Below are 144,179 nucleotides of genomic sequence, written 5' to 3'. Positions count from 1 at the left end.
AGCCTAGGCTTTCATATTCATGTTCATTGAGTGCAGCCAAGGTCGTAGGGCTGCCCTCACTGTGGCAGCCCAGTTGATCACGTCCTTCCTTATCGCAGCCAGGTCAGGTGTTCACAGCCATCCTCCTTGGGGCCAACCTAGTTTTTTTTTTTATAGCTGTTTCCTTTGGGTCCAGCGCAGGTTTTCACAGCTGATCTCATTTAGACTAGCTCAGGTGTTCACCGCTGTTCTTATTGGGCTCATCCTGGTTGTTCACAGCTGTCCTCATCAGAGCCCGATCAGATGTTAACAGCTCTCCTCCTCAGAGTAATGGAGCTGTTGACAGTTATCCTCATTGTGTAGGCCTGGCCCATTCATATTGGGCATAGCCCAAGTGTTCACAGCAGTTTTCATGGGGGCCAGCTTAGGTGGTCACTGCTATCCTCATTAGGCCCATCTCAGGTGTTCACAACTAACCTCACTGGGCCCAGGCAGGTGTTCATAGCCACCCCATCAGGGTGAGTCCAGGGATTCACAGCCATCCCCATTCAGGCCAGTTTAGGTGTTCACAGCCATTCTTACTGGGTCCAGTCCAGGTCTTCACAGCTGTCCTCATCAAAGCCAGCCCAGGGATTCAGAGCTGCCCTCATCATGGTAAGCCCAGGTGTTCATAGCTGTCCTCACTGAACCCAGCTCAGATGGTCACAGTTGCCCTCACTGCGCCCAGCCCAGGTGTTCATAGCTGTTCTCATTGGGTCCAGCCCAGGTATACATAGATATCCTCATCAGGGTCAGCCTGGGTGATCACCGCTGTCCTTATTGGGTCCAGCTTTGGTGTTCACAGCTGTCTTTATCTGGCCCCAGCCCAGGTGTTCATAGATGTCTTCACTGGGACCAGCTCAGGTCTTCATTTCTGTTTTCATCTGGGCCTGCCCAGGTGTTCACAGTGGTTCTCACGAGGGCCAGCATAGTGTCCACAGCTGTCCATATAGGCACCAGCCCAGATGTTCATTGCCATTCTCATCAGGGTAAGCCAATTTGTTTATACTCATGCCAATTGGTGCCAGTCAAGGTATTATAGCCACCTTTATGAAGGCCAACTCGAATGTTCACACCTCTCCTCACTGAACCAAGCCCAGTTATCCATAGCTATCTTCACTGTGCTAGGCCAGGTGTTCACAGACCTCATCCAGTACAGCTTAAGTGTTCACAGTCATCCTCAGTGGACCCCAGATCAGGTGGTCATAGTCATTCTCATTGGGCCTAGCCCAGGTGTTTATAGAGGTGCTTATCAAAGCAAGTCCAGGTATTCAGAGCCATTCTGTTGAGCCCACCCAGTTGTTCAGAGCTATTCTCAGGGAGTATCCTTATGAACTATCCTCAGAGCTATCCCCAGAGTTATCCACATGTGGTAGCTATCCTCACGGGGTAAATCAGGTGTTCCCAGGGTTTTTTTTTTTTTTTTTAAAATCAGGGACAGCCTAAGTGTTCACAGTGGTCCTCATTGGTGCCATCCTAGGTGTTCACATTTATGCTAATTAGGCCCAGCCAAGTTATTAGAGCCATCTTCATCAGGGCCAGCCCAGGTGCTCACAGCGATTCTCAAGAGAGCTAGCCAGGTGTTAATAGTTATCCTCACTGGGCCTCACCCAGGTGTTCATAGCTGTTTTCACTGGGACCAGCCTAGGTGGTCATAGCTATCCTCATCTGGGCCAGCCCACATTTTCACAGTGGACCTCATTAGAGCCAGCTGAGGTGTTGACAGCCATCCTCACTGGGTCCAGCCTATTTGTTCACAGCCATGCTAGTTGGGGCCAGCCAAGCTATTACAGCAACACTCACTGGGGCAGCAAACATGTCCACAGCCATCATCATCAGGGCCGTCCCAGGTGTTCAAAGCCTTTCTCCCTGGGCCAAGCCCAGGTGTTCTTATCTGTCCTCATGAGACCCAGGCCAGTTCTTCACAGCCATCTTCATTGGGTATGACCTAAGTGTTCACAGTCATCCTCATTCAGCCTAACCCAGGTGTTCTCAGCTTTCCTAATCAGGGCCAGCCTAGGTGTTCACAGTGGTCCTCATCAGACCTTGCCCAAGTGTTCACATCTATGCTCACTGGGCCCAGTCAAGGTATTGTAGCCATCCTTGTCACGGCCAGTTCAGGTGTTCCCAGCAGGGCTCAATGGAGCCATCACCAAGAGTTCACAGTTGTCTTCATACAGGCAAAGCCCAGGTATTAATTGCTGTCCTCACTAGGTCCAGACCAGGTGTGCACAGCCATCCTCATCAAGGTCAGCCCAGTTGTTCAAAGACCCAATGAGTACAACTAAGAACACCTGGGTTGGCCATCAGGAAACAGCTATTCGGTGAGTGCCCAATGAGGACAGCTGTGAAAACTTGAGGTACCTCCAATGTGGACAGCAGTGCATAACTGGCTGCCTCTGATGAGAATAGCTGGAACACCTGGGCTGGGCCCTAATGAGGATGACTGTGAACACCTAGGTTAGAACTAATGAAGACAGCTGTGAACATCTGGGCCAGAGCTAATAAAGACAGCTTTTAACAACTCAACTTGCCCAGCTGAGGGCAACTTTGAACACCTGGGCTAACTCCAATAAGGCCAGCTATGAACACCTGAGCTGGCTCTGATGATGATGGCTATGAACACCTGGGCTGGATCCAATGAGAACAGCTGTGAACACTTGTGTTGGGCCCAATGAGGACAATTGTAAACTCTGGGCTTACTTTAGTAAGGACGGCTATGAAGACCTAGGCTGGGCCCAATGATTACAGATATAAACACCTGGAGTGAGCCCAATGAGGACAGCCATAATACCTTGGTTGGTACAAGTGAGCATTGGTGTGAACACGTGGCTGGCCTAGATGACGATAGCTGTAACACTTGTGCTGGCACAGATGTGGATGGCTGTGACACCCTGGTGGCTTCAGTGAGGAATACTATGAACATCTGGGCTGGCCCAGATGCATACAGTTGTGAAAATCTAGGCTGGGCCCAAAATGGACAGCTGTGAACACATGACCTGAGGCCAAGGGGGACAGCTGTGAACACTAAAACTGGGTCCAGTGAAGATAGTTGTGAAAACCTGGGCTGGTCCAACGAGGTAGGCAGTGAGCATCTGAAGTGGTACAAATGAGGACAGCCTTAAACACCTGGGCTGAGCCCACCGAGGACAATTATGAACACCTGAACTTGGACTCTATGAGAAAGACTGGGAACACCTGGGCTGGACCAATATGGATGGCTATGAATACATGGGCTTGCCCCAATGAGGACAGCTATAAATACCTGGGCTTGGTTCATTTAGGAAAGCTGTGAATACCAGGGCCAGGCCCAGTGAGGACAGCTGTGAACACCTAGGCTCCCCAAATGACAAAATCTATGAACACTTGTTCTGGGTTTTATGAGAACAGCTATGAATACCACATCTGTGCCACATTAGGACAGCTGCAAACACCTGAGCTAGACCAAATGAGGACAGTTGTGAACACCTGGGCTGGCACTGAGAGGATAGTTACAAACATCAGGTTTGGACAGAGAGGACAGTAGTGGACACCTCAGCAGGCCCTGATGAAGATGGCTATGAACACCCGGGCTGCCCTTGATGTAGAAGGCTTATGAACACCACAGCTGCACCCTAAAGGATACCAGTGTACATTTGGCTGGGCCCAATGGGTACAAAAGTGAACAACTAGGCTGGGCCAAATGAGGACCCAACAGAGACAGTTGTAAACACCTGGGCTGCCCCAATAAGAATAGCTGTGAATAGCTGGGCTGTCTCTGATGAGAAGGATTTTGAATACCTGGGCTGGCCCTCATGCTGACAATTATGAACACCTTTCCTGGCCCCAATGAAGACACCTGTGAACATGTTGTCTTGGTCCAATGAAGATGGCAGTGGAAAACTACCTAGAAACCAATGAGGACAGTTGTGACCATCTAGGCCTGGCCCAGTGAAGACAGTTGTGGACACCTAGGCTTGCTCCAGTGAAAATGGCTGTGAATAGGCGGGCTGGAAGTATATTGAGGAAAGCTATGAAAACCTGGGCTGGGCCAATAAGGTGGCTGTAAAGCCCCAGGTTGGGCTTAGTGAAGATAGTTGCCAACACCTGGGCAGAGCCCAATGACGACAGCGGTGAACATCTGAGGTGGGCCCAGCAAAAAGAGTTGTGAACATCCGGGCTCTCCCTAGTGAGAATGACAGTGAAAAACATGGACTGGCGCCAGTAATAAAGGCTATAAACACCTGTGCTGGGCCCAACAATGACAGCTGTGAACCTGGATGTGGCCCAATAGTGAAAGCTGTGAATATCTGCACTCGTCCCAGTGAGGATGAGTCGGAACAGCCCCAGACTGGGCCAGATGATGACAGCTTTGAACACCTGGGCTGCATGCAATGACAGCTGTGATCCCCTGAACTGGCTACTATTAGGAGGAATGTGAATCTCTGGGCTGGGCCTAATGAAGACGACTATAAATGCATGGGCTGGGCCAATGAGGACAGCTGTAAATACCTGGGCTGGGCCCAATGAGGATAGTTGCCAAATTCTGGGTAGGCCCCAATGAGGACAAAGTAAACACCTGCGTTGAGCCCAGTGAAGAGGGCTGTGAACGCCTAGACTCATCCATATAAGGTTAGCGCTATAGATCTGAGCTGGTCCCAATAAATACAGCTGTGAACATCTGGGCTGGGCCCAAGGAAGACTGCTTTGACCACCTAAGCTGGGCTCAATAAGAACAGCTGTGAAAACTAGATCTGACCCTGATGAGGATGGCTATGAACACTTTGGCTCAGCACAATGAAGACAGCTGTGAAAATCTGGTATGGCTCCAGTGAAGACAGCTGTGAATACCTGGGCTGGCCTGGATGAGGATGGCAATGAACATTTTCCTGGGACCATTTCATTGAGGACAACTGTGAAGACCTAAAGTGGGCCTAACGTGGAAAAAATTGAACACCTGGATGGTCCAAAGATGGCAGCTGTGAAGACCTGGGCTGATCTTGATGTAGATGACTATGAACACCCAGGCTGGGCCCTAAAGGAAAGCTATGTACATTCTGGCTGGCCCCGAGGAGGAGCACTGTGAACATGTCAGCTAGCTGTAATGAGGACAGCTGTGAATGCCTTGTCTGGATCCAATGAAGACAGCAGTGAACAGCAGCTAGAGACAAATAAGGACCCTTGTGAATACCTGGACTGGGCCCAATGTTGACAGCTATGAATGCCTAAACTGGTCCAGTGACAAAAGCTGTGAACACCTGTGCTGGACCTTTTGAAGACAGCTGTGAGCACCTGGTGTTGGCCCATTAAGAATAACTGTGGGGCTGGGCCCAATGAATAAATCTGTGAACAACTACACCAGCTCTGATGAGGAGGGCTGTGAACACCTGGGTTTTCTCCTAGGAAGACAGCTATGAATACCTTGCCTGGGCCCAATGAGGACACCTGTGAATACCTGGGCTGGCCCTAGTGAGGATGACTCTGAAAACATGGGCTAGGCCAAATGAGAACATCTATGAACAACTGGGTTGAGCCCAGTGAGGATGGCTGTGAACAGCTGGGCAGGCCCAGATGAGGCACCTATTAACACCTAAGCTGGTCTCAATGAAGACACCTATGAACACCTGGCTCAGCTTTGGTTTGGCTTTGAACAGCTGGCCAGAAACCAATGAGGACAGATATTCACACCTGAATATGACCCAGTAAAGACATCTGTGAATACCTCACCTGGCCCCAATGAGTGGGGCTGTACTACCTTGGGTTGGCCCAAATTAGCATGGGTGTTAGCAAATTGGCTGGCCCCAGTGAAGATGGAGATGAACATTTGGGCAGATGCTAGTGTGGACAGCTGTGAACACCTTGTTTCTTTCCAATGAGGACCACTGTGAACATCTGGACAGGCCCAGATGAGGACAGCTATGAACACTCTGCCTAGTCCCAATGAAAACAGCTATGTACACACAGGCTGGGCCCAATGAGTACAGCTGTGAACACCTGTGCAGGATTTGATGAGAATGACTGTGAACACCTGAGCTGGATCAAATTAGGACAACTGTGAACACCTGGGCTAGGCCCATGAGGACAGTCATGAACAACTCAGCCTGCCTTGATGAGAATGGTCATGTACACCTGGGCAGGGCCTGGTATGGATGGCTATGAACACCTGGGCAGGACCCTGTGAGGACAGCTGTCAACATCTGGGCTGAGCTCAGTGAGGGTAGCTATAATAATATGGGCTGGGGTCAGTGAGGGCAGCTGTGAATACCTGGGCTGGGCCCAATAGACAGCTGTGATCATGTGGACTGGGTACAATGAGGGCAGCAGAGAACACCTGGACAAGGCCACATTAGAACAGCAGTGAATACTTGGGATAGGACCTATGAGAACAGCTGTGAGCACCTGGGCTGGCCCCATGAGGACAGCAATGAACACTTCAGCTGGCCCTGGAGAGAATGGTCATGTATACCCGGGCTAGCCCTGATGTCAATGGCTATGAATACCAGGGCTGGGCCCACAACCATAGTTGTGTATGTTTGTGCTGGGCCCAATGAGGAAAGTTTGAATACTTGGGCTACACCCAAATAAGGATAGATGTGAACACCCAGGTTGCACCCAGTGATGACAGCTGTGAACACTTAAGCTGGACTCAGTTAGGACAGCTATGAAAACCTTGGCTATGCCCAATGAGGATGGCCCAGGTGTTCACAGCCATCATCATCGGAGAAAGCCCAGGTATTCAAAGACCTCTTCATCAGGGCCAATGTAAATGTTTACTGCTGTCTTCATTGGGCCAGAACAGGTGTACACAGTAGTTCATATAGAGACTTAGTCCAGGAGTTCAAAGTTGTTCCCATTGGACTCAGCCTAGGTGTTCACAGTGGTCCTTATCAAGATTAGCCCAGGTGTTCAAAGCTGTCCTCATTGAGTACAGTCCAATTGTTAACAACTTTCCTCAAGGGGTCCAGCCTGAATGTATGCAGCTATCCTTTTGGACCTAACCCCAGTGTTCATAGCCACCTTTATCAAGGCCAGCCCAGGTATTCGTGGCTGTCCTCATGAGCCCAGCCAAGATGTTCACAGCCATCCTCTTGAGACCATCCAGGGTGTTCACAGCTGTCCTCATTGGGCCTGGACAGGGTGGTCACAGTTGTCCTAATGTACACCAGCCCTGGTGTTCACAGTTGTCCTGGATATAACAAAGACAGCTTCATAGATGTTCATAGCCATCCTCAGCAGGGCCAGTCCACCTGTTCACACCATGGAAACTAGGGCTGGGTATAGAAACCGGGTGTTAACTGCTGTCCACATTAGGCTCACCTAAGGTGTTCAAAGCTGTCCTGATTGAAGCCAACAAAGATGTTCACAGCCATCCTCATCTGAGGCAGCCCAGGTATTTACAGTTCTCCTCAGGAACAAAGAGCATAGGGGTTTATATCTGTCCTCATTATGCCCAGCCCAGATGTTCATACTTGTCTTCTTTAGGCTGATCCCAAATGTTCGTAGCTATCCTCAGCGGGACCAGCCTAGGTGTTCAGTCATGCTCATAGGTTCCCAGACCAGGCATTCATACTCATCCTCATTGTACCCAGCCAAGATGTTGAAAGCCACTCTCATCAAGATATGCCCATGTCTATACAGCCATCTTCATAGGGTCCAGCTAAAATGTTCATAGCCATCCTCAGCAGGGCCAGTCCACCTGTTCACGGCCATGGAAATTAGGGCTGGCAAAGCTATTATAGCCCCCTTCAGGCAGGCCAGCCAACGTGTTCCAAGCCTCTTCCCAGGGGTCAATCCAGGTTTTCACAGCCGTCCTCTCTGGGCATAGCCCAGGTTTTCATAGACATTCTCATTGTGCCAGGTCAGGGGTTCATAACTCTCCTCACTGGGTCCAGCCTCAGTGTTCACCATGATCCTTCTCTGACCCAGTTCACGTGTTTATAGTTGTTTTCATTGGGCACAGCCCAGGTGTGTATAGAAGTCCATCTCAGGGCAACTTCAGGTGTTCACAGCCATCCTATCGTGCCTTTCCCAGGTGATCAAAACCTTCCTCATGGGGGCCAGCACAGGCTTTCCTTATCTGGGGCAGCTTAGGTGTTCACTGTGGTCCTTGTCAGGGCCAACCTAGGTGTTCACATTCATGCTCAATGGGCGCAGCCAAGGTTGTAGGGCCACCCTCATCAGGGCAGCCCAGATGATCATGTCCATTCTCATCGGGGGCCAGCTCAGGTGTTCTCAGTCATCCTCCTTATGTCCAACCCAGTTTTTTGTTTGTTTGTTTGTTTTACTTTAAGTTCTGGGGTACATGTGCAGAATGTTCAGGTTTATTACATAGGTATACACATTCCATGGTGGTTTGCCGCACCCATCAACCAGTCATCTATATTAGGTATTTATCCTAATGCTATCCCTCCCCTGTGCCCCACCCCATGACAGGCCCCAATGTGTAATGCTCCCCTCCCTGTGTCCATGTGTTCTCATTGTTCAATTTCCACTTGTGGTGCTTGGTTTTCTGTTCTTGTGTCAGTTTGCTGAGAATGATGGTTTCCAGCTTCATCCATGTCCCTGCAAAGGACATGAACTCATCCCTTTTTTATGGCTGCATAGTATTCCATGGTGTATATGTGCCACATTTTCTTTTTCCAGTTTATCATTGATGGGCATTTGGGTCGGTTCCAAGTCTTTGCTATCGTGAACAGTGCTGCAATAAACATATGTGTGCATGTGTCTTTATAGTAGAATGATTTATAATCCTTTAGGTATACACTCAGTAATGGAATTACTGGGTCAAATGGTATTTCTAGTTCTAGATCCTTGAGGAATGGCCACCAGTGGAGGCTGCAGAACAACAAAGATTGTCTTCCACAATGGTTGAACTAATTTACATTCCCACCAACAGTATAAAAGCGCTCCTTTTTCTCCACATCCTCTCCAGCATCTGTTGTTTCCTGACTTTTTAATGATCACCATTCTAACTGATGTAAGATGGTATCTCATTGTGCTTTTGATTTGCATTTCTCTAATGACCACTGATGATGAACATTTTTTCATGTTTGTTGGCTGCATAAATGTCTTCTTTTGAGAAATGTCTGTTCATATCCTTTATCCACTTTTTGATGAGGTTGTTTATTTTTTTCTTGTAAATTTGTTTAATTTCTTTGTAGATTCTAGATATTAGTCCTTTGTCAGATGGATAGATTGCAAATATTTTCTCCCATTCTGTAGGTTGCCTGTTCACTCTGATGATGGCTACTTTTGCTGTGCAGAAGCTCTTTAGTTTAATTAGATTCCATTTGTCAATTTTGGCTTTTGTTGCCATTGCCCTTGGTGTTTTAGTCCTGAAGTCTTTGCCAATGCCTATGTCCTGAATGGTACTGCCCAGGTTTTCTTCGAGGGTTTTTTATAGTTTTAGGTTTTATATTTAAATCTTTAATCCATCTTGAGTTAATTTTTATATAAGGTGTAAGGAAGGGATCCAATTTCAGCTTTCGGCATATGGCTAGCCAGTTTTCCCAGCACCATTTACTGAATAGGGAATTCTTTCCCTATTGCTTGTTTTTGTCAGGTTTGTCAAAGACCAGGTGGTTGTAGATATGTGGTGTTATTTTTGAGGCCTCTGTTCTGTTCCATTGGTCTATACTCTGGTTTGGTACCAGTACCATGCTGTTTTGGTTACTGTAGCCTTGTAGTATACTTTGAAGTCAGGTAGCATGATGTCTCCAGCTTTGTTCTTTTTGTTTAGAATTGTCTTGGCTATATGGGCTGTTTTTCCATTTCATATGAAATTTAAAGTATTTTTTTCCAATTCTAGGAAGAAAGTCAATGGTAGTTTGATGGAGATATAATTAAATGTATAAATTACTTTGGCAGTATGTCCATTTTTATGATATTGATTTTTCCTATTCATGAGCATGAAATATTTTTACATTTGCTTTCGTCCTTATTTCCTTGAGCAGTGGTTTGTAGTTCTCCTTGAAGAGGTCTTTCACATCCCTTGTAAGTTGTATTCCTAGGTATTTTATTCTCTTTGTAGCAATTGTGAATGAGAATTCATTCATGATTTGGCTCTCTGTCTGTTATTGGTGTATAGGAATGCTTGTGGTTTTTGTATGTCGATTTTATATCCTGAGACTTTGCTGAAGTTTCTTATCAGCTTAAGGAGATTTTGGGCTGAGATGATGGGGTTTTCTAAATATACAATCATGTCATCTGCAAAGAGACAATATGACTTCCTCTCTTCCTATTTGAATACTTTTTATTTCTTTCTCTTGCCTGATTGCCCTGACCAGGAGTTCCAACACTATGTTGAATAGGAGTGGTGAGAGAGGGTATCCTTGTCTTGTGTCAGTTTTCAAAGGGAATGCTTCCAGTGTTTGCCTATTCAGTATGATATTGGCTGTGGGTTTGTCATAAATAGCTCTTATTATTTTGCAAAATGTTCCATCAATGCCTAGTTTATTGAGAGTTTTTAGCACGAAGGACGGTTGAATTTTGTCAAAGGCCTTTTTTGCATCTATTGAGATAATCATGCAGTTTTTGTCATTGGTTCTGTTTATGTGATGGATTACGTTTATTGATTTGCATATGTTGAACCAGCCTTGCATCCCAGGGATGAAGCTGACTTGATTGTGGTGGATAAGCTTTTTGAGGTGCTGCTGGATTTGGTTTGCCAGTACTTTATTGAGGATTTTTGCATCAATGTTCATCAGAGATATTGGCCTGATATTTTCTTTTTTTGTTGTATCTCTGCTAGGTTTTGGTATCAGGATGATGCTGGCCTCATAAAATGAATTAGGAAGGATTCCCTCTTTTTATATTGTTTGGAATATTTTCAGAAGGAATGGTACCAGCTCCTCTTTGTACCTCTGGTAGAATTTGGCTGTGAATCTGTCTGGTACTAGGCTTTATTTTGGTTGGTAAGCTAGTAATTACTGCCTCAATTTCAAAACTTGTTATTGGTCTATTCAGGGATTCAGCTTTTTCCTGGTTTAGTCCTGAGAGGGTGTATGTGTCGAGGAATGTATCCATTTCTTCTAGATTTTCTAGTATTTTGCATAGAGGTGTTTATAGTATTATCTGACGGTAGTTTGTATTTTTGTCGGATCGGTGGTGATATCCCATTTGTCATTTTTTATTGTGTCTATTTGATTCCTCTCTCCTTTCTTCTTTACTAGTTTGGTTAGCAGTCTATTTTGTTGATCTTTTCAAAAAACCAGCTCCCGGATTCGTTGAATTTTGAAGGGTTTTTCATGTCTGTATCTCCTTCAGTTATGCTCTGATCTTAGTTATTTCTTGTCTTCTGCTAGCTTTTGAATTTGTTTGCTCTTGCTTCTCTAGTTCTTTTAATTTTGATATTAGGGTGTCAATTTTGGATCTTTCCTGCTTTCTCTCGTGGGCATTTAGTGTTATAAATTTCCCTCTACACACTCCTTTAAACGTGTCCCAGAGATTCTGGTACATTTTGTCTTTTTTCTCATTGGTTTCAAAGAACATCTTTATTTCTGCCTCCACTTTGTTATTTACCCAGTAGTCATTCAGGAGCAGGTTGTTCAGTTTCCATGTAGTTGTGCTGTTTTGAGTGAGTTTCTTACTTCTGAGTTCTAATTTGATTGCATTGTGGTCTGAGAGATACGATTTCCATTCTTTTGCATTTGCTGAGGAGTGTTTTGCTTCCAATTATGTGGTCAATTTTAGAATAAGTGCAATGTGGTGCTGAAAAGAATGTATATTCTGTTGATTTGGGGTGGAGAGTTCTGTAGATGTTTATTAGGTCCACTTGGTTTAGAGCTGAGTTCAAGTTCTGAATATCCTTGTTAATTTTCTGTCTTGTTGATATGTCTAATATTGACAGTGGGGTATTAAACTCTCCCACTATTATTTTGTGGGAGTCTAAGTCTCTTTGTAAGTCTTTAAGAACTTGTTTTATGAATCTGGGTGTTCCTGTATTGGGTGCTTATATATTTAGGATAGTTAGTTCTTCTTGTTGCATTGATCCCTTTACCACTACGTAATGCCCTTCTTTGTCTGTTTTGATCTTTGCTGGCTTAAAGTCTGCTTTTTTCAGAGACTAGGATTGCAACCCTTGCTTTTTTTTTTTTCCTTCCCATTTTCTTGCTATATCTTCCTCCATCCCTTTATTTTGAGCCTATTTGTGTCTTCACACATGAGATGGGTCTCCTGAATGCAGCACAATGGTGGGTCCTGCCTCTTTATTCAATTTCCCAGTCTTTGTCTTTTAACTGGGACAGTTAGCTCATTTACATTTAAGGTTAATAGTGTTACATGTAAATTTGATCCTGTCATTATGATGTTAGCTGGTTATTTTGCTCATTAGTTGATGCAGTTTCTTCATAGCATTGATATTCTTTACAATTTGGTATGTTTTTGCGGTGGCTGGTACCAGTTGTTCCTTTCCATGTTTAGTGCTTCCTTCAGGAACTCTTGTAACGCAGGCCTGGTGGTGACAAAATCTCTCAGCATTTGCTTGTCTAAAAGGATTTTATTTCTCCTTCACTTATGAAGCTTAGTTTGGCTGGATATGAAATTCTGGTTTGAAAATTCTTTTCTTTAAGAATGTTGAGTATTTGTCCCCACTGTCTTCTGGCTTGTAGGGTTTCTGCCGAGAGTTCTGCTGTTAGTCTGATGGGCATCCCTTTGTGGGTAACTCGACCTTTCTCTCTGGCTGCCCTTAACATTTTTTCCTTCATTTCAACCTTTGTTACTCTGACAATTATGTGTCTTGGGGCTGCTGTTCTTGAGGAATATTTTTGTGGTGTTCTCTGTATTTCCTGAATTTGAACGTTGGCCTGTCTTGCTAGGTTGGGGAAGTTCTCCTGGAAAATATCCTGAAAAGTGTTTTCCACCTTGGTTCCATTCTCCCCGTCACTTTCAGGTACACCAATCAAATGTAGATGAGGTCTTTTCACATAGTCCCATATTTCTTGGAGGTTTGTTCTTTTCTTTTCACTCTTTTTTCTCTAATCTTGTCTTCTCACTTTATTTCATTGAGTTGATCTTCAATCTCTGATATCCTTTCTTCCACTTGATAGATTCAGCTATTGATACTTGCGTATGCTTCACAAAGTTCTTGTGCTGTGTTTTTCAGCTCCATCAGGTCATTTATGTACTTCTCTAAGCTGGTTATTCTAGTTAGCAATTTGTCCAACCTTTTATCCAGATTCTTAGCTTCTTTACTTTGGGTTAGAACATGCTCCTTTAGCTCAGAGGAGTTTGTTATTACTCACTTTCTGAAGCCTCCTTCTGTCAATTCATCAAACTCATTCTCTGTCCAGGTTTGTTTCCTTGCTGGCAAGGAGTTATGATCCTTTGGAGGTGAACAGGCGTTCTGGTTTTTGGAATTTTCAGCCTTTTTGCACTGGTTTCTCTCCATCTTCGTAGATTTATCTACTTTGGTCTCTGATGTTGGTGATGTTGATACTATTCCTTTCTGTTTGTTAGTTTTCCTTCTAACAGTCAGGCCCCTCTGCTGCGGGTCTGCTGGAGTTTGCTGGAGGTACACTCCAGACCCTGCTTGCCTGGGTGTCACCAGTGGAGGCTGCAGAACAACAAAGATTACTGCCTGTTCCTACATCTGGAAGCTTCGTCCCAGAGGGGCACCCACCAGATGCCAGCCAGAGCGCTCCTGTATGAAGTGTCTGTCAGCCTCTACTGGGAGGTATCTCCCAATCTGGATACATGGGAGGGGTCAGAGATCCACTTGAGGAGGCAGTCTGTCCCTTATCAGAGGTTGAATGCTGTGCTAGAAGAACCACTGCTTTCTTCAGAGCTGTCAGGCAGGGAAGTTTAAGTCAGCTGAAGCTGCACCCACAGCCTTTCCCCAGGTGCTTTGTCCCAGGGAGCTGCAGTGGGCTCCACCCAATTTGAACTTCCCTGTGGCTTTGTTTACACAGTGAGGGTAAAACTGCCTACTCAAGCCTCAGCAATGATGGATGCCCCTCCCCCCACCAAGCTTGAGCATCCCAAGTCGACCTCAAACTGCTGTGGAGCAGCGAGAATTTCAATCCAGTGGATCTTAGCTTGCTGTGCTCTGTAGGGGTAGAACCCACCGAGCCAGGCACTGAAGAGAATCTCCTGGTCTGCTGGTTGCAAAGACTGTGGGAAAAGTGCAGTATCTGGGCTGGAATGCACCATTCCTCCTGGTACAGTCTCTCAACGCTTCCCTTAGCTAGGAAAGGGAAATCCCCTGACTCCTTGCACTTCCCAGGTGAGGCAACACCCCACCCTGCTTTGGGTTGCCCTCTATGGGCTGCACCCACTGTCCAACCAGTGCCAATGAGATGAATCGGGTACCTCAGTTGGAAATGCAGGAATCACCTGTCTTCTGTGTTGATCTCACTGGGAGCTGTAGACTGGAGTTGTCTATTCGACCATCTTGCCAGCTACCCCACAACCCAATTTTTCATGGCTGTTTCCTTTGGGTCCAGCTCAGGTTTTCACAGCCATCCTTGCTATGGCCAGCCCAGGTTTAATGGCTGACCTTATTTGGCCTAGCCTAGGTGTTCACTGCTATTCTTATTGGGCTCATGCTGGGTGTTCACAGTTGTCCTTATCAGAGCCATCCCAGGTGTTAACAGCCATCCTCATTGGGGCTAACAGAGGCGTTGATAGGCATCCTCATTGTGCAAGCCTGGGTGTTCACAGCCATTCATATTGGGCCTAGCTCAGGTGTTCACAGCTGTTTTCATTGGGGCCAGCCCAGGTCGTCACAGCCATTCACATGGTGCCAGCTCAGGTGTTCATAGCCATTCTTCTTGGGGCCAGCCAGTGTATTGCACTCATGCTAATTGGGGCCAGCCAAGGTTTTTAGCCAGGTGTTCACAGCTGACCTCATTGGGGTTCAGCATAGGTGTTTATAGCCATCCTCTTTGAGCCTAGCCCCATTGTTCATAGCTATTCTCATTGGAGCCAGGCTAAGTATTCACAAGTGTCCTAATGGAGCTCAGCCCAAGTGTTCAAAGCTATTTTCTTGGGGTCTAGCCTAGATGTTCACAGCCATTCTCATTGGGTTTAGCCCAGTTGTTTTACCTTATTTTGGCCGGCCCGGGTATTCACAGCTGTTCTCATGGGGGCCAGCCTGAGTGTGTAGCACTGTCCTCATTGGACTAAGCCCATGTGCTCACAGTTTTCATAATTGAGCTCAGCCTAGGTATTCATAGCTGTCCACATTAGGCAAGCCCAAGCATTTACACTTTTTTTCACAGGAGCCATGTCCAGGTGTTCAGAGCTGTTTTCATTGGGCTTAGCCTAGATGTTCACCATTGTCCCCATTAGGATCAGCCTTGGTGTTCACAGCTGTCCTCACTAGGCCAATCCCAGTTTTACATAGCTGTGCTCGCTGAGATCAGGTCAAGTGTTCACAGCCATCCTCATGGGGTCCAGCCTAAGTGTTCAGAGCTCTCCTCACTAGTTTTCAGACCAGGTGTTAATAGCTGTCCTCATTGGGCCAGCACTGTGATTACAGAGATCCGCATCAGGGCAAGTCCAGGTGTTCAGAGCCATCCTATTGGGCCCAGTCCAGGTGTTAGGAGACCTCCTAATAACGGCCATCCCAGGTGGTCCCAGCTGTTTATATTGGACCTATCCTAGGTATTCACAGTTGTCTTCATTGGGACCAGCCCAGGTGTTCACATCCATGCTCATTTAGGCTAGCCAAGGAATTAGAACCATTCTCATCAGGGCCAGCCTGGGAGGTCACAGCCATCTACCTAGATGCCAGCCGAAATGTTCGTAGCCATCCTTATTTGGGTTAGTGTTCACAACTCTCATTACTGGGCCAGCCCAGGTGTTAATAGCTGTCCTCATTGGGCCCAGCTTAGGTGTTCAGAGACTGTTTAATAGTGGTCAGACCAGGTGCTTACAGCCACCCTCATGAGAGCCAACCAGGTGTTAATTGTTGTCCTCACTGGGCCTTACCCAGATGTTCATAGCTGTCTTCATTGGGACCAGCCTAGGTGTTCATAGCTATTTTTATCTGAGCTCAGGTGTTCACAGTGGTCCTCAACAGAGACAGCTGAAGTGTTGACAGCCATCCTCATTGGGTCCAACCTATTCATTCACACTCATGCTAATTGGGGCCAGTCAAGTTATTATAGCAACACTCATTGAGGCCAGCCAAGGTGTTCACAGCCATCATTATTGAGGCCATTGCAGGTGTTCAAAGCCTTTCTCACTGGGCTAAGCTCAAGTGTTCATATCTGTCCTCATGGAATCCAGGCCAGTTCTTCACAGCTTTGCTCATTGGGTACAGCCCATTCTCACTGGGCCCAGCCCAGATGTTCCCAATTTTCCTAATTAGGACCAGCCGAGGTGTTCAGTGGTCCTTATCAGGGCCTGCCTAAGTGTTGACATCCATGTTCACTGGGCCCAGCCAAGATATTATAGCCATCCTCACTGGGGACAGTTCAGGTCTTCCCGTCAGGCTCATTGGAGCCAGCATAAGTTTTCACAGTTGACTTCATACAGACAAAGGCCAAGTCTTAATTGCTGTTAATTGCTGTCCTCACTGGGCCTAGCCTAGGTGTGCACAGCCATCTTCATCAAGGTCAGCTCATTTGTTCAAAGCTGTACTGATGGGGCCCAGCCCAGGTGTTCATAGCTGTCCCCATTGGGCCCATCCCAGGTGTTCACAGCTGTCCTCATTTGACCCAGCACAGGTGTTTACAGCTGTCCTCACTGGGCCCAACTCAGGTGATCACAGCTATCCTCAGTGGCCCCAGGCCAGTTGTTCACAGCTTTCATTATTGGGTCAGCTTAGGTGTTCACTTCTCTCTCCATTGGGCCCAGCCTAGGTGTTGGCATCTGTCCTCATTACTGCAAGCCACCATGTTCACAGTGGTCCTCACCAGTGCCAGCAAAGGTGTTCACAGTTGTCATCATCAAGGTCAGCCCAAGTGTTCATAGCCATCTCCACTGGGGCAAGTCCAGGTGTTCACAGTGGTTCTCATAGGGGCCTAGTGAAGGTGTTAATAGCTGTTGTTATTAGGTTCAGTCTATGTGTTCAACGTTGTCCTCATCAAGATCAACTCAGGTGTTCAAAGGTGTCCTCATGCGGACAAGCCAAGTGTTCATTGTTGTCCTTATTGGGCCAGTCCAGGTGTTCACATCTGATCTCATTGGCCACCATACGCGTTCACTGCTGTCCTCACTGAGCCGAGCACGAGTGTCTACAGCTGTCCTAATTTGGCCCAGCTCGGTTGTTCACAACTGTCCTCATCTTAGCCAGCCCAGGAGTTCATGGCTATCTTCATAGCTTCCTCATCTGGGCCTGCCCAGATGTTTACAGTGGTTCTCTTTGGGGCCAGCCAAGATATTCATATTTTCCACACTGCCACCAACCCAGATGTTCACAGCCATCTGCACTGGGGTCAGCCAATTTGTTCCTGCCCATGCTAATTGGGGCCAGGTAAGGTATTATAGTCACACTCAGTGGCACTGGCCCACCTGGGCTGGGCCCAATGAGAACAACTGTGTACACCTGTGCTGGGTCCTACGATGACAGCTGGAAACCTCTGGGGTGGGCCCAATCAGGGCAGCTATGAAAATCTTGGCCGGACCCAATGAGGATGTCTGTGGACATCTGTGCTGCCCCCGATGAGGACAGCTGTGAACAAATGAGCTGGCCCTGATGAGGATGGCTGTAATAATTTGACTGGCCCCAATGAGGATGTTTGTGAACAGATTATCTGGTCCCAATGAGAATGGCTATGAATACCTGGGCTGGCACTAAAGAAAACTGCCATTACCACCCAATCTGGCCCTGATGATTAAGATGGTTCTAATTCCTTAGCTAGGCCCAATGAGTATGGATGTGAACACCAGGGCTGGTCCTGATGAGGATGACTGTGGAAACCCTGGCTGGCTATGATAATTACAGCTGGGAACTACTAGGCTAGGCACCACAAGGATGATTCTAAACACCTAAACTGGGCCTAAAAGGATGGCTCTGAATACCTGGACTCACCTGGATGAGGATCGCCATAAACACCTAATGATGACAACTATGAACACATGTAGAAGGCCCTGATGAGAATGACTGTGAATACCTGGGCTGGAGTAGTAAGGATGGCTCTAAACACCAAGTCAGGGTCCAATAGGATGGCACTGAACACCCAGACTTGCCCTGATAAGAACCACTATAAACTCCTGGGCTAGGCTCTGAGGACAACTATTAACTCCTGGGCTGGGTCCTGATGAGGACAGCAGTGAACACCTGATGAGGATAGCAGCTGAGGTGTTCACCCAGATGAATGTAGCTATAATACGTTGGTTGACATGTATTAGCATGGGTGTGAACAAACTCACTGGCCCCAATAAGGATGACTATGAACATCTTGGCTGGAGCCAATGTGGATGGCTGTGAATACCTTGGCTGGCTCCGAAGAGCATCACTGTGAGTACCTCGCCTGGACCCCCTCAGAACAGCTGTGAACACCTAGGTTGGGCACTTTGAAGACAGCTGTAAACACTAGATTGGCCTTGATAGGAACAGTTGTGAGCACCTCACCTGGGCCCCATGAGGACAGCTATGAATACCGTGGCTTGGCACAGTGAAGACAGCTGTGAATACCTGGGCTGGCCCCAGTGAAGATGGATGTAAAAACCCAGGCTGAACCCAGGGAGGAGGGCGGTAAACATCAGGCTGCGTCTCATGAGGACAGCTGTGAACAACTTGGCTGAGCTCCATGGCCAGCTGTGAATACCTGGGCTGACCCTGATGAAAACAGCTATAAACAACTGGGCTGGACCCAATGAGAAAAGTTGTGAACACCTAGGTTAGTCTCAGTGAAGATGGCTATGAGCACCAGGTCATGGCCTAATAAGCACAGCTGTGAACATATGAAAATATAAACAAACCTCAGTGAGGGCAGCTATGAACCCTGGGCTCGTCCTGATGAGGATGGCTATGAACACCTGCCTGGGCCCAATGAGGTCGGTTGTGAATGTCTGATGTGGGCCTAATGAGGATAGCAGTGACACCTGGGCTGGCCCTGATGAGAATGACTGTGAACACTTGGGCTAGGCCTAATATGAATGCCTCTGAACGCCCAGGCTTGCACGATGAGGATGACTGTCAACACCTCCATTGTAAACACCTACCCCATACCTCTGAGCTATCTCTTAGTGTAGACCTAGAGGTCTCTTGTGAAATCAGATAGGGCCTTGCAGCAGAAAGTGGACCCAAGGTGGGACAGCACCAGAGCCAGGTGCATGAGCTGGTATGGACCTCTGATGAGAGGTGAACTGGAAGGTGACATGGCCCAGCGTGCCAGATGGTCGGCTGTGCTCTCCCAGGACCATTGTCTTCATCTTACAGAGGAAATCCAAGTGGTGCTGCCAGAGCCTGGCCCAGAGCTTTACTGTCTTGCTCTGGGCCTCAGGAGGGGACCTGGAGTCATGGCCCAGTTGGCTTCCTTGCCTCTGCTCCCTCAGCTCCTGGGGGGACCTTGGGAGGAAGGCAGAGGGAGAAAGGAGGGAGACAGGGCCTTCATTCCTCCTGCGTCCTCTCTGCATGGTCGCTTGGGCTGACTGAGTCTCTGCTCTTGAGGCAGCTTCCTCCTTCTGAGCACCTGGTATCACATGCTCCCTCGTCCCTCTGCTGTCACTGTTCCACCGAAATCTTTACAAATTGTCAGGTTATTGAATCCTCTGATGTTCATGTACCACCTGTTCCTTCGGGGATTCTGAGTGATAGAAGCAACTCAGTCCATTCACAGGGAACAAGACCACTGTGATCTCCCTGAAATGATGGCGAGCAAAGGAGTTCAATTTCTTCATGGCCTCCCCGGGCCCTGGCTCTGTGCCTGCTCATTGCTCAGGACTGTGGAGGAGATGGGGCTCAGGTGTGCAGGTGTGCAGCTCCTGCCCTCGGGAGGCTTCTAGCGTGGTGAGTGAGGTGAATGAGAAGGGGAATGAGGCCCTCCAGTGGGACAGCGAGAGTGCTCAGAGTCCATCTGGAGCTTTGTCTCATAGCAGAGTCTTCCCAGGTTCCTCTAGAGACCCGTGCCCAGGCCTTCCAGGGCCACCTCCCACACCTCACCTTTCATCTCTTCTCCATCCTGGCTGGAGTTGGACTTTTCCCTCATTCTCTTTCATGTGCAGTTCCAGAGATTTCTGCTGACTGATGTCTCTTTTATAGATGTTCATATGACTGAAAAGCAGGCTTCAGATGCACACATCTCATATTAACAAGAGACTGAGTGAGGACAATGGGGAAATTAATGCTTGGTCTTTTAACCAAGCATAGGGATTGTATGATCACGTTTTTTTTTTTTTTTCCTTTTCTTTCTGAATTCTACAGAAGCTGTTATACTAATCGTCGTGATTTGCGTAATTTCTGAGTGCAGCAGAATAAAAAGCCAGGCTTGTAGGCAGACAGTCTGGCTCTGCTGGTGGAGGACAGGGGGGCTTTGTATTAGGGAAGAGACAAATCAACATACAGTCCCTGGACAAAGGGGCATGGCTAGGATGGGTGCAGTGAGTCAGAAGGCGGCTTCCATGATGAGGATGACTGTCAACACCTCCATTGTAAACACCTACCCCATGCCTCTGGGCTGCCTCTTAGTGTGGACCTAGAGGTCTTTGTGAAATCAGACAAGGCCCTGCAGGAGAAAGTGAAATGATCCTGAGGTGGGACAGCACCAGAGTCAGGTGCATGAGCTAGTGTGGATCTCTGATGAGAGGTGGCTTCCACACCCTCCCCTGTGACAGTCAGTGTCTAACTCAGGAACTGACACATGGAAGGGTCTGGGGAGGGGCAGTCCTCAGCCTGTCCTAGATTGGTCCAGGTCAGCCCTTCCACAGTAGCTGGTACTCCGTGTGGAGCTGCACAGACATTGGATGCTCCAGGTGAGGGCAAGGGCTCTCTGATTTGGGATCTCCCTGCTGAAGGGGTTCTTCGGAGAAATCAATCATTGTCAAGTCTAGGCTATACTTCACGCTGGACTCACACAATGGTGAGTCTCTGCCTTCAATGCGCTAAATGTTGCATCACCAAAGGGCATCTGTGTGGTATCGAGGTAAACAAATGGGCTTTAGAGTTAAAAAGAGAAGGCTCCCCATACATGAGGTTAAGCGAGTGACTTTGGCTTAAGAATAAAGGTAATATGGCAGCGTGCAGTGGCTCATGCCTGTAATCCCAGCACTTTGAAAGGCTGAGGCAGGAGGATCATTTGAGGATAAGAGTTTGAGACCAGCCTAGGCAATGTAGTCAGACCCTATCTCCACACACACACACACACACACACACACACACACACAAATTAAAAACCATTAGCTTAGCTTAGTGCCATGTGCTTGTAGTCCCAGCCCCCGGGGACTCTGGGGTAGGAGGATCACTTGAGCCAGGAGTTAGAGGCTGCGCTGAGCACTGCACACTACCCTGTCTCATAAAAAAATAAGTAAATAATAACAGAATGAAGCCAATGAGGCTTTGTGAGGATCTTGTAACCTTGTGAGATTGTATGGTGTGTGTGCTGCCTGCATAGTTGCTATTGTTACATTTCATTCTCACTGGCTTCCTTTGCCAAACTTTTACTTCAGAGTTTGTGTTAAGGGATCTGGTTTGGGTTACATTTAACAGTGTCTTCTGAAAGACAGGATTCGTGGTTACAAATGTTTTCTGACAATTCCAAATTTTATGAACTCCCCACTAGAAAGTCTTGTTCGTGACCCCTGCTTCCTCCTTCTCTTCTGAGGGCTAAAGGCCTCTTCTTGAAGACAGGCCGACAATGACAGGTTTGTCAAGGCTATAGCTGCAGAGGCACATAGGAGGAGCCCAGGTCCTCTCAAGATGCGGTGGCCAGAGAGTTCTGGCGTGTAATTAACAGGACAGCAGCTGTGGGGACTTGGGCTGACTGTTGCTGTCGAAGGACATCCTCCCTTTACCCCACTCTGTGCCAGTGTGCCTCTTATTTCTCCCTGGGCTACAACTGTTATTAACATTCAGATTTTGGAGATAATGGTTTTAATTAAACTACTTTGCTGTTTACTGCTGTTTTGGGAATTTGCTAATTAATCTTTATGTAATTGTTTTGCAATCGTTGTAGAGCAAAAGTTTTTAAATTTTAAGCGAAGCTTCTCACAGAGAATCTGAGAATCTAATTTTTAATCAGTGTCCCATGTTAGTAAGCGACAATGGGGGCGGGGAATTAACTAATTGAAGTCCCTGCTCAGTGGAGGTTGTCTGTCTTCAACCTGGCACGATGGCCGTGCTGTGCAGAGCCCTCTCCCTGCATCTCCCCACGGTCTTTTCATTTCGATGGTGCTGAAGGAACTGCGAATGTCCACATACTAAGATAATAATTCTGATGCTTTCTTTGTAGGGGATAAATCTCCAAAAGGGCTGCTTCTCACTGATGCCTGAGGCCACCTTCAATTAAACCCAAGTCTCTTCCTCTTCTTCTGGAGCCCCTGTGAGTAAAGTCTGTAGAAATCATATCTGTTGAATTTTGGAGATGAGTAATGAAGTATTGAGAGGTGTTTCAGGCTATCCTACAATATTTGATATGGAAGAAGAAGCATTTCTAATAGAAACTGGTGGAGATTGCTCTTTAATTCTTAAAATAAGAACAAGAGCCTTCAAGAACATCTGGAGCTTGTTTCTCCAATATCTTACTGTGTTAGCCTGTTTGCGCTGCTATAATAGAATACCAGAGACCAGGTAATTTACAAAGAAAAAAATTTAATTGGCTTGTGGTTCTAGAGGCTGGGCAGTCCAAGATCGAGGGGCTGCATGTGGTGGCAGCTTTCTCACTAAATCATCCAGTGGCAGAAGAAGGCAAGAGGGCAAAAGACAGAGAAAGAGCAAGAGATGGAACTCACAGACTCAAATTCTTTATAATGGACATTAATCCACACGTAAGTATGGAGCCCCCATGACCTAGACAGTTCTCATTAGGCCCCACCTCCTGACACTGTTGTGTTGGGGATTCAGTTTCCAACACATGCTTTCTGGGGGACACATCCAAACCATCACACCTACCTCGGCCAGTGTCCGTTGCTCTCTGATTCAGGATTCTGATTCCAAGACTCATAGAAGGGACAAGCAACAGATTAGACAGAAAAGTCTAATCTCCCTCCTGGTATTAGCCCCCAGGAACAGGCATATAATATCAGCAATGCTTACCTCTGCCTGAAAGTTAGGATTAGCAGAGAGCTCCACCACGCAGTACAGCACTCAGGTTAGAAGCATGAAACTTGAAGCCATACTTCCTGGGCTCCAAGCCTGACTCTGCTACTCTTAGCTGTGTGGCCTTGGAAGTTAGTTACCCAACTTCTCTGGCCATTTTCTTGCCTGTAAAATAAGGGTTTGTAATAGTGCATGCCTGGTCAGGTGTGGTGGCTCATGTGTGTAATCCAAGCACTTTGAGACACCGAGGTGAGCAAGTCACTTGAGGACAGGAGTTAGAGACCAGCCTGGCCAACAGGGCAAAACCCCATCTCTACTGAAAAAAAAAAATACAAAAAATTAGGCGGATGTGGTGGCATACACCTGTAATTCCAGGTACTTGGGAGGCTGAGGTATGAGAATCGCTTGAACCCAGGAAGTAGAAGTTGCAGTGAGCCGAGATTGCACCACTGCACTCCAGCCTGGGTGACAGAGCAAGACTTTGTCAAAACAAAAAAAAAAAAAGTGCATGCCTTTTTATTACTGTTTTGATGAGCAAATGGGATGAAAGATGAGGGTGTTAGTACACTGCCTGCCACACAGTTATGCATATTATTATATCTATTAAGCAATTGTATCCACGCTTTTGTTTTCAACCTTTACCATAGTGCATGTTGGTTCTCACAGAGGGATTGCCTAATTTGCTCATAGCTATAATCTTCTCAGCACCAAATATTTCTTTCTTATTGTGCTTTTCTATGTTGGAAGCTAGTCTGATTTTGCTTCATCTGTGATCTCAAGTATGTTTAAGGGCTGCTGACTTTAAGCACATAATTGCCACAGAAGAATAGTTCAGAGGTGACAGGTACTGAGTATTTTTTTCTCACTCCTGTGGAAGAACTCATTCATGCACCACAGCACTCTTGTTTACTAGGTGTGAGTCCAACCTGGACTCATTCTCAATATACTGCCTCAGCATTAACAGAACCCCAAGCAAAGCTGACATACTAATGCTTTACTGGGAGGTGCAATCCCAACAACAAAAGTAAGGGACGTAGGGAAATAAAGCAGGCAGGAGAGAAAGCAAATACAAGGTCATATGTTACCAGGATGGCCACAGTTTCTCCAGAACTCCAGTTGGTTGCTCAAGTCATGTGGGATATCTCCAGGGAGGACATGTAAAACACTGTGACAGTCTGTCATAGGGGAGGAAGGCCAGATGATTTATCTGCTGGCTTCTTTCCATTTCCTGTCTCTCACTGGTCAAAGTTCACCTTATGGACCATCAATGCCTTGCATGACCAGGTTGTGTTAATTGTGCTAACCAACCTTCCTGTTCCAGGATAGCGATTGAGGAGGTCAAAGCCTCCATAAATACAGTGGAGTCAAGCTAGGGGCACAATAACTGTTTTAGGTCCCAGCACAGCAAGTGTAGTAGGAGCCATGCAAGCCTGGCAGACTCCCCAGGGGAGGCTGAGTGCACTTCAGTGGCAAAGAGTCAGGCCACAAGCAATGGTGAATCTATGGGAATTGAGCCAAAGCTTGGGAGCTGGAATTGCTGAGTATAGGTGGTAGCTCTTAGACTGGCTTCTGTGAAGTTGGCATGTGGCACAAAAACCAATCTTGGCATCCAATGTTTTGTTGAGAAACATCCCAGGAGGCTGGGCGTGGTGACTCATGTTGTAATCCCAGCACATTTGGAGGCCAAGGTGGGAGGACTGCTTTAGGCTGGAAGGTTGAGTCCAGCCTGGGCAACATAGTGAGACCTTGTCTTGATAAAAAATTTCAAAATATAAATTAAAAGAGAAAACGTCACAGAGCTTTGGTCTTCTAAGTATTCATCCTATCTTTTTTTCATTTCCATCTGTTTAGTTCCTTAACTCTTTGCCAAAGTTCAGGGACCACCCCTGCTTAGGGTATGAGGTACACATTAACCTCTTATCCCAGACCTTAGAGACCCACGGTGGGACCACATGGGAGAGGAACAAGGTGGCCAGTGGTTCCAAACTGAGACACCCTGACATCAGCTTCTGTGCCCTTTCTATTGTACCATACTCCTCTCTTCATATCTCACCACCTTCTTCCACCTGTTCAGGTCATATCTCATGTTCAGCTCCTCACCTGATGGTCTCTGGCCACACTGTCATTTTCCAGCTCTCAGCAAAGAGAACAGTTTGCGCTAAGACCTGTTTGGAAAACACATTCACCCCTCAATGTCTTGTGAACTGCTGCTCGTCCTGCCAGTCTCCGCTTCAGAGAGACCTGCCAGGGCCCCACCATGTAAAAGTCTCTGTTGCACATCACATCATATCACCTGTCTTCAACCGTAGGGAGTATTTTTTGCGGAACTGACTGAATTCACATCTTTGTCCTCCACTAAGCTGTATGCCCCATGAAGGCAGGGAATATGATTATTCTCTGCACCACTGTGTCATTGACTCCTGGCCTCTGGTTTACAACAAATGTCACACACACACACACACACACACAGACACACACACAAAGAATAAGTGAACAAACAGGTGAACACCTGGATCTTTCTAACTTTTCGATCCTTTGTCTCCATGAGCCTGGAGGCTGACAACCTGATAATTCCTACAGGGAGAGCGAGGCTGCTATCATTTTCTCTAACGGTTGTCCTGATTGCCTTGCAGAAGGTATTTGACTTTAATTATGCCCTAAACTGACCTTTTGAATGGAACTGAAGAATAAATCAAGAGAGAAAAGTGATTCAGAATGGTCCTGTTGGGTCCAATTATCAGTAGAGAAAGGGAGTGAGGATGAGGCCTGGATAAACCTGGGCTGCCTGGCATGAACTGCACTGTTTGCTCATTACGTGTTCCCTGCAGCCTGTCTGGGCTTTTGGGAAACTGTTCTGCTCATTATTGATGCCCATTTATCCTCACTGACAGGGCTGGTAGAAATAAGCTCCGAGTTGTGAAAACAGTGGGAACTCTAGGCCCCCAAGATTAAGTATCAGCAGTAGCTATTATCCTTCCATCAGTGGCAAAATCTACACTTCTCCAGGTTTGGGACAGCAGGTGTTGTTTGAGTAACCCTGACCCAGGGCCAGAGGGCAAGGGGGTGGTTTTCGAAGTTCCCTGCCTCCAATCTTATGATAAAGTGTGGCCTACAGAGAATCGAGAAAAGGTTACCATGGACCTCCAGGGACCCAGCAGAAAAAGCCACATATGGGAACCAAATCACCTCCTTGTCTGTTAGATGGCAGAGTCCCTATTGCAGGGAGGTGTAATTAGGGCCTGGAGAAGAGGATAGCTAGGATAGCCAGTTGCCCCTGGCCAGTGGACTCTGGGTGCGGAAGTTTATGCGGAGCACAGATTTGGTACCCACAAGGGATGGTGCACCTGTCTGACATTTCAGACCATAGATGTCCTCTCTGCTTCCCATTCACTGGGGCTCCATGCACCTAGCTTGGTTTGTTTTGCAAAGAGCAATCTGTTCTTTTCTCTCAAAACTTCTGGGACCTGATGTCAAGCTTGCCATATTCTTTCTTCATCCCTGTATTCAAAGAAGCCTCAAGAATTGACTCAGATACCTTGATCCCTTTGCTGTGAGCATCAAGAGATCCAAAGAGATCTACTCTCCTTGTTCGTCTTTCAAAACCCACCTTCCTTTTTTTTTTTTTTTTTTTTTTAAACACTGGGGAACACTGACACTCTTTTTTTTAAATCTCCAATTGGGTGGGCTATTACTTGTTACTTGCACTCCTTATTTAAGCAAAATCCCTCTACAACAAACCCTCAGGAGAATGTCTTAAAGCTCTGGTAAAATCTCTGGAAAGTTTGAAACAGGTGAGCAGACACGAGGACTGTGCAGAAACATCCTGCTTTTATAGAGTCCTTTTCAATCATATCTTCCTTTACATTCACTGGAAATGTTTGTAATTTAGGATGAGCAATAAATGGAGCATAATGTATCTGTCTGCTTGTGAGAATGAATTTCGTGCCTACTGAAGGTTCTTTGCCCAATAAAGTCTCCAAGGAGATGAGGGTGAAAACACTCACAAATGTGTTCTGTGTCCTGCGGTGATAGGGATGTACATTGTAATTGTTATGCCATGCATAAAAATCTCCAAGCTTCCCAAGTTATATGAGATATTACTTTTGCAGAGACCAATATGGGGAATATTAGATTACTTCGTTTATATTTTCTAAAACAATTTTACAATATATTTCAAATGTATACAAAAGTAGAAAGCCTAATATAGTAACCCCCATGTACTAATCACCCAGCTTCAACAATTACAAAAGAGTGGCCACTTCAGAGTTTTACAATGTGATCTATAAATATTTCAGTATATATCTAGAAAAAAAATTTAAATATCAAATTAAAAAAAAATTATATCCACAATAAAATTTTTCACCTCTAAAATATTTAATAATTTCTTAATAACATCAAACACTAAGTCAGTGTTGAAATTTTCTCAGTTATCACATGGATGCTTCTAAAATTTTTACACAGTTTGCTTGTACCTGGATCTAAAACAGACCCATTCATTGTACTTGGCTGGCATAACTCATGTTTCTTTTAATTTATCTTCTCCCTCCATATTTTTTCTTTCTGGCAGTTTTTTTTTTTCAATGTTGTTGTTTTTGAAGAATCTAGATCTTTTGTCCTGGAGACTTTCCAACAATCTGAATTTTGTGGATTTTGTCCCACAGAGACATTTCCCTTGCTCGTCTGTCTCCTGCGTTTTCTCTATATCTATATCCATATTTTCTCTACATCCATCTATAACCGTAATCCAGTCCAGATGCTTGATCAGGTCCAGGTTTGATGTTTTGTGGCAAGACTGCTTTAGAGGTGGTGCTGCCTGAGGTTCATAAGGCCTTATTATGTGATGTCAACAGCTGTCGATGATCACGTAAAGATCTGTCACCTCACAGAAGGTGACACATGGGGATATTCTAGTCCCATCAAGACTTCTTCATTTGTCAGCTGGAATATGCCCATAAAAAGAAACTTTCCCTTATCAGTTTTGTGGTTCCACTGAGAAAGCGTGCATACAGGGAAGGCGTTACACATGCTTTGGTTTTCCCCTTTTATTTGCAAGGTTATTTTTTAAATTAAACTTTCCATTTTAAGATAATTGTAGATTCACATGGAGTTTTAAAAAATACATACGGAAAGACCCTGTGCATCCTTTACCCATCTTACTCATTATGGTACCATATTACAAAGCCATAGTATGATACACAGCCAGGAAGCTGACATTAGTACAGCCAAGATCCTGAACACGTTCATCACCATAAGGCTTCCTCCTGCTGCCCTTTCATAGCCACGCTTCCCTGATTTCTGCTGGCCAGTCCCTGACCCTTGGAAATCACCAATCTATTCTTCATTTCTATAATTTTGCCATTTCATGGATGTGGAACAAAAGGAATTATATAGTCTATGACCTTTAGGGATTGGCTTTTCTCACTTAGCATAAGTACCTGGAGATTCATCCAAGTTACTGCATTTGTCAATAATTAATTTCTTGTTATTGTGAGTAGAATTTCATGATATGGATGTGCCATGATGTGCCAATAATGTGTTCACTCACTGAAGATCATCTGATTATAGTTTTTTTAATGTGCTTACTTGCCATGTATTACATTACTTAGTAAAGTATTCAAATCTATTGCCCATTGAAAAAATCAGAGTTTGGCTGGGCATGGTGGTTCATGCCTGTAATCCCAGCACTTTGGGAGGCTGAGGTGGGTGGATCGCTTGAACTCAGGAGTTTGAGAACAGCCTAGGCGACATGGTGAAACCCTGTCTCTACTAAAAACACAAAAATTAACCAGGCAGAGTGGCACATGCCTGTAATCCCAGATGTTTGGGAGGCTGAGACAAGAGATTCACATGAACTTGGGAGGCAGAGGTTTCAGTGAGCTGAGATCACGCCTCTGCACTCCAGTCTGGGTGACAGAGTGAGACCCTGTCTCAAAAAAAATAAAAAATAAAAAAAATAAAAATAAAAAATAAATAAATCCAAGTATGTCTTTTTTCAAATTGAGTTTTAGGAGTTCTTCTCATATTCTTAACAGAAGTTCTTTATCAAATGAATGTTTAGAGAATATTTTCTCCCAGACTGCACCTTTCCTTTAAATTTTCTTAATGGGTTGAAGGTGGAAAAACTCAAGCTGTTTCTCCTTTGCTGTCATCCTACACAATAATCAACACAGAAGACTTATGTGACCAAATGTGTGGGAATTTCTCTCCACCAGTGAGCAAGCAATCAAGCCTGCAGCGGACAGGAGCTGGGCCTCCTCCCATTCAATGCTGTTTACCTAGAGACAGTTTTAGATCTCATGGGGTTAAGAGCTCAGTCACTGAGCCTGTGACGGGGACCACTGCACCCTTCAGTCACCAGTTGTAAGTTCGGGCCTTCAGAACTTCTGAACGACTAGTTACATAAATCAGGGCTTCCAGAATCCTCCTTTTGGGTTCAATTAATTTGCTAGAGTGGCTCATGGAAGTCAGGGAAACACTTATGTTTATCAGTTTATTATAAAGGATATTACAAAGAATAAAGAGAAAGAGATACATAGGGTGAGGTAGTATTGAAGAGGTGTGGAGCTTCCACTTTCTCCCTGGGTGCACCGCCCTCCAGCAACCTCCACGTGTTCTGCTCTCCAGAAGCTCTCCACACCTTGTTCTTTGTTGTTGTTGTTGTTGTTTTCTGAGACAGAGTCTCCCTCTGTCACCAAGGTTTGAGTGCAGTGGCGCGATCTCCATTCACTGCAACCTCTGCCTCCCAGGAACAAGCGATTCTCCTTCCTGAGCCTCCCAAGTAGCTGGGATTACAGGTGCCAGTGGGCACCAACACACCCAACTAATTTTTGTATTTTTTTGTATGTTTTAGTAGGGACAGAGTTTCACCATGTTGGCCAGTCAGGTCTTGAATTCCTGACCTCAGGTGATCTGCCCACCACAGCCTCCCAAAGTGCTGGGATTACAGGCATGGGCCACTGCACCTGGCCTCCATCACGCCTGGCCTCCACCACACTTGGCCTCCAAACCTTGTTCTTTTGGGTTTTTATGGAAGCCGCACTATGTAGACGTGATAATTTAAATCATTGGCCATTGGTGATGAACTTAACCCTCAGCTCCTCTTCTCTTCTCAGCGTTTGAGGGGTGCGGTTGAAAGTCCTGACCCTGGAATCTTGCCTTGGTCTTTCTGGTAACTGCCCACATCCTGAAGCTACCTAGGGTCCCCCCATCATGAGTCAACTCATTAGCAAACAAAAGACATCATTTTGAAGATTCTAATATTCAAAAGGAGTTGTATGTCAGGAAAGCAGGTTAAAGACCAATATCACAGGTGTCTTTCAAAAAGCAGATTTTTAAAATGTATACATTTTGTTTTCTATCAAAAAAACTGTCTGACTCCAAGGTTGCAAATATTTTTTCCCTGTATTTTCTTCCAGAAGTTTATAATTTTAGTTTTTAAAGTAATGTCTATGATGCATTGAGTTATCTTTTATATGATGTGAGGTAAAGATTAAGGATTCCTGTTTTCTATGTGGATATGGCACCAATTGTTGTTTAGACTATCTTTTCTCCATTAGACTATCCTTTCTCCATTGCATAACCTCAGCAACCTGGCTGAACATCATTGGATCATTAATATGTGGATCTATTTCTGGATTCTTTATTCTGTTCCATTGATTTATTTATATTTCTTTACACAAATATGACCCTTTCTTGATTAATACAGCTTTATATCAAGATATATTATACATGTCTTTAAATCATATGTCAATCCTCTAACTTTTTCTTTTTTGCTGCTTAAAAAAAGTATTATGGATATTTCAGGTACTTGGCATTTTTATACAATTTGTAGAATCTAGTCATCAATTTCTGCAAATTCCTGACTTGAATGGGACTGATTGAATTTTGGATAAATTTGAGGAGAAAGGGCATGTTAACCAGAACTGAGTCTTTCAAACCAGGAACATGGGCTATCTTTCTATTTGTTTAGGATACTGGATTTTTCATTGTTTTCAAGGGCCCAGAAAAAAGTGTTAAGAAAAAATGTAAAATGAGGTCATACTGGTACTCTTAACTCAAAGACTATATGGTTTTACTTTACCTCTTTGATCTCATATTTTTCTCTCCAATGATAAAAATGCAAATTCCCAAAAACTACATGACTATTTGCTTAATTCCATATTACATATACAGTACTCTCATAATAATAATACCATTGCGAACACCAAAAATAAGATGATTGAAAAGTTTAATATTCTTTCTTAAAGTTATTTTTATCAGAAGGTAGATTTCACTAGGAATATGTAATCAAATCATTGTGTTCAAAAGCATTTAGAATATTTTCTCTGTGTGCAGTTATGCCAGGAGTCATTAAATAGTTTTGTAAAGAGTCATCCAGTTAATATTTTAGGCCATGTGAACCACAAATGGCCTCTGTTTCTTCTCCTTTTCCTCCTTTTTTGCGAAGCCTTTTAAATATGTAAAACAACTTCTTAGTTCACGTGCTGTACAAAAAGGGACGTGGGGTGGATTCGGCCTACAGGTCACAGTTTACCACTCCTGGATTATGTCAATCATTGAATTTACAATTAAGACCACTGATTTTGCTTTCAATTTTCTACTCCCTTTATACCTATTTATATTATGTTATACTGTTGCTACGCAATTATTCACCCTTTTACCTTTCTCCTACCCCACCTTCATGGAATAACTGTATTCTCCACCCTGCTAATGTCCAGCCAGGCCTGGTGACTTGTTTTTCCAGTGGAATGCAGAGTGACTGTGTGTGCTCTAAATCTAGCTATTAGTAAGTGTGACATGCTTCTATTAACCCCTCTAGGAGCTTCCTCCACCGTGAGGAAGACTGTGTTTCTGTAATTGCCTGATGAGTTCTTCCTGCCCGCTGCACAGACAAAACTAGTCCACTGAGATGTTGCAGTAAAGAAAGAGTTTAATTAGCATGAGGTTGACCACATGGGAGAACTGAAGTTATTACCTGAATTAGTCTCTCTGAAGGCTCAGAGGTTAGGGTTTTTCAACGATAGTTTATTGGGCAGGGGCTAGGAAATGGGTGCTGCTGACTGGTTGGGGGTGAAATCACAGGGGTGTGGGAAACAGTCCTCAGGTGCTATGTCTGCCTCTTGGTAGGGGCCATAGGACCGGTTGAGTGATGAGTCACAAGTCTAGGCAGGGTCTGTCTGTTGCCAGAATGCAAAAGTCTAAAAAATACTTCAAGAGATCAATCTTAGGTTCTATAATAGTAGGGTTGTAGGAGCAACTAGGGAAGTTACAAATCTAGTGACCTCTGGCCACATGACTCCTGGGCAATAAGGAATTATAGAAACTACAACTACATACTAGGAGAATTCAGGGTTCTCCGATAATCTTGTGGCCTTTTGTTAATTTTACAAAGGAGGTTTCAGCCTCTAAACAAGGAGGGATCAGTTTTAGGGAAAGACTATTTTCATCCTTCCTTCAAAGTTAAACTATAAACTAAATTCTTCCTGTTGTTACCTTGACCTCTGCTCAGGTATGAGCAAAGACAACCAGTCTCTGAGGCTGGAAGCAAGATGGAGTCAGCTGTGCTAAACTTCTCCCACTGTCATCATCTTTGCAAAGGCAGTTTCACTTATGGTAGCCCTGTCCTTCAGCTGGGTCGCCAAGTGAGACACATGAGCAGAGCCACACCAGCTACCTTGAAGACCCACAGCCTAAAGCAGAGATGCCTCTCCTGACCCCAGACTCACATCTCAAAGAAAGAAGACAAACCTGGTGTGACGCACAGGCCTGGGAATATGGGAATCAGTGGCTATTCTTTAAGCCACTGAGTTTAAGGTAGTTTGTCAAGACATGGTTTGACTATACTCTACCAAAATCTCATCTTGAATTCGCAATTGTTGTGGGAGGCACCCAATGGGAGGTAATTAAATCATGCGGGCAGGTCTTTCTGGTGCTGTTCTCGTGATAGTGAGTAACTCTCATGAAATCTGATAATTCTAAAAAGGGGAGTGTTCCTGCACAAGCTCTTTCTTTGCCTGCTGCCATCCACATAAGATGTGACTTGCTCTTTTTTCCCTTCTGCCATGATTGTGAGGCCTCCCCAGCCACATGGAACTGTAAGTTTATTAAACACTTTTTCCTGTATAAATTGCTCCAGTCTCAGGAATGTCTTTATCAGCAGCATGAAAACGGAGTAATAGAGTAAACTGGTACCAGTAGAACGGGGCATTGTTGAAAAGTTACCCAATATTGTTAAAGTGACATTGGAACTGGGTAACAGGCAAAGGTTAGATCAGTGGAGGGCTTAGAAGAAGTCAGAAAAATGTGGAAAATTTTGGAACTCCCTAGAGATTTGTTGAATGGCTTTGACCAAAATGCTGATAATGATACGGACAATCGTTATCAGGCTGAGGTGGTCTCAGATGGAGATGAGGAACTTGTTGAGAACTGGAGCACAGGTGACTCTTGTTATGTTTTAGCAAAGAGACTGGCAGCATTTTGCCCCTGCCCTAGAAATTTGTGGAACTTTGAAGTTGAGAGAGATGATTTAGAGTATCTGTGGGAAGAAATTTCTAAGCAGCAAAGCATTCAAGAGGTGACTTGGGTGCTGTTAAAAGCATTCAGTTTTGAAAGGGAAACAAGACATAAAAGTTTGGAAAATTAGCAGCCTGACAATGCAATAGAAAAGAAAATCTTAATTTCTGAGAAGAAATTCAAGCTGGCTGCATAAATTTGCATAAGTAATGGAGAGCTTAATGTTAATCCCAAAGACAATGAGGAAAATGTCTCCAGTGCATGTCAGAGATCTTTGTGGCAGCCCCTCCCTTCACAGGCAGGGAGGTTTAGGAAGAAAAAATAGTTTCCTGGGCCAAGCCCAGAGTCCCCATGCTGTGTACAGTATAGGGACTTGGTGCCCTGCATCCTAGCCACTCCAGCCATGACTAAAAGAGACCAAGGTACAGCTCAGACTGTTACTTCAGAGGGTAGAAGCCCCAAGCCTTGGCAGCATCCAAGTGGTGTTGAGCCTGTGGGTGCACAGAAGTCAATAATTGAGGTTCGGGAAACTCCACCTTGATTTCAGAGGATATATGGAAATGCCTGGATATCCAGCCAGAACTTTGCTGTAGGGGCAAGGCCCTCATGGAAAACCTCTGCTAGGGAAGTGCAGAAGGGAAATGTGGGGTCAGAGCCCCCACAAAGAGTCCCTACTTGGGAACCACCTAGTAGATCTGTGAGAAGAGGGCCACCAGAGCCCATAATGGTAGATCCACTGACAGCTTGCATCTGGAAAAACCACAGACACTCAATGCCAGCACATGAAAGAAACCAGGAGAGGAACTATGCCCTGCAAAGCCACAGGGGCAGAGCTGCCCAAGACCATGGAAGCCCACCTCTTGCATCAGTGTGACCTGGACATGAGACATGGAGTCAAAGGAGATCATTTTGGAGCTTTAAGATTTGACTGCCCTGCTGGATTTCTGACTTGCATGGGGCCTGTAGCCCCTTTGTTTCAGCCAATTTATCCCATTTGGAATGGCTATATTTACACAATGCCTGTACCCTCATTGAATCTTGGAAGTAACTAACTTGTGTTTGATTTTAAAGGCTCATAGTTGGAAGGGATTTGCCTTGTCTTGCATGACACTTTGGACTTGGATTTTAAGTTAATGCTGACATGAGTTAAAACTTTGGAGGACTGTTGGAAAGACATGGTTTTGAAATGTGAGGACATGAGATTTGGGAGGGGCCAGAAGGGGAATGATATGGTTTGGCTGTATCGCCACCCAAATCTCATCTTGAATTCCCATGTGTTGTGGGAGGGGCCCAATGGGAGGTAATTGAATCATGGGGGCAAGTTTTTTCTGTGCTGTTCTCATGATAGTGAATAAGTCTCATGAGTTCTGATGGTTTTATAAGGAGGAGTGTCCCTGCTCAAGCTCTCTCTTTGCCTGCTGACAACTATGTAAGATATGACTTGCTCCTCCTTGCCTTCCACCATGAACGTGAAGCCTCCCCAGCCATGTGGAACTGTAAGTCCATTAAGCCCTTTTTCCTGTATAAATTGCCCAGTCTTGGGTATGTCTTTATCAGCAGCATGAAAAGAGACTAATACAGTCACATGCCATTATTGTAGATACAGTTGGCATATACGGTAACCATTTTATCTTTTCTTTTTTTAATATAAGGAAATCGCACATACGTTTATATACGTGTGTATATATACACACATATACATTCATATGTATGTGCGTGTGTATGTATATGTATGTATTCTTCACCCCTTTTAAATTTTTGTAATTTTATGTTTCAGTAAATTATAGTGTACTAACACATTATTTTCCTTTTTAAGAATCTTTTTACTATAGCCTGGAGGTTACTCCATATAGTGTATGAATATCTCTCTCTTTTTTTTTTTTTTCACAACTGCATGGTACTCAGTTGTGTTGTGCACTCTGCTCTAAATAGATTTAACCAACTTTCTTCTGGTGGGCATTTGAGCTTTTGCTATTTCTAATAGTGCTGCAGTGAATAGCCTCTTTTCATGTTTTTTTTTTTTTCTTTCCTTTCCTTTTGTTTTCTTTCCCAGTGCATCTTTGGGCTAGATCTTTAGAAGTGGGATGACTGGCTGAAAGGATAAATACATACATGGTTTTGATGGATATTTCTGAATTTTCCTTCACTGTACCGCGTTGCAGTTATACTGCCAATTTATCAGAAGGCCTATTTCTCATAGAATCAGCAACTGAATATGTCATCAAGATTTTAGATTTTTTGTGTCTGGTTACACACAACTCAGTACACCTTTAATCTGAATATTAAGTTACAAGTTAGGTTTAACCTTTCAAAATATTTTTAAGAGATATTTGTGCTTATGTTTCTGTGAAATGTGTCTTCATAATCTTAGCCTATTATAAAGTAATTGGCTCCTTGCACCAACATTTAAAAAAGTTCTTTATGTATTAGGTGTATTAACCCTTGCCTTAAATATGCTTTGCAAATAATTTATTCTGTTTTGCTGTTTAACTATTTACTTAGATTATTTTTTCTATTGTTCCCAGAAAGCGGTCCCAATCCAGACCCCAAGAGAGTTCTTGGATCTTGAGCAGGAAAGAATTTGAGGGGAGTCCATAGAGTAAGGTGAAAGCAAGTTTATTAAGGAAGTAAAGGAATAAAGAATGGCTATTCTATAGGCAGAGCAGCAGCTTGGGCTGCTGGACTAAGGATATTTATAGTTATTTCTAGATTATATGCTAAACAAGGGGAGGGTTATGCACGAGTTTTTCAGGAAAAGGGTGGGCAGTTCCTGGAACTGGGGTTTCCTCCCCTTTTTGGACCATCTAGGGTAATTTCCTAATGTTGCCATGGCATCTGTAAACTGTCATGGTGCTGGTGTGAGTGTCCTTTAGCATGCTAATGCATTATGGCTAGTGTATAACAAACAGTGAGGATGACCAGGGCTCACTTTCATTGCCATCTTGGTTTTGGTAGAATTTGGCCGGCTTCTTTACTACAGCCTATTTTATCAGCAAGGTCTTTATGACCTGTATCTTGTGCCAACCTCCTAGCTCATCCTGTGACTAAGAATGGGAATTCAGCCCAGTAGGTCTCAGCCTTATTTTATCCAGAGCCTACTCAAGATGGAGTCACATTGGTTCAAATGCCTCTGACATTATTATACTAAGACTTTAAACATTTTATTTAAATTTATTAAACATTTTCTTGTGTTTTAAAATTTTATGTTAGGAAAACATTTCTTCACTTCCAGATGATAGAAAAATTTACCAAGTTTAAAACATTATTTTGTTGTATTTTTTTACATTTAAATATCTGATATGTTTAGAACTTTTTGGTATAGGGTGTGATGAATGGATTCTATTTTATCTTGTTCCATACGGTTATATGGTTTTTCCAACACTACTTTTTAATAATTCTATTTTTTCTCCACTAATTTGAGATGTTACTTTTATTGTATATTAAATTTTCACTAATATTTGGGTATAGTTTTGGAGTTTTGCTTCTGTGAGTGAATTCTTTTTGAATTTCCATAAAGATAAGACATTGCAATAAATATGAATCTTTATCCCAATAAAGTTGATTATTGCAGGGGTTGAAAAAGTAATTTTTTGTCTGCTCTTCTAAGGTCTTAGGTAGGATCCCCTGTTAAACAAACAAACAAACAAAAGATTACTAGAACAAAACAAATCAGAAGTCTATCAACATGTATTCCTTTTTTATACATAGGAAATACTCAGGAAAAGTGGGAAAATCTGAAAAAAAAAGACTTAGAATTCAGGCTTTACTACCATCTTCATCTGAAACAAAGAAAGGAAGCTGTGGGGAGGCCAGTTCTGGGGAGGTGACCAGGAAAAGCATGGTAGACATGATATGCAGATTTAAGTCTGCTATGCAGATTTAAATTTGCTATGCAGATTTAAGTCAGTGCTTTTTCTATGGATGAGAGTCTCTTGTGATTAAGCCATCCTTCTCATCCTGGTGCTGAAACGAAGGCACCCTTATGAAAGAAAATTTTCAGTTTAGAAGTAAGTCTTTCTTGCAAAATAGTAACTTCTACTCTGTTTCTCTGGTGTCTGCTGTTTCTCAAAAATAATTGGGTCAAAATAATGCTTATGCCAAAGAGGCATATTTTGAGGTGGTGTATTTTGGTCTCTTAAGTTATCCAAAAGTGGAAAAATACATTAGACATGCTTAACACATTAGAGAGGCTTAAAGATGTCATTCAGAGTGTGGAGTTAATAATACTGCAGTGATTGTTTAATTAACAAGTAATTGCTCAACAGTTAACATTGCTGGTACAAACAGAGTCTAGAGATTGGAGGAAGAGCCATTTGAATGGTGTCTATTGCTCATGAAACAGGAGGATGTTAGGCCGTTGTGATGTACCAACCTTAAACAACGAGATTCAGAAATTATGATTCAGTATAGAGTTTATTTGAGCTTGAAGATGGCCACCTGGGAGCATAGATTCAAGTTGCCCTGAATAGACACTCTCATTAATGGCAGTTACAAGTGAGTGTTTTTTTTTAAAGATAGTTCCTAGAATTTACATTAAAATAACATGTTATTAATTTGATATTCATTGTTCTTTGTATCATAAATTCCAGGAACATGAAGATAATGGGTTGGGCAGCTACTCAGGAACAAAAGTGTCTTCAAACAATTACTCCTGGGCATGGTGCATGGGAAGGACTGAAGTCCGAAGCTCATGGCTCTCTGGGCCTGATAAATTTTGCAGACCTCACACAGCTCAGTCTGTTATGAGCTTCTTTCCTTCCTTAGGTGGCTGTTATGTTTTGGGATCCTCTATACAATAGTCAACAGGGGTGCCTTGGAATGCACTGAGGTGTGAGATCCTTCTGGAATTTACTTCCTGCTCAGGAAACCAAAACATGCCCACAGCATCCTCTGAATACCTCTCACAACCATGCTCAGGCAAGAGACTCAAATGCTACTATTTCACAAGTCTGAGATATTGACAGCTAACATAATTCTATATTCTGGAGACATGGCCCAACCATATTAGAAAAATTAATCTTGGGACCAAGGAAGCTTATGGGAGAAGAGGACTAGCCAAATATTTAAAATACAGAAGGTAGTTTTACACATCTTGTCATTTCCAGCGTTTAGGAATTCATTACCAATTCAACCACAGCTTGGCAGAAAGGAACTTTTTAGTATTACTGTATAATTTTTTAAGCATTGACACTGCTGCTCACTGACTAAATGTAAATTCTATGAATTCTTCTATTTTTTTCTCTTTTGTTCACTTAAACAGAAGAGAATAAAACACAGAATGAGATTTAAACAGTTTATGTGAGACCGAGAAATAAAAATAAAATCCTAAGTCCCCCAGTGGACTAAACAAATCCCACTGTTGGCCAGGAGAATCCCAGATAAACCTTAAGAACTGAGTTTTCCTGGCCGTGATGGGATGGGAGGTCAGACATGGCTCAGTAAATCTCTTCCTCATTAACCTTTAACCAGAATTCTTTCCTAAGGAGTAGGCAGAAACCAGCTCTAGAAAGCAAGAAATGGCCAACTCATTTTTCTATCGCCTTTAGCCAGTCATCTGAGGTCACAACTGGATTCTCTTTTCCTCTCTGCACATTTGGCACAGCAGCTCAGCAGTTTCACAATGTTTTCCTTCCTAAAAACTGAACACCAACTCTAGACTAGTTTTGGCCAACTTGTGGAGGATGCTCAGTGAGAGTTTTTGTGTCCTTCTCTGTGTCACTTTTTGACATCAGAAGGCCAAAGACTCCATCCTAAGATTATGCCAAGATCACCATTTTTTTAATATGTGACCCATGAAGAGGCATGAAGCTCAATTGCACATGTGCCTATTTCTCTTTTCACAGATATTCATGACATCTTCTATAGCTTATTAAATATGTATATTTAGCTAACCTGTTCAGCATAAATTCCTGTTCCCTTCACACCTCCCTCAAAGTGCTTGCTTTGGGCTTCTGCTGGAGGCTATGCTTCTCAGCCTGTGGAATGGCCAGCCTGCAGGGTGCAACTCTTTATGAGAAATAAAGGTCCCCTTTCCAAAGTTGTGAGCCTTGTGAGTCTTCAGCTCGCATGCTAAAATGAGGACAAGCTGCCCAGGAGGCTCAGACCACAAGTAACCTTGGATATGAGCTTTGTTTGGCCTTTGTTACAGGCATGTTTTTAAAGGAAAAGAAAAGAGAGGGGAAAAGGGAGTGTGCAAAATCCTGTCAGGAATTCTCATTGGTTTACAGAAATAAAGCTGATCACTGATCAGCTATACATTGTTATACTGTGGGGTGTGGAATATAGTGTCTGGTGAGGCATTATTAGGTTAATTCATAGCTGCATGTAACAATAGCAAGACGTTTCAATAGGTAAATACATAGCTCAAAAGCAGGAGTAGGATATGATTGCTATCTCAGTTTTATGTCTCTCTAGGCCTGATAATTTGAAAGGGCTCACATTTCTCAGATAAAAGATATTTTTTCCCCTAACTTTAATGTGGAAGACAAATAGTTTAACTCTTTGCACTTCTCTAGACCCTCTCACTTCTTCTTCACACATTTTCTTAATATTATAATTTTATTTTTAGTTACACTTTTAGTTACTTTTATAACCATAGATAATATACATGCATCTTATTTCTTATCCTCTTAATAGTTTAGAAGAGTATGAATTTCTAGATTTGAAATTCTGCACTCTCTATCAGAGTTTATCTGTCTCAGACGGTTCCCTAAACTATGTAATTGGGCAAATTTGGATAAGGAGACAGATATTAAAAGATGTGGGCAATATTTAGAAAAATCAAAGGGAGAGTGGAATATCTAACTCAAGCCTTCATGAGATCATTAAATTCCAAAGGCCCTATCTTCTAATGCCATCATATTGTGGTTTAGAATTTAAACATATGAATTTTGGAATGGCACATTCAATCCACTACCGGAAATAAATACATGCTCACTCTGTCAGCTGAACTAGACCCAAAAGTCAACTTAAAATTTTTACTCCTTAGAGTCAGACGTGGTGGTTCACGCCTGTAATCCCGGCACTTTGGGAGGCCAAGGTGGGCAGATTACAAGGTCAGGAGTTCGAGACCAGCCTGGCCAACGTGGTGAAACCCAGTTTCTACTAAAAATACAAAAATTAGCCGGATGTGGTGGCAGGTGCCTGTAGTCCCAGTTACTCAGGAGGCTGAGGCAGGAGAATAGCTTGAACCCGGGAGGCAGAGGTTGCAGTGAGCCGAGATTGTGCCATTGCACTCCAGCCTGGGCAACAGAGCGAGACTCTGTTTCAAAAAAAAAAAAAAATTTGCTACTTAGATAAATGATATTCTATGCTGAAGGGATGCCTTGAGTTTTGCTATTGAAGAGCCCTTGGCTAGTTGCTGGTTTACACATCCTTCTCCCAGGTCTTCAGTCACCTTGTGCACATCTAGGCTGTAGATGTGGTCTCACTGCACACTAATGTCTGCTTGTCCACTTCTGCCCATTATGGAAAAATGGGCAGAAGGATCCTCCCAGCATTCATGGTCACTCGCACAGCATCTGATGCATGCTCAGCATTTTACTCAACCCCTAGGCATTCACCTGTTCCCCACCTCACTATACAACACAAGGATTTGACACAGATCACAAATTCATACTGAACAAAGACAATTGAGTTTTAAAACATTGAAGCCAAAGAAAATGCTTAATAGTGTTCCATAGAGTTGGGGTATAACATCAGTTAAAGGAACGAGCAGTGGGGAAGAGATGACATTCAGGCCCTCAGGGCCTCTACAGTCATGAAAACTGGGCTACAAATATGGCTTTTAGCCTCTGGGAAGCCACAGAAAGAGTGAAGCACATTAAACACCTATTTTGTATATAATGAGTTCTTGAAAGCATGCATAAAAGACATCTCAAAACAAATAGTATTATAGTTTTAGCTGTGGTGGCAGCTGGGTGGATGTGTTCTGTTGCCAGAGACTGAAAACTAGTATAAAATATCTGAACACATTGTGCCTTTTAGGCACAATATTTAACACTTTTCATTGAATCTAGTTTTTTTCCTTTATAATGCAACCATTTGAAACTCTATTTGAGATGGAGACTTACACATGCAGCTCATTGATCAATTCCATCTCGGCCTTAATTATATTACAGTGATGGGACCAATATTTTTGTCTCTAGTATTATTTTTCTGTTCTGTTCTAATTTATTTTTTGAAGCATGAAATAACAAACACATAAATAGTGGCACAAACACTGGCTTACCAAGTTGGACCTTTTGGAGATGGGCATTGCTACACCTGAGAAAGCTTCCAACACTTGTGGACTCACGTGCAATACTCTAAATTCTGATCATGAAACATTTAATTCTACCAATATATAATTAAGGCAAGTCAAACACATGAAACTTAAAGAAGACTAAAATAACAAAATTTATTTTTTTTCCAAAAGAATTAACTCAGTTTATGGCAATGAACAATTCAGGCCTCAGAGTCCTATACATCAAAAAGTAGGAACCCCTCAAACACACACAGACACACACAGACACACACACACACACACACACACACACACACACACGCACGCAGATGTAGTTTAGAAGACAGACATAGATGTAAATGTTTTTACTAAAGTTTTCATTTGCCGGGGTAAGTTAACATACAGAAGGACATGTTTCGTGATAGGTAATATATTCTCACCATAAGAAATTACTTTTATTTAAATTTATACTTTTTTCAAAAATGTAGGGCTTACCCATGGATGAAAGAAGCTTAAAGCTGAGATTTGTTCTTCAAAATGGCATTCCTTCTGTAGAGTTTTGGTAAGAACCTCACCAATATAGATGCCAACTATTTCCATAATCCATAGCAAGTTGCAAGACCACCTGTTTTAGTTCAGGCAGTACTTGCTGCTCTAAAAATGAAATCCCACATCTAGGGACTTAAAATAAAACTTTATGGCCTGGCATGGTGGCTCAGACCTGTAATCCCAGCACTTGAGAGGCTGAGGAGGAAGAATTGCTTGAGGTCAGGAGTTCAAGATCAGCCTGGTCAACATAGCAAGACCCTGTCTCTACAAAAAATAATAGTAATAAAAAAAATAGCCAGGTGTGTTGATGCATACCTGTAGTCTTAGCTACTCAGGAGGCTGAGGAGGGAGGTTTGCTTGAGCCTAGGAGTTCCAGGTTGCAGTGAGCTGTAATTGTGCCACTGCACTCCAGCCTGGGCAACAGAGCAAGACTTTGTCTATTTAAAAAAAAAAAAACTGAACTTAAAAACATCTTAATGTTATCCTTGGTCATAGACCATCTCCTAACCCCTCTGGCCTCAGCTTTGGTACCTGCACAAAGGGAACGGTATTACCCACCACACAGCAATGTAGTCAGCATAAAAGTACGTAACAAATATCAGGGAGCCATAAACCTTCTTACAACTGGAGTGGAATGTGCTTTCTGTGTGGAGTGCTGCGTGTCTCTGAAGTTCCCCAAAAGCTGTTGGTCCTCACAGACTTGTTCTTTGCTGTCATTTCCAAGTCTGTCCTGGTTACTGTTGTGTGTGGTGTAGATGAAGCACTTCTCATTTTCTTAGTATCTCGACTATAGGGGAAAATTATAGTCATTAATGCACACTATTAAATTACGTCAAGCACTAGACTCAAAATTTCTGCTGAATACCAAGTAGGTTTTGGTTAAAAGGAAAATCTGATGTAGACTTAGGGCTCTGTTTTGGATTGTCCCTCTAGCCTCCCCTCTGCTCTGCCCCATCTTCTTCAAGGTGGTATAATACATTGCTGCATTTGGAAGGAGATAGGAATAAATAGCCCGTGGGAGATCTGGGCCAGGTGTGAAGTCTGACCTTGAACCTAGCAGTGTCAGACTGTGGACCTGAGTCAGGGGCTGCCATGCACCAGTGCAGGCATGGGAAGAAACGAGTGCTCTGTTGCCACACAGCCTGGCTGTGGCAGGTCTCCCACGGGCTCCCCCGGATCTAACCTTGTGCCAACCTTGTAGCCCCCAAATGCAAGCCCCTTTTACAAAAGTGGCAGTTATGTGTTTACTGAAGTTTTCACTGGGAGATCAAGAAAAAGGTCTCTATCACTCACTACCTCTCAGACAACTTCAGAACTTGCCCTGCAACATTGCAACCCTCGTCATTCATCATTCCCCTTTCCTGCTACCTGCCTGCCAGTCACTCAATTTCCCCTGGTCCCACCCAAGTCCTTGTGAGTAGAGGGAGGAGGTCACATGGAATGGCTTCACTATAGTCTTCCGGACTGTTGATGATTCTGCCCTCTTCCTTTTAGATGCAGATTCCCGTGTGGTTCAAAGCAGTAGCTGAAAGAGCGTGTTAAGTAGTCAACAAGGCTCTTGGAAGCTTCAATCTCTCATTTCCAGTGTTCAGGTTTTCCGTCCTCCTAGACCAGGGTTTCTTATCCTAGGCCCCACTGACATTTTGGTTGGATTATTCTTTCTTGTGGGGGCTTTCCTATGCATTATAGGGTGCTTAAAAAGGTCCCTGGCCCCACGATTGGATTCCAAAAGCACCTCCCTCAACAGTGTGAACAACTGAAAGTGTCTCCAGACATTGCCAAATGTCCCCTGTGGGTGAAATCACTCCTAGTTGGGAACCACTGACCTAAATGGTCCTGACATGTGCCATGTTCTTTCTTCTGCATCCTCTCTGTCATCCCATTGTCACAGCAGCAGTGTAACCACACCTTCATCATCACCATCACCACCATCATCATCCCTTAGGCAGCATCTGTGTCAGTCATGATTACTAACATCTGTTCATGATGATAGAGGACCTTGTGAAGGAGCTGTACTGCTCCCCAGGTGCCTGGCATGTTCCTGGAAATGTGTGCAGAGCAACCCAAGATCCCTGGGAACCCTAAGAGGTTAATCCTACTATGCCCATTTTAGATATGAGAAAATTGATGATCACGGAGCTTAGGTAACTTTTCTCAAGATGAGGCAGAACACAACCGTGCCCCTGTTTGACCTAAGCAGGAGATTTTGTTCCTTATACTCGGCTACCGTGTACTTCTCTTTGTCCTGTCATCTGTGCTCTCCAGCTCCTGGCAAGGGTCAGGCAGAGGCCTGGCATCCTCATCAATGTAAGGAACAGGAATCAAGTCATTCAGCTTAGCTCAAGTAATTCAAATTAATGTGCACCTTGTCTGTTGAGGCAATAAAGAATTGTTTGCAACACAGGACTAATCCCAGAATTCTGGTTCCAGCTTTGACTTTCTCTGTGAGCTTAGACAAGCCACTTGACCTTTCTAAGCCTCCCACACTTTATTTGTAAATGGATTAATACTTGTCAAAAGATAAGAACCACACCTGGATATAGTTAACTCTTAGTGAAAACTGCGTGTTACTACTAGTGACAGATGTTCTCTGGGTAAATCAACATCTTTCTTTTTGTTCTTTGCAAAAGTGTTTGGGGGAGATAGAACCCCGGTGTTGGGGTTAAAAAGGAAAATGTCTGGCTGCTTCTTTCAATTTCTCCTCTGAGGAATGGCAGCATGTCTTAGACAGAGCCCAGCCTTGGTGTCAGAGGTCCTGAATTTCAGTTTGGGGAATGGACCATACATAGCAAGACTCAGAAAGTCATGTACCTGCCAGGGCCCCGATTTCCTTATCTGCACATTAGGCTAGATAATCGTAAAGCTCCTACATCGGCATGTGTACAACAGACAGTTTTACTCACCTGCTCTTGTGATGCACACACTGGGGCTGTCTATTTCAGTGGTGGATGAGTCTTTCTCTGGTGCTGCCTGGGCTGGTTAAGGTCAGAGAGTGGTTCGGCTCCCTCCCTGGAACAGCTCTCCAGTGGCTCGCACCCATCCTTGCCCATTGCTGACAGCAGACAGCCTGTCCAGGATTGAGGACCAGACATGTATATATAGATAGAGAGATCAATAGATGCTTTTAAAAATACACATTTTATCTTTTTCTTCCTTTTTATCTTTCTATAGCAACAGATTCTTCAAACAAGCTGCACTCCCATGTGTACTCAGTCAGATGTGCTTTTCTTAGGCAGTAAGCAGGACATGCAATCAGGTTCATACACGGTTGTTGCGACTTCATGAACGCGTCTGAAAAACCAGTTGGCTGGACACTGTTTTAAAGATATCTCCTCTTGGCCCGTAATCTGAAGATTAATTCTGCAGACACAAAGGGCTGACTTGCAGGTCGATACCTCCTTTTAAGAACCTCCTCACTTTAATTAATTTTCCTTACAAAGTCCTAGATTGCAGCTCAGGGATAGGTGGTAAGAAATTAATGAAAGTGCAGAGGGTAGGGAAGAGGTAAGCCCCGACAAGATTATAGGGTGCGGGAGAGGAGGATTTGGGAAATGGACTGAGAGGAAGCAACATCCTGGGTGGTAGCAAAGGGGAGATTACCTGTCTGTCTGTCTACCTGTCTCTCACTCCATTTGACAGCACTGTCTCTAGGGCATTTTGTTTTTCAGTGGTGCTGGACACAGCTCACACCATCACCTTAATTTATAAGACACAGGGTTATTGGAAGGAGCTTTGCAATCACACGATCATGCTGGCAGCTCCAGGTCTGCCCATTATTCACCTTGGCTTGCTTCTCTGATAAATGAGGATAAGAGTTCCTACTGCATAGGGAAGCTACTTGGCTCCATGGCAAGCAAAGGCTGTAGATGGGCCAGCAAGAAGGCTGGGTGACATCCCAGGGTCACACCAAAGCCATACTTAGCACCCCGCCTCCTCCCTGAGGTCCCTGAGGCACAGTGTGCTTCTCCTGCCAGGTAGGGAGAGGCCCACAGGGGCTTCAGACGTCATTACAGTGGCCCTCTTCCACATAGGCTTGATGTATACTTTCTGCTTTTCCGTTTCTTTCAGGTTCGTTTCTTCAGGGAGCAGTGGGTGGAGATGTCTGAAACCAGACAGTCACCATCAAGTTCTGCCTGGCTGTGCGAGCTTATGGAAGGCAAGCATTTAACAGAAGGGACACGTGCTGAAGCATGCTAAGAGTTTTGGAAACCACCATGCAGGAAAACTAGAGGGGGGTCACTAACAACCAGAAGCCAGACTGGAGGGTCAGCAAAGCTCTCTCTGAGGAAATGACGTTAAAAGGCTGAAAAGACAAACAGGAATCAACCAGGACAAATACAGGCAGGGGAAGCAGGTGGAGGAGTTCCAAGGGGAGGGAAGAGCCTGTGCAAGGCCCCATGCAGTGCAGAGGCTTCTGTATAAGGAGCTGAAGGTCTTGCGAAGGAGGGCTGGCAGGAGGGAAAGTGCAAGAGATGAGGTTGGAAACTGAGGAGAGGGGATGTGGGTATTTATAGATGCACTAGAAGTAGTGTCTCATCTAAAGGGCAAGGAGAAGCTCTTAAAGGATGACGATTCCTTTTTTTTTTTTTTTTTTAAAGAAACAAAGTTCTGTTGCCCAGGCTGGAGTGCAGTTGTATAATCATGGCTCATTGCAACCTTGAACTCCTGGGTTCAAGCAAGCTTCCCGCCTCAGCTTCTTGAGTAGCTGGGACTACAGGCATATGCTACCATACCTGGCTACTTTTTTTTTTTTTTTTTTGAGACGGAGTCTCCATCTGTAGCCCAGGCTGGAGTGCAGTGGCACAATCTCGGCTCACCGCAAGCTCTGCCTCCCTGGTTCATGCCGTTCTCCTGCCTCAGCCTCCCGAGTAGCTGGGACTACAGGCACCCACCACCACACCCTGCTAATTTTTTTGTATTTTTAGTAGAGACGGGCTTTCACCATGTTAGCCAGGATGGTCTCGATCTCCTGACCTCATGATCCGCTGCTTCGGCCTCCCAAAGTGCTAGGATTATAGGTGTGAGCCACCGTGCCAGGCCCATACCTGACTAATTTTTTTAAAGAAAATGTAGGGATGGAGCCTCACTAAGTTGGCCAGGCTGGTCTCCAACCCCTGGCCTCAAGCCATCATCCCACCTTGGCCTCCCAAAGTGCTGGAATGACAAGCTTGAGCGGCCATGCCTGGCCTCTTGAGACTTTAGTGCATCAAAATTTATTGTCTCACAAATCAAGACTCTTTGTAACCAAAGACTATTTTGAAGCTATAAATCCCAAACTGCCTTTCTTTGCTTTGATATCTAGGCACCCCTTTCCTGGGGCGTGGGGTTGGAAAGCCCTGGTTGCCTGCACTGGCAGGTGTGGCAGACTCATGGGTCCCATGGAAACCTGTGCATAGGGCGTGGGGATCACAGTGGTTGAGTTTTCAGAGCACAGTCCTCATTGTCTACCAAAGCGTTTTCCCTTAGGTGGACTCTTAGTATCATTTAGCTCTGAAGCCTCCCTCCCAGCAGATCTTTAAAACATTATACTAAACAGTAGCCGGAGTGAACCAAGCAACCATACAGGCATGCCCTTGACAACGCTTACACCAATGATGGCCTCAGCCATCTTTCCAACCACTAAGAAGTGCTTCATTTAGGGAGGCACAAATCATCTACTGGTTTTAACCAGGACATGGAAAGTCCAAAGCTGATGGTGTCTTCTAATGCTTGCACAGATGAGATTTGGGCATCAACCCTTTGATTGGTCTCAGCTTGCTAAGAAAGATGGCTTCTGGAACACACCAGCCACTCCAAATAAGCTAAGTCAGTACTCTTGATCCAGTTCAATGCAGGCAGGTGTCTACACTTCAAAGGCAGCAACCAGGTCTGTGTTCTCCTCATGTAATCTGTCAGTGCTGAGTATGGGGCCTGGGGTAGACAGAGTACTCAGGTCCATTTGTGGAAGGCACCAGCCATAACTTCCTGATGTAGATGGGGATTGTGGTGGTGTGGGGGGTCACAATGGCGGAAAGAAAAGACTTTGGTCTTTCAATCAAGAGACCTGATTTATGTCTTTAACTTAGAACATGGTCTTTTGGGAAATAATTTTTTTTCTCCTTGGGTCTTCGTTTTCTTATCTGAATTAACTCATCTCTCAGCCCTAAATGATCTTCCATTTCTTGCATTTTATTATTCCCTTACAGACTTAGCTGTAATCCCTTGCAACTCTGATGAAATGCAGTAGAAGTGATGGATTTTTTGGTAAGAAGATGGTGTCAGCTCCTTAGATGCTTGCAGGAAAAAATTCAGGTGCAAACTTAGTGGATTCATTTTTTATTATCAACCGGCTTCCGTGGCCTGGAAACTAGGATTCCAAGGTGTGGGCCGCCAACCAGGGATCAGCAGAACAATGAGAGAGTTTTTCCTGGTGACACAGGCCAGAGGGTAACATGGTTTCAAAGGTATGTTGTGTTTTATGAGTCTCTCTACCATCTAAGGGATGAAGTTCCAAGGTCATATGGGGCTTTTAATCTTTGTACTTACCCTATATTCAAAACAAAAGCTAAATGACAGAGGAAAGGATGGGGAGGCCAGGCAAGTGTCCCCTCTCTTGTGATACCTGTCCATTCTATGCTTTTACAAGTGAGTTCTGAAGCCTTGCTGGGCCACACAAAGGCTCACCTGATCCAATCAAGGAGACGTCTATTCAACAGGGCCACAACTCAGCTGTGCATGAAAGAAACACAGCTTGATGTTTTTATAGATGAACTTAGTTTCTCTCTCAACCTCCCTTCCCTACCAGAGCTGAAACTTCATGTTAGTAACTGAGTAAATTCAGTCTTTGCGTGAGGTTTCCCCTCTCCTCCTCAGGGAAGTTGCGGAAGAACTTCAAGAAGCTCATGTGTGGGCTCTGGCTTTTAAGCATCATTGTCTGTGAATGTCGACATCTGCGGAGTGACCTCCTTGGTCCCCCTGACTTCTGGTCTCAGCAACCTCTATACCTTCTTGGGGTATATGCAGGTGAAACACATGGAACCTAAAGGGAGCTCTCCTGCCCTGCATGGGCCTGCAGGAAACATGGGCTGGGGGGCTCTTGTGCCTTTATTAGACTCCACCACAGCTCTGATGCTGACACACCCTGCTGGTGCTGGAGGCTCTCAGGAGACTTGCTGCTTCCCTGGGCTCCACTGGAAGTGTGGCTTAGGCTCCCCAGGCACTCAGCTTCTGGAGTTAATCTAGGGCTTCAGTTCTTTACTGTTAAGGAACTCAGTCTAGGGGATATTGACACGGGGCAGGTGAGCCCCTAAGTGGGGCTCAGCCTTTGAGGGTTCTTGGCTGCACCTGGGAAGAAATTCAAGGGTAAGCCAGTGGTAGAGTAACAGAAAGTGGCTTTACTGAAGCGACAGTGTGGCAGCTCCAGGACTGCTCCTGCAGAGCAGGACTACCCCATGAGCAGTGCACTGAGAGAAGCAGCACCTCTAAGCAGTTCTGCGTGCATATTTATACCCACTTTTAATCACATGTAGATTAAGGGGTAGTTTATGCAGAAACTTATAGAAAAAGTGTGGTAACTTTGAGGTTATTGGATCATTGCCATAGAAAGGGGTGGTAACTGCCAGGTGTTGTCATGGTAATGGTAAGCTGATGTGGCACACTGATACGCACGTCTTATGGAAAGCTGCTTCCACCCAGGCCCTATTTTAGCCTGTCCGTAATTTGGTCCAGTGTCTGAGCCTAACCTCTAAAGTCGAGTTCCACTTCTACCTCAGTATGACGCAGCCCTCAGTTGGCTCCTTCAACCCCACCACCCACTACCTTCTGCCCCAAATGCCTGTCCTTTGCTCCAGTTTCAAGGGTTTTTATCTGTTTTGAGGGATGAAGATGGGGAGAGGGAAGGAAATCTGACTCTGAGAACTTCTTATTACGTTTTTCCACATTTATTGCTGTGGCATAAATGAGTTGCTGAGTTCCTTCTAAGCTTCCTTCTCTGAAGCCAGCATTGATCTGTTCTGGAGGCCTTCACTTTGCTCCTCACTCTGCTTTGGGCGGCTCCCCTGCATGGGCTTTATCCATGGCTCCCTTGCCTCCTGGTTCCTGGCTGAGTTTAGGCAAGGGTGGCCCTAGCAGAGTCTAAAGGAAGATGAGCATGGAGAGGGGCATGTCGTCCCCCAGCTCCACCCCTGCTAGGTCCCTGGCTGAATGCTCCAGCTTCTGCCAAGCAGTCCTTTCTGCTAGGCTTTCTGGTATGGTTTGGAACTGTGTCCCCATCTGAACCCCATGTTGAAATGTGATTCCCAGTGTCAGAGTGGGGCCTGCTGGGAGGTGATTGGATCATGGGGGTGTTTTTTTGTTTTTTTGTTTTTTTAATAAATTACTCAGTGCCATCCCCTTGGAGCTCTCCTGGTTATAGTGAGTGACTTCTCATGAAATCTGACTGCTTAAAAGTATGTGGCACCTGCTCCCTCTCTCTCTTGCTCCTGCTTCACCTTCCGCCATGAGTAAAAGCTCCCTGGGGCCTCCCCAGAAGCAGATGCCACTCTACTTCTTGTCCAGCCTGCAGAACCATAAGCCCATGCAACTTCTTTTCTTATAAATGACCCATCCTCTGGTATTTCTTTATAGCAGTGCGAGGACAGCCTAACACATTTTCTCTTCCCTTTCACTCCTCTAGCTTAGGGTGGTAAAGGTGCTCTGGTGCCAGTGGCTATGTGTCCCCCTGAATGTGGCCCAAACCTCTGTAAATAGCCTGTTAACTCATTAAACTCTCCTCAATTTCACCTGTGTGTCTGCTTCTAGCAGGGCCCCTGGTGACACCAAGCTATTGGCTTCAACAGTCTAATTTGAAGTTGAGAGGTGAGAACGTTTTTCTCTTTGCCTTTCTGCAGCAACACTTTTTTCCTAAGGTGATGGCAAACTCTGATCTAGTTTGAATCTAACAATTAATAGAGAGAATGGAAGAGAAAAAAAGAAGGCAAAAAGAACAAGAGGATCGCCAGCCAAAAAAAAAAAAAAAAAGCATGAGCGAATATTTTCAATTATTATGTTTCTATCCAATTTGTTGGTATTTGGCTTGTCACTTTTTTATTGGTAAGTGGGACAAGTTAGCTTAGAAAAAAACGGGTTCTCTGCCCCATCTAAGAAGCTATGACCATTTTAAAAAAGAGTGTAAGAGACACTGATCTTGTTTACCTCCCAAGTTTTCTAGTTGACAAAACTAAACTCTAGGAAAGGATAATTTAGGTCACTTATTTAGTCAATGAATGGTAAGCAAAATAGCACCTGATCTCAGGCTCTGTTCTAAGTGCTAGAGATACAAAATTAAGAAGACCCTACCCTTGAGGAGCTCCTCAAGTCGTGGAGGATCACCTGTATGGATTTGACATATAGTCACCCACAGTCTTTGCTTGTTAGATCTGCTACAATCTGGGCTCTACACTAGAGAAAAAAGTCATAATCTATGCCCCACAGGGCTTGCTGCTCAGTGAAGGCACAGACATTGAACAAATAATCCCAACAAATATGTGGACTATTTTCACTATAATCCAAGTCCATTGCAAAGAGGAGTAGAGGACTTTAGGGAAAGCACAGCGTGTGCAAAGGCCCTGCGGCAGGAGGGGTCCTGGTGCACCTGAGGGACTGCCGTGGGAGTGATGAGAGGTCACTTTAGGAGGAAGGTTGGGAACACACCCTGCAGGTCTGCTGGGCCTTGTGAGTAGCCCTAGAGTGTGGTCAGAATCCACGCAGTGTGTACAATGCACAGAGGGAGTGGGGGAAGAGCGACCCCACCGGAAGATCAGGGGAAGGTCAGTGGACAGGGATCTGGGTTTAAAGGATGCCTTGTCCCTCTCTTGGCCTGGTGTCGAGAAAAGCATATGAACAGCAGGATCAGAACATGTTCAGAAAAGTTCCTGTGGTTGGAGGGCCGGGAGGTGGGAGTGGAAGGTAAGGTTACAGAGGGACACAGATCCTGGGAGCTGTCTAGACCAAGCTAGTACAACCTGGAAAAAAAAAAAAAAAAAAAAAAAAAAAAAAAAAAAAAAAAAAACCAAAAAAACATCAACCAGCTTCTCAGAAAAGCACTTAGCCCCTGGGTGTCAGGGCAGGTCTAGAATTCAGGCCCAAGTGAGTGGCTTGTCCAACATCATTTTTTTTTCTTTTTTTTGAGACGGAGTCTGGCTCTTTCACCCAGGCTGGAGTGCAGTGGCGCGATCTCAGCTCACTGCAAGCTCCGCCTCCCAGGTTCAAGCCATTCTCCTGCCTCAGCCTCCCAAGTAGCTGGGACTACAGGTGCCCGACACCATGCCCGGCTAATTTTTTTTCGTATTTTTAGTAGAGACTGGCTTTCACCGTGTTAGCCAGGATGGTCTCGATCTCCTGATCTTGTGATCCACCCGCCTTGGCCTCCCAAAGTACTGGGATTACAGGCGTAAGCCACTACACCTGGCCCAACATCTTTTCTTTAAGAGAAGACTGAGACCCCTTCCAGCTCTGACATCCTCTAACTCTCTAATGTGATTTGCAGACTCTGCCATCCCAGGCTTGGAGACTGTTGTTGGATAATGAGGAAGTGTAAGATGTTATGTTCACATTATGGTGTACTAAAGCCCAGGAGAATGAAGAAGAGAAGCTTCCCCATGCCTAAAGGTGAGACCATGCGATAGTGTCCTGAGGCTGCAGTAACAGATTCTTACACACTAGGTGGCTTCAATACCAGAAATGCATTCTGACACAGCTCCAGACACTAGAAGCTGAAATTAAGATGTTGACAGGGCCATGCTCCCTCCCGAGGCTCTAGAAAATAGCTCTTCCTTCTTCTCTCAGATTTTGGTGACTCCACGTGCTCCTTGGCTTGGGGCAGCCTCTCTCGAGTCTCTGCTTCCACCTTCAATGGCCCTCACTGATTCTCTCTGTGTCTCTTCTCTGTGTGTCTCTTATCACTGGATTTAGGGCCCATAAGTTAATCCAAGATTATCTGCTCTCCTGAGACCCTTAACTCAGTTACATCTGCAAAGACATTTTTTTTCCAAATGAGATCACACCCACAGACTAGGACGTGGACATGTCGTTTCAGTGACCACCATTAACACACTACAGACAAGCATCAGAATTTACCTCTAAGTTGTTTTTCTGCAAAGGTGCTCGCAGTAGTCTCATAGGACTTTCCAATGATGTAAACTGTTTTAAAGATCTTTGTTTATGCAAGAGCAAAATGAGAAAAGGAGAATTCTCCACACTGGCAAAAGGTTTTACAAAACCCTTCATTCCTCTCTACACCCAAGTCCTGGGCCCATGTAGGTGGGTTGTGAAGGTCTGACCAGAGCTGATTTTCAAACAGGCTCAGTAACAAAGCATGTGCCACCTCTGTAACCAAATGCAAGGATATAAGAAGCAGGAAGTATGAATTCACTGGGATCCCGAGGCGTCTTGGTGCCCACTCCGGAATGAGAGTCTCAACAAATGCTTGTTGACTGTAGGGCTTGAACACATGAACCCTGCTTAGTGAGGCTTCCCTCCCTTAACCAGCACTCAGTGGTTATATGATGCCTTTCTCAACAATACCCTGGTTCTGAGAAATCAAATGAAATATAAATTCTCTCTGCCACTAAGCAGTTCATTGGAGCCTCCTGTATTCAACTGTGTAATGAATACAATTATTCTTATTACCCAGCACCGAGATTGTGGGTGTGACTGCATGTTAAAGACTGCTTGTAAAAGGGGCACCTTAGCTATCCTGCAGGACACCCAGCTACCTGTCCACGTGGGACTTGTCTTATCTCCTTTCTACTGCTACGATTGTGGGAGAGGAAGATAATGAGGTTTTTTTGTTGTTTTTTGAAAAAAATATGTCACAAAAGGTAAGTAGAAACTTAAACTCCGAAAGAAATTTCTCTATTAACACAACTTATGAAAATATTTTGTTCAGGGAAGTGCATCATGCTACCTCTCCAAAACCCTTGCAGAAGAGAAACGAGAAACATAGAAATCCATCTAAAAGCAGAGTTGCGTTGTTCCTCATGGCCCATTTAAGACATCGTTGTCCTTACAAACTCTTCAAACTTCTCACCCAGGCTGCTGGGTGCTCCAGAGTCTGATCTGGATCACTGAAGTTCACATGAGACACTATTTGAAAAGGAGTGCTGTTTCATTCTGCAGACCTTACACTACACAGAACAATTAAATGTGGTGCCAGAGAAGAGTGGGAGAAACAGAGCCTGCTGAGTCAACTTCAATGAACTGGTAAAGATGACTATAATTAGTGGTACCAATTTCCATATTCCATGTTAAAACCATGTATTTGGTTATGTAGATTAAACATATTCCTTACAATGTTAATTTCCACTTCTGCAGAGAGCACACTTACGGCTAATCAAAGCTGAGTTCTTAGTGCCTGGATTTTTCGTGTGCATAGATTTGTATGTTTCACAGGTTCCAAAACACCAGAAGTCAGAGGCCAGAGCACTTGAAATGTGAACTGAGCTCACAGAATCACCATTGTCAGTCAGGACATTCCAACATGTTTTCCTGACATATCTGTGTCAATTGTCATTTCTACAATTAAAACTATTATAAACAAGTTCCCTTCCTTAAACTCTTTCCATCACTGCCAATCTCAGAAGAGTCACTTGAAGCATGATTCAAATTTTAAAACATGTTAGGGCTAGGGAAGTTCCTCAAAGTCGGTGTGACCTGCTTGGGCATGGAAGGTGGGGGCAGAGCACGTGTGAGCCCTGCCTGTGAGCAGTGTACCCTCATGGGCTCTGCGGTTCCAGCCTTTCCTGCAGAGCTGAGTCCGACAGACAGAGCTACGCAGTAACTCCTTCTCACACTAGAACTTTGCCAAAAGATACTCATGGGCTGAAACTACCAGAGTCACTTTTTGGCTTAGAATACCACACAATGTCCAGATGATCATTTGCACAGTGGAATCTATGTTGTGGATCAGCCAAGATAAAAGAGGCAGATTCAGCAAGGGGGACTCACCCTGATTTATAAACACGTGGTTTTCAACGCAGAACCTCTCTTGGTCCAAACCCTGCTCCCCTTTACTCTCTGATCAAGTGACAGGCAATGCATCCTCCTGTCTGCCCCACTAGACCACAAAGAACCTGTTCATCCCCGAATTTCTTCACATTCCTCAAATCTGCCCAAAGCCTTTGGGTCAGAACTTTCTCTGACTACACCTGCTTTCTAGCTCCCCTGCTTTCCATTCCTTCCTTTGGTGCTGTGATCTTAATTAGATGCCAGCATGGGCTTCTTTTTGATTAAAATCAAAGGCCACCCTCACACCTCAGTGTCCTTCATCTCCCCACTCCCTGCCTGAGCAAGTCCAGCCTCCTGAGGTTTATCCATGTCTTTGCAGCATTTGGCCTCAGCCTCCTCCCCCAGCCTCCCTCTTTGCTCCCCTCTACTAACACGCTGTGCCCTTTCTCACATGAGCATGGCTGTCTCTGAGCTCTGAGGAATGCAAGACCTATGGACATGTGAGCAAAATGTCAATTATTTCCAGCTACCAATAATCAAGCAGGTACTTCGTTAACCCTGACAACACCTATGAACAACGGCCCAGTACACAGAAGTTACAATTTCTTTTCTCTGTGACAGATATGAGCTGGTGTTAAAGCGTGTGCTAATTATTGAAATGTGCCCTCCATTCTGAGAAGCATTTTCATGCAGATTTATGGGGCCCTGCTTGCTGCCCAAGCACAACCTGCTGCCTTTCTCATCTAAACTCAATCTCTTCCCTACTGGAAGTGAGAGGTAAAGCCAGCTGAGCTTCTGGGTTGGGTGGGGACTTCCAGAAATTTTGTGTCTAGCTAAAGGATTGTAAATGCACCAATCAGTGCTCTGTGTCTAGCTAAAGGATTGTAAATGTACCAATCAGCACTCTATGAAAATGCACCAATCAGCACTCTGTAAAATGGACCAATCAGCACTCTGTGAAATGGACCAATCAGCAGGATGTGGGCTGGGACAAATAAGGGAATAAAAGCTGGCCACCTGAGCCAGCAGAGACAACCCAAGCTGGCCACCCGAGCAAGCAGAGACAACCAACTGGGGTTCCCTTTCACCCTGTGGAAGCCTTGTTCTTTAGCTCTTCACAATAAATCTTTCTGCCACTCACTCTTTGGGTCCGCACTACCTTTATGAGCTGTAACACTCACCATGAGGGTATATGGCTTCATTCCTGAAGTCAGTGAGACCACGAACCCACTGGGAGGAATAAACAACTCCAGATGTGCCACGTTTAAGACTGGTAACACTCGCTATGAAGGTCTGCAGCTTCACTCCTGAAGTCAGTGATTTCATGGACCTACCAGAAGGAAGAAACTCTGGACACATCTGAACATCTGAAGGAACAAACTCCGGACACACCATCTTTAAGAACTGTAACACTCACTGCGAGGGTCTGTGGCTTCATTCTTGAAGTCAGCAAGACCAATAACCCACCGGAAGGAACCAACTCCAGAAACATTTTGGCAACCCAGATGGGATTATCACCTATCGACAAGCGGTGAGTACCATTGGATCCCTTTCACTTGTTATTCTGTCCTATTTTTCCATAGAATTCAGGGGCTAAATACTGGGCACTTGTCAACTAGTGAAAAGTGACTAGCATGGCCGCCAGACTAAAGACAATGGTGTCAGGCTTTCTGGGAAGGGGCTCTCTAACAACCCCCGACTCTTCCAAGTTGGGAGCATTGGTTTGCCTGGAACCAGCTTCTGCTTTTTCTGTACTTCTGGGCTGAGCCAAGGGTTGACAGAGAGGAAAGCCATTCAGCTCCAGAGTCTCAACAACAAGTTGGTTGACCCTGCAGCTGTGAGCAGAACTCTGAAAGTCACAACACCCAAGCGAGACTTGCCCATCTATCCTATCTATCCTGACCCTTGCCTCCTGGGTCCTAGTCCTAATGCCTGTCAGAAAAACTTCCTCTTGCCTCTCTTCTCTGAGGGTAGTCCCACTTCTAAAAACCATTCCCTGTCTCTGGTGCTTTTCTACTTTCTCCTATAAGAATGATTTCTATTATAAACTTCAGGACTCAGAGATTCCCTTTTTTAGGCACCAGGCTCACCAATCAGAAAGACATAATTTTTGCCCAAAGCCCCATCATCCTCTCCAGCACCTGTTGTTTCCTGACTTTTTAATGATTGCCATTCTAACTGGTGTGAGATGGTATCTCATTGTGGTTTTGATTTGCATTTCTCTGATGGCTAGTGATGATGAACATTTTTACATGTGTCTGTTGGCTGTATGAATGTCTTCTTTAGAGAAGTGTCTGTTCATATCCTTTGCCGACTTTTTGATGGGATTGTTTGTTTTTTCCTTGTAAATTTGTTTGAGTTGTTTGTAGGTTCTGGATATTAGCCCTTTGTCAGATGAGTAGATTGCAAAAATTTTCTCCTATTCTGTAGGTTGCCTGTTCACTCTGATGGTAGTTTCTTTCACTGTGAGGAAGCTCTTTAGCTTACTTAGATCCCATTTGTCAATTTTGGCTTTTGTTGCCGTTGCTTTTGGTGTTTTAGACATGAAGTCCCTGCCCATGCCTATGTCCTGAATGGTATCACCTAGGTTTTCTTCTAGGGTTTTCATGGTTTAAGGTCTAACATTTAAGTCTCTAATCCATCTTGAATTAATTTTCATATAAGGAGTAAGGAAAGGATCCAGTTTCAGCTTTCTACTTATGGCTAGCCAATTTTCCCAGCACCACTTATTAAATAGGTAATCCTTTCCCCATTTCTTGTTTCTCTCAGGTTTGTCAAAGATCAGATGGCTGTAGATGTGTGGTATTATTTCTGAGGGCTCTATTCTGTTCCATTGGTCTATATCTCTGTTTTGGTACCAGTACCATGCTCTTTTGGTTACTGTAGCCTTGTAGTGTAATTTGAAGTCAGGTAGCGTGATGCCTCCAGCTTTGTTCTTTTGGCTTAAGATTGTCTTGTCAATGCGGGGTCTTTTTGGTTCCATATGAACTTTAAAGCAGTTTTTTTTTTTTCCAATTCTGTGAAGAAAGTAATTGGTAGCTTAATGGGGATGGCATTAAATCTATAAATTACCTTGGGCAGTATGGTCATTTTCACAATATTGATTCTTCCTATCCATGAGCATGGTATGTTCTTCCATTTGTTTGTGTCCTCTTTTATTTCACTGAGCAGTGGTTTGTAGTTCTCCTTGAAGAGGTCCTTTACATCCCTTGTAAGTTGGATTCCTAGCTATTTTATTCTCTTTGAAGCTGTTGTGAATGGGAGTTCATTCATGATTTGGCTCTCTGTTTGTCTGTTACTGGTGTATAAGAATACTTGTGATTTTTGCACATTGATTTTGTATCCTGAGACTTTGCTGAAGTTGCTTATCAGCTTAAGGAGATTTTTTGGCTGAGACAATGGGGTTTTCTAAATATACAATCATGTCATCTGCAAACAGGGACAATTTGACTTCTCCTTTCCTAACTGAATATCCTTTATTTCTTTCTCTTGCCTGATTGCCCTAGCCAGAACTTCCAACACTATGTTGAATAGGAGTGGTGAGAGAGGGCATCCCTGTCTTGTGCCAGTTTTCTAAGAGAATGCTTCCAGTTTTTACCCATTATAGTATTCTCTGATGGTAGTTTGTATTTCTGTGGGGTCGGTGGTGATATTCCCTTTATCATTTTTTATTGCGTCTATTTGATTCTTCTCTCTTTTCTTCTATATTAGTCTTGCTAGTGGTCTATCAGTTTTGTTGATCTTTTCAAAAAACCAGTTCCTGGATTCTTTGATTTTTTGGAGAGTTTTTTTGCATCTCTATCTCCTTCAGTTCTGCTCTGATCTTAGTTATTTCTTGCCTTCTGCTAGCTTTTGAATGTGTTTGCTCTTGCTTCTCTAGTTCTTTTAATTGTGATGTTAGGGTGTCAATTTTAGATCTTTCCTGCTTTTGTGGGCATTTAGTGCTATAAATTTCCCTCTACACACTGCTTTAAATGTGTCCCAGAGATTCTGGTATGTTGTATCTTTGTTCTCATTGGTTTCAAAGAACATCTTTATTTCTGCCTTCACTTTGTTATGTACCCAGTAGTCATTCAGGAGCAGGTTGTTCAGTTTCCATGTAGTTGAGCAGTTTTGATTGAGTTTCTTAGTCCTGTGTTCTAGTTTGATTGCCTGTGGTCTGAGAGACAGTTTGTTATAATTTCTGTTCTTTTACATTTGCTGAGGAGTCCTTTACTTCCAACTATGTGGTCAATTTTGGAATAAGTGTGATGTGGTGCTGAGAAGTATGTATATTCTGTTGATTTGGGGTGGAGAGTTCTGTAGATGTCTGTTAGGTCCGCTTGGTGCAGAGTTGAATTCAATTCCTGGGTATCTTTATTAACTTTCTGTCTCATTGATCTGTCTAATGTCAACAGTGGAGTGTTAAAGTCTCCCATTATTATTGTATGGGAGTCTAAGTCTCTTTGTAAGTCTCTAAGGACTTGCTTTATGAATCTGGGTGCTCCTGTATTGGGTGCAAATATAATTAGGATAGTTAGCTCTTCCTGATGAATTCATCCCTGTACCATTATGTAATGGCCTTCTTTGTCTCTTTTGATCTTTGATGGTTTAAAGTCCATTTTATCAGAGACTAGGATTGCAACCTCTGCTTTTTTTTGTTGTTTGTTTTCCATTTGCTTGGTAGATCTTCCTCCATCCCTTTATTTAGAGCCTATGTGTGTCTCTGCATGTGAGATGGGTCTCCTGAATACAGAAAACTGATGGGTCTTGACTCTTTATCCAGTTTGCCAGTCTGTGTCTTTTAATTGGACCATTTAGTCCATTTACAATTAAGGTTAATATTGTTATGTGTGAACTTGATCCTGTCATTATGATATTAGCTGGTTATTTTGCTTGCTAGTTGATGCAGTTATTCCTAGCATTGATGGACTTTACCTTTTGGCATGTTTTTGCAATGGCTGGTACTGGTCGTTCCTTTCCATGTTTAGTGCTTCCTTCAGGATCTCTTGTAGGGCAGGCCTGGTGGTGACAAAATCTATAAGCATTTGCTTATCTGTAAAGGATTTTATTTCTCCTTCACTTATGAAACTTAGTTTGGCTGGATATGAAATTCTGGGTTGAAAATTCTTTTCTTTAGGAATGTTGAATATTGGCCCCCACTCTCTTCTGACTTGTAGAGTTTCTGCCAAGAGATCCGCTGTTAGTCTGATGGGCTTCCCTTTGTGGGTAACATGACCTTTCTCTCTGACTGCCCTTAACATTTTTTCCTTCATTTCAACTTTGGTGAATCTGACAATTATGTGTCTTGGAGTTGCTCTTCTAGAGGAGTATCTTTGTGGCATTCTCTGTATTTGCTGAATTTGAATGTTGGCCTGCTTACTAGGTTGGGGTAGTTCTCCTGGATGTTATCCTGTTTTCCAACTTGATTCCATTTTTCCCCATCACTTTCAGGCACACCAATCAGACATAGATTTGATCTTTTCACATAATCCCATATTTCTTGGAGGCTTTGTTCATTTCTTTTTACTCTTTTTTCTCTACACTTCTCTTCTTGCTTCATTTCATTCATTTGATCTTCAATCACTGATACTCTTTCTTCCAGTTGATTGAGTTGGTTACTGAAGCTTGTGCATTTGTCATGTAGTTCTCGTGTCATGGTTTTCATCTCTATCAGTTCTTTTATGGTCTTCTCTGCATTGATTATTCTAGTTATCCATTCATCCATTCTTTTTTCCAGGTTTTTAGTTTCTTTGCATTGGGTACATAGTTCCTCCTTTAGCTCTGAGAAGTTTGATCAGCTGAAGCCTCCTTCTCTCAACTCATCAAAGTTGTTCTCCATCCAACTTTGTTCCGTTGCTAGTGATGATCTGTGCTCCTTTGGAGGGGGAGATTTGCTCTAATTTTTTGAATTTCCGCTTTTCTGCACTGCTTTTTCCCCATCTTTGTGGTTTTATCTGCCTTTGGTCTTTGATGATGGTGACGTACTGATGGGGTTTTGGTGTAGGTGTCCTTTCTGTTTGTTCGTTTTCCTTTTAACAGTCAGGACCCTCAGCTGCAGGTCTGTTGGAGTTTGGTTGAAGTCCACTCCAAACCCTGTTTATCTGGGTATCAGCAGCGGAGGCTGCAGAAGATAGAATATTGCTGAACAGCGAGTGTTGCTGTCTGATTCTTGCTCTGGAAACTTCGTCTCAGAGTTGTACCCAGCTGTGTGAGGCATGAGGTGTTGGTCTGCACCTAGTGATGGATGTCTCTCAGTTAGGTTACTCAAGGGTCAGGGACCCACTTGAGCATGCAGTCTGTCCATTCTCAGATCTCAACCTCCATGCTGGGAGACCCACTGCTCTCTTCAATGCTGTTCGAAAGGGTCATTTACATCTGCAGAGGTTTCTGCTGCTTTTTTTTAGCTATGCCCCGTCCCCAGAGGTGGAGTCTACAGAGGCACGCAGGCCTCCTTGACCTGCGGTGGGTTCCACCCAGTTCGAGCTTCCCTGCAGCTTTGTTTACCTACTTAAGAATCAGCAATGGTGGGTGCCCCTCTCCCAGCCTCGCTGCCACTTTGCACTTAGATCTCAGACTACTGTGCTAGCAATGAGGGAGGCTCTGTGGGCGTGGGACCCTCCAGGCCAGGTGTGAGATATAATCTCCTGCTGTGCCATTTGCTAAGACCCTTGGTAAAGCACAGTATTAGGGTGGGAGTTACCAGATTTTCCAGGTGTTGTGTGTCTCAATTTCCCTTGGCTAGGAAAAGGAATTCCCTTCCCCCTTGTGCTTCCCAGGTGAGGTGACACCTCACCCACCTTCAGCTCTTGCTGGTTGGGCTGCACCTGCAGACCAGCATCGAGTGTCCGACAAGCCCCAGTGAGATGAACCCAGTACCTTAGTTGAAAATGCAAAAATCACTCATCTTCTGTGTGACTCATGCTGGGAACTGGAGGCTGGAGCTGTTCCTATTCGGCCATCTTGGGCACCCCCTCCGATTTTCAGTCCATACTGTTATTGCAAAAATATATGTATGTATTCTTTTTGTAGCAAGGAAAAATAACAGTTTGCGCTTTTTAAAAAATCAAATATAAAGACTAGTTATGACAAAAAGTGTTTTTGTTCCTTTATTCTCAATTAATACAGATTAATTTTAAAATGCATTAAAGCAATAGTGAAGAAAGTAAAAAGATGCCATGGAAGTCTTTTTGTCTTCTTGTTTCTATGAAGAAATACACTACTTTTTAAGAATATCTGGTGAGAGATGTAGATTTTAACTTTATAATCAGATTTTTCAGATGTACTTAAAATACAAGCAGAAAAATGTTATAAACAAGTAAAATTAAGCAAATTCTGATCACCAGAAGCAGAACTAATTAAAACATGTTTTAATTGAAAATACTTCCTAGTTTCCTCCTGTCAATCTTAATTATTTGATAGAAGAAATAAAGACAGACATTAAAAAAACAGTTATTTCCTGAGATTCTCTTCTACTTTAAGAGCCCTTCATGTATAATGAAATCATCTGAATAGACATGGCAGTCTTTTATGTGTCCGGCTGGAGGACAGAAACTTCTACAACTTTTTAATTCAGCAGTTGTATCCACAATTTGCTATCAAACTCTAAAGTCAGGGAGCCCACATGAGAACGTAGCAACTGATTGAGAGTTGGTTTCTCCCTTAAAATCTGGAAGAATGCTTAGTGAGCCTGAGATATACTGTCAGATCTCCTTCTGTTGATTGCTGCTTTGGCAAAATAAGGATTAGCCACCAATCTACCAAATGCTACGTCATTTTAATGCCTGATGTGTCCACATTCTCCATCAATGATCCCAGACATAAGTATGTGGGAGACACAACTATGTGAGTAATTAGGAGATAAAATGTTTGGGGGAGGCAACATAAATACAGGAAGAGGTGAATTCACAATATGGGAGCATGGAATTCTATGTCAAGGTGGGTGACATGGGTGGGCACTGTCAACTTCATTCAATTGGTACGTAAGGCAATTGGGAGAGGCAGATGAGAAAATGTAATAGTTGAGCTGAATCCTAAGAGAAGAGCAACTGTTCTTTCCATTTTCAGGACTTTAGAGTCAGCACATCTTCCCCATGCTTTCTCATTGCTCATTCATCTCCAGTGGAAAAGCAGGGGAGGCAAAGTCCATATGCTGAAGCAGAGGGACTGTTGGTTGGACTTAGAAAGTTAAAGAAATAGGTAAGCTTAGGACAATATTATTGGTAATAATGCTGCTTTTAGCGCTTTACTTAGAGAACTTTTTAGCTCACCATGAATAGAAATAGGGTTGATGCAGAGTGGTTATGAGCACAGACTTGGGAACCAGGCTGATTGGGAATTCAAGTCCCAGCTCCACATTTTCTGAGCAGTGTGATCCTGGACACCTCAGCTCCTACTACTTCAGCTTTCTCATCAGGGAAAAACAGATAATAATAGTACTTACATCATATAATTCAGAAGATTTAACAGATTGACTCAGGTTAAGTTAGGCAGGTGAAACAAGGGAGAAGCAACTGTTCAGACATGGAATGAAAGGGAATTGACAAGAGGAGGATTTGAAATTTGAGGCTGTATAAGAATCATTTAGGTTACCTCTTAAAAATTTAGATTCCCAGGCCTTAGTCCCAGGCATTGAGACTCAGTAGTTCCGGGGCCCAAGAGGCTGTTTTATAAAAGTAAATTTACAAAAAGTCGCCAAAATAACTCAGAGTTTCTGAATACCATTGCCAATTTTCCCCTAATGCGAACATCTTATTAACATGGCACATTTGTTAAAACTAAAGTCAGTGTTGACACGTTACTACTTCATCAGATATCCCACTCAAGTTCTTTATCTGTTCCATGATCAAATCTAGGATACCACACTGCACTTAGAAAACCTTCATTTTTCATAAGCTCTTTCAGTGGAAGAGAGACAGGGGAGTTGAGGACTACATTTTGAGAAAACACAGACATTCAGAGAACCAAACCAAAATTACTGCATCCCCAAGTTGGGGAGGTATGTGCAATTTTAAGGAAGATAATTGATGGAGCAGGTGTAAATAAAAGGTTGATTTTAGAGTTAGAGATGCAATGCTTTCCATTAGATGGGAAGGGGTTACCTTCAGAACAAGGAATTTAATGTCAGAGGAAATAGTAGGTTTTGGAAGGTGGGGGTGCAACCTCAACCTCAGTCTAGATTGAGAATACATGATGAGGGTTGTGAGTAGGTCAGGAGAATAGGTAAGTGCAGTAAGTTGGGAAGAGCTGCTTTGGAGAACACAGGATTCACATAAGTGATGAAAGGGAGGTACAAGGGGTGAGTTAATCTGCAAGCCACATACAGCCTGCATGCTCTGGAACCTGGTGCTAATAATGCATTGGCAGTGGGTCATAATGACCAACATCAAGCATTGCAGAAAAAGCCAGGGTAAGACTGGGAGAATTTTGTTTAAAGAGGGTCCTAAGGGTCTTGGGTGAAGCAGCTGGTGAAAGAGGAGGTGGAGAAAACACTTGAAGCTCTACCTGTGGAAGAGTCAGTTGTCACACCGAGGAGACACAGGAGCCACCAGCTTGGGCTGACGGGTAAGGGTCTGTAGAACAGACAAGGAGGAGAAGACAAAGCAATTTTTCTTACAAGAAGGTAGCAGCCTAATTTGAGAATCAGTGGAGGTCTTTTGAAGAAGATACTACTGGTATTTTATTAAAGACCTTAGGTTGTGTGACTATTACTGAATTTTCCTAATCACATTAAAATTGCTTAGCTCCCTTACAGCAGTTGTAAGAATCACCTAACTTGTTCCTCTTTAAAGAGTATTAACCTTATTTCACTGGACTTAAGATTCTCATAATTTTTATTATATTTCACTTTCCCAGTTAGTTTTTCTTCCTGCACCCTGGAGATCCTAAACCACAAGCGGATATTCTTAAAATTTATTTCACATTAAGTACCTATTCTGTCACTTGCCAAACACATTTAAAATAACTGAGTGGAAATTGCCTTAAAAACTTGTGTTGTAGGGGTGCAGACTCCACTGAAGGGCTCTTACATCTTTTGCTTTGCCTGCTGGCACAATGTCAGGCCCAATCAGGTCTGGAAGTGACTGTTGAGTAGATTTTAGATTAATCCTTAACTTGGGCGTACTCTACAGATCCTGTGTAGAAACTAGCACTTACCTGGGAGATTTCTCTGCCATCTGTGAAGTGATTTTCCAAGTAGTTTCATACTCAACAATGCTGTGTGAAGGAAGAGTCAGGCCACGGTCATCTTAAATGTGCGTAGGGAGAAGCCCTTGGTGATGAAAACTTCAAGCTAACTTGCATACTGCAGCTAAACTAGTTTCCAGAAACATTGAATGAGCTGAATACAGAACTAAGAATGATTTGATTTTTGGTTAAAATTGGCTTTGGCATTTTTTTAAAATCAAGAAATAGTGTATTTAGAAATGTAAAAAAACTAGGCCAAAAATGAACCTTGAGTTGTGATAAAATTGGAATTTAGTGTTGTTGGATTTTAGTAATGTGGGCATATAGGTTACATAAAGAGGAAATGTGAGGGAAAGGGCCAGGATAAGATTTCTCCAGAAACACTGAGCTCTAAGCAGTCACCTTAGGATGAACCACATGAAATTGCCATTGACAACCATTTTTGACCTACAAGAATGGCAATTTCACTTGGTTCAAATGTATATTTCAAAACTTTGTCTTTTCCTTGCAATGATGTAAAAGTTCAGTTCACAATATACTGGAGTTAAAATTTCACTCGTGGCTGTATTACAACAGTTGAAATATTTCCTAGATATCAAACTCTAAGAAAACTGCCATAGTTGCCACTGGACTAGCAGCTTGGTTTCCATGCCCCATAACATTTGTCAGAAAACCTATCTGCTTTCAGTGACATTTTATTCTTATCCTAAGTTGACCCAATTTCCCAGTTATCAAAATGACTGTGTTATCTTCTAGAATTCAAGCCAAATGGGAGAGCAATGTTAGTGATTTTTATTCTACTGACTTATTCCTGAAGTCACAAATTCATGCCCAGTGCTTCTCTCCCAAACTGTTTTTTGAAGCTTCGACCACTCATATATGACAGGATTTCTGCTTGTTGTCATATTATATGCTGCAAAACTTCTTATAAACAGTAATTTATGATAAATATTTTCTTTTAAGTTAAATGAGATCATTGATTTTAGCCAGCACTTTATCAAGATAAGGTGATGAGTTATTTAAAGATTTTACCTTAGGTACTAAAGAATTAAAGATTTAGTGAGACTCACTGAAGCTGAGTGGCTAGATTCTTAGTTCTGAAAAACAACCTAACTGATTTGATATATTTTTAACTAAAATATAAGCTTGAAAACAGTGTGCTAAAGTCAAATTATGTGATCTGTCACCCTCTGTACCGCAACGCTAATTCTATATTTTGTACTTCCATTTTTTTTTTCTGTGTAACTAAAAACCTCAAACACCTCTTGTTCTAATTCTGTATTATTTCTGGAAATCCTTTCTCTTTGTATATTTACATAATTTTATATCCTAATAAGCACATCATGCTTTTTTTCTCGCAGGTACAATAATCATTTATTCAAAGATGCCATCTAATGTACTATGCCACTAAGTACGGTGGCCAGACAGTGATTTTAAGTGTAACAAATTATCTTCACATTGAAAAGAGCTTAAGAGAGAGAGAACAAATATTATATCATAAACAGAGGCATGAATCAAACCAACTTATGAACAGTGAAAGCTAGTTATCAAAATATCTTTGGACATGTCAAGACTGACTTAAACCATTTAAGTTAGGCAAATATGTAACATAATGTAAATACAAGTGTTATAAACACATTGGTCACATTTTAATTAAAACAGCTTATCAGGTTTTCTTTTAATGTAAACATGAGAAATAAAAATCACATAAATTATAGATAGCCTTTATCATTTGAAAATAAAACTGCAATAAATACTTAAATCTCCAAACTCTAAACTCCATAAACAGTAATTTTTGAGGAAGTAAGATTTCTAAGGTTTATGGAAGTTCTTCTTTGTAAACAGGAGGACATGAAATATAATACCTGTAGCCAGGCTAACACGTGGGATAATAAAATATTTAATCACCTACTACTATTAGGGTACAATTCCTTCTAATCTGTTACATGTAAATTAACACTGATCATATTCTTCCTTTATCACATGTAGGGAAAATAATTTTAGGTGATCAATGTAGATAAGAGCCCTGCTAAGAACTACTTTAAGAGAAGAGGGCACTTTATAAAAATAGAAAAATTCCAAAAGTCTTAGTGTAATTTTAAGCTTTGATACTTATAAAAGTATCAATGCTACAAACATTTATAAAACATCATTGGAAAGTTTATTATATTGCTTATACATGTATTTAGTTTTGCAGTTCTTTAAAGGCATAGGGTCTCACCATGTTGCCAAGGCTGGAGTGCAATGGCTATTTACAGGCACAATCATACAGCACTGCTGCCTCCAATGCTAGGCCTCAAGTGATTCTCCCACTTAAATAAGTAGCTGGGACTACAGGCATGCCCAGCTCTTAAATATCAAGCTTTTAATTTTTTTGTTTCACTATTTCTTAGAGACAGCAGATATTAACTGAAACAAAAAGTTAAAAGCTTAATATTCAATTTTTGCAAAATAAACCAGAGGCAGTGGTACTACACCTACAGTCCTAGCTACTTGGTAGGCTGACATGGGAGAATTGCTTGAGGCCAGAATTTCCAGGCTGTGGTGTCCTGATTGTGCCTCTGAATAGCCATTGCACTCTAGCCTGGGCAACATAGTAAGACCCTATCTTTTATAAAAAGAAAAAATAAATACAGTTAAACTTTTGAATGATATTTTATAAAGGTTTATATACATAAGCTGCAGTGCGCTGGAGGGCCTAAGCACACTATATTAAAGCTAGAATCTGCCCTGAAACTTTTAGGTCACATCACATATTATTATTTTTATATTACCACTGGATCGTCATGTGGTTTGGCATTATGAAAACATCTCTCAATACATTTATTTAACAAATAAGAAAATTTATCAGCAAATGAGAAGGATCATTACAGTTTATAAGAAACATACCATGGACCCTAATACAAGTAGGTAACCAATAACTAATAGTTTTTCTTTTGTGACCCCAAACATGCTAAAATGTTAGCAAGTAATGCTTGCAAAAGATAGGAACAGCAAATGTCCTCCATCAGCTTTTGTTTAAAATGATTGCCAGTGACGAGCAGCTCCGATGGTAAGAGTAGGCAGGAAGAACTCTTTGACACCTGAAAATGAGCAGTCTGCTTCCAGTGGCTTCATGAGTTGTTACAGTCCCATGTTTTAATAGTAATACTGCATTTATTTTAAATGCATCTGCAGCAATATTGGGGAAAAGAAAAATAGAAAAGAAAATTTAGAAAATTATGTCTAAAATGTAAAAATTTAAACTATTGTTTTAAAGCCCTTACATAGTTCACAGCTATCAGTCCACACACTAAAAAAAATCTATGTATGGGCAAGAAGTCTTCACTTTGGAGTGATTTTTATACCTGTTTACGTTTAGCAAGACAGAAGAGTGTACGAGAGTTGTTGCACTGCAAAGATCCCATTTTTTTTTCCTGTGGAGTGCAGTCCTAGTTGTCCACAAGTCTCTCAACTTTAAGATCTTTCTTCTTTTGAAAATACTGACTTTTCTAGTTGTTGAGCAAGAGAGGTAATATTTTCCCGTCTTTTTTGATGAGGGGTTCAGATGATATAGCCCCTCATTTCTTCTTTCAAGAGATAATGGCTTTAGAGCGCTGAAGAGTAATGAAATTATCAGCGCTGAAGGACCTTCTCATGGTAGCACTATAAAAGATTTTTGTGTCTTCCACCCTTGAAACAGCCTAAGAAAGTCAATGAAACAGAAAAGAGGTACAATTTTTAAAAGGGCTCTAACCTTTTAACAAGCACCATTGATGATAAGCCTCACATGCAGACTCCTTTAGATAGTTCACAGTTACAGCTACTTTGGCTGAGGTTCACACTGCCAAGTTCCGGGGATGCTACTCCCTGCCACCTCACTAAGGTAATCTCCTTTAAGGGCTATGATTAGATTGCTGGAGCAAAGGAAAATTTATAGTTTATTAATGTATTCAGATTCTACCCAATCTGCAGTAGTTATTATACCCTCAAAGCAAATTTGAATGAAGCAGATGTGTGCTGGCGTGCACTGGAACATCAAAGAGGTCGAACGAGTAAAGCATCAAAAGGCAGAACCTGACACATTAATTATGGTAGAAGGTATATTATTCGAAAGTACTTCCAAGGAACCACAGAAAGTACTAATTTTAAATATGCATCCATTTCAGTTGTAACTTTGCTCACAACTGAAATCAGAAGTCACAAACCATAAATATTGCTTTGCCCCCCAAAAGTTACCATTTCCAGTAAAACCCATGTACTTCTTGCATCCAGTACCTGAGATGCTCATACCTTATACAGACTAAGTGTAGGTCTCTTGGCTTAAGCACTAATGCTTTGCCTAACAAACTTATGGGACTGGCTGCACTGTAATATATACAATAGAAAATAACATAAATTTGCAAACTAAGTAATAAAAAACAGGCAAAAGTGGTAAGTGCATTATATATGCAGATATCATTTAAAATGGAATTACAAGAAATTATTCATGTATGCTTATTTGAAAGGGCAGCAATTCAAAAAGAATACCACTAAGCATGAATTAAATTTGGTTAAAAATATTCTGAATTATGGTCACAGAAGAGATCTATAATTTTTAAATAATGTGGATTCTTGTATAAACCATAAATAATACAGGAAATAAGATACCAAAAGGTTAATAAGCTCTTCAGCATGTAAGTTAATTTTGTAGCTTTTCATTTTTCTCATCACTACTTAATCTAATCTAGTTACAGATGTTGGCTTTGGTGGTTGACAGAAAACCCCCCTTAGTGACTTCATTGCCTTACTTGCAGGTTCTGTGCTCTTTCTTCGTTGAGAAGATAAACTGGCAAATGCAAGCTATTGCCCTTTGCCAAGGATCGAAGATCAAAATAGTACTTGGCATAAACACTTCCAGAAACTTTGATGTTATAGTCAATTAGCTGCAAAAACTGTCTTTCAAGCTCATTTCTGTGGGAGGAGGAACACAACAAAACCAACATAGGACAATGTTAGTCCGCTGGGATATCTTTGAAAACATTCTGATGTAAGAAATGTGGTAAAGCAATTATATGTTCTAGTTCTATTAGAACACATGAAAAAGCACACACTGAAGAGAAACCCTATAGATGTAATAAACATGGGAAAGCCTGCAGTTTTCTCAGTTCTCTTTGAAAACTTAGAAAAACTGATACTGGGGAAAAAGCATAAATGTAAAAAATGTGATAATAAACTTAATTTTCCCACTTGCTTTTAAAGACATTTTAGGATTTAAAATGGAGAAAAACACAAAATTTTAAGAAACATGGTAAAGTCTTCAGTTTTTGTCATTTCTCTTTGAAAACATAAAAGCGTTCAGTGAAGAAAAGTCTTATAAATACAAACATGTGGTAATGCCTTTACTTGTTCCAGTTCCACCTGAAGACAAGAAAAAAACTAATTTCTGAGGTAAAACCTATGAATGTACAGAATGTGAGAATGCCTTTATTTCATTTTCACTCAAAGATCCATGATATTACATGCTGTAGGTGGTCCTTATAAATATATAAAAAGCACACTGAATTGGAACCCCAGTAGTTTACAAAATACAAGGAAGTTTTCAGTTTTAATATTTTTTTTCAAAAGCTGTGTGAAAACTCCCACTAGAAAATAATTCTATAAATGTTGCTAAAATGAAAAGTCTGATGCCAACTGATTATTTTTATAATCCTCAAAAATGCATATAAATTTTACATGACTTTCAAATATTTTGCGTTTCTCAGTGGTTCCTTGTTACAGAATGTCTCTGCACTTTATATTTTCACTTCTTTTGCAAGAAAACATTAGGGTGAGAATTTTGTAGATACTCTTCAAACAATACTACATAAGTTTAGCTCATGTACTAAACATGTAGTGTTTTTTTCTGTTAAGTCATTTAATAAAATTTATTTCTATTCATTTAAAAATATAATTCTGAGCTACTAGGATGTCTGTAAATTCTGTTTTGAAACAAATAAAGGCTACCCAGTTGGATTCCTATGGTAATGTCCAAACAAGGTACAGTTGCTTGCACTCCCTTCTGCGTCCAGCACCCTGAGTCTGGGATGAGGAGAAAGGTGACCACCTCTTATGCATTTGTGCTGCTGACTCGGGGCTCATTCTTGAGAGTTCCCTTAGTGCAGGTGCACAGCTCAGACTCCATGCTCACTCACAAGGCCCCATAATAGTGATCAGATGACAGGAATGATGAATATCATTTATTAGCTCTGAAGAACTTGCAGACATTTTCACAAGGATAAAAGAAAGAGGCTTACTGAAGTTGAAAAGCACCAACAAAAGCCATGAGCACATCACCATGGCAACAAATGGATCCAGGGAGAGCCGCCCTGTTATTTCTGAGGAGGAAAAACTCGAAAACAACAAGGATTCGTCCCAAATACATATATAAGCTACATTTGATGGGAAAGGGAATCCCCTCCCTCTGCCTCAGTGCATGAGACTATGTCAAAGGGCATCACGCCAGTTTCTACTCACCTTGAAATTATGAAGATGAGAAACTGTCATTAGTGTCTAGTGACAGGAATACTCTTTAAACATTGGAAGGCAGAAAGATTAAAGAGAGATATCTTGGCTAGACTAAACTCACTTTATGATATGACTTCTGGCAGGGCACAGGACTTACACACTCAGTGTTTCTCCTGAGCTGGAAATAAAACCCCAAGGTGCTCAGCTTCTGTCACCCATGGCCAGAACAGAATGTTGGGGATGAGTTGAAGGCACTGAGAGAGATAAAGGCTGAGAGCAGCCTTTTGTCAGATGATCATACAGCTGCCCTCACCTATTTTTTTTTTTTTTTTAAAGAAACATGGTCTCAGTCTGTCACTCAGGCTAAAGTGCAGTGGCATGATCCTAGCTAACACCAGCCTCAAACTCCGGGGCTCAATCAACCCACTTACCTAAGCCTTTCAAGTCACTGAGACTACAGGCTTGTGCCACTGAGCTGGGCTAATTTAAAATAAAAATTCAATTAGAGACAGGGTCTTTGTTGCCCAAGCTGGTCTCAAACTTCTGTGCTCAAGTGATCCTCTTACCCTGGCCTCCAAAATTGCTGGAATTATAGGTGTCAGCCAGTGTACCTGGCTTCTTGTTAAATGTTTAAACAAATGAATATAAAATAATATAGAACTACTTTCACAGTAATCCCTGTAAAGACTTAATTGTATAAAGATAATCAATACCTGAACAACATATTTAGTTTCTTGGTTTTAAAGTTTTAATATCTTATCCACTGGCTAAGTCAACAAATGTTTGATGTTCTCTGGAAGAGCATTAAAAATATGCAGAGATGTAGTTTTCTCATTTGCTTAACTGAAAACCCATCTGAAACTACTTCCAACATCAATTACCTGTTCATATGACCATAGGTCTATAGAAATGTAAATCAGACAATGTTTTAATAATCAGCTAAACAGGACTTTTGTATTTATGTCTTTTATATTATCTCATATTTTTCCATGAACACATTTTGACTGTTTAGAAATATAATATTTTATTAAATTATTATGCCTATTAATAGAAGTTTAGTTACTGAAGATAAGCATTATGCCTACAGGATATGGAACTTCTTAGTTTTTTTTGTTTATTTTTTTAAGTGACTGAATAGCATACCCTTTACAGGTACAGCAAATTTTCTTAAGAGCAGCTGCTCAGTTTAACTGATATTTTGAAGGAAAATATATTTCAACAAGACATGAAGATGTTGAAGAGTTTTAAGAAAAACCTGATAGACGCTCATTTTTAAATGGTTCAATTTACAGTCAAAACAAGATTATTATGCATAATCAACAGCAGGGAGACAAGGAAAATGTGTATTAAACACTTTGTTGTAATGCTTTCCAGTTTCCAAAGATCATGAACAAAAGCAGCCTTTTCAGAGCATTGCTTCTGGTGTTTCCGCATTCACAAACAGAATTGCGTAGAATTGGTTTTCTTACAGCCGGCCTTTACCACCACTGCTCCTGGACCTCACATCTGTGGGAACTTGCATATTCCTTGACCTTGTAACTAGAACTAGAGCCCAGCCAGTTTAGTTGCAAGTTTTGAGAATAATTTAGCCACAGTTATAGCAGAGCTAAGTGTTCATAATTACAAATTTCGTTTCCTTTGAGAAATCAGTCTGCAGACTGATGACGGTAGTGATCAAAGTCAGTTTAGTGTCTGCAACTTTCAAAGTACTTCTAATTGTTTCAAATTAATTTTCTGCCACATCTTTTGCTAAAATGGCTACTAGCAACATCACCATCACCACCCGTTTATACTATCAATGAAGTGGTCATTTTCACCAACAGCCATTTCAACAGCAACCAACAGTCACTAGTCTTTTCTTAGTCACAACATCCTCACTTCAGTTGTATACATACAGTGTAGTAATTCTGAATGACAGTCTTTTTAAAAAATTGTGTATACATTATAGCTTTATATATTCATAGGGTATATTGGATATTTTGATACAGGCCAACGATGTGTACTAATCCTACCAAGGTAAATGAAGTATCCATCACACATTTCTCCTTTGTGTTACAAATAATCAAATTATAATCTTTTCATTGTTGTTAAATGTACAATTAAATAATTACTAGAGTCACCCTGTTGTGCTATCAAATACTACATCTTATTCGAAATACATTTTTGTACCCATTAACAATTACCTCTTACTCCCCATCCCCCATACTACCTTTACCAGTCCCTGGTAACAATTCTTCTACTGTCTATCTCCACAAGTAAAATTGTTTCAACATTTAACTCCCATAAACAGTGAGAACATGGGCTATTTCACTTAACATAATGAGTTAATACTCTATTTCATTATACTCCATTTCCATCCATGTTGTTGTTGCAAATAACAGAATCTCATTATTTTTTAAGGCTGAATAGTATTCCATTGTGTACATGTACCTTTTCTTTATCCACTCATCTGTTGATGGACACTCGGGATGCTTCTAAATCTTGGCTATTGTAAATAGTACTGCAACATACATGAGAGTGCAGGTGTCTCTTTGATATACTGATTTCCTTTATTTTGGGTATATACCCAGTAGCGGGATTGCTGGATCATATTGTAGCTCTGTTTTTAGTTTTGAGGACCCCCAAATTGTTCTCCATAGGGGTTGTACTAATTTACATTCCCACTAACAGTGTACAAGGTTTCCCTTTTTCCCATATCCTTGCCAGCATTTGTTAATTGCGTGTCTTTTGGATAAAAGTAATTCTAAGTGAGGTGAGATGGATCTCTCACTGTAGTGTTGGTTTGAATTTCTCTGATGATTAATAATGCTGAGTATCTTTTCATGTATCTGTTTGCCATTTGTATGTATTTTTTTAAAGTTTTGAAACGGAGTCTCACTCTATCACCAGGTTGGAGAGTGGCACAATCACAGCTCACCACAGGCTTGACCTTCTGAGGTCAGGTAATTTTCCGGCCTAGAACTCCCTTGCAGCAGGAACCAGAAGCATTTGCCATCAGCAGCTAATGCATCTTCTTTTGAGAAATGTCTATTCAGATCTTTTGCCCATTTTAAAATCGGATTATTAGTTTTTTTCTCACAGAGTTGTTTGCACTTCTCATATATTCTGGTAATTAATCTCTTGACAGATAGTTTGCAAATATCTTTTCCCAGAATGTGGGTTGTCTCTTCACTTTGTTGTTTCCTTTGCTTTGCATAAGTTTTTTAACTTGATGTGACTTCATTTGCCCATTTTTGTTTTGGTTGCATGTGCTTATGGAGTATTAAAAAATCTTTTTCCAGTCCAATGTCTTCAAGAATATTCCTAATCTTTTATTTTAGTTTCATAGTTTGAGGTCTTAAATTTAAATATTCAATGCATTTTGATTTGAGTTTTGTATAAGGTGAAGATAAAAACTAGTTTCATTCTTCTGCATATGGATATCCAGTTTTCCCAGCATCATTTATTAAAGATACCATCCTTTCCCCATTGTATATTATTGGCATCTTTGTTGAAAATGAGTTCACTGTGGATATGTGGATTTGTTTCTGAGTTCTGTCTTCTGTCTCATTGGTCTATGTATCTGTTTTCATGCCAGTGTCATGCTGTTCTGGTTACTATAGTTGTAGAGTATCATTTGAAGTCAAACAATGTGACTCCTTCTGTTTTGTTTGTTCGTTTTTTTCCTGAGAATAGCTTTGAATATTCTGTGTCTTTTGTGGTTCCATAAAAATTTTAGGATTGTCTTTTCTATTTCTATGTCTATGAAGAATGTCATTAGTTCTTGCTGATATGTAGAGGTAGCACATTAGTGATCTTGGATTCGATCTGGAAGAATTCTCTGCATTAGCAGCCAGAGACTCATTTCTTCTCTTACTTTCCCCCAAACAAAAAGAGTTTCTCTCTCTGTGCAAAGCTTCCTGGAGCTCCCCTGTGGCTGCTACAACTGGGACAGCACTGGGTCTGATCTGAAGCCCACATAGCACTGTGACTGTCCAAGGCCCCTACTGTAACAACTCCCTGGCTGCCGGCTACTTTGCTCAAAGCCCCAAGGCTCTACAGTTAGCAGGTAGTGAAGCCAGAGAGCCTTCTGTCCTTTGCTTAAGTGTAGTAGGTTCCCCCGGCCTCTGGATGTGTTCAGAGGTGCTGTCTGGGGGCTAGGCCTGGGGTCATAAACCTTAGAAATCACTAGATACTCTATTTTACTGTGACTGAACTGGCATTAAAACCATCAAACACCTTTCCACTCTTCCCTCCCCATTACCCAGGCATAGTAGTCTGTCCCCATGTTCACCAGCATCACAATCCCATGGGGTGTACTGCCATGTCACCACTGATGTTCATTAAGGCCCGAGGGCTCTCAGTCAGCTTGTGGTGAATGTTGCCTGGCCTGGAACTCACTCCTCAGGGCAGTGGGCTCATCTCTGGCCCAGGGTAAGCCCAGAGATGCCATCCAAGAGCCAAGGCCTGAATCAGGGACCCCTAACAGGCCACTTGGTGCTTTTCTCCACTGTGGCTGCTCTGGTGTCTAAGTTCAAGACAAAGTCCTCTGTACTCTTCCCTCGGCTTTTCTCAAGCAGAATTTGTCTCTCCTCATAGCCTCCAGAGCCGGGAATGTGCTGGGTCACACATGAAGCCAGCAGATCTCTGAGTCTCACTAAAGACCCGTGACATGTCCTACCTGCTTAGCCACTGCTGATTATTCAGGGTCCAAGAGTTCTTTAGTCAGAAAGTAAAGAATCCTGCCCTTACTGAGTCCTTCCCTTCAAGGCAGCAGGTTCCCTTATGGCCCAGAGTTTGTCTAGAGGTATTATCCAAAAGCTAGGACCCAAAATGGGAGCCTCATGACTCTGACCAGTGCCCTCTCCTACTGTGGCTGAGCTAGTATCCAAGTTGCAAGACAAAGTCCTCTTTACTCTTCTCAAGCAGAAGAAAGAGGTCTCTGTCAGAGTTGCGAGCTACGCTGTCTAGGATTGAAGGAGGGGTGGTACAGCACTGCCTGAGCTGCACCAGCTGCTGTCTCTCTAGGTTACATGCCCCCCAAATACACTGGCTCCAAGTGCAGCTCTGCTCTCAGATTTGCCTAAGAGTTGCAGTCCTTGTGGCCTAGACAGTCTTTCAAGTTTATTAAGGACCCCAGAGTACTTTATCCCACAGCAGTGAGGCTTTCCACAACTCAGGTTTCAGCCACTGGAATGGGTGATTCCCTTCATGCTAGGACTAGAAATGTCCCATCCGTGGGTGGGCACTGGCTGAGTTCAGCCCAGTTTTGCTTTCTGCTATGACAATGCAGCACTGAGTTCAATGCAAAGTCTCACAACTGCTGTGCTCTCCCTCTCCCAAGTATGCAGATTCTCTTCTTGTCACGTGGCCACCGCTAGGACATAAGGGAGGGCTGGCATCAGCAACTCAAGACTGTATTTCCTACCCTGTTCACTGCCTTTTTCAGTGATAGAAAGTTTAAACCAGGTACTGTAATTATTTAGCTATTTTTAGTTCATAAAAGGTGTTTTTTATTTAGATAGTTACTCAATTTGTCATTCCTATGAGAAGAGCAATTGGCAGAGACTTCTCATTAGCCATCAGGCTCCACCTTTGTGATCATATACATTCTACATGACAGTCTTATCTGGAGTAATGGGCAAATGTAAAAAAACAAACTCTTGCCACTGCCTGTCATGATCTTGATCTTCATATGCTGCTAAATGACCGCAACAGGGGTTCTTTTATATTTTCTTAAGTGTCACCCACATAGCTATTCTCACTGTCTTGTGGACACTGCTGGAGTGTTTGCTGTAAATGCCTCCCTAGCTCACCCCGCTTACAAACTCCAAGGCTCTTCCCTTTACAACAGTCGTAAGGCCAGACTGGAAGAAAGCCCCCATAAAGCCCATGTTTCAGTATCATGTTGGCACCATCTATGAGCAACCCCATGACTCAGCAAGATTTCTTGCACTCTCCTTGGTAACACAGGTCCCACAAATTGCTGCTGTGGTTGCATGAGTACCTCAGGAGCCTCTTGAGTGTGGTGGGCATTGTGTGATGCCCCGGCAATTTTTTGCATACTGCCTCAGGGAAACACTGAAGCTTCAAACTCATTGACCCAATTTCTAAACACATGCAACATTCCTAATGGGGAGGGCACGGGGATCTGTGACTATTCTGCATCTCAAGGTTTCTATAAAAAACAGACTTTTAAATCAAAAGGAGAAAACGTCAGCAAAAGCAAATATACAATGTGTGACTGAGGCTGAGGCTATAACTTCTCCATAATCCAGAGGCCCTAGACCTTAAGAGTGGTCAATTATTTCAACAGCCAGACATGTGTCCCTTAAAAAGAGACTGGAACTTACAGACAGCTTCTAAAAAGCCATAAAGATATTTACTGTACTGTGCTGTTCTGGTGGTGCACTTGTGAAGTATTTGCCAAAAACCACCAGAAAAATACTTATGAGCAGAGCAGATTATTACAACAGTAACTCACCAAGACCTACCCATTAACAGTGAAAAAATATGAACTTTTATACTAAAGCTGGATAGAAAGAAGTATGTGGTTTTATGTGTTTTCCTTATCTGCACACTGTAGCCTTTAAAAATATGTCTTAAAGTATTAAATTTTTGGGAGCAAATAAGGTAATGAAAATGGTTAGAAAGTTCACAAAAACCTTAGAAACTCACATGTCTTCAATGCTAGCATTCACAAAGAGCTTGCAGTATTCCCTATTCCATATAGTCACATCTTTCCAAACTTTGGAGGTGAGAAGAATGGCTCCTATGACAATCCTCTTCCAGTTGGTCGGGCAAAGGTCTATCTCAGCATAACTTAAGAGTCTTTCTGTGTAAATCTGCAAAATAGAGCACTGGCCATTGATTTAGTTCACTTTAAGTGCTGTGATAAGAACTCTTTTGAATGACAGATTTCTTCTGCTTTTGACCAGAAAGTGTCTTTTATTCTTACGCTCTACAGACTTTGCTTGGTCAGGCAAAGCAAGAGACCACATTACAATCATAGGTCAGATACTTCTGCTGCCTACTCTGCCTATGGGAATTTCCAGCCCAATTTTGGTGACAAGAATGCCTGCATATGTCAGCCAATGCCATCATGAAGAGGGGCAGTGTCATCATCTTTACACTCATAAAAGGCAGCATACACACAGGACCAGTGTAGATTAAAGTTGTTCAGGAAATACTCAAGTGCCTACCACATGTAATGTCTCACTCCTAGCTAGGAGGTAGAGCAAATGTTAATCTCCTTTTCACAAAAACTAACGCTTTTGTGGTGCTAGCTTCAAAAACTGCTGGTCAAGAGAGCCTCCTAGTGGCCGCTGTGCAGAGCAGCATGGCAGGTGCAGGTCTAAGGGGTTGTAAAACATTACCAATATTCAGTTGCTTGATAAAAAACACATGTATATAAAAGAATGGTCCTCCTCTCAGCCCCTATTTTCCCATTTTCATAATCACTTCATGAAAATGTATTCTCTCTTACATTCTGCAACTTAGTCAATTCTGTTGGTTTAAAGGTGGAAACAGCTGCCAGTTTCTGCATCCCTAGGATTCCTCTAAGACTGCCGAGTAGTTTGTGAGACAGTCTCATGAATGAGCGCAAAGAATTGGGCAAAGTGAATTGGGCTTTACAAAGAATTGGGCAAAGTGAATTGGGCTTTACAAAGAATTGGGCAAAGTGAACAGCTGAGTAAAGATTAAAGGCGAGCTGTGAGGAGGTGTTACCTCAGAGGGCGCTCTGCAGAAGAGTATGTCTGCGAGCTACTTGAACTCTTTATGTCAAAACAAAGGGAAAACTTTTATTTTATGCGAGTTTATTTCTTGTCAGAAGGTTGTGATTGTCAGCTCAGATGTACAAGTGTTCTCCAAACTCACCTGTTTTCAAAAATAAATGGCTGTTGAGCATGATATGTTTTACAGAGGTTCTGCTCCCTTTCCCCCAAACTCAAAACTCTCAAGTATTTTGAGAATGGACCTCGCTCTCTGTATAGGAATCAGAGAGCACTCAAACAACACTAGCAGGCCCTCAACTTCCTGTTCCCTTACTGCTAAGCTGTTGACCGGCTGACACTCACTCATCGGTATTTTTCCTCCTGGGTCAGTGTGACACAGAATTCTTTTTCCCCACTGATGCCAACTCTTCTCAGTGCAGTTGATCCCATCCCACTTTTGCAGAACACTGTTCCTACAATCAGCTCTTTTTGAAGATTTTATGCCTCTCTACTAGCGATTTTCCCCAATCTAACTGTTCCTTTGTTCCCATCTCATTCCCCGCTACTCCAGCTGTGTCCTCTCATTGGTGCTCACAGCACCATGCACTCATGCCAGCTCCTCATCTTCCATCTCTCCTTATTGTACACTGCCTGCCCCACTGACATTGTTCTTCCAACAGTTCTCTTGCCTAGGTTTCTGGTGCCCTCACACTTACAAATTGGAAGTCTCCAGCCCAACAGTCAACTCTATAAGCCTTTTCTAATCGTGTACAGGACACTGCCATCTGCCAAGTACCTGCCTTTGAGTTACTCTTCTGCAATCTGTCTCCAATGCCTGTTATGTCTGCCTTCACTGGTAGTCTGCTTGGGTTGATTATGAGCCACAATCTCTCATTGCTCACCTGTATCACTCTAATTGCTTTTTAGCCCTCTTCTCTGCCTCCAATCTGCCTCCCAACCATGACTTACTTTCCCCAAAGCAGTCACCATAGCCTAGCCTCTTTATTTACAGCACTCACTTCCCTGCTGAAGATCTACATGAGTCCCCTATCAAACTGGAATAAAACCTTAACATCTTCCTATGGCCTGAAGCCAAAAGGGCCTGTGAGCTATGGCCCTGCCTGTGTGGTCTTATCTCTACTGCTTCTCTTATTCCTCACTCTGACCACACTGGTCACCTTGCTGTTTGTTCTGTGAACACATGTGATACACGTTCCTGTCTCTGCTGCCTGTAATGACAGCACTCCTTCCCTTTGTTGCTTTGGTCAGGTCACTGTTCAAATGTTGGCTCCCTAGAGAGACTCTTCCTTATCATTCTATCTAAAGTACTGAGCACCCCAACACTCTGAATCCCTTCATCCTGCTTCCTCTTCCTGCTATTTGACACTACCTGAAAAAACTACTTGTCTCTCACTAGAACATAAGCTCATAAAGGCAAGAACTGTGTTCAGCCTGTTCTGCCTTCTACCCCAGCACTTAGAAGACTGCCATAGAGTCAACATCCAGTGAGTGTTTATGAAATGAGTCACTTCTCAGCAGCATTCAGCACTGTGACCATGGCCTCTTTTAAGTCTTTTAATATCCTCTCCTGCTTTTCCTCCTCCCACTCTAGTAGCTACTCCTCTGGGGGCTTGTCCTTTACTCACTATAAGTCCTTACAGATCTATCATCTGTCAATTTTCTTTATCTATTTAAAGACAGGGTCTAACTTTGTTGCCCGAGCTGCAGTGCAGTGGCATGATCATGATTCGCTGCATTCTCCATCTCCTGGCTCAAATAATCTCCTTGCCTCAGTCTACCATGTACCTGGGGCCACAGGCATGTGCCACAATGACCGGCTAATTTCTTTCTTTTTTTTTAATAGAGATGGAGCCTCACCTTATTGCCAAGGCTATTCTTGAACTCCTAAGCTCAAGCAATACTCTTGTCATGGTCTCCCACAGTGCTGGAATTACAAGGGTGAGCCACCACACCTGGCTTTATTTTTTCTTTTCTTAAGATACAGGTTCTCACCATGTGGCCCAGGCTGGACTCAAACTACTGGGCTCAAGTAATCCCCCCCAGCTCAGCCTGCCCAGTAGCTGGGACTAAAGCCATGAACCCACCATACCTGGCTTGGCCAATTTTATTCTACACACTTACTCTGCATTTGAAGAGTTGCTATTACTCTTCATTCTGCATCTCTACCTCAAATTCATGCTCTAGTCCCTTATATCCAAATGATGACTAGACACTGCTACTCTGCCATCTAAAAGGCACATCTAGCTTAGCCTGAGTACAAATCTCTCCCTTTTCCAATCCAGCTTTCCCTCCAGCATCACCTCTCTCTCTAAAACTGGAAGCACCACTCCTGCTTCCCTCCAGCATGTGCTAAGAGTTGCAAATGACTTGCAGCTCCTTGAAAAGGCCTCTGTCTGGTCCAGCACCCATTGAGGGCTTTGATTCAAGCGCACATCAGAAGCCTTCTCTCCTAAACTCTAATTGGATGGTAAATAAGTATTGACCTAAGTATTCTTTCCTTCCCAGCCATGCAGTTGAGTTTCCTCTATAGGTTTGCTGTGAAGAGAAGCAAAACAATTTCAACAATTTGAATAGAATTTATTATTCAAAATGACATTTTTACAATAGGAATTTTGTAGGCATCATGTAAATGTAAGGAAACAGCTATGGCTTGGAAGACTAACGAGCAAAGCTTGTGTCCCAGGCCTACTGGAACCACATTCCTGGGCAGGCACAAGTGATCAGCAGGGGTAGATTAAGACTCATTGCCCAAGGAACAAAGACGACAGGGCAGCAGCTCTCAATCACAGCCTGCATGAGAACTGCCTGAGGAATACAGCCTGAGACTCAACTCAGAGCTCCACTGGAATCCGTCTCTGCCCATGGACCGGATGATTTTGTTACTGCTCCCCTTCCCAACACCTCCGCTGGCCTTGCATGTGCGCACACTGCATTTGCACTGAAGTGTGTGGGGAGAAATCAGGAATCTCTCCTGCTGCTTTTAATAGCAATGGTTCTATTATGAAAAATGCAATGGCAACACTGTAAGCCATAATGATGATTCAATTCGAATGTGTGTTTTACTTTGCTTTCATAAGTTTCTCTTAAAGTTTGGATAATAATTTCAGAAGCCAACGTTTTGTTTGTTTGTTTTTGTTTTTGTTTTGAGACAGAATCTTGATCTGTCACCCAGGCTGGTTCACTGCAACCTCTGCCTCCCGGGTTCAAGCGATTCTCCTGCCTCAGCCTCCTGAGTAGCTGGGATTACAGGCACCCACCACCACACCTGGCTAATTTTTGTAATTTTAGTAGAGATGGGTTTTCGCCATGTTGGCCAGGCTAGTCTCGAACTCCTGACCTCAGGTGATCGACCCGCCTCAGCCTCCCCCAAAGTGTTGAAATTGCAGGTGTGAGCCACCATGTCCGGCCCAAAAGCCAACTTTTATTTAAAAACAGCACCATACCCTGTATACAAATACCAACTTCTAAAAATATTTTATAAATAAGAAATATCTTACCAAAGTTACTATTGCAAATTCAGCTGTTAGGTTTGTGGCTTTAAAAAGAACATGGACGAATCTGTAAATAAACTTGTGTTCAGGAACACACTCAAAGTATTCCTTTGGCATCTTTCCTCGCTGAAAGAAGAAAGGATGTGATAAGTATCCATTGGAAAAAAAAATGAAGTATTCTTAACACAGCAGTATTCATACTTTTGCCTATGTGTCATTTAGAACAATTTGGATTGGGGAGATGTCTTTTTAGTTTCTAAAATATGAACAGTGGGATCTTAAGATACCACAATGATTCAATACTCATCAACATTCAGTGAAAAAAATGGGCTGAAGCTCAGAAAATTTTTATGTTCCTTTCTACTCTTTTTCCCACAGAATTCTATAAAAATGTAAACTGCTTTTAGGCTTTAAAGTCTTACAATAATTCATTCTTCTCTGCAATAAACTTTGAAAAAACACATTTAGTTTTCTGTAACCATAAGGCTCTAAGGCTGCACCATTCAATACAATGGTCACTAGCCACATGTGGCTATTATGTACCTGAGGAAGTACATCTTTTAATTTGCACACCATTTATTTAAATTTAAATTTTTTAATTTCTATTCACAGAAATCATGTATATGTGTTAAAGGCATTTACAAAAATTTATATCGTTTGATGCTACTGACAATTATCTTTTTAAAAGATACATTTTCTGTTATTTGGATTATGTATTTACTCTTATTAGCTCACTAATTAACCAGAGCTGCAGGTCATTTCTTATTCCAGCACATGCTTTTTATAACACTTCTTTAATAAGATGATTAGATGCAACATGGCATGGGGAAGAAGACTTAAAAATGTCCTTTGACTTCAGCATGAAACAAACACAAGTCTATAAGGACATACGGCCTCAATAAAAGTGACACTTACAGCAAGTGGATGTAATTGCTCGTCAAATATATCGAGGGATTTATCTGCATCTCTATAAAGTAAAAATGGGCATTTAAGAAATTAATTCAGAAATGATTAATATCTTAGTAAAATATCTGTTTAGTAAAATAATGCCTCCTGTGTGCTTTGGTGTTTGCTTCACCAAGGCAAACCGTTTTACAAATCCTTCTCTTGGAGCCTGACCTTCAGAGGGTCTCCTGGACTCTTACCACTCAGCACATCAAGTCCTGTGAAGTCTTTTATTACAGTAACCAGTCAGAATTGCCAGTAAGTACTGACCCTTCCTAACAGGCCATGGTAATGAACCTGTTATATTTTCACTCCTCTAACCTGACATTGGAACACAAGAATGTTTTAGAAAGCAGTAGTAATGGGCAATAAAGTATTTAGAACTTAAATAAAAGTGAATATGGTTGAGTGCGGCGGCTCACGCCTTAATCCCAGCACTTTGGGAGGCCGAGGCGGGCAGATCACGAGGTCAGGAGATCGAGACCATCCTAGCCAACATAGTGAAACATCTCTACGACAAACACACACACACACACACACACACACACACACACACACACACACACCAGCTGGGCATGGTGGCATGCGCCTGTAGTCCCAGTTACTCAGGAGGCTGAGACAGGAGAATCACTTGAACCTGGGAGGTGGAGGTTGCAGTGAGCCGAGATCGTGCCACTGCACTCCAGCCTACTGACAGGACGAGACTCCGTCTCAATAAATAAATAAATAAATAAATAAATAAATAAATAGATAAATGTGAATGCGTTTCAGATTTTTGTAGTCTTTTTCTCTTAATAATTACTAATTAAAAAGTATTAATATAATAATGACTATCAATTACTGATAATAGTATAATTCTCTTTATTATCATTTTCTCGGTATTAGATTCTCATGATATATTTATTTAAGTAGCTTGAATTAAAAACTTATCTGTTTTTTTATTTTGAAGTAGGCCAGTCTTTGATGAATTTAAGAGGTTAATACAGCGAATACATTTTGCCTGTATAAGAAACCAATGGTTCTTGCAATGTGCTCTGTGGACCTCTGGAGATCCCCTACACCATTTTTCATGAGGCCCAAGCAGCCAAAACTATTCTGATAAAAATACTAATTCAGCCTGAGAAAGCTGATTAAACACAAAAAATAAAATAATTTTTAAAAGGATATGAAGGCATTGCCTGCTTTCTCACTGTTTGACACTTGCCATGATTTTATAAAAGCAAGTGGGTGAAATAGCTGGTTTCTCAGCATAAATCAAGGTGACCAAATTACACTAGTAGTCATTCTATTCTCCACAGCCCCTTACAGTTGAAAAAGAGAGTCTGATTTAGTTAAGAATGTCTTTGATGAAGCAGTAAAAATTAATGGTATTATTAAATCTTGACCTTCCTATTTAATACTCTGAAAAAGTGGAAAGTTAACAAGAAGCACTTCTTCTAACTACAGTATGGTTGTTAAGAAAAAGAACTGGTGATTTAAATGTAAACTGAATAATCACTTTTTTAAATAAAATGTTGTTTTTACTTAAAGGTAAAACAACTATCATTCTCAAAAATGAATAAAGTGAGCCTTTTACATCATGGAAAATAAGTGTTCCCCTACTGGTGAAAGTGTAAATTAGTTCAACCATTGTGGAAGATAGTCTGGAGATTCCCCAAAGACCTACAGACAGAATTACCATTCAACCGACCAATCCCGTTTCTGACTATATACCTAAAAGAATATAAATCATTCTATTATAAAGTCACATGCACCCATAGTCTTACTGTAGCACTATTCACAAAAGCAAAGATATAGAATCAACATAAATGCCCATCAATGTTAGACTGGATAAAGAAAATGTGGTATACATATACCATGGAATACTATGCAGTCATAAAAAGAACAAGATCATGTCCTTTGCAGGAATATGAATGGAGCTGGAGGCCATTATCCTTAGCAAACTAACACAAGAATAGAAAACCAAATATCACATGTTCCCATTGATGAGAGCTAAATGATGGAAACACATTAACACATAGAGGGGAACAACACACACTAAAATCTTTTGGACGATGGAAGGTGAGAAGAGGAAGAGGATCAGAAAAAATAACTACTGGGTACTAGGCTTAATACCTGGGCAATGAAATAATATGTACAACAAATCCCCATGACACAAGTTTACCTAGGTAACAAACCTGCGCATACACCCATGAACTTAATATAAAATCTAAACTAAAAAAGAGAATAACTGTTCTCAATGATAATAGTCAAGCTTTCAAGCTGAAAACCAGAACTTTGGAAAACACACTTCTTCTACTGTAAACTTGACAGCTTCTCAGTACTTAAAGAACTTTTAATAAGACATGGTGATACTAACAAAAGTGAGTTTTTGACACAACAAGACATAAACCATTATTTCCCAAATAACCAATGCGTACTATTATACAAGCAAGCATGGGAAGAAGACCCTTTACTGTGCAAGAAAAATCAGTGAGTATTGATGAAATAAATGTATTGATATGTAAAATTCCCCTGTAACTAAGAAACGAGCACTTGTGGAGTTTTGAGGTAGTATTAAAGAACACTCACAATTATCTAAAAGCTTTAAAGATATATCTTTTGGTAGTTGCATATTTGCATGAAGCTTGATCATCTTATTGCTTCTCTAAAAAAATTGCGGAGAATACAGCTGTCTTCTATTACGCCAAACTTTAGAGGTTTGCAATAATATCAATATGTGACACACTTTTTACTCTACTTTTTATTGTAGAGAAGTTATTTTTCTTTAAAAAATGTTATTTATGTTAGCGATATAGTTCTCAGAAAATATTTTTGTCGTCACAACCTACGTTATTGCTTACTACTGACATCTAGTGGGTAAAAACCATCAATGCTACTAAACTTTCTGCAATGCACCAATAAAGAGCATTTATTTCCTCAAAACAAAGCATTATCTAGCTCAAAATATCAATAGTGCTAAGGTAGTAAAATCTAAACCAGAAACAGATTTTTAAAAGATCTCGATTTTAATTTCTTACACAGTATATAAACACAGATTCTTTGGGATTCTCAGTGAGTTAGGACTTAAAAGAGTCTTAAGGGTAAAAGAAAACACAAATAATCTGCTTCAATATTTTAGTAGGCACAATACAGCTGATGACGTCTATAGCTATGAACTAACACTGAACTTGATATTATAAAATGTAATCAATTGGAATAACAAGAAAGATTTTAAAAGAGCTCACCTTTTCTTCATGTGATAATATATTGCTAAGGCCACACTATAGAAAGAGAAAAAATCATAACAATAGATTTTATCATTTGTTGGGTCTAAAAACTTTTTTAAAAAGGGAGGAGGAAGAAATTATCCCAGTGGCTCTGAAATTTAAATCTTTTACTTCAGAACACTACTATTAGGGCACTATATTTTTGTTTTAGTTTTTTGGTTTTTAACAAAAATATGAGGATCAAAATGCTAGGCAATATACTGTTAGAAGACATGTTTCTGTTGATGATTATAATATATAAATCATAACATATTTCCCTGTTACATGTTCTTCTACCCACAAAACCTTTCATCCCATGCAATTTATACCCATGTGTACATATGCTTAAATTTAAGACATACACTAGTGCTTTTTTAAAGTTGTTAGGCCCTGCACTTTAGTTGATTCAATTAACTATCTCCTACCCACCCATATTTTATTATTTCCTAAAAATTAATGATAAAAGTGTTTTATACCAAATTAAATCACTTAAAACCACTTTTGCGTAATTAATGTTAGTAAACCTAAGTACACACAAAATCAATCATAGCTCTCTGAAAATAAGCAGTGCTAACGATAATGCAGCATAGCACTACACAGTATCATATTAAGGGCAGGTACTTTCAATTAGTTTAAATGAAATATTTACGAACAAATAAAACTCTTCAGATATATGTTACATAATTCTTATCTACAGACACTGTGTATCAGGAAGCATAAGTTATGTTTTTCCATCTGCCCACAACATCTAAAATGAGGCTCAAATAATTGAAGGAAGGCAAATCTGAATTTTAACAGTAGGCCTATATAATATTAGCACTTTTTAAAAAGCTTGTAACATTAGTATCTAAGATGGCTATGTCTATAGTGCTTCAAGAAGTTTTTAATCTCTAAAATAATTTTAAAATAACAGAATTTGAAGTTACCTGCTGAAAAGGACCAAGGATCTAAATGACATTTACTCCAACACCATTTTATAGATAAGAAAAACAATGTTTAAAATTGACTTGCCCAATGTCCCACCACATAGGAGCAGTTTGTTGTCCTAAATTCAAATCAGGCAGTGGCTCTCGAACTTTGCTACACATTGGAATCAACTGAGGAGCTTTAAAAACTGCTTCTTTTTAACATGAAACATTTTGATTTAATTAGCATTGTGTATAACTTTGAACATCGGGTTGTTGTTAAAATGTCCCAAGTGATTCGAATGTACAGCAGGGTTTTGGAATGATTGAGTTGGCGTTCAAATCAGAACCTTCTGAGATGCTTTTATCCATATAAGAATGCCTCACATTCATCCCTATTTTCTTAAAAGGCTTCTGAGTGCCTAGAGTTGAAAGAGAGGTGGAGGTAGGAAGAAGCATGTGATTGCAGACATACATTTTAAGAAAACTTGCATAAGTAATCAAATGTGGTCCATGCATTCCATTGAGAACAATGCTCTACTCACCTGTATAAAACATTTTCCAAAATCTGTTCATAAACCCACTTTGTCCTATTAATTTGCTCAATAAACCTTTATTTTACCAATAGTGAATATACCAGGTGATCATTTATCAAACTTGCTGACAGAAAATTAAAACTACACTTAAAGTAGAATTCTAAAAATTAGAATGATGGAGAAAAAAGATACAATTTATTAATACTTGTTTGAGCAGGATTAATCTTTAAAACTACTTCTGAATTGTATATTAACATATTACAATCTTTTGAATAGAAGCCAGGGACTCTAGCCAAAGTACAGCAATTTTTTTTTTTCCCCAAGGATTTAGAGACTTGGCTGAATACAGAAGTTTAGTGATTAATTAATAGGTCACAAAGCTTAAGACTTTAGACAGAGTTTGAGTCAAGTTCTTGATGAAACACAATTATATCTCAACCACTGTTAGAAGTGAGATAGAAAAATGGCATTATTATGAGTGTAAACTTCCTACTTTTAATTAGAATAGAAGTTACTGACAACTGGTTTGGCTAGGAAAGCTAGTGCATTAGAAACAAAATTGTTTATAAGCAGCTATGTTTATAGAATGAAAAGTAAAACTGACAACCATCCTCTTGTGAAGGAAAAGTAGTAAAATGAAAGATAAAGACGTTAATATTCTAAATTAGCACTTTCCAAACTGTGTTCTAAAACTGTGTTCTAAAAATTAAACACTCATAATCCAAGCCGATGATAATGATGTTCTCTAGGCAACCCCAACAGAGCTGGTGGTGGTTTTGTTGCTTTTAAAATAAACTTGAAAGGCTCATCTTAGGTTGTTCTAAAAGTGCATCTTCAGTTGTGCCCTATGAGGTGTTCATGCAAAATGAAGGGAAGTCAAATGCAGATACACTATGGTGCCAGTAGAGAAACAGTTGTTCCTTCTTCCAAGATTAATGTCAAAAGTAGTACATATTGATTTATTTAGGCCTGTAACTCATAAAAAACCCCTTTTTTTGGGGGGGGGGGAATGTCCTATAAAGGACACCTATCCTACTCATTGTATTCAACATTGTCAGAAGGCAAAAAAGCATCAAATAAATAACTACACTTTTCCACGGATTGATTATTTGCTAACCAATTTTCCCTTCCAATGTGAAGTCTAAAGTTAAAGGAGAAACTGAAAATTAATAGTTTTTGAAAATTAATATTTAGAATTGGAAATCAATATATAGTTGACAACAGTTTCTTAGACTGATTGCTGAAAAAGACAATCAAATGACTGAAATAACTGAGGACGGCTGGGATGATTTTAGAAAAAGGGGCTGTGTCCCTTGACTTCATAGTTGTACTCACGATTTTATTGTGGTTGTAAAATGAGGCTGGCTGACTGTGCTGTCATCTAAGTATATGGTTGAACACGAGCTGTACTTTGTAGTTAAAGGCTTAGTAGATAGCTGAAGGGGAAGGGAAATAGAAGAAAATATCACAGTAAGTTAAACTGATAAAAGTGTATTTTTTCCCATTGATTAAAATGTCAAATGACAAAGTACTAAGGTACTTCTTATACTTCGTGAACTGAGTGTGGAATAATGTGCACTCCATGGGAAACCCATTGGAGGCTCTTAAATTCAACAGAGGATGTTTGAGAAATGGGTTATAAAAGGCTACCCTTAATATGATACCTATCATCAGACCTGGCAAGCGTCTATTGTGAATTCTCCTTTATAAATAATGAGAAATGTCTAAGATTTCAGTGTTTTTAAAGCAATGTAAAGCAGCTGAGATTTTCTATTATTTACTTACTACAATAAACTGTAATGCGTTAAATAATATTGGCACAAGAGCATTTTATTGCAATGAATGAAGATTAATGCTACATTACTAAGTTACTAATCCTAAATGTAATCTTCCAGGAGACAGTGGGACAAAACAAGTGTTTTAGATTCAGAAGCTCTGTGTGCCAGTGCTGCTCCATAACCAACAATAGAGAAAGTCATAGCATTCTCTAGTCCTGTTTTCTTACATGGAAGATAAAAAGACTCTGACTTTAATATTATCTCACACCCCGAAAACAGATAACAAAGACAACTCTAGGAATTTAACTTTCACTTCATGTTTCAATAAGACTGCCAGGACATCACTCTCATGAATGGAAAAACAAATAACACTCTTTCAAAAGTTGATTCATTTTATTCTACAAGTCATTTGACCTGCTCGTACACATTTTCCTGCCACACATTTTCCTGCTGCTCTCTGCCTAGGATTCTTTTTCTTTGTCCCAGCAAGCATGACCCCATTCACCCTCTGAGATTCCTTTGCCAGCAACCACACCACAAAATATTTCCATTTTTGTAAACTAGTCAGTCTAATTCACGACTCGTTACATGATACCAATTCTTACAGAGTACTCCCCTCATAAGAAAATAGTCTTTCCAAGGAAGGGAGAGTCCTTTCTTCTCTACCTGGAGATGCTGAGCACAGAATTTTGGACAAGTTTAGAGGTTCAACAGGTGCTTGACAAATTAATTAAATCAGTTCCAATTTGGAAGATAAATCTTACTATATTTAATTATATCAAAGACACTAACAGCTTACTGTTTATAGGTATTATTTCAGGTAGTCAAAGCTAGAAAGGAACAAATTATCTTCATTCAGTCAGCATAAATACCAAGAATGTAAAATTTTGCAAACTTTAACACAAAATGGAAGGTGTTACTTAGTAGTCTTAAGGTTGAATAACGAAGACTAGAAAATCATCATACCTCATAGTTTAGTAAGCCAAAACCAAAACATCACCATCAAAGGTCCAGTATCTGTTGAACTCCTATACTGACTTTGTTTTCATTGTACCTGTTGCCTTTTGTTTTAGCCCATTGAAAATTCTGAAGTTTACTTTTGTCTCTCTGCTTTTTGGGAAGACAAATTTTAGGTACGTTTTTAAAGAATTAACTCTTTTTTTTTTTTTTTGAGACAGGGTCTCACTTTGCTGCCCAGGCTGGAGTGCAATGGTACAATCAGAGCGAACAGCAGCCTCAAACTCCTGGGCTCAAGTAATCCTCTGCCTTAGTCTGCTGAGTAGGTAAGACAACAGGCACATGCCACCATGCCTGGCTAATTTGTTTTTTTAACGTTTTTGTAGACATGCAGTCTTGCTATGTTGATCAGGCTAAAAATGAACACATTTTAATTTAATATTTCCAACACTTTGGACATGAATGAAAACAGCTCCATTTATAGTATGAAGTAATGGAACAATATGGCAGGGTATAAAATTTGAATAGGAATACTAAACAAAGGCCTGCCACAGTGGCTCACACCTATAATCTCAGCACTTTGAGAGGTCAAGGCAGGCAGATCACTTGAGGTCAGGAGTCAGAGACCTGCCTGGCTAACATGGTGAAACCCTGTCTCTACTAAAATTTAGCCAGGTATGGTGGTGGGCACCTGTAATCCCAGTTACTCAGGAGACTAGAGGTGGGAGAATCACTTGAACCTGGGACATGGAGGTTGCAGTGAGGTGAGATTGCACCACTGCTCTTCAGCCTGAATGAAAGAGTAAGACCTTGTCTCAGAAATAAAAAGAAAATTTTAAAAGGCCTTGGTAGAAAAGTGTAATAAGTTTATTATAAATATATATGTTAAATTCTCTGGATTAATATTAATTATACTGAAATTAAATTATAATTTACACTTTAAATATAGGTCATAAATTTGGGTTAAATATAATAGATTGACCATAAATTTATTCCCTCTCCCTCCTGAAATCTCATTAGAATTACTCATAAAAGTTATATGCAGGACCAATAGAGAAGATTGACAGTGATGATTTTTAATAAATGCTGAATTATAAAAAGTAGATAATGGAGTGGTGTCTGGCATGGTAGCACAACTTTGGTGCCTACAAGAAGTGACTGGAACAGAAACAAGCAAGCCAGTTTGTCTTCCAGAACCCAAGGCAGACTTCAACTTAGAGGGAAATGGCACCTTTGAAAGTAGGTTGAAACATAAAATAAAAGCCAGTGAGGTCAGTTGAAAATCTATGGTTAGAGCCCCAAGTCCACCTGTCCTTCCATCTTACAAGGAATTTAAATGTGTGTTCTCTGGATATATAAAAGCTGAAATTTCTGGGCTCGGAGATACCATAGCTAAAACCTGAGAGATGGAAAAAGCTGTACATCAAGAAGCAGAACTCCACCTCTGCTTCTGGAAAGCAAGTAGCCATGCTTTTACATCCCAGGCAGAAAACTGGGAGATCCTTCTCAGAAGGAACTGAATGGTCCCAGAGTAAAGATCCCCAGATAATACACTGAAGTCCCCCAGATGAAATGCTGGCTTCATTTCCAAAATCTCACAGTGACTCTCCTTAGTGAACAGAAGTCCTGCTTCCAGTGAAAGTCAAGGACCACCATACAAGAGAGATCAAAACAACAGGAAAGAATAATGCATGGGACCAGTAAAAATTCAGAAGCAAAACTTTAAAAAAATACTCTCAACAAGAGTAACAAGAGAAATATTAAAGTATAAAGTAAAAAATATCCAAGAAGTAGAATGAAAAGACAAACTGGAAAATAGGAGGGAGTGGGAGGATTAAAAACCAATGTGGATACACGAGTCTAAGCAGCCCAGCATCTGAATAAAAAGAATATAAAAAAAAAGTAATAGAGAAAATGGAGAAGAAAAGAAATTCTCTCGAAGAGATAATCTGAAGACTTAGTAGCCCCAGTAAAGGGAAAAGATCCCCACACCAAGCTGTATTATAAAATTTCAGAATCCCAGAGAGAAAGAAGGTCCTAAAAAGCTTCTAGAGATATGTAAAACCTGGTTACAAATAATGTATCACACAATGGCAACAGATTAAAAAACAATACTATAATGAGAACAGAATTACAAAATACCTTTAGAACTGTAACATTTAGTTTCAACCTAAAATTTTATTCTGTATCAACGAGGAAGGGTTTTAAGACTGGCTGGGTCTCTCAACATATTCCCAGGTGCCTAGGAAAATGTGCTCTAGTACAACTAGAGAGGATAACAAGGCAGAAGGAAATACAGAATCTAAGACTCAGGGAATCTCACAGAGGAGAGCAGTTATGTGAGATCTCAGAAGACTTTCAAGAGATAGCTTAGAAAAGCAAGCATGTAGCATATCTAGGAAAGCCACTGTACGTTGAACTTGGATGACAAAAGGCCAAGGAAAGTTGCCCTAAGAGAAATATAAAACAGATGTATTTGAGCTGATGAATATTTTTGATATGCATGTGACAAATGTTACAACACTTGGGGTAAGAATAACTGTTAGAGAACAGGCAAATGAATATAGTCAGACAATTAATTCTATGCTAAAAATTACAGGATGTGAAAGCAGAGAGACCAGCCCGGGGCTACTTATTACTATTATTACTATATTATTATAGAACCCTCATTTATATTCTTGCTGTTGAAATCAACTAAAAAACATGGTTGTATATGGCTTTTTAATCAAATAAACTAGGATTTAACATAACATTTTAAAAATAAGCAGTAGTACTGGATGTTTAAATTTATATTACATTAACAGGCAGCATTTGGCTGGGTAAACTAATGTAGGCGAGGAAAAGGATTATCTGGGAGAAGTGCAGAAGTGCTCAGATATCAGAACCATTTAAATGAATGAAGGATATGTAATGCAGATGCACAGCTGAAACACCATATGACTTAGCAGTAAATAATACTGGTATAAGCAGAATCATGTAAATATTACTGATTTAATAAAAAATGTGCTACAATTGGAAAAAACAGTGGGGAAAAATAACATCATGGTGTACCCGGAAAGCTGTGCTTTTACCTGCTATACCAGAAAGTCAATAGATAGTGTGGAAAATTAACTTAGCTATTCTAATTTTGTTGTTTGATTTATTTTAAGATTAAATAAAGACCTTTATACCACAACCAGATTCTTAAAATTTAACTTACGTGTCACATCCTTTAAAAGGTGGACACACTAAGCTAAAGACTTTTCTGCATAAATCTGACACTTGGAAAGATAGAAGGCATTTACAAAGTCCACAAAGAGAGTTCCATGCTAATAGCACTGGGTCCCCATTTTATTTTTAAGGAATCAAGATAGAAATATTTTCCTTCAAACTATGAATTTCTTAACTTTGTGACTATTTACTTACATGGTTTGTGCATCTGCTCTTTCTCTTTTCTTGAACTAAGAATAAAAAAAAATAGTTCTGGTACAAATATCACAAAATAAAATAGTTGCTAGCATCTGATTGATTATCCCTATGCAAAATGAGACAAAATTACATTTAAAAATAATTTCCAACTGTTTATAATTTAAATTATAGGGCATAATAAATCTCATAAAGTAAAATCTAAAAACTTGGCTTTACTTTTTGTCCTAACAGATATTCTATTACATTTACAACTAGGCATGGTGGCACGCGCCTGTTATCCCAGCTACTTGGGAGGCTGAGGCAGGAGAATTGCTTGAATCAGGAGGCGGAGGTTGCAGTGAGTCAAGATTGCACCATTGCACTCCGGCTGTGGGCGACAGAGCAAGACTCTGTCTCAGGGAGGGGGGTGAAATATATATATATATAGAGAGAGAGAGAATATATGTAACAGTCAAATGAAATAACCCTCATGTACAAAAAAATGGGCATAACAAATTAAGCCAGATGAGAAATTTAACTAATAAGTTTAACTGTTGCATATACGAGCCACGATTCATTGGTATTTTCTCACTCTGCGTTTACACATGGGTTACTTTAATTACCAGACTCTAAGAGCTAGCAGCGCTAAGAACTAGTTCCTGGCCAGGTACAAATCTGCAGATGCACCAGAATCCCTGTAAGCATCTCAAACCACTTATTGGTCATCAACTAATATGTCACTAACAAAAAAAAATGTGTCTTTGCACAACTGGAAAGTAACCTATCTTACATTTAAATTTTAAAATGAGTTTGCAAACTTAATTTGACATAGTATCTGCAGCAAAGGAAATCATTTTTTTTTTTTTCTAACAAAGGCCAGAATAATAAAAGCTCCAAGAGGGACTTGGGCCATGTTTGTTTCCTACACTGCCTCCTCCTTTGATGCTGGAAGGCCTTGAAGGCAAACATTCCTACCGCTGAAGACTTGAGGGACATGAAATAGCCTTCACTGCTTCCACACACTCTGTGAGAAGCCCATGGCTATGGAAGAAACTGATAAATACAATTCTGATATGGTTTAGGTATTTCCCCCCACTCCAGATCTCATATGAGAATGTGACCCTCAATGTTGGAGACAGAGCCTCCTGGGAAGTGTTTGGGTAATGGCGGTGGATTCCTTATGAATGGCTTGGTGCCATCCTCACAATAGTGAGCAAATTCTCATTCTGGTAATTTACATAAGAGCTAGTTAAGAGTGTGGCACCTTCCCCCTTCCCCTCTCCGTTGCTCCCTCTCTCATGTGAAACCACTTGCTCTCCTTGCCTTCCATTATAATTGTAAGCTTGGTGAGGCCCTCAGCAGAAGCAGGTGTTGAAGCTATGCTAGTAAAACCTGTAGAACTAGGAGCCAATTAAACTTTTTTAAAAAATAAATTACCCAGACTCAGGTATGTCTTTATAGCAATGCAAAAATGAACAAACACAAGTCCTGACCAGAAATGACTGACTTAAGGCAGGCAAAATCTACACAAACCATAAAAGCACACTTAGAAACCCATATTTTATTGTGCTGCATTACTTCAAATATTATTATGGAACCCTCATTTATATTTTTGCTGTTGAAATCAACTAAAAAACTTGGTTGTGTATGGCTTTTTAATCAAATAAACTAGAATTTAACATAACATTTTAAAAATAAGCAGTAGTGCTGGATGTTTACATTTATATTACATTAACAGGAAAAGTTTAATAGCTTAAAAGTTTTGAGTAGCATAAACTTGGATGTGATAAACTCATATGGTTAAAGCACTGTATAAGAAGAGGCTGAAATCACAAATTCAATCCCCATTGATGAACAAATGATTTTTTATTTGTTTAAATAAAAACCAAGCTGAAGCCTAAATTAGATCATTCATCATTAAAATGAACTCTTTGGAGCAAGGGAAAAAGGGCAAAAGACAAAAAATTATGAATAAAGATAAATCTATGACTACTCTTAAATCACGACAAATGGTATTGCTAAAAGGTAGCAAAATGTGTGAACAGAGAGTTTACATGTTTTCACTCACACAGTAACAACTAAAGTATATCACACATTAAAATAGGACAATCGAATATATGAAAAGTTGAAAAATTTAAACCAATATAAGTTTCTCTAAATACTTTCTATAATACACTCATTGTGACAGAGAGTTTTCAGTCGTCTTCTTGGTGGAAAAACAATGTCGTCTCACCATCTATTTGATATTTTTGCAGGAAGATTGTGCTTGCCCTTGGATCATCAGAAGGGTTTGACTCCAAAGCTCTATCTACAGAGAAAAAAAATGTGATAATTTATGTGAATCGAAAAAATGATTTTTAAAATAGCTACATATTCATTTTAATCACTTTAAATAGTCCTGAAAAAAGTTTCTAATAATAAATATGAAGGAAATAAAGGCAAAAATATAATAATTCTACTTGGGAATGCAAAATTATAGTCTCTCTGTATATATATGGAATAAAACTGAGCTATGTCAAGGACTTTCAAAGAGACTAAAACTAAATAATCTAATGCAAAAGAGAAGTCATATACATGCCCTGCTCCTTCTGCTGCAAAACTCTGCTCCTTAGTTCAGCTAAAACCAGGTTCTTGTCACATGACCAAGAAAGATTAGGCTCAAGGACACATTGAAGGGTGAGTAGAAAATAATTTATTTGGCAAAAAGGAAAAAAAAAATCTCAGAAAAGCGAGAGGGGGTCCTTCCAGCGGGCTCCCAACTCACAGACTGAATACCAGGCCACCACACACAAGCTGAAGAGGCCAGGCTCCTCCCCACTGCACAAGATGCAAACTTCCCGTGACCCCACCCCATTCTCCCAGTGCATAGGCAGGTCACAGATTATCCAGGGACCCTGCCCCTCATCTGCCTCCTGCATCTACCCCTTCTACTTATTAAATAAAAATATAATCACTTGCCTCTCTACTGATATTTGCAGCACATTTTAGGAATAGTCTCAAGCAGGAAGTAATGCTGTGGAAAAATTACTGTCAGAAACTATTTAAATATATAAAATATGGTAAAATAAAGAGAACTGTTTTTTGGCCAATATCCCTCAGAAAATAACATGGCTAATTCATTTACTTAGCTGTGATTTATTCAGGGGCAATTCATCAAGGTAGATTTAAATGGACTTTATAAAAAGTTCAATGCTCTAATCTATAAGGACATTTTCATGTCAGAAAATGATTTTTAACTTTTGCCCTAAATTTCCAAAGCTAAAATCTCACTTCTTTCCAACAGCATGATTCATTTGGGACTTCATCAAGAGTGCTTTTGAAACAGATCTTACTTAGACCTGCTTCTAAAAATTGTTGGCCCTACGTATGTCAAGGTAGGTCTGTTTACAGTCCACCTTGCACCAAAGTGAGATAATCCATTTAAGCAGGACTAAAAATAATATTCTGAATTTTTATTACACAAACTTTGTCATCACATAATACAAGTTGTAATAAAGGAAAACAATACAAACCTATGACACTTCTCAGCACTGTCCATCTCAACCCACTTATCTTAAGCAATCTTGTAAGAAACTAGGTGAAGAGCCACACAGAGTAATAGTTAAGGCAATATTTTCCAAATCACATATTAATAACTGTTCTACTTTTTAAAAAGGGGTCTAGTGAGCAAATTGCAATCCACTCTATACCTTGCTTTTACAAAATCAAAGTGCACAGTGATATAGTAAAAACTAATCAGTCTATTAGTGAATACTGTCCAACTCAGCAATTCACAAATTTATCTACCCAGGATCCTTTTCTTCCCTCCAACTAAAGTGGTTAGAATGTAGTATAAAAATAATTTGGGAGTTTCTGATTTAGCAGAAATCTGAATCATCCATTTTAATAATACTGCCATCTCACAAGAATATTACATAGCTAAAAAATCTGTTTTTTCTCCATGATTTGAAGTTCATTGGGAGAAAACTATTCTTATGCAAAAAATTTACACAAAAGTCATTTTCAAGCTTTTTCCCACATATTTGAAAATCTGATGATATAATGTTAGCTACGTGGAAAAATAAAAATCGTTTGTGCACAACATGACAGAAAGAAACTTGTATACCTGTTCCTAACCTAAAGCTTCTGGAAGAGTCCATGACTACTTTCTATCAAAAAAGCAAACATATTATCATTTCAGTGTGAAACATAACAAGTAATGTTTGCAGAATTCATGTTATGTTTCAGTACCTGTGTCATAATGTTTAATTTGGAATTTTCCATGGAAGCCCAGGAAAATCATGTACAAGATTCCAAAAGTAGCAGGCTTATGCCCATACACATATATCCCGCACATAAAACCAAGACGTGCTACTGTGTATTTCAATATGAAAATCAAGAAGAAATGAAAACATACAGGAAATAAAACAAGATCACCCAAGTAACAACCCCCATTCCTGAGGTTTTATGCTGGGCATCTGACCAAGGCGTTGGCCAGTCAATCACAGTTCATCTGGGACTTCCCAAGAACTAGAGGAGAAAGGAAGAACTGATGCACAGGACTGGTAGCTGACCAGGAGTTGCCAGTGGCTCCACTGCCATCAAGAGAAGGGTATTTTCAGTAGAGATCAACAGAAAAGAGCATAACTGAGAAGGTTCTGAGGATATCACTTGATTCCTTGGTCAAGTAGTGCCTCACTGACTCCTGTTAACTCCCTAGCTATACAAGTTAATTTTTCAATAAACATTTTTAACTATTGTGAGGTGGATTTTCTTCAACTGGCAACTGTAAGAGACCTGGTTAGTCAGCACTATTGATAGTATTGATGGTTACGCTAAAGGTAGGAATAGGCAAAAGTCTCTTGCTTACTTCTTTAAGAAATGTCTTACCAAGAACAGAAATTTGCAAGAGCCAAAATAATGCCTTGTTTAAAACTCACAACCATTACTTTTTGTTTTCCTTATGCATGGTAAAAAAAAAAATAACTCTAAGCAGTACACCCTTTATGTTTTGTTTTCTTACAAATGACCTCTACCCCTTTGGAAAATATTGGCTAATCAAGTTATATAATAATAATATAATAATAAAATATTTTATATAATAATAAAAATTATTCCTATATTTTACTTAGCCAATGCCCTATTGTTGGTGATTTAGGCATTTACAAAGTTTCGTTCTTATGAAGAAAACCTTCATGTATAGTATCTTGTACTTTGTTTAGAGATCCTTAGGAAAGATTTTCAAAAGTGGAATGACTAGAACAAAGGTGACATTGTTTTCATGAATCAATATACAGCACTAAGTTGCTTTCTAAAGAAGATATGGGCATATTAGGGGATTACAAAACACACCAGTTTTAGCTTCTAGTTCAGCTTTGGATACTTAAAAAAATTCCTACTGATGTGAAGGAGGAACACTATTGAGGCTCTAGTTTGTATTTGTTTATTAGATTATACACTTTGACCATTTTCCCATAGTTAACAATATTATTTCCACTTTGATGAGTTTCATATCATTTGTACATACTATATGTACTGAATTCACTAGGAATTTACTAGTGTTTATTTGTATGGGGTTTACAGAAAATATTCATTTTATGTCTATAGCCTACCACAATTTTCTATATAACTTGTAATTTCTGCTGATGGCAAATACCACATATTGCTATTTTATAGAATGGACACTTGAGTCATTAGACAGTAAATTTATACACATACACTGTTATTTCTGCATTCTCCATTAACTCTTTTCCCAAGAGCCTAAGAAGACTCTGAGAAATCACACTACTCGTTTTTCATTGTCACAAAAGATGGCCAACCATTAAATAAAATATTAGACTCCATAAACAGGCACATGTAGAGATTTAGAGACATCCAGAGGATAAAAACACAATAACTACACAACTTACATGTGAATGCCTTCAAAAATTATTTTTGTAACCTCCTAAAATGTTTGAAACTAGGAAAATATTTTTGATCTCATGATTAGGGGCTATAACTATCACTGTATTTTAAGACCCAGCATTTTTGTACTATCAATTTAAATTACAATGTAATCTGGCAGCATAATAGAATGATGGGGAAATGTATGACTTAAAAAAGTTATGCTCAGGTCTAAATGTAAACATCCCTCAGAAGAAGGAATCTGTAGACCCACTGACCCTGAATACTGGTTTTTCTCTAAGATTCTATTAGTCATAAGATCTATCTCAATTGTAAAGATGTTAAAAACGTAACAAAACAATGTATGCAATTTAGAATAAGTAAAATGCATTATTAAAAGCCAAAGGTGTTAAAATTATGCAACTGTAAACTGGCAAGAAATAATTTTTCTTGTCAAAATATTAAAGGGAGAAGGCAGTAATTAAAGAATTGACTGACAGAAGGAGAATATTCAGAGAAAGAGGTTAATTTCAACATATTACTTTCATGTATCCAAATTAAATAAAGTACATCAACACTTTCTAGCCAACTGCTGGGCATCTGTTTATGTAAAGGCTTACTGCATTTACCGACCTTCTCTATCATCCCTATACTGTACCTGGTATTAGTTTTATGGCCCATAAAAACATTCCAAGACTCTCAATTATGATGCAGTTTGAGATTTCATCTAATGCCAGACTTTTCACACTTCAGATGCTATCTACCTGATAGCCTTGAGCTGGCCTGCCTGTATCACCTGAGGGCACACGTGGAGCTCCCCTGTGCCCATCTCAGGCTCACTCATGCTTTGATTCTGCTTTCCCAGGTTGGACAAGCCCACCTCCGGCTTCCTAACCACTGCTGTTCCTCCATGTCAGTTCTCAGTCTTGCCTTATCTTTTTAACTCCTCGATCTGTTTTAGTGACTGTGACTGAGCTGTGACATTTTATATTAGGTAGCATACTTTCCCCCTTTATGTATTTCTTTCTTTTTATTTTTTTTTTCAGAATCTCGCACTGTCACCTACGCTGGAGTGCAGTGGAGCGATCTCGGTTCACTGCAAGCTCCGCCTCCCAGGTTCACCCCATTCTCCTGCTTCAGCCTCCCCAGTAGCTGGGACTGAAGGTGCCCTCCACCACGCCTGGCTAATTTTTGTATTTTTAGTAGAGACGGGTGTTAGCCAGGATGGTCTCGATCTCCTGACCTCGTGATCCGCCTGCCTCGGCCTCCCAAAGTGCTGGGATTACAGGCGTGAGCCACTGCACCTGGCCTATATATGTCTTAAGAGCACTTAACTCTACTTCTTATGCTTTTAAGAACATTTCTGGGCCAGGTGTGGTGACTTATGCCTGTAATCCCAACACTTTGGGAAGTCAATGTGGGAGAATTGCTTGACACCAGGAGTTTGAGACCAGCCAGGACAACACAGTGAGACCCTCATCTCTATAAAATATATTTTGAAAATTAACCAGGCATAGTCATAGTTACTTCAGATGCTCTGAGGTGGGAGAATAGATTGAGCCCAGGAGCTTAAGGCTGCAGTGAGCTACAATCATGCCACTGCACTCCAGCTTGTGTGAGAGCAATAATCTGTCTTTAAAAGAAAAAGAACACTTCTGGTTTATAAGTACCTCCTTTTCATTTCTCACCATTGAATGTTACAGTTTTAACTCTAAAGCCTAATTACTTTAATAAACGTTAAGAAGGTAAAATAAAAAGGGTATTCAATTAAATTCATATGAGTCATTCTATAAATTCTAGTCTTATGTAGAATTTACACTCTTGGTTTATCAAGTCTTATATATCCAAACCTTGATAACCCTGATTTGTACTTCTCAGAGGCCTTGTCCTAACATGTAAAACAAGTATAATTCTTATATCAACAAATTCAAAACTTTATGAGGATCAAATGAAATGCAAAAGCAATGTATATACTAAAAAATGCACAATAAATTACAAAGAAAAGCTTTCACAAATTAACTCAAAAGCAAAAAATGAATGATTAACATTCACTAGAAAACCAATGCCAAAATAACATCCTGAGCAAATATGTACTTTGTCCACCCACTGAAGTTAAGGGAAAAACTGTCACACATCATGATCAAGAATCTCTTCCAGTTTTTTTTTTTTTTTTACAGTAAGCAAGTACATATTTTCCCTGCCTTCTTTTATGTATATTACTATACATTCTCCTCCTTGCTTTTTGTTTGTTTTGTTTGAGATGGAGTCTCGCTGTGTGTCGCCCAGGCTGGAGTACAGTGGCGCAATCTCAGCTCACTGCAAGCTCTACCTATTGGGTTCACACCATTTGCCTCAGCCTACCAAGTAGCTGGCACTACAGTTGCCTGCCACAACGTCCGGCTAATTTTTTGTATTTTTAGTAAAGACAGGGTTTCACTGTGTGAGCCAGGATGGTCTTGATATCCTAACCTCGTGATCTGCCCACCTTGGCCTCCCAAAGTGTGAGATTACAGGCATGAGCGACTGCACCCAGTCCCTCCTGGCTTTTTTTTTACATAATATAACCTGGAAATCACTCCATAGCAGTAAAGAGAGATTTCTTTCTTTTTTACAGCTCCATAGTTCTCCTCTGCATGCTTTTATCAGTTTATTTTACCAGTCCCTTTCTAGACATTTGAGTTATTTCCAACATTTTGCTATTGAAAATAATAGAACAAAAATTTTGTGTTTATATTGTTTTATATTCATGGGTACACCTTCAGGAAAAATTATTCACAGTAGAATTTCTGGATTTAAATGCTTTTACAGGGGATCTGCTCCAAGATGGTAGAATAGGAACAGCTCCAGGCTGCAGCTCCCAGTGTGATCGATGCAGAAGATGGGTGATTTCTGCATTTCCAACTGAGGTACCTGGTTCATCTCATTGGGACTGGTTGGACAGTGGGTGCAGCCCATGGAAGGCGAGCCAAAGCAGGGCGGGGCATCACCTCACCAGGGAAGCTCAAGGGGCTGGGGAATTTCCCTTTCCTAGCCAAGGGAAGCCATGACAGACTGTACCTGGAAAAACGGGACACTTTTGCCCAAATACTGTGCTTTTCCCAAGGTCTTAGCAACTGGCAGACAAGGAGATGCTCTCCCGCGCCTGGCTTAGTGGGTCCCACACCCATGGAGCCTTGCTCACTGCTAGCACAGCAGTCTGAGATCGAATGGCAAGGCAGCAGTGTGGCTAGGGGAGGGGCATCTGCCATTGAGAAGCTTGAGTAGGTAAACAAGTGACCTGGAAGCTCGAATTGGGCGGAGCCCACCACAACTCAGCAAGGCCTACTGCCTCTATAGACTCCACCTCTGTGGGCAGGGCATAGCTGAACAAAAGGCAGCAGACAGCTTCTGCAGGCTTAAACGTCCCAATTTGATAGCTCTGAATACAGTAGTGGTTCTCCCAGTATGGTGTTTGTACTCTGAGAATGGGCAGACTGCTTCCTCAAGTGGGTCCATGACCCCTGTGTAGCCTAACTTGGAGACCCCTCCAGGTAGGGGCTGACCGACACCTCATACAGCTGGGTGCCCCTCTGAGATGAAGCTTCCAGAGAAAAGATTAGGCAGCAATATTTGCTGCTCTGTAACATTTGCTGTTCTGCAGCCTCTGCTGGTGATACCCAGGCAAACAGCATCTGGAGTGGACCTCCAGCAAACTCCAACAGACCTGAAGCTGAGGGAACTGTCTATTACAAGGAAAACTAACACAGAGAAAGGAATAGCATGAATATAAACAAAAAGGACATCTACACCAAAACCCTACCTGTACGTCACCAGTGTCAAACATCGGAAAATAAAACCACAAAGATGGGGAGAAACCAGAACAGAAAAGCTGAACATTCTAAAAACCAGAGTGCCTCTTATCTTCCAAAGGATCGCTACTCCTTGCCAGCAATGGAACAAAGCTGGATGGAGAATGACTTTGATGAGTTGACAGAAGTAGGCTTCAGAAGGTCAGTAATAACAAACTTCTCTGAGCTAAAGAAGCATGTTCAAACCCATTGCAAGGAAGATGAAAAGCTTGAGAAAAGGTTAGATGAATGGCTAACTAGAATAAACAGTGTAGAGAAGACCTTAAATGACCTGATGGAGCTGAAAAGCATGGCATGAGCACTTCATAACACATGCACAAGCTTCAACAGCCAATTCGATCAAGAGGACAGAAGGGTATCAGTGACTGAAGATCAAATTAATGAAATAAAGAGAGAAGACAAGGTTAGAGAAAAAGAGTAAAAAGAAATGAACAAAGCCTTCAAGAAATATGGGACTAAGTGAAAAGACCAAATCTATGTTTGATAGATGTACCTGAAAGGATGGGGAGTATGAAACCAACTTGGAAAACACTCTTTAGGATATCATCCAGGAGAACTTCTCCAACCTGGCAAGGCAGACCAACATTCAAATTCAGGAAATACTGAGAACACCACAAAGATACTCCTCCAGAAGAGCAACCCCAAGATACATAATTGTCAGATTCACCAAAGTTGAAATGAAGGAAAAAATGTTAAGGGCACCCCGAGAGAAAGATCGGGTTACCCACAAAGGGAAGCCCATCAGACTAAGAGCGGATCTCTTGGCAGAAACCCTACAAGTCAGAAGAGAGTGGGGGCCAATATTCAACATTCTTGAAAAGAATTTTCAACCCAGAATTTCATATCCAGCCAAACTAAGTTTCATAAGTGAAGGAGAAATAACATCCTTTACAGACAAGCAGATGCTGAGAGATTTTGTCACCACTGGGCCTGCCTTACAAGGGCTCCTGAAGGAAGCACTAAGCATGGAAAGAATCAACCGGTACCACCTACTGAAAAAATATGCCAAATTGTAAAGACCATTGAAGAAACTGCATCAACTAATGAGCAAAATAAACCAGCTAGCATCATAATGACAGGAACAAATTCACATGTAACAATATTAACCTTAAATGTAAATAGGCTAAATGCCCCAATTAAAAGACACAGACTGCCAAAATTGGAAAAAGAGTCAAGACCCATCAGTGTGCTGTATTCAGGAGACCCATCTCACATGCAGAGACACACAAAGGCTCAAAATAAAGGGATGGAGAAAGGTCTACCAAACAAATGAAAAGCAAAAAAAGCAAGGGTTGCAATCCTAGTCTCTGATAAAACAGACTTTAAACCAACAAAGATCAAAAGAGACAAACAAGGCCATTACATAATGTTAAAGGGATCAATTCAACAAGATGAGCTAACTATCCTATATATGCACCCAATACAGGAGCACCCAGATTCATAAAGCAAGTCCTTAGAGACCCACAAAGAGACTTAGACTCCCACACAATAATAATGGGAGACTTTAACAGTCCATTGTCAATATAAGACAGATCAACAAGAGAGAAGGTTAACAAAGATATCCAGGTCTTGAACTCAGCTCTGCACCAAGCAGACCTAATAGACATCTACAGAACTTTCCACCCCAAATCAACAGAACATACATCCTTCTCAGCACCACATGGCACTTATTCTAAAATTGACCCCATAATTGGAAGTAAAGCATTCCTCAGCAAATGTAAAAGAACAGAAATCACAACAAACTGTCTCTCACACCACCGTGCAATCAAAATAGAACTCAGGATTGAGAAACACAATCAAAACCACACAACTACATGGAAACTGAACAAACTGCTCCTGAATGACTACTGAGTAAATAACGAAATGAAGGCAGAAATAACGAAATGAAGGCAGAAATAAAGATGTTCTTTGAAACCAATGAGAACGAAGACACAATGTGCCAGAATATCTGGGACACACTTAAAGCAGTGTATAGAGGGAAATTTATAGCACTAAATGCCCACAAGAGAAAGCAGGAAAGATCTAAAATTGACACTCTAACATCAAGAACTAGAGAAGCAAGAGCAAACAAATTCAAAAGCTAGCAGAAGGCAAGAAATAAGTAAGATCAGAGGAGAACTGAAAGAGATAGAGACAAAAAACCCTTCAAAAAATCAATAAATCCAGGAGTTGGTTTTTGAAAAGATCAACAAAATTGATAGACCACTAGCAAGACTAATAAAGAAGAAAAGAGAGAAGAATCAAAGATGCAATAAAAAATGATAAAGGGGATATCACCACTGATCCCACAGAAATACAAACTACCATAAGAGAATACTATAAACACCTCTACACAAATAAACTAGAAAATCTAGAAGAAATGGATAAATTCCTGGACACATACACCCTCCCAAGACTAAACCAGGAAGAAGTTGAATCCCTGAATAGACCAATAACAGGCTCTGAAATTAATAGTGTACCACCAAAAAAAAAAAAAACAAAAAAACTCCAGGACCATAATGATTCACAGCCGAATTCTACTAGAGGTACAAAGAGGAGGTGGTACCATTCCTCTGAAACTACTGCAATCAATAGAAAAGGAGGGAGTCCTCTGTAACTCATTTTATGAGGCCAGCATCATCCTGATACCAAAGCCTGGCAGAGACACAACAGAAAAAGAGAATTTCACACCAATATCCCTGATGAACATGGATGTAAAAATCCTCAATAGAATACTGGCAAACTGAATCCAGCAGCACATCTAAAAGCTTATCCACCACGATCAAGTTGGCTTCATCCCTGGGATGCAAGGCTGGTTCAACATATGCAAATCAATAAATGTAATCCATCACATAAGCAGAACCAATGACAAAAACCACATGATTATCTCAATAGATCCAGAAAAGGCCTTTGACAAAATTCGATAGCCCTTCGTGCTAAAAACTCTCAGTAAACTAGGTATTGATGGAATGTATCTCAAAATAATAAAAGTTATTTATGACAAACCCACAGCCAATATCATATTGAATGGGCAAAAACTGGAAGCATTCCCTTTGAAAACCGGCACAAGACAAGGATGCCCTCTCTCACCACTCCTATTCAACACAGTGTTGGAAGTTCTGGCCAGGGCAATCAGGCAAGAGAAATAAATAAAGGGTATTCAATTAGGAAAGGAGGAAGTCAAATTGTCCCTGTTTGAAGATGACATGCTTTAGAAAACCTCATCATCTCAGCCCAAAATCTCCAAAATTCCCATTCACAACTGCTACAAAGAGAATAGAATACCTAGGAATCCAACTTAGAAGGGATGTGAAAGACCTCTTCAAGGAGAACTACAAGCCACTGCTCAATGAAATAAAAGAGGACACAAACAAATGGAAGAATATTGGGGGAACCTACCCCCAATAGGTTCCACAATAGTTTAACCATTGTGGAAGACAATCTTTGTTGTTCTGCAGCATCCACTGGTGGCCATTCCTCAAGGATCTAGAACTAGTAATACCATTTGACCCAGCAATCCCATTACTGGGTATATACCCAAAGGATTATAAATCTTTCTACTATAAAGACATATGCGCATGTATGTTTATTGCAGCACTATTCACAATAGCAAAGATTTGGAACCAACCCAAATGTCCATCAATGATAGACTAGACTAAGAAAATGTGGCACATATACACCATGGAATACTAATGCAGTCATAAAAAAGGATGAGTTCATGTTCTTTGTATGGACATGGATGAAGCTGGAAACCATCATTCTCAGCAACCTATCACAAAGTTAGAAAACCAAACACCATATGACTCACTCATAGGTGGGAAGTGACCAATGAGAACACTTGGACACAGGATGGGGAACATCACACACTGGGGCGTGTTGTGGGGTGGGGGACTGGGGGATGGATAGCATTAGGAGAAATACCTAAGTAAATGATGAGTTGATGAGTGCAGCAAATCAACATGGCACATGTATACCTATGTATCAAACCCGCACATGTGCACATGTACCCTAGAACTTAAAGTATAATAAAATAAATAAATAAATGCATTTACAATGCTGTAAGATTATGTCAAGTTTTTCTTCATGGAGCCGAACCACTTTGCATTTCCACCAGCAACATATGGACACAACTTCCTTCACAGCTACACCAAAGAATGTATTGGTAAGTTTTTGAAATTTCTCCCAATAAGAGAGAAACTGCAGCATAGTTTTCATTTGCCTTTCTCTTACATGTTAATATGTGTTTAAAGATCATCTGCATTTTTTTTGTGACTTGCCTATTGATCACTTTGTTACCTACTTCTGGATTCACTTAATTTCCTCAAGTCAGCCTATTTTAGGTCCTTCTTATTTTTCTGTTCACTGTTGACTCTCATCTGAACCACTCCATCAGCCTCCTAGCTGGTCTACCTGCTTCCACCTTCACCTGCATCCCAGCATATTCTCACAAAGCAGCTAATCTGATCTTTTTCTTAAAGAACTAGCAGTATTTCTGGGCTATATTCCTCCAATGGATTCTCATCACAAAGTCTATAATCTTTGTCAGGACTCACATTGCATACAAGGTCTTAACCCACCTGGACTGCCTTTCACTCAGCTGCAGCCATCCTTGTCTTTCTGTAAGGTCTTAACCACCTGGCCTGTCTTTAAATCTGCTGCAGCCACCCTTGTGTTTTTCTGTCCTTTGGTCAAACCAAGTTTGCTTCCATGTAAGGACCTCAAAAGCAGTTATTCCTCTGTGTGGAAGCTCCCCACATCCTCACAAGGTTCCCCTCACTTTTAGAACTGATCACATGTCACCTAAGGAAAGCAGCCAAAGTCCACCTCCTTCCCTACTGTAAAACTGCCCTCCTCCTCAATCTACTGCTCTGTTTTACTTTCTTCTAAACATTTCACCACCTCACATTCTTGATTATCCATGTGCTATTGATCCCTAGCTCCCTCTAGAAGGTAAGGTTCAGAGTTAGGATGGGGAGTCTGTCTTGTGTAGTTCCATTTGCCCTGCATCTAGAACACATATGCTCATTAGATATGTTTCAGCATACCTAAAACTAGTTAAGCTTCTCCCAGTTTTCCCACATCTTCTAAGATTTCTTCTAGTGCTGTCTCTTGATTGGTCATCTAAGACAGCATCAGAACTCTTAAAGGGGCAGCTATTCAGAACTTCCAAGAACCACAAAAGAGCTACCAAGAATCACAAAAACTTTAATGAGAATTTCTAATGTCCCGTGAAAAGTCAATGGTTAACTTCAGTTTGGCAAAGGAACATTTAAGACTAAACTACCTTAGCTACAAAATGACTCATCCCATTGATTCATGTTCTGAGACAAAAATATACATCTGAATTTTATAGGGAAGTACAATGCACCAATTATCAAAGAACATTTTTTATTTGTGTCCCCAGGATCAAACAAAATGGAACTGTGTATGATGTTACTATAAAAGATGTCCAATCATAAATGATAGGTAAATAAGTAATGTTCCAACCAGTCCATGGTATACCAAGATTCTATTAGAAGGCATGAGGTAGAACAGGGTGCAGGTGCACAGGCATGGAAAGACATCCTGGAGTGCTCTCTAGGTGTCAAGCACTGTTTCAGGAACTTATGTCATTATTTCACTATGTTAGGTAAAGTTAGGAAGCAGCACATCTACAGTAATCTTGTTTTTGAAGAAATGTTATATTCACATGCATAAAGATTAAGAAAGAATTAATACCAGAATCATAATGAATGTTAGCTTTGAGTATTCTGAGTATAACAAATTACTTTTCTGTATTTTCTGTATGTTTTCCATTACACACAATGGAAAGGAGTGCTTAAAATAGCTACTGAAAAGAGGACAAGTCTGTTGCTCAGAGGCTTTTTCACTTCATATTGTCCATTCTTGCTTTCGCTCACCCCCAGGGTAGGGGAAAGAAATGGGTCACTGGAGAGCACCTTTACTCCCCAAATCAGTAATGCTTCTAAAGTCAGAAAATAAAAGGCTGTATGAAAAATTGGTGAGTAATAGTGAAACTGGATAATAAGATCACAGTACCTTATTTTGTGTTATGGTTACTACCTTGAGCTACATTCGCTATGCTGCTATGAAGGTAAGGTAGTAAAAAACACTTCTGAGTTCTTAGAAACAGCTCTTTGAAATGGCTTAAATAAATCATGTTCTTCTGAAATGTTTCAGGAGAGAAGACAAAAGTAGAGCATAATTTGTGTCTATTTTTTTTCTAAACAACCGAAATAATTCACTTCCTCATTATAAAAAACCAAGATGTTTCACATCTAAGTAGAAATTTCTCAGTTTCCAGGAATACCAATATAAAATTGTCTCAAATAAAGATTTTAAAAGCAAACTTTCAATGTGTCTATACTTTTATCATTTGGTGTTCTTCTGTGTTTCTGTGAAAAGTTAATAGGCAAATGCTGAAATTCGCTTATTGTTTTATCGAATTCCACACAAATACAATTAAAAAGACAAATTGAAATAAAAAGTAAATGGTCATGGTAATCAACACAAAATGAGAAATTCTGTGCTCAGACTCTTTTTAAGAGCTATTCTGCTGTAACACTCATTATCACCCTATGCTTAATGCCTGGTCTCTTACCTGCCTCTTGCCACCTTCTCCTGTCCTATGCACTCTCAGCTTCAATTCACAGTAACCAAGAGAAATTCTTTAGAATTTATCAACTTGTTTATTTGAATGACAAACCTGGGCTATTTCACTACCTCTACTTTTATTCTTACCCATTGAAATGAATGTATAGACATGAGATAGGGCCAGGCAAGATGACAGATGCCTATAGTCCCAGCAACTCAGGAGGCTGTGGTGGAAAAATATACTGAGCCCAGGTCAGCAGTTTGAGGCTAGCATGGGTAACATAGTCAGACTCTCCTTTATTTAGAAAAAAAAAAATGAAGAGGTAAATGTTGTCTTTGAGTTGTGTAAAATGAACTTTAAATGGAATAAATCATTTAAAAAATCATTTTAAAAGACGTCTACTTTACAGGTAAAATATAAGATGTATTCTGAAGTTTTAAAAACTCTAAAGAACTAAACTCAGCATATCTATCATTTCCATGTCATTCTGAGGACTTAAAAACCTTAGTTCTGTTTAGTAGCTGTCTTACTAGTCATTTAAGATCTTTTTGTTTCTTCATTAGCAATATAGGGAGAACATACACAGGCCTTATCTGTATTTGTAGGGGTCAAATGAGACATACATAAAATGTGTTGTAGGCCAGGTGAGGTGGCTCATGCCTGTAATCCGGCCCTTTGGGAGGCTGAGGTGGGCCTATCACGAGGTCAAGAGATCGAGACCATCCTGGCCAACATGGCGAAACCCTGTCTCTACTAAAAAATGCAAAAATTAGCTGGGCGTGTTGGCAATGCGCCTGTAGTCCCAGCTACTTGGAAGGCTGAGGCAGAAGAATCGCTTGAACCCGGGAGGTGGAGGTTGCAGAGAGCCGAGATCACACCACTGCACTCCAGCCTGGCAGCAGAGTGAGACTCCATCTCAAAAAAAAAAAAAAAAAAAAAAAAAAAAAAAAAAAAAAGGTGTTGTAAATCCTAAAGAATGAAAATAGAGAGCCTATTTTGGGCTCTCACCCCAAACTACCCATTTACTAACTCGTGTGTAAAATCACCCAGAGTCTAACCTTATACCTCCAAGCAAAGCAGAAGTTTACACAAGTACTTACATGCTTTGCAGATAAAGGTATAATCAATTAATTCACATAACGTATTTATTTATTTTAAGACAATTCTGAAATATCCTGAAAAGTGAGTATAGTACATCCCAGTTACAAAGTCTCACATTCATCATGAGTCTTAATTATTCTACCTTTTTAAAAACTTAAGAGCCCAACCAAAGTTTATATAGAAGAGCTATAAGACATTTCCTCTAAATTAATGAAATCTCTGACATTTAAATGAAACCAATGAACCAACTGGATTTAAATATCTTTACGATACAGTGTTTTCTATTTTGTAAGATTGACTTTTTATTCAAGACATATTGTTACCCAGAATTATTTTTACCTAGATTTATCTTTTTCTACAATTTTTGAGGCAAAATTTCAAATGTTTCCTCTCTTCTACCTCCTCCCATCCCCCTGCCTCTCCCAGCAGTTTAAAGTCTGAAGAACTCCAACTCTCTTATCTTTGAACAAGATGCTTCTGGCAGGAGGGGGAAGGAGGAACCATGGCAACAAACACTGTCGCGTAGTTAAGGTCTGGCATTTTAACTTTCAATCTTTACATTACAAATTGAAGTCTAAACTTATGTTTCATCTCTTTGAAACTTTTGACCATGAACCACCTCACCTCTCTTTTAGAACAAGGAGGTAAACAAAGTCTGTTAAGTCACCAGAATAAATCTGGAGACCCATTTTGTGTTAAACTGGGAATTTTCTTTCTTTCCTTCTTGAGACGGAGTCTCGCTCTGTCACCCAGGCTAGGATCTGATGGCACATTTCAGCTCATGGTAACCTCTGCCTCCCAGGTTCAAGCGATTCTCCTGCCTCAGCCTCCCAAGTAGCTGGGATTACAGGTGCCCACCACCATGCCTGGCTAATATTTATTTATTTATTTTTAGTAGAGACGTGGTTTTCTCATGCTGGCCAGGCTGGTCTCAAACTCTGGACCTCAGGTGATCCACCTGCCTAGGCCTTCCAAAGTGCTGGGATTATAGGCATGAGCCACCACGCCCAGCATAAACTGGGAGTTTTAAAGTAAACAGAACTTCATGGGTAAATTCCTTTGGAGGGAAAAACACGCTAATTTTTCTGCAGCCCTGGCAGTAACATTTCACATCTTTCCCAATTATTTTAAGCACACTCTATTTTCTTTCCTTCTGTGTTCAAATTATAGTTAGAAGGAATTAGCAGCTTCTATCAAGGTGACTTAAAACAACCTATTAAGAATACCATGGCAACCTCTATTTTGAATTTAAATAAGAAATTCCAAAATATTTGGGTATGAATTGTCCTGAGTATTAGTATTAGTATTATTTCTTCCATACTCTAATAAATGGAAGGAAGGGAACACTTGGGCACTTACCTGGTTCCTTTATTTAGGTACCATCTGAATAGGTAAAGAGAGAGAATGCGATAGGTACTGGAACGCTGGGGTATTTGAGACATTATTTAGAAACAGGAAAGAATATACCAAAAAAAAAAGCCTCAAATAATGCTTATTATGCCAAAGGATAATAAATAGAGACACAAACAGGAAGAGGCACAAAATGGAGGGTCCCATGCCAGCCTGGAAGAATGAGATGAGAGAGCACGAGGATTTAGGTAGGGAGGAAAGAAATTGACTGGACCCTGTGGGGAAGGACGAAGGAGTGGGAATGCAAGGCAGAGCCAGTCTTTGTTCCTGGTGCCCAGACCTGGAAAAGCTGGCTACAGACATGAAGGAGGCCGATGTGAAGGATACCTCCCAGGGGCCCCTGGGGACAGTGGCAGCCAAAGGCGTGCCAAGGGCAGATGTCATCCATCACCTCCTTACCTTCTGGCATCTCTCGGTCATGGATGTGGTGTACATGGAAACTCTCAACAGCTTCAAAAGCAAATTCGGTAGACTCTACAGCAGCAGGCACTGGTGCTACTGGCGCTGTGTTCCCAGTTGCTGCCTCACAGATCTCAGACTCACAGGGCCACACACGACTCCGGTGCCAGCCCCACTTGGGGCACACACAACAGTTCAGTGTGTTCCCCATGGGGGTCCTCTACTCCTCTCTGCCACTACCTGTGCCTTAGCTTGAAGGTTTGGCCTCTCACATCGGCTGTTCTAGGCCAGGGCTTCGCTGCACCTGCAGAGATGGTCTTGCCTGCTGCTTTCCTGCCTGCCCCACAGCTCAGCCCCAGGTGGGGCTCAGGCCAAGGCCCGCACCCCACCGCCTCCCGTGAGCTGACTTGTCTGGGAGGATGAAGACCAGCTGGTTTTTAAATAGGTTGTGAACCCGACAAACGCTGAAGAGACACAACTACTGCCTGAAGAGGCTACAGAGGGAGCTGCTCCTCCTTCTGCAATCACCTCCAGACTGAAGCCCACTGACCCAGGGGGAGCCCAGGCATGTGGCTCACAATGCCCCGCCCAGCTGCCCCATCCCATTGTTCACAATGCCCTGCTCCACAGCTCACAGTGTCCCAGCCTGGGCTACCCCACCCTGTGACTTAGGACGCTGCTGCTTTCCTGGCCCCTTGGTGCAGTGCTGTTGGGACTAAGGCTTTCATTCATCATAGGCTTTCTGAGCTTTTGGGTCCTAAGGAAAGCACAGGCCGATTTGTTACTCGAAGCCATCCTCCTCTGTGAGTTCTGCAGGAAGTCCCAGTTAGTAGAATGGGTCCCATTAGCAAGTCCTTTTTGCCAAGTAGAACATTTTTCATTTGCTCACTGAATTTAGATATGCCTAAATTGTTGAATGTTTTTGTATCTAAACACTCCCCTCCTGTCTTCCAAAGGGTAATTTTTGTCACAACTTTGTCCATATCAATTCCTGGGACCCTAGTTCTACTCTTAATAGTTATTGATGTGTATCTTGCATGAGATCCTAGGACACATCCTGCCTCCACTTCCTTATTTATAAAATAGGGACCTAACTTGTCCCCACAAGCTCTGAAATACTGAAACTAGCCAACTCCCTTTTTCCCCTATGTTTCTTCCTTCCATGGCAGGGTTTTTCTGATTTCCTTTCTTTGATTAACAATGCACTAAGCATGATTTTCTCATACAAACTTGAGAACCATAAAATAGTCCTTATTACTCTTAGGACCATAGTCCTAATTCTATAAAGATGAAGAGTCAACAACTGGCAAGCAGTAAGTGCCTGACAGTGTTCCAACTGTGGTATGCTCATTTAACCCTCAGAAATAATCACATTTTACAAATTTTACAGAAGAAATTGAGATGAAGAAGTAAGTAAGCTCCCCAAAGTCACATGACTGCTCAGGGATGGCCAGGATTTGATCCCAGGTAGTCTATATTCCCCAATTCCCCCAGCCTGATTATCAGAAAGTGAAGGTGGAAGTCAAGCTTTTAGAGGAAGTGATATTGTAGGTTATGTACTCCCAAATATTTCACTGAGAAGAGAGATGAGGTAGTAAAGGAGATATATTGTAAAGCAAGCCTTTTTATTCTGAGATTTTTTAGAAGGGTGGGTATACTTCTATGTTAAAGGGTAAAAGCCAATACAGAAACCTCATTTTTGAAGTCAAGAGAGAAGAAAAAACACAAAAGGCCCTGAGAAGGTACAAGTGCATGAAATGCAGATCAAGGACAGATTAGTTTTGGACTCAGACAAAGGCAAGAAGGGAGAAAGGACTATGTGACTACAGAAATATTTCTGGTAGGGGGAGGTTTAGGAAGAGTTCTTTTGAAGATTTCTATTTTTCTCTATTTTAATAGACTTTTCAAAAATCTACTCCGGAAAAAGAAAATTATGTACAGAGAAGTCTACACTTGTTGATACACCTATCAAGAAAAGCTTGATACACCTAATGAAAACCAAATGATGTCTTCTCTAAAAGGAAAGTAACTTGAAAAGCAATGTGAGCAAAAATCAAGGAGCTCAAGTATAAATAAGTATATAACAAAAGTAAAACACGAGTTAATTTTTCTCACGAAGAGTTAAATAGCAACAACTTTGGAGGAAGAGTAAAAAATAATTAGAAAATGATACGCATTTGCAAAAAAAAGTGTATTTACAAACCCTATAACCACAAAAGTGGCCATGAAAAGGACCCAGAGGAATTGTTATCATAGGAAGAAAAGGATCACTTCAAAAAACAGGGAAGGAGTGATGATTAATATTTAATTTAATTCTGTTGAAAAATTTAAATAAAGTTTGAGGACAAGTATAGGTGATATGTTGAAATGCGGGAGGCCACAATGGAAGGAAAAGAATTCAAGAAAGTTCAGTTTCAGTAACTAATATCTAGTGAAATCCTCAGGATCCAGTGGCTACATTCTGTGTTAAGAATAATATTGTCTGAAGTCCTAGAATTTTAAACTTGCTAAGCAGGAAAATATTGGAAAGCATTGTTATGAAAATAGCTTTCAAAACATTTTAATGGAAATTTTAAAAAAATCTTATCTTTCTATAACATTGGCAAGGCTGAGGCAGTAAAGAGAAAAAAATAGAGTAATGTGATTTGAATTAATCAGGAGTTTGATTATGTGAAATAAGCTGAGACCTTGTTTACTCATGACTCCAGAGTCAACTAATTAATTTATTCATTCAATACTCATTTGATACCTGAGCCCTTAGCACATGCCATACACTTTGTGTGAGTGCTGGGGATATTGCTTTGACCAACATAAACAAGATTCTTATTGTTCTGAAACTTATCTTCTAGTAAAGGAGTTAACAGACTGTGTTGCCATCACTCCTGCCTGCATTACCTAGGAGGGCTACTGATGTACAGCTATTCTATTTTCATTCCAGATTACTTGGTAGATGAAGAGAAGAAGGAGGAAGGATTTTACAAGTTACTCATAGCACAAATCACTGGCTTAAAGCTTAGTCAAATAGCCATAGCAAGCTGCACAGAAGCTCAGAAAACATGATCACATAGCTAGGGCGATAAATGCAGAAGAAACAATTGGCTATGAAAGGGAAACTAACATGCTATGCCACAATCTCTAAGGGAAGATTAGGGAATTTTCAGCCTAAAGCAAGAATAATCACAATAAAATTGTATAATCTTTTGCAAGTACATATGAAAAACATACAAAGAGTTTGTCATAATCTTTTCTTAAGCTAAGAGAACAGAAAAAGTGGAAAGAAGATTAAACTGTAGAATGAAGTGTTGGTTTAGAGGCAAGAAAGATTTTATGGCATTCAAAAGATCAATGTTATATTGTTGTGGGATTTAGGAGGACAAGAGAGACCTCAGGTTAAAACAAGAGAGACCTCGGGTTAAAACTGGAGAACCTTTTATTGACTACACTCAGGCCCAGCAGACTCACATCCAAAGACTGGGCCCAAAACAAAGACAGCACTTGACTTTTATACATGCTTTACAAAAGGGGGTAGCTAGCTTGAAGCAAGCTTACGGTGGGGCGAAACCAGGATACAGAGGCAGGACAAAGACAGTTAATCAAATTGCAACAGGTTCATAACTCAGGATTGCGCATAACCATTGCTATGCAACCCAGATGTCTGTTATCTAGATTTGCCTAGGCTTATCCTATAACCTTCACTATGGTGCCTAGACAGCTGTAGTTCAGGCCTGCTCAGGCTTCTCATGACCTTCGCTGTACTTTTTAGATAAAACAGAATATTTGAAGTTACTAGTTCAGAGAACAAGAATCTATAAACTCATACCCTAAAACAAAGGAAAATTTGTTTTTCTTCTCCCTACGTTGAGGGAGTGCTGGGAGAGTCTCCAGAGTCCATTAGATAATATTATCAAGACCTTTCTTGGGTCTGGGCTGTGTCTGGTGCTGCCTCTGGGACAAGTCAGCCTATTACAGGAAAGCTCTTTTCTCTTTCTTTTTAATTTTATTTTTCTTTAATTTCCCACCTCAGTATGGTATTTTATGTGTATGTTGCGAGTAATTGGATTTATCTTGGATATAATAACTTGACTTTTGAAAAAGTCATTTTTGATGGGAAATTTCCCAGGTGTTCTATAAAGTACTGTCCCATCAGACATGAATAATAATCTTCCATATTCTTGAGATATTTTAATGGCTTCTTCTAAAATCTTCAATTTTTTAGTTTAGATTAACCTGGGAATGATGTTTGGGTATTGTCTCATCCAAACTGCTGTTACCCATTCCCATCATAAGTCAGAGATGTCTTGGTTATTTTGTGCTCTAGCAATTAACTCATCATGAGCCCTGGACTTATTTGCTCTCCCAATCATTTGTGCTAATTCACTTTTCATAAGCATAATGGATTTACCATTGTTAACCCATAAACCGTATAGAACTTATACATCTGATTTGACTCCGTGTGCTAAAGTTTTACATCTACTCTGTAACTCTTGCCTAGTATAAAACTTATTTTCAGTAGAGATAATATTTCTGCATTCACATCCCTATGTAATTTTTTACTGTTACTGCTGGTCAGGCTTTCCAGGGATTATCATAACCTCCTGGGTCCTCTGGATGAGGGATATATTCTTCAGGATAACTTTGTAATAAATCTTTTATCTATCTAAATCAATAGTACCTAAAGTCTTGAGTAACAAGGTTAGTACTTGATTTTTCTTAGCTCTGTGAGCTAATGTGACCAATGCCTGAGGTTGGGTGATAAGGCCAACAATCAGCCTGGTCTTTGTCAGAACTTTTTTTCTAATACATTTCTCTACTGATTTCCAGGGGTCACTGCATGTCAATATATGAGTTCTGGCATCGCAATTTGTTTAAATGTTTTGTGACTGACTAGCAACATAGTAACTTAATATAATTTTAAAATACAATTTGCAAGTAAAATGTTGATATGGTTTGATTGTGTCCCCATCCAAATCTCATCTTGAATTCTCACATGTCATTGGAGGGAGTCGGTGGGAGCTAATCGAATCATGGGGGCAGGTCTTTCCTGTGCTGTTCTCGTGATAGTGAATAAGTCTCACGATATCTGATGCTTTTAAAAAGGGGACTGCACTAGTTCTCTTTTGTTGTCTGTTGTCATGTGAGATGTGCCTTTCATCTTCTGCCATGATTGTGAGGTCTCCCCAGCCACATGGAACTGTAAATCCAATGAGCCTCTTTCTTTTTGTAAGTTGCCCAGTCTACATAATCACTGTTTTCAGATTCTGAAAGTAATTTTGGATAGTTTCACTAAATCAAGGCAAATGAACACTTGAATTCAGTTCTATTCGTACCCAAATTCCATGAAAATGACTAAATATAAACAATTGAATAAGAAACACAAAAACTGAGCATAAAATACTAAAATGAATTAAAAAATAAAAAAGGAATGAAAAAAGCAAACAGATGATGGCTTCAAAGTTATAGAAACTGGAAAATGGATGGTCTAGTTGTTGCTGACATAAAACAGAAAAAGTTGAAATCCAGCTCTCAGACTTGAGGGACTCCCATAAAAGAAAGCCACCTAATGCCTCGGGATAGAGTGAAGAGAGCCACCATAACAACAACAACAAAATGAAGTAGGCAATACAGAGTAGCAATGGCAAAGGTTAAATATTATTAGCATAAGTAAGTCTGAGAATGCTTAGTGTGTACATTGTCTAATCAGCCCACAGCATTCTGATTGCTCATGTAACTCAACACGGTGAGCTAATCTCATTAAGCCTAATCCTAAGCAAAGCCAGAAAGTCACTGATGCTGTTTTTGGACTGAGAGTTCTTAAGCTGTCATTCTCAGTTGAGGGTGGCTAGATATTTCAGACAGCCATGAAAATTAAGTGCTTCTTAAAGCAAACAAAGAAATGTCTCAGAGAACAAGAAAAGAGAATAGGAGAAGAACAAGAAACAGAACAAGAAGAGGAAAAGAACAAGAAACATAGAGAACAAGAAGAGAACATCACTATATAGTATAAGGGTGCCTGTTCAAAGATTTTGATCGGTAGCTGCTTAAGTCTTTCTTGGACCTGTAAAGACTATCGTGTGTGTTTAACTTCTCAGTGATCTGACCACACTCTTCCAACCACTGAGCTCCATTTTTCAATGTAGTGCTGGCTTCTTGATAGCCTTTCAGCCACTCCTCATAATCATCCTCAGAGAGAACAGCATAAGCCACAGAGTGCACAAGCCAGCAAATCAGCCACTGGTGAATGGAAGCAAGTAGAATGCTTTACCTCACAGGGGACATCACACATGCTCAAAAGTTAAAGAAACCACTGCTTTTTAAGGACACTTTAATTCAACATTTACACAGTTCCAAAAGGATATTTAAACACAGCTCTCTACACACTGCTTTAAATGTGTCCCAGAGATTCTGGTATGTTGTATCTTTGTTCTCATTGGTTTCAAAGAATATCTTTATTTCTGCCTTCATTTCGTTATGTACCCAGTAGTCATTCAGGAGCAGGTTGTTCCGTTTCCATGTAGTTGAGCGGTTTTGATTGAGTTTCTTAGTCTTGAGTTCTAGTTTGATTGCACTGTGGTCTGAGAGACAGTTTGTTATAATTTCTGTTCTTGTATATTTGCTGAGGAGTGCTTTACTTCCAATTATGTGGTCAATTTGGGAATAAGTGCTATGTGGTGCTGAGAAGAAAGCAGGAAAGATCTAAAATTGACACTCTAACATCACAATTAAAAGAACTAGAGAAGCAAGAGCAAACGCATTCAAAAGCTAGCAGAAGGCAAGAAATAACTAAGATCAGAGCAGAACTGAAGGAGATAGAGACACAAAAAACCATCCAAAAAATCAATGAATCCAGGAGTTGGTTTTTTGAAAAGATCAACAAAATTGACAGACTGCTAGCAAGACTAATAAAGAAGAAAAGAGAGAAGAATCAAATAGACGCAATAAAAAATGATAAAGGGGATATCACCACCGACCCCACAGAAATACAAACTACCATCAGAGAATACTATAAACACCTCTATGCAAATAAACTAGAAAATCTAGAAGAAATGGATAATTTCCTGGACACTTACACTCTTCCAAGACTAAACCAGGAAGAAGTTGAATCCCTGAATAGACCAATAGCAGGCTCTGAAATTAAGGCAATAATTAATAGCCTACCAACCAAAAAAAGTCCAGGACCAGATGGATTCACAGCTGAATTCTACCAGAGGTACAAGGAGGAGCTGGTACCATTCCTTCTGAAACTATTCCAATCAATAGCAAAAGAGGGAATCCTCCCTAACTCATTTTCTGAGGCCAACATCATCCTGATACCAAAGCCTGGCAGAGACACAACAAAAAAAGAGAATTTTAGACCAATATCCCTGATGAACATTGATGCAAAAATCCTCAATAAAATACTGGCAAACCGGATTCAGCAGCACATCAAAAAGCTTATCCACCATGATCAAGTGGACTTCATCCCTGGGATGCAAGGCTGGTTCAGCATTCGCAAATCAATAAACATAATCCAGCATATAAACAGAACCAAAGACAAGAACCACATGATTATCTCAATAGATGCAGAAAAGGCTTTTGACAAAATTCAACAGCCCTTCATGCTAAAAACCCTCAATAAATTCGGTATTGATGGAACGTACCTCAAAATAATAAGAGCTATTTATGACAAACCCATAGCCAATATCATACTGAATGGGCAAAAACTGGAAAAATTCCCTTTGAAAACTGGCACAAGACAGGGATGCCCTCTCTCACCACTCCTATTCAACATAGTGTTGGAAGTTCTGGCTAGGGCAATCAGGCAAGAGAAAGAAATCAAGGGTATTCAGTTAGGAAAAGAAGAAGTCAAATTGTCCCTCTTTGCAGATGACATGATTGTATATTTAGAAAACCCCATTGTCTCAGCCCCAAATCTCCTTAAGCTGATAAGAAACTTCAGCAAAGTCTCAGGATACAAAATTAATGTGCAAAAATCACAAGCATTCTTATACACCTGTAACACACAAACAGAGAGCCAAATCATGAATGAACTTCCATTCACAATTGCTTCAAAGAGAATAAAATACCTAGGAATCCAACTTATAAGGGATGTAAAGGACCTCTTCAAGGAGAACTACAAACCACTGCTCAGTGAAATAAAAGAGGGTACAAACAAATGGAAGAACATACCATGCTCATGGATAGGAAGAATCAATATCGTGAAAATGGCCATACTGCCCAAGGTAATTTATAGATTCAATGCCATCCCCATCAAGCTACCAATGAGTTTCTTCACAGAATTGGAAAAAACTGCTTTAAAGTTCATATGGAACCAAAAAAGAGCCCGCATCTCCAAGACAATCCTAAGTCAAAAGAACAAAGCTGGAGGCATCACGCTACCTGACTTCAAACTATACTACAAGGCTACAGTAACCAAAACAGCATGGTACTGGTACCAAAACAGAGATACAGATCAATGGCACAGAACAGAGTCCTCAGAAATAATACCATACATCTACAGCCATCTGATCTTTGACAAACCTGAGAGAAACAAGAAATGGGGAAAGGATTCTCTATTTAATAAATGGTGCTGGGAAAATTGGCTAGCCATAAGTAGAAAGCTGAAACTGGATCCTTTCCTTACTCCTTATATGAATATTAATTCAAGATGGATTAGAGACTTAAATGTTAGACCTAATACTATAAAAACCCTAGAGGAAAACCTAGGTAGTACCATTCAGGACATAGGTATGGGCAAAGACTTCATGTCTAAAACACCAAAAGCAACGGCAGCAAAAGCCAAAATTGACAAATGGGATCTCATTAAACTAAAGAGCTTCTGCACAGCAAAAGAAACTACCATCAGAGTGAACAGGCAACCTACAGAATGGGAGGAAATTTTTGCAATCTATTCATCTGACAAAGGGCTAATATCCAGAACCTACAGAGAACTCAAACAAATTTACAAGAAAAAAACAAACAGCCCCATCAAAAAGTGGGCAAAGGATATAAACAGACATTTCTCAAAAGAGGACATTCATACAGCCAACAGACACATGAAAAAATGCTCATCATCACTGGCCATCAGAGAAATGCAAATCAAAACCACAATGAGATACCATCTCACACCAGTTAGAATGGCCATCATTAAAAAGTCAGGAAACAACAGGTGCTGGAGAGGATGTGGAGAAATAGCAACACTTTTACACTGTTGGTGGGATTGTAAACTAGTTCAACCATTATGGAAAACAGTATGGCGATTCCTCAAGGATCTAGAACTAGATGTACCATATGACCCAGCCATCCCATTACTGGGTATATACCCAAAGGATTCTAAATCATGCTGCTATAAAGACACATGCACACGTATGTTTATTGCAGCACTATTCACAATAGTGAAGACTTGGAATCAACCCAAATGTCCATCAGTGACAGACTGGATTAAGAAAATGTGGCACATATACACCATGGAATACTATGCAGCCATAAAAAAGGATGAGTTTGTGTCCTTTGTAGGGACATGGATGCAGCTGGAAACCATCATTCTTAGCAAACTATCACAAGAACAGAAAACCAAACACTGCATGTTCTCACTCATAGGTGGGAAATGAACAATGAGATCACTTGGACTTGGGAAGGGGAACATCACACACCGGGGCCTATCATGGGGAGGGGGGAGGGAGGAGGGGGGAGGGATTGCATTGGGAGTTACACCTGATGTAAATGACGAGTTGATGGATGCTGACGAGTTGATGGGTGCAGCACAGCAACATGGCACAAGTATACATATGTAACAAACCTGCACGTTATGCACATGTACCCTAGAATTTAAAGTGTAATAATAAAAATAAAAAATAAAATTAAATTAAAAGAAAACTTGAAAAAAAAAAACAGCTCTCCTATTTTTTAACTAAACCACTTCTACTGTAAGATGGAGAGTGCACAGGAAGTTGCATGAGTTAATTCCCCACAGCAGAGAGATACAGGAGCTGTACATTATCCATGTGTTCATGTATGGTAAGCAGGTATCAATACGAGGAAGCAGGAAGTATGTTTCAACATAGCAACATAATGTCCAATGTGCCTTGAGCTCAGGAGTTTGAGATCAGCATGGACAACATAGGGAAACTTCATCTTTACAAAATAAATATAAAAGAAAATAACCAGTCTTGGTGGCATGTACCTGTGATCCTAGCTGCTAGGGAGATTAAGGTGGGACAACTGCTTGAGCCCAGAAGTTTGAGGCTACGGTGAGCAATAATCACATCACTGTACTACAGCTTGGATGACATTATGAGACCTTGTTTGGGAAAAAAAAGCCTAATGTGCTGTCCCATGAAAGATCCAGCCTTTCAAGCAGCTCCACTCATGTATGTGCATGTATTCACAAGTGCATGCATCGTGTATTCAGCAGAACACACTAAGGCAAGAAAGCAGCCAGCATCTGAGCATATCTCCAGCTATCATCACTGGCAGGAAAAGCTGACATCAGTGTCGTTTAAAGTCGTTCAGATAACTCCTTTCCTGCTCACAGTGGGTTCCATGAATTATTTGTTCAAGTCATAGATCAACCAATGTCAAAAGGATAAGACAGGGATAAGAAAACAGTTTCTTATGACAGTTATGACATTGTTTGAGTTTTCTAAGAAAGAGACCAGTAACTAAAGTTGATTCTACATGTGATGCCTCCTCTTTCTGCACTACTGATGATGAGTTACAGAGGGCTATACAGGTAATTGACGTTTGATTTGGCTACGCATCTAGTCCCTGCCATGGGCACAGGAGGAGTAGGTGGGAGGGGAAAGGGGCAGGCAGTAGAAGAATATGCTTCTGTGAAGCCAGCCAACATACCAGAAAGTACAACTCCAATGGTCAAAAATAGCATTTTCACATTTCACTTACCTTTTGTGGCAAAATATCCAGATGGCATAATGTTTCTCCCACGTATTTTAATACTTTTAAAAATGTCTCACAAAATACGCTATCCTATAAAAACATGGAAATACTGTGGCTGGAAAACCTTTCAATAAACCTGGTAGCCAGCATGCTTAGCATGGCTTTGTATTATTGTTTTTCCAGTGTCCATGAGAATACTCAGTGGTCAAATAGGAGTACAGACTTCAGTTGGGCTCAGGCATGAGCTTTGGAAAACCAATTGGGTATAGATGTGTCCAAACAAGACTAAAATCTGTTCTGTACATAAAAGTCAAACAAAAACAACACTGGGGAGAACCAAAGTTGCCAGGAGAGTCATCAGAGAAACATCAGTGCCTACATGCACCCAAATCTGTAAAACTCATATCCCAACATTTATATTTTTGTGCAGAGGTGGAAAGGGTAAAATGCACATTCTAAATTGCTCAAGTACAACTTTGCTTCCTGATATTGAAAAAGCTCCTAATCAGGTAAGACACAACCCAGTAGGCAGCCAACCCATTTCTGCCCAGAAACACGTGGGTGTACACAGTTCATTGCCCTGTGAGTATTTCCATGATGACAAACAGGGCTGGGGTACTGGATTCCACAGATAATCTAATATGCTATAAAAAGTAGAGGAGCCTAGCTTGAATTTTGGAAAAAATCAAATCCTGTAAAGACAAAATAACCCTATACAAATAGAATATGCCTCTGTGGTGTTTTCATACGTACACTGTTATATATTTACAGCTTTCATCTCTCCATTGCCTCACATTTATGCCTTTTGTACTTTCTGTAGTACTTAGAATTCGATGTCAAATCAACAAAAAGTTTAAGAAACAGATCACGTGAGAACAAAACCTAGATGAAATTAATTTAAGTAGCTATTACTAAAGACAGAATTATTTCATGTGCAAAATATAATGGTAAACAAAAAGTTTAAGAAACAGATCACGTGAGAAAAAACCTAGATGAAATTAATTTAAGTAGCTATTACTAAAAACAGAATTATTTCATGGGTAAAATATAATGCCCTGAGAATCCCCATGTATTCCTCATTTTTAAAAGCCACTAGTCATACTGTACTCAAATGAAACCACCGTTCTTCCCACAATTGGTAAAGATTACTAAGATTTTCAACTAATCAGTAATCCTAGAATAGCTTTATATTTTTGACAGTCAAATAAAATAAGCTTAATAATTATTTTCCTCAATACATAAGATCATGATTTAACAAATAAGATTCACAAATAAGATTCACAAATTCCTTAGGGAATACATAAAATACAAAAAAAAAATAAGATTCACAAATTCCTTAGAGAATACATTTAGATTTGGGTACGAGGGAGCAGACAGGACAAAAAGCTTGACGAAAAGGAGCAGCAATAATGCAGCCACAGTCGGACACTGCCCTTGTACCCACAACACAGCTCTTGGTGATGAACAAAAAATAAACCACAACAATTGAGAAGAATAGCGGCTAGAGAACATATATCTACATATCAGAGCACTTAAAGAAGATCCAAAATTCTTAAAAAAGATCCACAGGCCAACCAAAATTCTTTATCTTCCCAAAGTCACAACACAATGTTGGTAAAACTGGGATCAGAATTCATACTCTAAGGATTTTGCCTGACACATTGAGTTGCTATCTCTGAAACAACTATTGGCTGAAACTGACCATCTGTGCCACTCTGCCTTGAACCACCATTATCATCCATGGGCTTTTACTCCTAAGTCAACTTGACAATCTACCTGAAAGAGCCTTTCAGCTTTGGGCAAACAATAAGAAAATGATGAGGACCGCAGTTAGGAGAAGCAGCTGATTGACAATGTGGTTGCCAAGAACTCTCTGCTATACATGGCACTGCACCAATACTTACAGCCCCTTTACAGTAGAGTTAAAGTTGCACTGAAAGACTTTGAACAATTATATCCTTTCTCTGTCACTGGGAGAGTAAAAAATGAAAGACCACCATTGCTCTGTTGATAGAATGTGTGTCCTACAGCTAAACACCAATAAAAACAAAAGGTGGCCTGATACTCCTAAAAACGGTCAAGTTTTATCTTTCCCTACCTTTTTCCTCAAAGTTGAACATAACTGTGTATATCCTAGTCTTTTCATTTACATCGAATGGACATAAACCTATTTATTCCCCTGCCATAAAAATATACTAGCAAAGCTATTTGCAGTAGGAAAAAAAGAAAAAGAGAATTCTAGCACTGGCTGTGTATGTGATTGACTTCTGGCTCTACTCTCTAAAAGTATTCTTCTTTACTTTCTTAGCTCAGAATTATCAAGTAACTTGATCTTTAGGTAGCAAACTGGGAGATTCAGTATAGATGCACTTGACTCAAAAGCTCCTCATTGTTTCATCTTTAAACTGGAGTAGCAAAAAAATTACAAACCTCTAGAACATTCCCAATTCAGCACGAATAAACTCTTCCTCTCTCCTTTCCTCACCAAAGCATCTACAGTTCCTCACACATCTTTCATCATGGTCCATCCTCACCCACCAAGGCTTTGGTTAGTACCAATCACCCATAAATTCTTCTTACTGCTCTCCACCCACTTGTGTGGTCTCCTCTCATCTCCCACTCATCCTTCCGTGCACAACCTCCAGACTTCAAGTGCACACAAGCCTCGCCATTCTCCTTTTCTATACATTCCAATCCATGCCTATGTCAACATGTTATCCTTCTGAGATATGCCTCAACTACAGCAGGCCCTGGACCACCCATCTCTGTGGCTCTTCAGTTTGGTGCTTCCCAATCAATTTTAAATGCCTAAGGGTGAGGATAGTCTTTCCTCAGCTCTGGAAAAATTGCTGCATTCTCTCTCAACTATCTAGTGGTTGTGTGCGCTTACCAAAGATATCAAATCCATGTCTTTGTTTCTCAATATGTAAAGCAATTGTTTGAAAAGAGCATTATTAAAATTAAGAGAGGCCAGGCATAGTGGCTCACATCTATAATCCCAGTACTTTGGGAAGCTGAGGTGGTGGATCACCTCAGGCCAGGAGCTCGAGACCAACCTGACCAACATGGTGAAACCCCATCACTACTAAAAACACAAAACTAGCTGGGCATGGCAGTGCATACCTGTAATCCCAGCTACTTGGGAACCTGAGGCAGGAGAATCGCTTGAACCCAAGAGGCAGAGGTTGCAGTGAGCCAAGATCACGCCACTGCACTCTAATCTGGGCAACAAGAGCGAAACTCCCTATCAAAAAACAAAAAACAACAACAAAAAAACAAATCCATGTCTTAGTTTCTCAATATGTAAAGCAACTGCTTGAAAAGAGTGTTATCAAGATTAGGTGAGGCTGGGCGCAGTGGCTCATGCCTCTAATCCCAGCACTTTGGGAGGCCAAAGCAGGTGGATCACTTGAGGTCAGAAGTTCAAGACCAGCCTCGCCAACATGGTGAAACCCCATATCTACTAAAAACACAAAAAGTAGGTAGGCATGGTGGCAGGAGCCTGTAATCCCAGCTACTCAGAAGGCAGAGGCAGGAGAATCGCTTGAACGTGGGATGAGGAGGTTGTAGTGAGCCAACATGACATCACTGCACTTAAGCCTAGGTGACAGAGTGAGTCTCCATCTCAAAAAAAAAAAAAAAAAAAAAAAAAAAAAAAGATTAAGTGGCATCAGGTAAAAGATTAACTAAAAAGAGATGGGACCACAACTATAACCACAAATGACCTGTTATTTCTTATTCTCCCATATAATTTAAAATTCATTGGCCAGGTGAGGTATTACATCATGCCTGTAATCCCAGCACTTTGGGAGGCTGAGGCAGGCAGATTACCTGAGATCAGGAATTTGAGACCAGCCTGGTAACATGGTGAAACCTTGTTTCTACTAAAAATACAAAAAATTAGCTGGGCGTGGTGGCGCACACCTGTAATCCCAGCTACTTGGGAGGCTAAGGCAGGAGAATTGTTTGAACCCAGGAGGTGGAGCTTGCAGTGAGCCAAGATCGCGCCATTGCACTCCAGCTTGGGCAACAAGAGCAAAATTCTGTCTCAAATAATAATAATAATAATAATAATAATAATATTCATCTTCACATTTTAATCCATATTCACCCAATTTTATCTAACTCCCTTTTCTCCTCCTTGCTTGTCCATTAACCATTGGTCCTAGTTAATGCAACTAAAGAGTAATGGACAGTCTCCAACAAGAGATGGGGCATAAAAAAGTCTGGAGAGCTGCCTAACACGTCCCTCATCTCCACACCCAGAACACCATCACCACCTACTCCATGAGCTATCACAGTCATCAACTATCCCCAATCTCTCTCGTTAAATATGTAACACCAAGGGTTGTTGTCTAGCCAAAGTTCACACTTGCAAACCTAAAAACTAGATCTGGAAGGTATTTCCTACAAGCGAATGCAGTACTGACCTTTATCCAATAGTTTATAAAGCAGACAGAGCAAACAATTAATGAATCATTTAATAAAGGTTACAGAAAAACTACCCTAACTTTAATAACAGGAAAAGATGCAATTCAGATAGCAACAGAACCCCGTTTTAACATTGACTGTTCAGTGTTAAAGAGGCAAAAAAAAAAAAAAAAAAAAATAAGATGCGTTTTCTCATAACAAAGTGTAAATATCCTAGTGGAATAAAATAATTTAATAAATATGTATGGGTCTTAATTTTCAAAACTGCTCTGGGGAAAATGCTTACACACATGCGCAGGAGAACTGTTCTACATGGACCAAACCTCTAATGAGATGAATTTAATCTCATGTGTCATCATTTGTCACTTTCTCAGATCTCCAGGGGCATGCTCAGATGGAGCTAGGAGAAAGACCTCATAGGACGTGGGAAATGCCAATGAAAATAATCCCCTCATCACACATCTAAACTATTCAGACTCGTCTGCAGCTGCTGATGCAAGAACATCAAATTCTAGAAGTGTAAAGAAAAGGAGCACATGAAGCTTTACTTCTGTTAAATAAAACAAAGAAAATAACTTACTTCATTTTCTTTAATAAAAGTCTCAAATTCCAAGGAGAAGAAGATTTGGAGAGATGTTTGCTGTATTTAATGCTTAAGTACTATATTGAGTCATGCCATACAATTATACAAATGAACTGAGATAAAGCTTTTAAAAAGATATATTTAAAAACTTTCATACACTTAAACTTTCATAAACTCCTTCATACACTTAAAACATATTTTATTTTAAGTGTATAAAGGAGATACAGGCCTAGAAAATTCCAGGACTTTAAGGATTCCTAATGTCTGTTCCTGTATCATCTAAAGGAAAAAATAAATAGGCTCTTACCTGTTAAAAGTGTAAAGTATTAAAATCTCAAAACAATTTTCTCCCACTCATAAACCCACTCTTTCTCTCTGTCTCTCTCTGCCCCCATCTCTTCTGCTTTCTCTCCCCTTCCCACCCTCTAGCCTCTTGCAACATGTACTATTTTCTGACAAGTCTTCTAGGGTCATAGCTTGCTCTTCTGGTAAAAGCTTCTCATTTTTCTTCTGTGATATGGCTGTCCTAACAATTGGCTGGTGTAGCTACCTCCAAGAAATGAAGATTAAGAACACAAAGCTGCATGGGTCCATCAGAAACCTTGGGGCTAGTTATGCTTCTGAATTCAGAATTTTCCAATTTTATATAGGTATATGCACATTCTAGACCATTTATCATAATGTTCCAAGCAGGGTCTGGGGTAACACTGTTTGCTATAACATATCCACTTTCTGCAGCAAAATGTATGAATATCACATGCGGTGAGATTCATAAAGATTATAATAGCCTCATATCAGTTCTGATTAGGTTTTGCTGCCAAATGACTATTCCCCAAACTTAGGACAAAACTTTTGGAATTCAAAGGCTTTTGGATCTTGGTGCAGGTAAGAGACGATAACCTGGTTTTAGGGCAGTTAATAAAATGCTATTCTTCTTTGGGTTCTTTCAAGTTAGAAAGTCAAGAATCACAATTTATTCCATCTACAAAATCCCAGATGGTGTGTATGCTGTTTCCAAATGGTTTTGTTTTTGTTTTTAGACACGGTCTCACTCTGTTGCCCATGTTGGAATGTAGTGGTGCAATTACATCTCATAGCAGCCTTAACCACCTGGGCTCAAGTGATCCTCTCAGGTAGCTGGCACTACACGTGTGCACCACTACACCCAGCTATTTTAAAATTGTTTTTTGAGAGATGGGGTCTCACTGCATTGCCCAGGCTGGTCTTGAACTCCTGGGTTCCAGTGATCCTCCTGCCTCCCAATTTCTGGCATTACAGGTGTGAGCCACCATACTAGGCCTGCTTTCAAAATTTTTAATCTAATCTGGTATTTCCCTAACACATCACAGTAGAAAGAATGTAGCCTTTGGAGCCCAGTAGATGTGAATTTAAATTCAGTTTCTTCCACTAAGTGTTTGACTTACTGATGAATAGTGATAGCACTCACCTCTTGGGATGAGAGAAATAATCAGTGAAGTAATGTGTTTGAATGACCAAGTACATGACTGAATAATCATCTTCACAACTCTTTACTCCTCACTGCATCCTAAAATACAACTAATAATCTACTTCATCCAGCCTTCACCCATCTTTATTCACCTCTCTCTGGATCCACCAGTTCCCTTTCTCCTCAGCCTGTCTCATCTTCTCTCAGATCCTTGTTCATAAAGGTCCTCAGTGCTACTATCCACTGTCTAGCAGCAGGGCTTCCGCTCCCAGGAGCCACGTCTCTTGGTACCATGGCTATGTTAACCACCCCCACGTGCATCCATGGACTCAGCTCTTATGATGACCAGCAAGGTCATCATAATACTTGGTAAATACCTGGTATCTAATCTGACAATTTGTGGTTCCATGGCACCCCGGTATTAGTGGTTTAATAGGATTATATTTATTATGATTATTTACAAGTCCTAATGAATAGGGTATTTTTTTTTTACTCCCAGAAATATGACCTAAAAACTTCAATGAAATAACAATGTGGTACCAATCTGGCATCTAACAGCAAGAGGACGGTATCAACAGGCCCTCGAGATGCTCGTCTTTCTTTGGCATGTGAGTGAGGCAGAAGCCGCTATTCTTGTCTGTCTCTCCCACTTATGGTTGACTAGTCCATGCCCACCACCCCCAACCTCCATTTATTCAATGCAGATAAACGTTGCAGCACCCATACAATGGAAAGTTCTCCAGTTAATGTTAGAAGCCTCAAATGGAAAAGGGAAAGGGCTCATTTTTTAAAAAGCTTCTGTAAAGGAAATACTATACTCAATCAGTACTTTGTTTTATTTTTGCACACTTCCCTAAGCTAAATTCCCTCTGTTGGTTAAAATAAAAATAAACACAATCTGATCTTTGTACTCCATAAGAAAAGAAACTGCAGATGCTAAGAAATAAGCACTTTGTACAAGGTCTGATATTTCACAGGTTTTGCACAGAAGCAAAGGCAAAAATGGACTACAGTACTAAACAGTCAGAAACAATATCACTCTATTATAGCTCTTGGAAGTGAACTTCGAATGCATTATAGCCCTTCTAACTGGTCATCATGACAAACTTCCCTGCCCTGCTTGTCCTCATCATCATTTTACCCTGTTGCCTATCTCAAGGGTCCCTATTTGATCTTATTCTTAATATAATCTTTTTTCTATCACTAAGTTTCTTCCTCTGGACCATAGGGAGCAAAACTAAAAAAAAAAAAAATCAGAAAATACATGACCTCCCTTTATTTTAGTGAAGAAAAACCCTCCTATATAGATTAGAGATATTAAGCTTTGACCTCTTCTCTCTCAGCCAGCCAGCCAGAAGCCGAGGACTGTGAGGCTTCACTGTGTAAGAAATCTTAGGTGCTGAGGCTATAAGAGGCATAGAATATGCTCTTATGTGCAACACAAAATTAATTTTCCAACTATCATAGAATGAAAACTAGACTTTTGAAGTTCTTTGCTACTAATATTTTCGTACCAATGCAAAAAGATGTGTGGGGAAGCATCTTAAAGAGCGAACAAGTATTGTAATGCAAATAACACTAATAATATAATTACATTAACAACTTTTCAACAGTTCTGTTTTTTCACAGATAGAAAAATAAACATTTAGCTATCATTCTTGCAATAGACATGCTATGTCCAATACACAATCGTCAAGAGAGTAGCTGTTCTAAAATGTGCACAAGTTTGCCACTTACTGCTTCCATGATGACCGAGTATGGTGTTCTCACTGCACAAAACCCAGCTTTTTAGCACCTTCCACCAAAGCAGCTTCATCTGTCAATAAAGAGTTGGTGAAATATTGACCATCACTCATAATGGTAAAATTCTGTTTAGTGTCATTTTTCAAATTAGCGAAACTCACTCTAGTTAAAGAGGCCTGGCATTATCTGCATAGTAGTAAGGACTCAGTGTATAGCAGCACTCACACTTCCTACCACTGGGGTCCTGAAATAAACACTTCTGTTAGATGGGAACACATGGACCTAGAGCTAATTCACCAGGAGAGTGATTTACATTCCTGCTACTTTCACAGGCAAGGTCTCTCTAATTAACCTAAGTAGTATTCCCACAACCTTCTGACCAAACGTCACCTCTGAGCAAGGCCATGTTTATTTGTGTGCTGTGGGACTGCCAGAGCCCCAGAAAGTGGGGAGAGTACTTCATACACAGCTTCCACAGCAGTTGGAAAGCCCCTGGGGGCTAGGGGATGAGAGAAGCTGGCCCTGCTCTCTCTTCAGAGACTTGCCTAGCCCAATAGCCTCTGCTGGGAAAAGCAAGACAGCCTGGGTCCTCCCTCTGCTGTCAGTGTTAGGAGAGTCAGGAGAGCAGTCCCAGTTCTCTACAGCTCTAACACCTGTAGTCACAGCCTGGTCATGCTATGAGGGCAGGGGCAGACAGCCGAGTCTGTGGCAGAGGTGGCACCATTACATCATTCACGAATAACTGCCAATACCCTTGTCTGCTGAGGAGGGTCCGGCAGGGTGCATCTCACCACAGCCCTCACCTGAGGAGAAGTCATGGTAGATGATGTCATCTCCATCCTCCTCAGTAACAATCACATGGCATAGGACAGAAGAATGATGATCTTCTATATGCAAGGGACTGTGGGCTGCAAATGTGAGGCTGGATTAGTCATCAGTTACAACTCTATCAACATATACCAAGGCTATGTGCAAACCAAACTCACCTAACATCCATTCATGGGTCTCCACTCCCTGCAGGACAAGGTCGAGGTCCCTAGCGTGGAGCCTGGGTCCCTGCAAGTCTAGATCTCCTTCTGCTGCTGTGGTTCAGAGTCCTTTCCAATGGTCCCACCGTGTCCTGGTTTCAGCCAGCTCTCCCAGGTACTCTTCTGTTCTTTATCTGTTCTTTAAAAGATGTTTTGGTGCATCAACCACTTCACCCCAGAAGCCCACTATTCCCCAAGTCTTGGAACTCAGCTCCTGGGCCCCAGCCAAAGTGGTGGGGAGAACAAAGAGAAGCCATCAGCCCTCTGGTGCCTCTGGAGTCCTGCCTTGCCCACGTGCTTCCTCCTCACTTTCATAAGACCCAGCTGGAACCTGTGTTCCACCTCCCTTGTTGATGCATTCCCAGACCTGCAGGTAGAAGACATGCCCAACTTCCTGACTTTTGTAAATGAATATCCAATTGTAACCAACCTCTTACTAGTTCTAAGTTACTGTTGACTATTCTGGGTTTCCGTGGTGGACAATTATATCATCCAAAAATGACAAGTTTTCCATTTTCTTTCCTATATACATGCTTGTTCAGTTCTCCCTGTCTGCGTGGGCTAGCACTTCAAGAATGATGTTCAAAAAGAGAGGTGATAACAGGTTTCCTTTTCCTGAGGTTATTTTAATGCCAATGTATTTTATGTGTCTCTTTTAATTAACAACTGGGTTTAAATTTGAAGTAGATTGGTAGATTTTTGTTAAGGAAGCAGCTCTGTGCTTGCTATTTCTCTTGGAATTTTCCTCTTCTTTGTTAGTCGTAAATGAATGCTGACTTCCACAAATTTATTTTTAGTTTCTTCTCTGACCTGTTTGACTTGAGAAGAATTTTATGGAAGCAAATCCCAACTGTTCACATGGCTACTTCTTGGCCTACAAGAAAAGAAATTGCACATTATATTATAGTTTATTGAAGCCAAATAGGTGAGCTTAGAAAATTCCCTAAGGTCAACACTACAAAAATGGTAAGAAATTTTATACAAAACACTTTAATTTGAGAATTGAGCTTCAAGGTTACCTTCCTCTGCATCTTTTAACTATTCAGTCCTAAAAATATTCTTGTACCACAGTGAAAAATAAATAGAGTCCTTGCCCTTACAGCAAATAAACAAAATAGTGAAATATTTTCTGAATTATAAAGAAGAGTGGCACCCACATTCAAATTGAGTTTCTACTCTTAGTGGTAAGCCAAATAAAATTCAAAAACAAAAAAATTCCCAGGACCAAATTAATCTACTTTTCATTCTCTACCTAACTTGGCCTTCTATAATAAATTAAGGAGAAGAGGCAAATTTAATCTGAAGCCTATGGATGCATGTACACGTGTATATGTATACATGTACGTATGTATAATATATGTGTGTGTATATATATATCTTCTTAGAAGTTACAGGTTTTTATTGTGTATATACATGCCATATTTATCATCTTAACCATTTGTAAGTGTACAATCCAGTGACATTAAATGCAATTACAATGCTATGTACCTATCACAACTACCTATGCCCCAAACTTTTTCATCTTCCCCAACAGAAATTCTGTACTCACTAAACAACTCTCGCTTCTACCTCCAGTAAAGTCTATTCTGTTTTTACCTCTATGAATTTGCCCATTCTAGGTACCCCATATAAATAGAATCATACATTTTATTTTATTCAGTAAACAGCTTCTAATATGCACAAATGCTGTATCTAGAAGTGAATATTTTCTATTTGATATACTTAGAAAATTATACCTGTTAAAAATAGTTTTGCATGCCAAATTGCAGCTACAAAGTATCTAAATAAAATACATTATGTAAATGATTTCTTCTTGAAGATTCAAGCTCAAAAAACCCAGGAAAAATAATTCAAAAGAAAGTTATATATTATTGCTTGGTGAATCTTTGGAAATCTTTCCCACATAGGGGAAGTCACCGGATAGGAATGGAATCAAGGGATCACATGAAATGTCCTCTGAAATTTGCTATAGGTTGATTCTCTAAGAGTTAAATTACATCTTGTCTATCAGTCCACACAAAGCTTAAAACAGCCTTAAAGGACCCAGAAAACCAGAAATGATAATCAAGGATAAAAGAAAATTCTGTAGCAGATGCAAATATTCTCTTGTGAGGAAAGTAGGCATTTTCTTGGGTAAAATGCTTTAATGGTAGCCGATGGTCCCATGACGATTTAGATGAGAATGTGGGGCCATCCATAGCCTAAAATCCTCAAATGCTCCTTCTCTCTCCCCAAATATATTTTAGCAAAATGAACAAGTGATCTAACTGGCTCTGTATTTAAACTGCTTAAAAACATCCGTTGGATACATTTAATCCAATCCCCTATCTTTGCAAAAGAAAAAATATTGAGGCCTCTGGTGTTAATTATGTATAGCAGAGCTAGATGCATGCAATTTGCCACAATATGGATGCAGTCAGACGCCTTTTCCCCCAAGCAAATTAACAGAGAAAAAGAAAAACAAATACCACATGTGCTCACTTATACATGGGAGCTAAACATTGGGTCCTCATGGAATTAATGATGGGAATCAAAAGATAATGGAGACTCCAAAATGTGGGGAGAGGAAGGAGACAAGAGTTGAAAAAGTACCTATTGGGTATGATGTTCACTGCATATGTGATGCATTCAGTCAAGCCCAAACCTCAGCATCATGCTATATACCCTTGTAACAAACAAGCATATGTTTTCCCTGAATCTAAAATTAAAATAATAAAAATCTTCATGCCAAGAATATTCCCAATCTCGATGGCATCAGTGATGTGTATTTTGCCAATTTTTGATGAACAATTATAACCAATCCTTTACAAATACAAAAAAAAAAGAGAAGGAAAAACTTCCCAATTAATTATGCTAGGTCAAAATTACTATAACACAAAAACCACAGAAGAAAAGAAAAAACTGCAGAACACTACCCCTGTTGAATTTGGCAAAATAAGTTCTCAATACTAGCAAAACGAACCCAATTTTTAAAAATAATTAAGGACCCTTACACCAAGAGGAAATGTGCACTGATATATAGTTTATATGGCAACTAAAACAACTTGATGTATCCATTTGTATCTATTCTTCTAAATGATTCCTCAAGTCCCTGAATGTGTGGGCCCTGTGGTCATTACAATTAACATAGATATATTTATTATCTTGATTGGGGTTCTATATCACAAGTGTTTTTCCACACCTGTCATATTGAATATAATAAACATTCAGTTTTCTGTACACCGATTATATGTCAATAAAGTGGCTAAAACAATTAATGTAATATACCATATTGTAAAAGTGAAGGAAGACCAAGATGTGGTTATCAGATTGACACAGAAAAAAAATTCACTATACCTAACATATAACCAAAATTTTAACCAAACCAATAATTGAAGAGAATTTCCACAGCCTGATAAAGGTAATATAGAAAACCTACAGAAAACATCACACTTAGTGGAAAGAATGTTTTCCACATAAGACTGGGAACAAGGTGCACAAATATTCGCTTTTGCCACTTCTGTTCAACATTGTCCTTGACGACATTGTTAAAAAAAAATCACATGGAGGGGAACATCACACACCAGGGCCTGTTGGGGGGTTCGGGGGATAAGGGAGAGATAGCATTAGGAGAAATACCTAATGTAGATGACGGGTTGATGGGTGCAGCAAACCCCATGGCACGTGTATACCTGTGTAACAAACCTGTACATTCTGCACATGTATCCCAGAACTTAAAGTATAATTTAAAAAATCATGCAAGAACAAATGAAGAAAAGGACTGCAGATTCCAAAGGAAAGTGTAAAATTGCCTTTTCATATCCAAAACATGATCTCATATATAAGAAGTCCTAGCCAGGCACAGTGGTTCATGCCTGTAACCCCTGAACTTTGGGAGGTAAAGTGGGGGAATCACTTGAGTCCAAGAGTTTGAGATCAGCCTGGGCAACATAGTGAGATCTCATTTCTACAAAAAATAAACAAAAATTAGTCGGGCAGGGTGGCAATATGCCTGTAGAACCAGCAACTCTGGAGGCTGAGGTGGAAAGAGTGAACTGTGTTCGTGCTACTGCACTCCAGCCTTGGCAACAGACTGAGATACTGTCTCAATAATAATAATAATAATAACCCTGAGTAATTTACTAAAAACTCACTCAAAGTAATAAGTTTAGCAATATTGCAGACAATTGAGATCAAGATAGAAATATCAATTGCATTTCTGTGCACTACCAACATTCTCAAAATATAATTAAAGAAACAATACTATTCAAAATACAACCCCCCAAAAAACGCATAGGGAAGGACATTGTTTTAAAACTGTAACTTTTTTTAAAACTGTAACTTTAAACTAAAATGTTTTTTAAGACTTTTTTTAAACTAATTTTTTAAAACGGTAACTTTAAACTAAAAAATATGAACTATAAAAAGAGACAAAAATACAATTTTAAAAATGAGATTTTAATATAAATTTTTACCATTGCCAAAATACATACAAATTGTAAATAAGTATGTATAAATGTATTTAATATTAGTCCATTAGGGAAATTATAATCAAAACCTCAGAGAGATACCACTTTACACCTTGTAATCCAACAACAACAACAGTGTTGTCATCAGTGAGAAAAATAGGAAAATCTCACACTGCTGGTGGGAGTGTAAAATAGTGCAGCCAGTTAAGACACAATGAGGCAGTTTCTCAAAATGTTTAAGAAGGAACTACTATTTTGACACAGCAATTCCACTCCCAGTTATGCGCCTATAAGCTATGAAAGCCTATGTGCACACCAAGATTCACTGCAGCACATTCATGATGAAAACTACCTGAATACATTTCAAGGAATGAAAGGAAAAACATGGGTGGTATATCTTTATTATACTTTTTGTCAATCAAAATAAAGTAATAATACTTTACAAAATTATTACTTTACAAAAATAATACTTTACAAAATTCCATTACAAAAGGAATGGAACTCAAACACATTAAGCTGACAGAAAGAAACCAGCAACAAATGACCACATTCTGTGATTCCACTGGCAAGGCATGTCCAGAAAAGGCAAACCTCTGGAGACAGAGGGGAGACATACAGTGGTCTAGTGCTAGAAGGGAATAGGGACTGGCCACAAAGCATCACCTTTTTTGGGATAAATGGAAATGCACTTCAATTATACTGTGCCTATAGTTCCATAACTCTGCAAATACACTACATGTATTGAATGCACACTTACATGTGATTGTTGGGGATTATCAGGCTGGGTTCTGAGGCTGGAGGTTTAAGGAAGATTTCCAAATTCAGAAAGATGCATCCTGGGTGTCCAGGGAGCCGGAGCCACCACCCCCAGAGCCACAAACTGCAGCAACACCAGCTTCCATAGTGCCCCTGCCACCTGCAGGCTCCAGCCTCCAATGACTAACTCATCGTGCTGGCCCGGATTAGGTCCAGGACCTCTGTAGGTGGGATGAGCAACCATGAAGCAGGCACCCCCAAAACTAGCACACTGGAGCTCAATACCCTCAAGGGAGGCACCATGGCACCCTAACTTGACAGACACACCAGCAGAGACTACAGCAGTGGGGGTGATAAAAGTTCAGTGCAAAGCCTCCGGTCCCACCATATAACTCTCAAATCAAGAACTAAAAATGGTCCCTAAAGGGCCTGAGGTCAGTATTTTCAGGTTTTCCTACTGATCTCCGTCCCAAAGACTCAATCTGCCACTGTAGCAGGACAGGAGCTTTCTGAAGACACCCTGTAAAAGAACAGGCATGACTGCATCTCCACGAAAGTTTTCTTCTGGACATGGAAAACTTCAAAATGTCCTTAAGTATCATTACTCTTTTGATGAATTCTACCATTTGAAAATAAAAAGCTATTTCTTGGCTTATAGGAGGCACAAGATCAAACAGGGATAGGCTGCATCTTGCCAACCTTTGGCAGAAATGGAGCTCAGAGGAGGGGATAACAGAGTGGGGCAAGCCCAGGCTTTTCAGAGCAAAGATTTACCCCAGGAGAAGACCCTCTCAGTAACCCCTCCCCATTCCCCATCTTGGCTTCAGGAGCAGTTCAGGTGAAAAGTGAGAGACAGAATAGACCTCAGTAATGAGGGGGAAGGAGATGCAGGATCAGGAAGCCATGTCCACAGATCACACTCAGCAGTGTAGCTTGCATAGGCCATTTTTGTTTTCATCAAGCTGAGCACATGCACAGCCAGCCCAAAGGGGGCTGGAATCAGGGCTTGCTGGGGGAGGGACTTTCTGGGGTGGGAAACATTCCGTATCCTGAAGCTTATATGGAAATGCCATATCATTGCCATTATAGCAAACATACACTGAGAAAAACAGAACTAACAATAGGACACCAGGTCTGGACGTTTGGCTCTTGTACACAAGTGGAGTGAAAAGGCCCAGGTGGGCCCACAAGGGAGGCTGGTGGTTGGATCCTAAATGCAGGGGTCCTGGGATCCCCATCTCATATGAGAAGACCTTGGGTCAATCCCAGACAACAGGCAACAAATTCAGACTTGTGAATATTCAGTCAGTAGGCTGAGGGTTTCCCAAAGTAACAAGTCTAATAATCTAAACACTGCCATATAGGTCCTCCTGGTCAGGTGAAGAAACTGAGGGCTAAGGAGTAAATCCAGAACCTCAGCAGGCAGCTGGCAACCTGGAGTGCTGGAGGTCTGGAAAGACTCCACCTTAAAGCCCAGCCAGAGGTGGCTCTACTCCCAGCTCATTATCTTGCTGGCTGGGCCGACCACCCTCCCCCAAAACCACTTGCTCACTGGTCAATGGCCTCTGTGTGTGCAGCTGCCAGGCTAGGTATGGGAGCTGGATTTCCCCAGGAGGCAGGCTCCTGCTCTGTGCCAGGCCGCCTGGTGCCTAACAGCAGATACAGGGGTAGGATGGCACCCGGCTTGCTGGGGCCAGCTTGGCTGGAGGACTATGGTGCTTGTGCAGAGTGCGCGTACCCACCCCTCTCCTGACCCCATAGCCCCATGGCCCCTCCACTTCTCCTAGAAGACCCTCCACATCCCACCAGACCTTGACTGCCAACCTGGGTGTTACCCCACCACATCTCACATTTGCCCCTTCCTGCGGTTGAACACACTCCACCAGGGTCAGGCCCCTTAGACCATCTGACTCGAGTAGGATGAGGAGAGTGGTGATACTAAGTTGTGTCACCTTGTTATGCTGGCCACTCAGGATAAGGGGCCAGGTTTCAGCTGACACACTCATGCCCACCCACCCTGCAAAGTACAGCCTCTCTTTGTAGAAACTGGGGCCGTGGGGGTGAGGGCTGTGGACAACACAGTCCCTGGCTCCTGGCGGTGTTTCTGCACTTGAGTGGAGGTCCTGAGGCTCAGGGCACCATGCACACTATCATAACCACTGGAGCTATGATGTGGTGGAATTAGGAGCAGCAGAAACTGGGAACCAGTCCCTCAGTGCCATGCACACCTGGTGACCCCTTTTCATCCAGGTGCGAGTTCCCGGTTCTTGATGCAGCTACCTACAAGGCCCGACCCTCCCGTGCCCCCTGGGTTCTTCCTTCCCTGCTTCTCTCCCATAATGGGGCTTCTCCCTGCCCAGTGGCTCCTAGGCAGTCCTGGCCACACAAAGTGCAAGGATGCAAACCTGGGAATCCATGGCAGGAATCCTGACATTCCCAGGCTATCTGCATGGGCATGCTGTCCCCCACGCCTGGCTGGAAATATGAACCCTATTTTCCCTGGCCCCGCCACCTGCTGCAACACTGTACCACCCTCCTCCCCCGGCCCCAGCAGTGTTCTGTCCCCCCAGCCACCACCTCCAAAGTCACATCCCTCATCCCCTGGTAGTGTGGTTGCATCGATTCCGCTGATGCTGAAGCTAGGCCACTTCCAGCAGTGCGATACTACCTCCCGTGCCATCCGCCCACCAACCAACCTCCTGTTGTCCTAGGTCCCCCTCCTAGCGGCTGCCATCTCACTGCAGCCATCTGCAGACTCCAGCCTCCAATAAAGCCACCCAGCACATAGGCCAGCTCCTCCTCCTTTTGCCAGAATAGGACAGCAGAGCACACAGACCCAGAGGAGTGTCAAACGAGAAGACCGCCCCACCTCAACAGACTTTTTACCCACCTTCCGCAAGTGCAGCCTCCTAGGACACATGTTCTGATTGGATGAGGAGGAACCTTTGGGCCTAATCTGATTGGACTAATTATCCAATCAGAGTTGTCCTGTAGACTTGCTCTCATTCAGTCAGAACTCATGTGTTCCAGGAGCCTTTATTTGCATAAAGCTGGTATAAAAGCCTGCTGAGGGCCTGGTCCAGCGTTTGATTCGCCTGTGGATTTTGCACAGGGCTGTACTGTGTTCTGCCAGAGCAGGAGGAGTTGGCGCTGACGCCATCCGCCAGCGTCCTCCTCGGAGGCTGGAACTTGTGGGCGCTAAGGTGACCGCTGTGGGATGTTGCACTATCTGGACGGTGGCAGTGGCTGCCACGGTGGAAGGGACTGTGGCAGCAGGCAGCGGGCGGGAGGTAGTGGAAGCAGGGAGACCAGGGGGCGGGATGGTTAGAGGTAGGCGGCTATTGGGTAGAACAGGACAGTGGGGCGGAATGGCTGGGGAAAGGAGAGGTCCCTCCTTCGGTGCCCAGAAGGTAGCATTGCCCTGTGGCGGCTGCCTCGGCGACGCGACCAGGGGTAGGACAGCGCTGGGGCAGCAGTGGGCGGAGGCTGCCCGCGGGTAGGGCGGCACCGTTCGGGCACAGCTTGGGAAAGAAGGGGTCTTCCTCTGGTGGTGGCCAGGGGGTAGGACAGCGGAGTGGCCACGGGGAAGGGCAGAACTGAGGCCTGGATGACTGGGGAGAGGAGCTGACCTCCAGCGGCAGGGTTGGCAGCAGCGCAGCAGAGGGCGCCCACTCCGGAGGGCGCCCTCCCTCTGCCGGTGACAGAGCCAGGTGTGGGGACCCAGGTCCACGTGGGCAGCCCGAGCACGTCAGGGCCTCCGGCATGAGTACTGGGACCTGCGACCTCGCGCACTCGGGGGCCGGGACCGCCCCAGAGTCCCTGGGCAAAAGAGCAGCCCCGTCGTGGGGAGAGCAGCAGTTGAGGAAGCATCCACCAGGCACCGGAGGGACGGGGCCCTGCGGGTAGAGGCCTAAGGAACCCGAACCCAGCACCAGTTGTGAGCGCCCCTGTTTCTGCTGATCTTACTTCCTGGTGAGCCCAACCCCAGTGGGCACAGCAGTCTGCGTGGTTCCCGGAGCCGCGGGACCACCATCCAAGTTCAGGGCCACCCACGGAGCCGGCCCACAGGTGTCTGCGGTCCTTTCCCCAGGGGCCCCCAGTTTCTGAACACCTTGGACCCAAGTGAGAGCTGGCTTTCAAGTTCCCTTTTATTCAGTATCTGACTTCTTTGGGTGGTAAAAATTTTTACAAGCTCTTGTAAAGCCTATATCCTGTTATTTGTTTTTATTTATTTTTGTAGAGATGGGTGTCGCTCTGTTGCTTAGGTTTGTCTTGAACTCCTGGCCTTAGCCTCCCAAAGTACTGGGATAACAGGCGTGAGCCCCACCACCCCTGGCCCATCCTGGTATTTCTAACAGAGCTCTGGAGAAACTAGCTTGAACCCCAAGAATTAGTAGCTGCTTCTAGCCTGACTCCATTTCCATTTGAAGAAAAGTTATGAAGATGGGGCCCACCTTATTCCTTCTGTGTTTTTGCTTCAATAGCCTGTTGATGTATATGTCCACTATGGGTTTAGGGACATATGAAGAAAACTCTCCATACTTACTCTAGCTCCCACAGAGGTTGCCGGTGCTTCTGTGGTTGGTGGGTTTTTGTTTTCAAGGTCCATATCAGTATTATAGTGTTTTCATATATAGCTGAGGTCCTGAAGCCTTGATTGATGTTGAACCGAAGTGTTGTGGACTCAAGATGTAACAG

At 41.3% G+C, this 144,179-nt stretch overlaps 1 protein-coding gene and 1 long non-coding RNA gene across 2 annotated transcripts; both read right to left on the bottom strand.

Annotated features, from left to right (window-relative positions):
* Positions 1-62,174: 62,174 nt before the first annotated feature.
* On the bottom strand, positions 62,175-66,011 carry LOC139360283 (uncharacterized). Its single transcript, XR_011617585.1, has 3 exons — positions 65,523-66,011; positions 63,638-64,939; positions 62,175-62,360 (listed from the first exon to the last, which is right to left on the bottom strand). It is a non-coding gene; the product is annotated as an uncharacterized lncRNA (long non-coding RNA).
* A 2,350-nt stretch (positions 66,012-68,361) lies between these two features.
* On the bottom strand, positions 68,362-114,699 carry LOC105487646 (cyclin-Y-like protein 2). Its single transcript, XM_011751146.3, has 11 exons — positions 114,174-114,699; positions 97,213-97,287; positions 94,998-95,032; positions 90,193-90,293; positions 87,396-87,431; positions 84,139-84,190; positions 83,230-83,349; positions 78,675-78,841; positions 70,322-70,484; positions 68,900-69,235; positions 68,362-68,723 (listed from the first exon to the last, which is right to left on the bottom strand). Exons 1-10 carry the CDS (start codon positions 114,382-114,384, stop codon positions 69,125-69,127), a joined length of 1,071 nt encoding a protein of 356 aa, XP_011749448.2. The 5' UTR covers positions 114,385-114,699; the 3' UTR covers positions 68,362-68,723; positions 68,900-69,124.
* Positions 114,700-144,179: the final 29,480 nt, after the last annotated feature.

Source organism: Macaca nemestrina, chromosome 20, assembly GCF_043159975.1.
Source record: "Macaca nemestrina isolate mMacNem1 chromosome 20, mMacNem.hap1, whole genome shotgun sequence".
Taxonomy (NCBI): domain Eukaryota; kingdom Metazoa; phylum Chordata; class Mammalia; order Primates; family Cercopithecidae; genus Macaca; species Macaca nemestrina.
Note: the sequence above shows the minus strand (reverse complement) of the source record. Positions and strands in the feature narration are given on the sequence as shown.

Excerpts from the sequence above, each read along its gene's own strand:
- LOC105487646 (XM_011751146.3), bottom strand. The coding sequence starts at position 114,384 with ATGGGGAACACACTGAACTGTTGTGTGTGCCCCAAGTGGGGCTGGCAC. Across the intron at positions 87,432-90,192 it reads TTTACAACCACAATAAAATC|TGTGGCCTTAGCAATATATT; the intron begins GTGAGTACAACT and ends CTCTTTCTATAG. Across the intron at positions 78,842-83,229 it reads AATTTGCAATAGTAACTTTG|ATTTACACAGAAAGACTCTT; the intron begins GTAAGATATTTC and ends TCTATTTTGCAG.